Source organism: Sceloporus undulatus, chromosome 1, assembly GCF_019175285.1.
Source record: "Sceloporus undulatus isolate JIND9_A2432 ecotype Alabama chromosome 1, SceUnd_v1.1, whole genome shotgun sequence".
NCBI classification, from domain to species: Eukaryota; Metazoa; Chordata; class Lepidosauria; order Squamata; family Phrynosomatidae; genus Sceloporus; species Sceloporus undulatus.
Genome location: NC_056522.1, coordinates 255,594,371 through 255,715,746, shown reverse-complemented (window position 1 = coordinate 255,715,746; position 121,376 = coordinate 255,594,371). Strand labels below are relative to the sequence as shown.

General features: G+C 41.3%; 3 protein-coding genes and 1 long non-coding RNA gene across 7 annotated transcripts; 2 read left to right on the top strand and 2 right to left on the bottom strand.

Moving 5' to 3' along the window:
• Positions 1-9,450: 9,450 nt before the first annotated feature.
• ZDHHC5 (zinc finger DHHC-type palmitoyltransferase 5) lies at positions 9,451-73,444 on the bottom strand. Its single transcript, XM_042473822.1, has 12 exons — positions 73,303-73,444; positions 51,963-53,412; positions 24,792-24,913; positions 22,835-22,992; positions 19,195-19,367; positions 18,940-19,042; positions 18,772-18,863; positions 17,020-17,152; positions 16,500-16,623; positions 15,445-15,557; positions 11,245-12,134; positions 9,451-10,315 (listed from the first exon to the last, which is right to left on the bottom strand). The coding sequence occupies exons 2-12, from the start codon at positions 52,064-52,066 to the stop codon at positions 10,150-10,152; spliced, it is 2,178 nt and encodes a 725-aa protein (XP_042329756.1). The 5' UTR covers positions 52,067-53,412; positions 73,303-73,444; the 3' UTR covers positions 9,451-10,149.
• On the top strand, positions 22,975-34,666 carry LOC121933836. 2 transcript variants are annotated; one of them, XR_006104558.1, is made up of 3 exons: positions 22,975-23,100; positions 24,706-24,932; positions 34,482-34,666. It is a non-coding gene; the product is annotated as an uncharacterized LOC121933836 (long non-coding RNA). The 2 variants fall into 2 exon arrangements; XR_006104559.1 differs by lacking the exon at positions 22,975-23,100 and adding an exon at positions 23,466-23,599 and having other exon boundaries at positions 24,779-24,932.
• An 8,528-nt stretch (positions 73,445-81,972) lies between the features above and the next one.
• CLP1 (cleavage factor polyribonucleotide kinase subunit 1) lies at positions 81,973-89,299 on the bottom strand. 2 transcript variants are annotated; one of them, XM_042446782.1, is made up of 3 exons: positions 89,168-89,299; positions 87,022-87,646; positions 81,973-83,047 (listed from the first exon to the last, which is right to left on the bottom strand). In XM_042446782.1, the coding sequence occupies exons 2-3, from the start codon at positions 87,625-87,627 to the stop codon at positions 82,376-82,378; spliced, it is 1,278 nt and encodes a 425-aa protein (XP_042302716.1). In that variant the 5' UTR covers positions 87,628-87,646; positions 89,168-89,299; the 3' UTR covers positions 81,973-82,375. The 2 variants fall into 2 exon arrangements, with proteins under 2 accessions (XP_042302716.1, XP_042302717.1); XM_042446783.1 differs by lacking the exon at positions 89,168-89,299 and having other exon boundaries at positions 87,022-88,367.
• Positions 89,300-97,509: 8,210 nt separating this feature from the next.
• Positions 97,510-112,241, top strand: YPEL4 (yippee like 4). 2 transcript variants are annotated; one of them, XM_042467907.1, is made up of 5 exons: positions 97,510-97,989; positions 101,697-102,021; positions 102,427-102,470; positions 105,449-105,557; positions 111,966-112,241. In XM_042467907.1, the coding sequence occupies exons 2-5, from the start codon at positions 101,881-101,883 to the stop codon at positions 111,996-111,998; spliced, it is 327 nt and encodes a 108-aa protein (XP_042323841.1). In that variant the 5' UTR covers positions 97,510-97,989; positions 101,697-101,880; the 3' UTR covers positions 111,999-112,241. The 2 variants fall into 2 exon arrangements, with proteins under 2 accessions (XP_042323841.1, XP_042323833.1); XM_042467899.1 differs by lacking the exon at positions 111,966-112,241 and adding an exon at positions 105,928-107,096 and having other exon boundaries at positions 97,717-97,989.
• The last annotated feature ends 9,135 nt before the right edge of the window (positions 112,242-121,376 follow it).

The window sequence follows — 121,376 nt, the reverse complement described above, 5'->3', positions numbered from 1 at the left end:
CCGACGGTGGCAGCGGGCCTCTGGAAGGCCCAATGCTGCTGTCGCAGCCCTATTTTGAGGGCTCCGGCTGTGGCAGCGGGCCTCCAGAAGGCCCGGTGCTGTCGTTGGGATCCTCCAAGAGGCTTTTTTGCCAGCCTCTGACAGGGCCTGGGGCCCCGTCAGGGGCCTGCAAAGATGGGGAGGCCTGGCCCCCGGAGGGTGAAAGCTCCACCCCCGGCACGTGGCCCCGCCCCAGAGGGTGGAAGCTCCACCCCCGGCACACGGCCCCGCCCCCGGAGGGTGGAAGCTCCACCCCCGGCTTCGGCCCCCCAGTCGCCTGAGGGACAGCAACCCGGCCCCCGGTCCAAAAAGGTTGCCTACCCCTGTATAAGACAATTCAGTTTGATGAAGATCCCAAAATGATGAGAGCAACACTGAAGAAGGCCAGAAGGCAAAACATGTAAGGATAAGCTGAAAGAGTTGGATGCATTCAGCCAACAGAAAAAGATTAAGAGAAGCTGTTGAGATTATCACAAGATTTGACAGATAGAGAAAGGGATATGAAAGAAAAAATGGATTTGAAATTACAGGGGAAACTGTAACCATAGAATCTTCTTAATTCAAAGACTGGCAAGGAAAATAACTCACCAGCTCACAGGTTCAGGGTCAGGAGGTGTTCAAAGTCTCCCAAGTCCAAGTAAATAAGCACCATCTTCAATATCACTCACAATACCTACATACATTATATATATAGCACCAATTATGTATATTAAAGAAAATAGATTTGAAAAGCTGCTATTCCTGAGGGATTTACAATCTAAAAAGTCACAAAGGAAAAGGGAGAGAATGAAGGTAAGGAAAAACAGGGGAAGAACTATGTCATTATTTCCATTACATGTGTCTTGTTTTAGAGAACAGGATCAAATCAGATGGCCCAAATCACATTGCTGGCAATGGTCCCAAATGAGGAAGACATGTCACAGATGAGGGATGGCACCATCATCATAGTTTAAGCCTTGGATTTCCAGTGGGTGCAGCATTTTTCTTCAGTCCTTTAGCAATACAGGGCACTGTTTCTCAAAGGAGACATAGGTTGTCTCTTTCAACACAAATTCTATGTGAATTTATTGTATTGTGGTGTGGAAGCATGCCAGTCAGGCACATGATCCAGAAAAAGCACAACCTTGTTCCGCAAGCAACAGGCAAAAGGTAATGAAGGTAATGAAGGTACTTATAGGGCTCCCAAGATCACTTGAATTAGTGTTCATTATAAAGCAGTCTGATGATTCCCATCCATGGGCTACTGGACTAAAGCCTTTCTACTATCCTGTTAGTCAACACAGGGAACTCCCTTTTCTTGCAGATTGCATGCTGTAGGATTACAGCCAGCTTTCGTAAGAGTGCTTATCAGATGCTCAGTCTCCTCCACCACACTTAGCAGTGCCTTACTCTGCTCTTCCAGGGGACAAGCAGGTGTTGGGAGACACAAGCTTGTTAAAATCGCTTCTTTTTGAGAGGCAAAGGAGAAACATCACAGCTTTGGTGCAGAAGCATAATTGGTACAATTAGCAGTTCTGATGCCTTCAACCAGGACTGGATGCTTTGTCACCAATCAGTTTGAAAGCCTGTTCACATACAATTCTAAGTGACGCATAGCAATTGAAATGGAATTGCTCTAGAACAGTGGTTCCCAACATTTTTTCCACTTTGTGAAGTCAAACGGCTTTCACGGCCGGCATCCATAGTTTTTTGTGGGTTTTTCAGGCTATGTGGCCATGTTCTGGAAGAATTTATTCCTGCTGTTTCACTTGTATCTGTGGCTGGCAGCTTCAGAGAATTCTCTGATGATGCCAGCCACAAATGCTGGCCACATCAGCAAAATATTTGTAATTAATATAGTTGCTATTATTTCAAATTTATATGTAAATAAATAGCCCAACATGTGATTAAAAAGCAATGGAATAATGAGGTGAACAGGTAGTGCATAAAAACACAGACAACCAATAATTTATATACAATGAATGTTTCATGGAATCCTTGAGCTTTTTGTGTGAGGCAGTTTTTTAAAAATCAGGTTTAACTGATGTAAGATACAGTCTTAAATCTGAAACTGCATTCATTTTACTATGGTGTTTATTTTTTATGAAGGCATATAAGAGAAAGCCCTCTCGATCAGCTCTGTATTTTGACAATAGCAACAGAAACCTAACTGCCTTGTCAGAAAGCTGTTCATGTTCTTTGCTGATGTCTGCCCAAAAGTTAGTAAGGGATTTTTCTTTGAATTCAGCTTTTATAGTAGTATCAGTTGAATGTTTAATCATTTTTTCTTTTTCCTTGATTGATAATCTGGCATCTTGGAAGTATTCTTCAATGGGATTGGCAAACCAGGGGTTTCTTCTGGTTTTCAGAAGTGCTTCTTGAAACTTCTTCTCCAGTTTTAGAGATGTACTTCTTGATTTTAGCCCTTTCGCAAGTGTTCAGTTATTTTCTTGCTCGTTGTGGAAGTTGTGTAAAGTTTCAAATATCTCAGGTTGGCCTTTTACAATACAGGGCCTCCAAAGATCTATTTTTTAAATCATAAGATTCAATTTTGTTTGAAACTTTGAAGATCGTTATCAAACTATTCTGAACTGCCAAATTTAAATTATTTGTAGAAAAGAATCTGCTAAATATGCAAGAGCCTGAAGCCAATCACAGTAGTGTAACCTGGAAGCAAGTTGGAAAGGATAGTGTTAAAACTGTACTTCAGGTCTAGTATCAAACAGCTGGGGAAGGACTATACTACGAGAGAGCCACCTCACTTCTGTGTAAAGGAGCAGAGTAGAATTAAGACTCATATCCTCAGCTTTGTGGACTTTATAAAATTCATTAGTTTAACAGCTTCAGCAAGAATGAAGTATAGTTCATCAGCTCTGACTCCATGTTATATTGGGTGCTACCTAGATGACATGACAGTGAAGACTGGAATAAAAACCTGACAGTGACTTGCCTCCATCAGAGGATAGCCTGCAACAATTAGACCAATTAATTCATTTAGTTTGAAATAACAATAAAAAACATTAAACATACCCTCACCTCTTGTGTGCTCTGTGAGAGAATGACAAAACAAAAGGTTTTCTTCAACTTCATTGCCTTTCAAATACCTTGCAATAAGAAGCAAAGAAGTGAAATACACATTATCTGTGATTTTGTCAATTTGAATAGCAAAGAATTAGCTATTTTTAATTCTACCTATTACTGTCACCTCATCATCAGACATAGTCTGAATTCTTTGGTATGTTGTATTGTTAAAAAGAGGGATAGAGTTTATTTTCCTCACATGTTCTTCTCCAATAATACACAGAACAGCTTCTTTTACACAAAGAGAAATTAAATTCTAAGTTATAGTATGATTCTTCTCACATCAAGCAGTAAGATAATTCATATGATAGGAAGCTTCAAGCACATTTTCATTATTTTTGTTAGTTGACAAGAACAATGTCATATTCTGATGTTTTGCTAGGCAGTGGAAACAAACCACATTCCTAGTTTGTATGGCTGGCATGTTTTGCTTGTAAATGCCACAGGAATAAAGGTTTCATACTACCCTCGGAGAATACTTCCCCACTACACAATGTGGCTTAGGACAGTCCTCACCTGCTATATACAAAAATCCATATTTCATGTATCAACCACAGTATTTTCTTTTTAACCATGTGAAGAACTGAAGACTGCCTTCTCACTGTTTTGCACTATTAAAACATTAGTTCATCCCCTGAGAAATTCTTGGTGACTGATTAATAGCCACATTATATTTCAGCTTTATTTGCCAGTTTTCAATCAATGATCCATATTCAATAATACATGAATTGAAAAATCAATTAAAAAAAAACTAAATGATGACAAAAGAAGAGACTTAAAGAAGACCCAAAAGAACTCATTTATTGAGGATTACCTGCTACTCATTCGTTCACAAGGGAGGAGGGAGAGCAGAAGATTGCCTTCAGCCAATGGCTACGTCTTGGCAGGTCCATCTCTCTGTGATGCCAAGCTTGCCTCTACTGCCAGAGTTTGCCATGGGATTGAAGCATCAGGACAGGGGAAAGCTACTGTGGGAAGCTCCAGGCAGCAAGCACACATTCTTCTTGCTGGGAGTGCACCATCTTGTTCTATCTTGTTTTACACTGTTGTCATATGTGCCTTTTCCCACCATTATTCACATACCCCTAAATGTGCTGTTTCATAACCTTGTAGATACCTGTACCCCAGGCATGAAATCACCGGTAGTATCTTACAAGTCTAGAAGACCTAAACCTATAACTACCGTACCCAATCAGCACCTTACTTTCTTGATCAGTTTTCAAAATACAACTGTAGATATCTGTTTATGTAGCTGAACACAGAAATGCATGGAATAAATCCTTCTTTCGTGTAACATTTTGCTCTTCCTGTCAATCATTAGTTGGAACCTATTCCTCCAAGCACTCTTTCAAAAGCTTTAGCATAAACTGGTAAAAAAAAATTAAGTACATTTGTATGGTTTTCTATAGAAACACAAAGTTCTAACACAGCAGCTGTAACAGTCCTTTTAGGACATAGAAATCTATATTTCTCAGATATTGCAGTGATATTACAGCAAATGACTGAGAATCAAATTTCTGGATATTCTTCTCATGATCTTAACCTCTGTTGAAATTTAGAGATTGTGAACACCATGGACATTGATGACATTTATAAACAATGTAAGACACAGACCAAATATCTAATTTTACCAAAAACACTGGAAATGAAGGCATGGACTTAATTCTCCCTTACTGAAACTGAGAGACATTTAAATGCTTACCTTTGACTGAAATGTGTTCCCACTGAAATTTCATTCAGCAAGCATTGCCATATGGATTTATAGGCTAATTGCTCAAAGATCCCCTCTCCCATTTTTAGGCTACTCTTCATAGAGAAGTTATTGCACAGAAACTATACAAATTATTACTGGCTTCAGTTGAGGCACATGTTCCTCACCAGGACTGGCTTTCTAAGAAATCTGTAGCCAACTTAACCATAGGGTAAAAAGGATGTTATCTTGTAACATTTTATGCAAAAACTTTAATCTTGTTTTAAATTTTTGTGATAGCACTAATATCACAGCCTAAGGTAACAGAGCTTTATGGGATATATAAAATGCAGCAGTTCTAATAACAGAATGCACATTTATTTATGTGGATAGCAATTATGACCCCAATTCAGTTTTTAAAAAAAGAGATCAGAAAAAGGAAGTTGCTCTTTAACTTGTCTGTACAGACAAACGAATGAGAGCTGATCCTACAGAGCACAACTGAATACAGACAACTGAAGTGACATTCTAGCTGCTTCCTTGTTCAAGGGATGCCCTGTGCCAAAATGCATGTCCCATAACAGAAGTAATTTCCTGCCAGTTATTTTGACCATCCTCCCAGAAAGTAGAGATCTATTTATTTCTGTTCACTTTCCCACAATATCTCCACACGCCTCCTACAATATCCAAAGTAAAATGTAAACATTGTTGGGACCACAACACTGTCATTTTATTTCCCTTATATTCTCTCTTACCATTTCTGCCTGAAGAAGCCTATGAAGCTTCAAAAGCTAGTGTCATGTATTTTACACTTTTCCTCTTGGCCCAATGAAGATATTATCAAAGAATGGATTTTGGATCTTCTTTGGGTTTCTGTCCATGATGTGTAATTCTCCTTAGAATTGTCATGATAGTTCATCCTTCATCCTACCACTGAACTCCCATCTTCAAACCACTGTTTTTGTGTGCACAAAAAAAGCATACATGTATACCACTACAAAGCTCATGAAGACGAACTGAAGACAGCAAAATATTTAAAAGGGTATTTTAAAATATAATTTTAAAGCAGCATCTATTATGGAAAGTTTGGAGTCCCTGAAATGAATGAGCAACTTTGTTTAAAGGCATCCATAAGGATCACATACGAAAACATCCTTTCCCTCTCTTAAAAAGAAACTTGCATTTCATCTGGTTATAACATGTACTATTATGTTGGTTTAGCTACACATGTGGTTGATGTCTAACAGCTTCATGGAAAGTTGCAGCAAGCAGAACAAGAGCTTGTAGGCTTGACATCATGTATGGATAATCACTGCACCAAGTTCTATATAGGGATATTTCTATATTTTTTATTTTAATTGTATTTTAATTGTTTTACCTTTGTATTTTAAGGGCTTACTAGTTAGGACCTAGCCTTTAAAACATGGTGTTTAGGATGATGACCCAAAAAGGACCTTAAAATGAAACCAACAGGATGGCTTTTAGCCATGCAGCAATAGTAGGTCTGAAATACAAAATCTACAAAAATCACAGAAACTGACATAACAAAGGAATGTAACACAAAAAAGATTAGCAAAGTTACGTTCGTTTTTAAAAATGGGTTTCATTAGACTAGGACATTTCCAATTTGGCATGAATTCCTGGGATACTCAAAGGAGCAATAAAAAAATTAGATATGGCTTGAAGCCTACTGTGTAATGTAAATTAATAGCTACAATTATGGTAATAGTTTTAGGCTAATGTTTTCCACACACACAAATACACATATACAAATACACAATATGAGGCTGAAAAGCTGCTCAAGCATGCCCAAATTCTAATGTACCATGTTTAAGGTAAGAAGGATCCTTTCTTCCCTAATGTATTTGCAGATAATTTTAAGTATTTCATACTTCTTGTGGTAGCATGTCCTCCATCAGTATACTGTTTTTCTAGCCTCATAATACAAAATCCCATCGGTTAAGAATGTTACATAGATATATTTTGTTCTTTTTTTTTCAGGAGAAAACTTTTACTCATCAACTTTCTCCTTGAACAGTGAGATTGTAAAAATATGTTCATTAGATCATTAAGCTAGAATTTTTACTTCTCCCTCAACATGGCTTTTGAAACTATTTACCAGGCTACTAAAAGCACAGATACACGTGTCAGTACAATCTCTTGGCACTCTTCTCCATTACACAACACCTAACCATCTTTAAAGATGTGGTCAGTATTCTAATTACAAGAACTAAAGTTGTGCAAAAGCTGCAGTTCTTGATGATCCAAGTCTACCTCTGGTATTGAGGCTGATTTATGCTCTCAGTAGAAACTGAATCAAAACCAGTGTCTGAACCAGGTATCATTACTTTTGGAAAACCTTATGATGAAAAAACCACTTTCATAAGTCCATGATTTAAAACACCTGTTGTTGACAACATACAAACCAATGATGCACTTATATTTTCTAAACAGGAACAGCCACATCAGAATCTGGGCTTCGGTAAGCAGGAACCAAGATATTTAGCCCTTTCTCTGTCATGACCCTAACCACACAAAACACAACACCACACCTGCCCATGAATGCCACTTGCACTGAAAAGGAAATCTTACTGGGATTAAGGGGACTTCTCAGCCAATGCAACATAGCCTATTTCATTAGGAGGGAAAAAATTAACCACCAATCTGAGACTGCTTCCTCTCCTTCCCTACAGCAACTATTTGCATTAAAGAGAAGTACAGTACAGTGCGCCCTTCCCTTATGCAGGGATCCATTCCAGACACCACCACTCCTGCATAAGGGAAAAAATGCGTATGCTCGAGCCCCATTAGAAGTAATGTGGCTCACGCACATGGTGCATGCCCCATTCCTTCTTCGGAGCGCAAGACGAGTTTTTCTGGTGCTGCTTCCAGCGTATGCTGCATGCACCTATAATGTATTCATTACTCTGACACCATTAGCATTATGTCTAGTGCAGACCTTATTTTGATTGTGTTTTTACAGAGTACCTTCTATTTACACTCTTAAGTCCCAGTTGTGACTTGCTTGAAAGAGACTCTTTGTGAGAGGATACTCTCAGATCAGTAATTACCACCATGACTACAAACAGGATGGTAGATGGGACAGAACTCTGTTCAGAAGAGTCTTCTTTCAGGATATGCCAGAGTTGCATAATATCATTATTAATAGCTGAGAAAGAATGGCCAGGTTAGTACTGAGCATTTTTCTTCCCCTTTTGTGGGATTATTGTCTTTGCAATTGGCATCTCATTGCTTTCCACCTTCTGGAGAGTGCAGGCCCTCTGGTTACAGTTTGGACTATATGGTACAATGTAGAAATGCTGGGTGGACAACTATCTATACTAGGGGGTCATTGCTTCTTTTCTCATTGCCTGAAGATATCCATTTAAGGCACAACTGATGACATCCAGAGATATAAGCTTGGCTCCATTCCTACTGAGACAGCCAAGATTGCAGTGTTTCATATCGTTACTGGTCCTGAAAATTAGACTTGCTTTTTAGAACTGTTTTAATAGTTCCTTTTAAGAAAAATCTGTTTCAATACATTTTATAACTTCTTCTGTAAGCAAGGCCTGGAATGGAAACTAGGGAATATGCACTTGTGATTCACTTGTTTGAGAAAAACCTTTGCAGTTAAGGATCAGGAGAATAACTGAAGTTCAGTCTAGTCAAATGTCTCAGTGAACCATTATGAATAATGTGTATGTGGCTTCGAGTTGTTTGTTGGATTACAACATACAAATGATAATATTGAAGAACTACCAGAACTGCCGCCTCAGCTAATACAACAAAAAATACACAAGCATGGGGGGGGGGAGTGGCTCATTATATTGTTTATTCCTCAATTTAAAATGGCTAGTCATAATAAAAATAAAAGTGTGGTTCAGTGGAGACCACAGTTAACATATTGCCATACAGATAGAGATCGCTGAATTCCTGGGTTGCTCTGAATTTTTTCATGGGCATTTATGGGTAGAGAGAGATTTTTGGCATATGGAAAAATATTGCTTTTTGGTTTGTTTGCATTTTTCCTCTTCTTTCTCTTGTCCAGTTTGGGAACAAAGAACTGTGACACCACAAGAAATCAATATGGAGCAATTAATAAAAGCGATGTAAAAGAAAAAAAGCAGCTGGGGAAACAACCTGGGGGAGGGTATTCTAAATACATGTAATATCTCCACCTGAAGGATCCAGCCCCAAAACCACTGCCACCCTCTGCTCAGCACCTCAGGCACCCTCATGGTTGGGCACCTAATGTGCTACTAATGCTGCATATGCTACTCTGCCTGGGTTTCAGGTGATACACTCTTGTTGCTAGGAATCCTTCTCTTAAGGTAACTTAAGAAAGCCAGTCTGAAAGCTGAAAACCTGGGAAACCAAAGACTCCCCTGATTCTCCTAAACCCTCCAGGTCCCCCAGGAAAGAAGGATCTACTCATGGGGAAAGTCTTCCAGTAAAATATAGCCCAGGTGAGTAGGGATTAAGAAAGCAGTGCCTTTGAATGCTCCCTCCTGGAATGCACAATTCAGAGCTGGGCAGAAGCCAAGCTCATGCCTGGTCACAAGCACTGGGTTGACCAAGCCAGGCCAAATGCCATGTTGACATTTCCTCAGGTCCACCTGTCTTGGAGTAGTGTTTTCACAGGGGTTCCATATCCTCTGTGGGCCATCTGACCCATTCAAAGTAAACCACGTGGCTGACCCAATACACCCCCCAAGACTCCCTTGAATGTATATGATTTATACATAGTTTGCTCAAGCCCAGCAAATGGAGATTGCCTGGGCTTGTCTCCCTCAATATGGGTAGATATATAATTTCTTTTTAGATTTATATTTATATATTTATAGATATTTATATATACACACACCCAGCAACTCAAAGAGAAAAAAATAGAATCCATAAGAATAATAAAAAAATTTGTTTAGATGATCCACTCCTACCGCACTAGGTGAGCAATTGCACGAGGTCCAGAGTTGACTGTCCTGCTGGTAGTGGGGCAGGCTGTAACCAGTACCTTCTCCCACAGAAGGATGGTGACAGCAAACCCCTCCCCCTTCCTTCTCGGCAGTGTGCGCTACAAATTGCAGTCTTTTGGTTGATTGAGAGGAAGAGTGCAGGCGGTGGAAGTGAGCAAGGCTGGGAGCCTGTTGTAGTGTTTAGGGACTCTCCCAATCCCAGACAGTTTAGTTTAAAAATGTACTTGTCCCCTCTCTTCTCTTTCATACCCAACTGGATTCATAAAAGATGTCCATGCACTGAAGGGGTAACCATTTGCTGAACAAATTCCTGTCTCCTGCTCATCTGGGACAGGATGTTTTGGAATCAGTCAGGGAGGAGTTGACAATGGGGAGATCACCTCCTCATACAGAGATTTCATACGTAGTCCCACCCACTCCAGAGACCTTCTTGACTCCTCCACGAGTGGGGCTGCTGAGAGGTGGCTGACCAGGGGTGGGTGAGGTTGAGCCCAGGCTCTTGGGCTGCCCATTGGACTTGCTGTAGGAGGGTCTCATCTGCACCTCGTCTCTGGGAAAAAGGAAGGATACAAGGGTGTCAGGAAATGACCACTCATTCAATGGTAATGGAAATGGAGAATGTCTCACTCTCAAGATAGGGTACGGAAAGGAAGCTTGGGATGTATCTTGCACTGCCTTGGCTTTTAAAAGGATAGAGGACAATGGACTGCCACTACTCACAAAGAACTGGAAGGACACCACAAACATTCTACAAAAGGAACAGGTTGTAGCCAAACACACACCTGTCTAGGAAAGGATGGGATCCTAAATGCCCAGAGCTAGTAAGAAAAAAAGCCATAGATTCCCAAAAGAACCCACTCTGGAAGAAATAAAAGGAGGGAACTGCACTGCATAAAAAAGAAATTCCCTAGGAAAAGAATAGGTAAGATCATGCTTCCAGTGTCTTCAAAAGGACAGGTATTTTTAAATCTACTCCCTTCCTGACAGCAGACCGGAGGGTCTCTCACATGCATATAGACAAGACAAAAAGGGACGACACTTAGTAAAAGGAGATGAAAGGACAATCTCATATATAGTGTTTCCATATATGAGGCAAAAATCATTCAGTCATCAGCTCAGGGACCTTATATGGAAGTCAATGGCCATCGCACACGTCCAAGGAAAGTGGGATGCTTTAATCTACATGCCTCACCAAAAAGCATGAGGTTCTATGGGATTAGCACTGCATTATACAGTGAAGGATGAGGAAATGGTTCACACATTGGAGGGCAGGAAGGAAGAGGAGAGGTAAGACAGGGGCAGACGAGAGCAAGCACTATTTGTAGAACCCCACCCCACAGCCATTCCCTCTGGATGCTGCTAAAAGAACCAAAAGGATCTTGGGGTCCTCAGTCAATACACTGATGGGGCAGGACTGAATGTGGTTTATCCTCTGACAAGGAACACTTAAAGCACAAGGCAGATGTCACTTGTACTTACTTTGGTGCCAATAAAGGCTGCAAGGCCACCTCCTCAGTCTCTGGGACGATGGCCTGGGGTGACTGTTTTTGGCTGCTGTAAGACACAGATTTGCCCAAATGTGGGGCAGCAGGCTGGTCTGGTGAACCCAAGGAGCGCACTCTGAGCATATGTGATGGTTCTGGTTTGCCAAAACGAGGTGCCACTGGGCGGGTGAGTGGGTTCTTGATCAGAGGGGAGCGCTTTGAATCGTCCGAGGAGGAGCTGGTACGTGGGGCATTGCTGGAGCCTGGTGTGGACTGGATGCCTGAGTCCCCCAGACCTGTATCCTCCTCTTTGGCTAGAGGTGGTGGTGTAGGAAACTGTTGCAGTAGCTTCTCCTTTTCCTGCATGGAGGCCACAATGTGGCGTGAAAGATTGTCATAGCGAACAGGTGAAGAATCACGGGGTGGCTGGTGTTTGGGTGAGCCAGAGCTTGGAAAACGACTGTGCAGGTCAGCTTCTCGTTGTTGAGCAATTCGGGCAGATAGGAAAGGAGAAGTGTAACCCATGGGGGGCTCTGGCTCTGGGCCTGCCTGCACAGACTCGAAGTCAGGGCTATCTGATGGCGTGAGAAGGCTGTCATATGACAAGCTCCCATTGCGTGTCTGGTTCACCAAGCTCTTGTAAGATGTTGATGTGGTACCCTCAGAGCGGATTGACTGAAGATGGCCCAGTTCAAAGCCCGTGCCTTGGGCAGACTTGAGGCTAGAAGAGCGGGAGCCACTGGAAAGTGGATCAAAATGGAAACTCTTCCCAAAAGTGGGAGAACGAAAACTCTCTGGCTCCAGGCTTGGTTCAGAGCGGTAGCTGGGGTTTCTACTGCTCTCAGCAATGGAGGTTGGCTCTTTCAGGCTGTCTCCTCGGCTTAGCTGCATTGGAGAGATGCCAGACATGACAGTCATTTATAAGCCTTCTCTGCTGTGCATAGTAACTGAGAAACATGGAGTACAAATTTGCTTCTTCAAACCACCCATAGACAAGGACTTATGCTTACTAGAAGGGAAAAAAACTTCCCAACACAGAAACTCTAATTCTGCAAAGGCATTTAAATACAATTGCTTAAGCTAAACAATGCAGTAACCCCCTTTTTGAGAGTCAGGCTGGTAAAAGAAGTCCTGGAACTGGACTTTGAGATGTTGGTTCAAATCTCCCTCTGCCATGAAGCTCCCTGGCAGGCACTGGCCCAAGCTTCCAGCCCACCCTACTTTATGGAGGTGCTTTGAAGGTAAATAACAGAACAGACCCATGTTTGCTTTCTCTGAGAAAGAACAGGACACTGATGCATGTAATATAAGTGCAGTCAGATGTCCATATCCACTGATTCTCCATCCACAGATGCAACCATCCAAGACTTGAAAATATCACAAAAACAAACAAAAACAAAACAAAACCTCAACCCCCCATCCTAAACTTTGCTATCTTATATAAAGGACATCATTTTACTACAGCATTGTACATAATGACACTTGAGCATCCACAGATTTTGGTATCTAAAGCGGGTCCTGGAACCAAATCCCAGGGGTACTGAAGTGTTATTTGTTTCATTTAATAAATCCTTGATTCATTTAACAGATTCTATGTGGCTGCAGTACAAACAGTTTCTCATTAGATGAGTATATAATAGTGAACCCAAGTGTTTGAATACTTATTAGTTTGGAAGTGAAACTAGACCAAAGTAAGTCAGGATTTTCCATATACTGTACGAAAGGGAACTCCTTGGATACATAGAAGGATGTAGGTTTTTGAAGTAACAGAAACATGAATTTAACTTTATTGTTGTTAACTTAGGACTTCAACTTGTGAATAAGAGACCTCCAAATCATCCTATCATCAACAGTCCTGCTCAGATCTTGCAGACGCAGAGCTGTAGATTCCTTGATTGAATCTATCCACTTGGAATGTAGTCTTCCTCTTTTGCTAGTGCCTCCTGCCTTACCAAGCATTATTGTCTTTTCTAGGGAGTCCTGTCTTCCTATGATATGTCAAAGTTTGACAGTCCAAGTTTCATTATATTGGCTACTTGGAAGAGTTCAGACTTGATTCATTCCAGGACCTATTTATTTGTCTTTTTAGCAGTCCACGATATCTGTAGAACTCTCCTCCAGCAACACATCTCAAATTAGTTGATTCTCCTCCTGTCAGCTTTCTTCACTGGCCAGTTTTTACAAACTGTTTCAATGACTTCATTGTCTACTTTAAAGTTATGTAAACCATCTGTGGTCCTTTCTTCCCCTAAAGGTTCATCTGGAAACCTGCCTTTGCACTTTCTTCTTTGACTTTCTTCAGTAATCATTCCAAGTCTTTGCTATTTTATGCTAGCAGTATGGTGTCATCTGCTTCTTAAACCTAATGTTCCTTTCTCCAATTCTCATGCCTCCTTCTTTTGAATCTAATCCTGCTTTACATATCATATGCTCATTGTAGAAGTAAAAAAATAGGGCAATAAAATGCAGCACTGCCTGACCTTTGCCAAATGGAAACCATTCCGTTTCACCCTATCCTGTCCTGATGGTAGCCACTTGTCCTGAGTACAGGTTACGTATCAGGAAAATAAAATGTTGTGGCACACACATTTCTTTAAGAACAAGTCATAGTTTTTTTATGATCTGCACAATCAAACTTTTTGCTATAATATATAAAGCACATGCTGTTTTTCTTCTGAAATCCTTTGGTAAGTGCCATTAGACAACATATGTTTGCAATATGATCCCTAGTCCCTCTTCCTAAGTAGAAGTAACACTTCATATACACATATTATGATTCTGTTCCATGTAAACATATACTACAAGTACGCTGTGACACACATTTATTAAGCGCCCCTGAACTCAATGGAACTTACTTCTGTGTAGACACATATAGTATTACATTTCAAATCTGTTCACATTTAAGGCACCACAGTATTCTTTGTTGCTTTTTTCCTCAAGATTAACACAGTAACCTCCATTGGGAGATGCTTATTATAGGGGTGCACCACTTTGAAGAGATTAGCTCTCACCACATGAGTTCAAGTACAGTGAGCCTGTATTATATGTGGGTGTGCCATATGCGACTTTCAGCATATGCTGAAAGATGTGCCAGAAAAAGCAATGGCGTATGCCAGAAGAAGAAATGGTATGCTGCACCATTGGCACAAGCCCCATTGTTTTTAATGGGGCTCCACTATACGTGGTATTTCCCTTACGTGGGGGGTGGGTGGGTCCAGAACGGATTTCCCGCATAAGGGATGGGCCCACTGTAATAGTGGAAGAAGAAGGCTGTGTTGTGATTCATACAATTTTATTAAACAGTAAGCAGTAGGAAAACCAGGATTAGAATCCATGGAAAGAAACAAGGAGATGTAGAAAAAGTCACTCTACTGTAGGATCAAAACTTTAAACTGGATACCTTTTGGGACTATTGGGAAGTCATGAGAGCTCTCTCTTACTCTCTCTTTTTGAAAAGTATAAAGGCTCTGCTTCAGCACACCAGCACTGAGTACTTGTAGCATATCAGCAGCTACATAATACATTAAGATTTCTTATGCAGTATGGATGGTCAGAAGATATATCAGTCTACTGGTAGATCTTTGCATGATTTGCAATACATCATCTTTGACATCTTCAGCTGTCAAATCTTTAACAGCAGCAGCAAAGTGAATGCCTAACATAAATTATTAGAGTCCCTGTGCTATATATATCAAGGCAGATGTGAATTGTAACCACGAAGTTCAGTAGAGAATTTAACTCCATCTCTGAGCCATTATTTTGCAATGAACTCCAGCTGATAGACCTTAAGGCTCTAGCATTCCTTGGAGGCCCAAATGACTAGTTAAAACCTGACTTAAAAAAAAAAAAAGCCTTTGGGGCCTAATGATTTCACCCTATGGTACACCTCATGTTTTATTTTATTTTATTACATATTAAATTATTCTAATTAGTTTAATGGTAATCTACCCAGATATGGTGGAAATGGAGTAATGTAAATAAATAATAATAAATCAGTATAAATAAAGTAAATATTGGAAAAGTCTGAATCCTCCCTTTCACTATTAGAGAGGATGCATGACAATGAAATTAAGGTCCTAGAATATTATATGGTCTCAAAGCAAATTCCCTTCCCAGTTCCTTGTCCAGCTTGACACTACACTACACTACACACACACACCATCCTTCATGCAATACAAACCGAGTTTTTTATTACCTTGGCGCTGGTGGAGTGAGGCATTGCAGCTGAAGTGCTGCTGCTGCTATAACCAGGTCTGTACTTATACATAGTAGGAGTTGGTGGGCTGTCTTTGCCTAACAAACTGCTGTCTGTAGAGAGAAAGGGAGATACATACATGCACTCACAAGCCATGTGATATACAGTCATCTGCAACGTCACCCCAAGAGGTACAAGAAATCTCACACTTAGCACTGTACTGAAGTTCTACATATGGTAAACGACTGATTCATGAGAGCCAGGTAAGAGCCTCAGGAAGGTGGACACGCCATGGAGGTCAAGGAATCAGCCAGGAGCTAAGAGATGTATAACTTGGGTGGGGATGAAATGAAATGAGAGGAACATTTCCTCAGCAATGAAATCATGAAGCAGCATCCAGCCTCTGCATGCAAGCCTCGTCATTCCTAACCCCTGTGGCTGTCAATTTTAAGCCCTACTGGATGAACAGTATCAGACTTGATTGGAGAACTCTAAGGCAAAAACTGAAAAAGTAGTGAAAATGTCTTCACATATCATATTTACATTCAGGATTCTGCTTCTTCTGGGAACACTGCGGCAAGCATTTTACCTGAAGACAGGGAAGGAGCACTTAGTATTTTTCTTGTTGCTGTTGTTGTTCCACATCATCTCTATGATAGCAGAACATAATAGAGACCTTTTCCCCTCAGGAGCCCCACTTTTCACAACAGAAGAGGAAAGTTGTACAGTCAGTCAGTCCTCAAATTCTGACAGCTCAGTAATCTTCACATCTCACTCAGAGACAAAACTAGAGTTCTAAGATCCAATTAACTTGGGTCATATGCTAGCTACCAATGCAGCATTTGCTGCTATAACCCACTTGTTCCTTACTAGGAAGGCAAGACAGGCCTTGGTCAACTGCAGCAAAAGATGGCCTAGTGGTTATTCCAAAAATAACCACTGCATTTTGTCAGTGACTCACTACTGACCAGAATCACTACCTGATACTGCAATTGCAGACTAGATCATTGTGTAAACTGACTATGTCCCTTATCTCCCTGGCATGCTCCTCTTACCCTCATTGGTGGTCAGGGTTAAATGCGTCCTCAGACCTGTGTAGCGGCTGAGGTCTGGCTTGGGCGGGGGTGGTGGCTCAGCATCAGCGGACTGGCTCTCCATCACTTCAAGACTTCCTTTGGACTGCAGAGACAAAGTGCAGAGGAGCAATCAGAAGAATGAGGCAGGACTAAAAGTCCTGAACATTGTCCCCAGCTCAATAAAGTTGCACAAGTGATTAGAGGAACCTACAACTATCTTAACATTTCTGGAAGGGTGGTCATAGACTGTGCATGTCTCAATTGCTGGATGAAAAGGGAGAGGGTTAGTCCGATTATCTAAAATACATAAGGAGGAACTCTCATGCAGCGGTGGCCACATGGGAGGGAAACAGACTTTCATTTATTGGGGAAAATTGAAAATAAGGAGCAAGAACATGCAAGAAAAACGTCCAAGAGGCTTACTTGGTCCTACTCACGTACATAGTGGCAAAACTTTGAAAAAGCCACTGCCTGGGCAGCACCTTCACGTCCTCCTCACCTTTGTTCTTGTCAGCTCAGCCTGGATACCATTGTCCATTATCTTTACAGCAATCTGCCCATCTGATATTTCTGGCCGCAGGAATGGTGGCCTCACTAATACAGTCTGCTCTGCCTTTGGTCGCCCAAGATACCTAGTGAAATATCGGATGAAAATAAAACACACACTGACTAAAGTCAAGAAGGATGAGGTAGCATTTCTTGCAAGTACAATGTGACTAAATTATGTTTACCTGCTCTAACAAGATAGCTGGTAAAGAGAGGAAGTTGTTGAGGTATGGACCTCTTTATATCCAAAGAACTGCAAAAAGAATATTGCTACGAGAAAAGAGGCTGTCTTTCCCATGAAGATGTGTTGTCCCCACAATTCCCAGATGGAATAATGAAATTCCAATGCTGCCTGTGACACGTGGCTCTCTATGTAGAACCAAATGCACTTGTCCAGCCATCTTTCCCTCAGCTTTCCACGTTACACAAAAAGCTATATCGCCACATTCTCATGTAGCAGCGAGGAAAGGAAGGAAAGATAGATCTCACACTAGCAATGTAACATCTTGGAGACCACGTATTTCCTTGAACATAGGAACCGCTAGATGCTGCTCAAATCACATCAACAGAATTATTTCTGTATAAACAAAGTATCAATCAAATGTAACAGATAAATCACAGATTGAGTACATAAACAGGCTAAATTGACTTATTTGCTTTCTTTGCTTCACTGGATGTGAAATTAAGATTAAAAACTGAAAAGCATATTTAGCTCTTCTTCATGGAAAAGGCAACAATATAATGGAAGAAAGCATGAAGTAATTAGTGATGTCATAGAATATCAGTCTCCACAAGTCCAAAACAAAGGAATAGCCTACAAAAAGTACAGTATGCTGTCAAATAATGGGTGCATTATTTTCTTGTAGACCTTTCTTGTATTTATTGATGTAATGCAAAAGAAATAGGTTTTTTTCCACAACTCGTGCTTACAGGCAGCTGTGAAATGTATACAACTGACTACATATAAATAAATTATACACAAAGTGGTGTATAAATGCTGACCAGAGAACAGTAGTACTACTAGATTCTAGTTCACAAGACAGCAGGCACGTAGAATGCAGAAAAGCATCTACACGTGGCAGAAATACATTAAGTACTAGTATATGTGAATGCCTCTAGGCAAAGCAAAAGGAATATTGATCAACATTTCAGACTATAGTAAACCTTGAAAAGATAAAATGGGTATTACAGAATTGTATCAGAGACAATATTCACACAGAATTCTATCCCATCTATGCATGCAAGTATGCAGAGCAAAAGGTCTATCAATGAGAAAGAGTATCACAGATGTTATATGTGGTTAATGAGCTTTGCATATCATTTCAAACAAGGGTATGTATATAACACACAAGCACCTATCTTTTAAAAAAGCTGCATGGTAGAAGAGCAACAATTCATCTATAAAAGGTTTATTTGATGAGAATCTAGATGTGGGAAGACAACTATACCTCATACAGGCTGATTATAGCCATCACTATATAAAGCAAATTAGAAGCACCTTCAAAGAAGACAGAGTCCAGTACATCAGCCTTTAAACAGAATTAATCAGTACTATTCACACGTATCTCGAGATCTGCTAGCATTCCCTTTCTTTATAAAGGACATGAAATCATACAATAATACTCTAATCCCTGAACTGGCTGTCAGCAATTGCTCCTCTCATCCTACTACCTTCCTACATAAGCATTCACATGGCAGAACTTACCTGGGGGCTGGGGAACTGCAGAGGACACGACTGACATTTTTACAGCAACCATTGGTGAATGGGTTTACCCCACCCCGGAATTTGCCTGTAACCTGCAACAGCAAAAAAATGGTCAGGGGAACCAACATACAATGAAGCAAAAAAGGAAACCAACTGAAGAATACAAACCTGTTCATTGGTAGTGCGTCCTCTGGCTACCAGTACGACATGGAATCCAGTAAGGCCAGCTACAGGAATGAAAAACAAGCCAGCTACACACATCACAGCCATGCTGACAAGAAGGTCAAGGAAACAATACTCAAAGATTCTCATGCAATTCTTATTTGGGGATTTCTTTTCCAGCGACATACCCACCAACACTGTCCCAATGGGACATCAGGGTTCCTATTTTTATTAAAATAACTCTTCATAAAGAAAGGATACGTCACAGCCATTCGGATCCCAGAGAGCTCCTCTACTTGATACAAAACATAGAGCAAGCCAAAACCAAACACACCCATGATATGTGCTGTAAGTGAGAGCAGGAAGAGGAAGAAATAGCGGTAATTGCGCCGTCCAATGCAGTTGTTGACCCAGGGACAGTGATGGTCAAACTCCTACCAGTCAGAAGATAAAGAACAAACTTAGAAAAAGTTCATTTCTAGAAAAATATGCTAGTCCAGTGAATTCCAGTACTTACATAACTAGCCCAATCTTCAGCACAATAGACTCCAACCCAAATTTATAATCATGCAGAAGGCAAGATGAAACTCCTATTAGCAAGAATAAGCAGGATGACTTGTGGTCAACTGGCAGACTATGGAAAACTATTGTCTGCTGGAGTATGCCTTATGATGACTTATAGCATTACCTCCTGTTTAAACATTCTTTTTGTACAATATTGCCAAAATCCGACCATATCTCTCCGCCTCTACTGCCAAGATCCTGGTCCATGCCCTAGTGATCTCACGACTTGATTACTGTAATGTCCTCCTGGCTGGGCTTCCTCTTTCTCACCTCTGTCCTTTAATCTCTGTCCAGCATTCAGCTGCACGCATTATCACTTCCACCCACCGCTCTGACCACATCTCTCCTGTGTTGGCATCCCTTCACTGGCTCCCTCTCCCTTTCCGCATTCAGTATAAGCTCCTGCTGTCGACATTCAAAGCCCTCCATGGACTGGCCCCTCCTTACTTATCAGACCTTCTTTCTCCTCACCTTCCCTCCATTCTGGTAGTCAAGGGTTCCTGTCCCAGCCCAGGATTTCCTCTGCCCCATCCCGGATTCGCCCCTTTTCACTTGCTGCCCCTCACTCCTGGAACCTTCTTCCTCCACAAGCAAGAGCCATCACTTCTTTAACCAGCTTCAAAACGGAGTTGAAAACCATCCTGTTCAGAGAAGCCTTCCCAGGCATCGCATAATTGTCGCTTACTATCTGATGTTCTGTTGTTGACTGTTTATCGATCCATTTCCTGTATTGCTATGTACTGTATATGTATTATCCTACTTGTGAGTATGTATTTTCCCTGGATAATGATTAACCTTCCATTTTGAAGCCAAGCCCTCCCTCCAGTCCATCTGCCTTGGTCCAGGCCTCGGAGGTTGAGAGGAACTGCTGGACCTCTTACCCTTTCCTGTCACCACTCCCTTCTCCTTCTGTGTCATGTCTTTTTAGATTGTAAGCCTGAGGGCAGGGAACCGTCTAACTAAAAAGATTGCATGTACAGTACAGCGCTGTGTAAATTTACAGTGCTTCATAAATAAAGGTTAATAATAATAATAATAATAATAATAATAATAATAACATGTGCTAATTGTAGCAAGTTGACTTGTTGTACACCAAGCAGGAAGAGACCCAGAAAACACATATACTATATCTGTATAAGCCCAACTCTTTTAGATTCAAAGTTCTGTAAAAGCCAAATAACCTCTCTCTTGTTCATCACAAGAAACAGCCAAGAGAAGCCTAGATTACTCATTCCCAATCTTTACTGTTAGATGACAGACATGAGTACAAAAGTTTTATTATTGTTTTACATTTTATTTTATTTGTGCCCTGCCTTTCTTCCAGTATTTGCTCTATTTGGGATAGCATATAATTTGCTTTAGACACACCTTACATTGCCTCAAGTCTGAAGACAAACCTTGCTTTAAAAATCTAAAGCTTTACATATCTATTCTCTCCTCACTGATATCATGAGGAAAGGGCAGGGGGTGGAGGATTCCATCCTTTGGGACAACAGTGTCTTTGAAGGGTCAGGCGTTGTCTATTCAGCTGTGTTTGGAGCAATGAAAGCTTTCATCCTTCAAAATACAGTAGTCCCTCGGGTTACGAAATTAATTTGTTCCGCGGCTCCGTTCGTAACCCGAGTAATTTCGCAACCCGAAAAGGCTAGCGGCTAGCGCTGGAAAGCCGCTAGCCGCGCTTTGCGGTTTGAATTTCGCGCCAAAAAAAAATTCGTAACCCGAAAAAAACATCGTAACCCGGAACAGTTTTTTCCTATCTATTTTTTTCGTATCCCGGAAATTTCGTAACGCGATCAATTCGTATCCCGGGGTACCACTGTAAATGGAAAGGGAAAGCTCATTTACCTATGACTGCTCCAAAGGTACTACATGGGTTTCCTTCTGATGGAGCCCATTAGAGCTTTATCATTACCCTATACCTTACTATACAAAGTGGACCCAACTCTTTGGGTCCAACCGTTTGCTTTTGAGGAGGAACTGCTTTGCTCTGAAGGTCTGGATAACTTCCAAAAATTCTACTATGGATTGATATTCAGGTTGCACCCACAGTGGATCCACATCCTTCCTCAACAGCAACGGTGACAGGAAGAAGGAAGACAGCTGGAAAGGTAGCACTCTCAGACGGGGATCAGTGAAATCCAATCTAGTGGTGGTACTTGCTGTGGGGTGTGTGCAATTTGTTTTCTCTCTTTTGTATATGTTTTTAGTTGTACTTGCAATTAAAGTATTCTTTAAAAATCTATAAAAGAAGTTAATATTTCCTATAATGCCAACACTTGCTGCTCAGTGCCTGGAGACAACCTAGAAAATCTGTGCATACCATCTTGAATGCCACTGAATACAGGTGGACTATAAATATAAAAATAAACATGAACACAAGATTAGCGAAAATTTCTATAGCCTTAATTACCCCCTCTATCTCTCCCCTAGGTCATTATTTTGTGATGGGTAGTAGCTGTTGGACCTAGGTTTAGCTTGATCTTTAACACTCTAAATGATATTCTGTAACCTGACCCCATAACTCCAGTCTCGGAGTTGATCTCAAAAATTACAAAATACCCAAAGTACAGGTACAGTCTCCCTTATTCAGAATTCTGAAATCTTAAGTACAGTAATCCAAAATCCAAAACTGACCACATGGGTGGCACCTTTGCTTTCTGATGGTTCGGTGTACACAAACTTTGTTTCATATACAAAGTTATTTAAAAATATTATGTATAAATTTACATTCAGGTTGTATGTATAAGTTGTATACAAATGAATTTTATTTTTAGACTTGGGTTCCATCTCCGAGATATCTAATTAAGTATATGCAAATATTCTAAAATCCAAAAATATCCAAAGTCCAAAACACTTCTGGTCCCAAGCGTTTTGGATAAGGGAAACTCAACCTGTACATCATTCCCGTCTCCTTGACATTCTTCTTCCTTACTCAATTTATTTTCTAGTAAAGTCATATTTCAAATTCAAAAGTAAAGAAAATAATGGGGAAAGCTCCAAGAGAAATACAAAAACAAAAACAAAAAAGAGGAAGAAAATAATACATTATGATTTAATTTGCAAGATGAGACTATACCACATTGTACATACACACAGATATAGCAATTTCCTGCTATTTGTTATAGTTCCATTTAGCAGAAATTCAATGTTAGAAGATATGTAGTTTCCCCACCTTTAAGCATTTATACTGTTAACTTTTATAAGAATGAAGACAGTAAATTTCTTTGTTTTCACTCTCACATTTGATTCCTTCTAAACTGTTAATAGCACCAGTGCTGGTGTGACATGTAATGCTGGTTTGTCATGTAGTGGTTTCCATCCCCCCCCCATTTCTCACCTCTACACAGTTGTCGCAGACACTGCAATGGGAACAGCGTGGGGGGCGGTAGAAGCGGCATGTTGCACACCATTTCATGCGCACCTGAATACCTTTTATCTCCACAGTCTTGTATAGTGGAGCTCGGAAGTCATCTTCCTTATCCTCATCTTCTTCAGCTGACAGAAAAGAAAATAATATCAATGAAGTAGTGCCAACCCAAGATCAACATTCCCCCATTCCAAGGTTCACTCAGCTTGCCACTACCATTTGCTGTTGTTGTTTTGGTAAGAGTCCTCTATTTTTCTGAGCATGGAGAAAATATGGGAGGATACTGTATTTGTCCTTAGAGAAGCCAAACAAGCAGCAAAATGTTAAAGTCTTTTTTAGTCTTCTCTCAGGCTCAGAAGGACAGGGATAAGCACTTGCCCCACTTGAAACTATGGTAGAAGGCAGGACTTTGTCCCTAAGTCTGCTCTAGGGTCCTGGAATTGTTCCAAGTCACTTAATAATTACAATATGACATCACAAGGGATACTCCTTCCTGTTCTTTTTGAACAGAATGGATGAACAACAATAATTTGGTTGGCTCCTACAACAGGCACTGGTCTCCACTCAGCCCAAATATTGCAACAGCTTTCAAGAACTCATTCTTTCCTTACACTGAAGTCAGCAGTAGCCAGAAGCTCTACATTGCCTTGAGGAAATGTTTTAAAATGGCCTTCCCCAGCTAGGATCCACACAATTGTGTTGGACTCCCATCAACAACAGCTAGCACGGCCAATGGTAAGGCATTATGGGAACTGCAAAATCCAACAGGATCAAGTTGTATAGGGCTGGTTTTTTTAAGCCATCTAGAAGATTTTCAAGGCTTTATTTCTTAATGGAGAAATGAATTCAATGGCAGGAATCTTGTAGTTGCTGTTACAGTGGCATAAAACCTTTTTCAGAGTTGCAGAGCAGCATGGGCACGGGGAGGGGAGGCTGGGGTCCAAAACACACTGCAGAAATACTCCAGTTTGAGACTGCTTTAACTGTCCTGGCTCAGTGCTAGGGAATCTTGGGAATTGTAGTTAGTTGTGGCACCAAAGTTTTCTGATAGAGAAGGATAAATGTATCACAAAACTACAGTTTCCAGGATTCCCTAGCACTGAGCCAGGGCAGTTAAAGCCGTCTCAAACTGGATTATTTCTACAGTGTGCTTTGGATCTCCGAAAACTTTTATTTGCTACTTTCCAGAAAGAAAGTTCCATTTTCATGAACAGACTACACTGGTGCCTCGGGATATGAAATGATCGGGTTACGAAATTTCTGGGATACGAAAAAGTTGGATTGGCAAAAACTGTTTCGGGTTACGAAATATTTTTCGGGTTACGAAATTCATTTCGGCGCGAAATTCAAATGCTGCAAAGTGCAGCTATAGGCTTTCCAGTGCTAACGGAAAGCCTTTTCGGGTTACGAAATTTTCGGGTTACGAAAGGAATGGCGGAACGAATTAATTTCGTAACCCGAGGCACCAGTGTATTTTTTTTGAAGGTAAGGACATTCTAGAAGGCTGCCCTGGAAAACTGAAATTTTCTAAAGCAGTTTTCCCACAATGCCTTCAGCATCAAAGATCCATCTAGAATCAGGCATTGAAGAAAAAGGCTGCTGAAAAGCCAGCGGCTTTCTTCATGGACAGCAACAACAAAGGATCCCCCCCCCCACTGCTATCATACAGTTTTTAAAAAAACTGTTAGCCAACAGGATCTCACTCTAAGTGCTCTTACTACACCAGTTTATGGTATTAAAATGGCCATCCATACATTTCATACATTGTTTTAAACCTCTATTGAGTTAAAAATGTCTACCGGTAATCATTAGGATCAAGAAAATTTATACTCTTCATCTAGAAAACTGAACCAGTCATCATCAAACCAAAACCTTTCCAGATTATCAATGCCTTACAAGATGCTTCTTGGACAGGGATGGTTCTCACCTCGAGGAAATATGCCTGGATCCATGAAGGTGGCCATACTGAAGTTGGCCAGTACAAAGAGAAAAACCACAGCATTGTAAATGGGTATGAATGGAGAGATATAGAAGCTGAGCCCAGGGCACCTGCACAAACAAAGAAAAGGTAAGCTAAAACAAAGCCAGTCGTCTTTCCAGCCAGATTAACTATATTTTGTTCCAGCATCAAATAAAAGCTTTGAGAGCTTTCCATCTAAATAAAGCCAGAGCATTAGCAAATGGAAAAGAAGCAGCACACAGCTGACTCCCAATATGCTTTGAATGAGAACGGATGTCTCCACAGTAGTCTCTACTGTGTCTGTTTTCAGAATCTCTGAATGAATGAAGCTGAACTGAAGAGAAGGAGAGTATAGATGTGAAGAGTATTAGACAGAGCCTCTGCTTTCTTTACATATTTCAACAGGGAGGGAAGAGGATGGACTTAATTTAACTTCTACAGGTGTTCTACTGGACACATGTTGAGAATTATACCTCTGCAACATTACTTCATTTTCACAGTCTATCTGGTGCCATCCTGCCATGGAGGGAGAGATGCAGGCCCAGCTCCATTGGGCCTGGCCTGGCCTAAGAACCTGAGCCCTCCCTCCAGTCCATCTGGTACCATCCGGCCATGGAGGGAGAGATGCAGGGACAGCTCCATCGGGCCTGGCCTGGACTAAGAACCTGAGCCCTCCCTCCAGTCTATCTGGTGCTATTCTGCCATGGAGGGAGAGATGCAGGCCTAGCTCCATTGGGCCTGGCCTGGACTAAAAAGAAGAACCCTCCCTCCAGTCCATTTGCCTTGATCCAGGCCTCAGAGGGAGAGAAGAACTGCTGGACTTTATCCCCTTCCCCACCAACATTCCCTTCCTAGTCTTCCAGTACTAATACCTTGTCTTCCAGTACAAATATCTTCTCATTTCCAATAAGAGGACTGCACAGAATAGATAACTGCAATGTGCAAACTCTAACAAGTAGCACCACTGCTTATATACCACTACTTTTGCAAACATGCAGTGACATGATTGCCCAACTCAGTACAGCATAGGTCTATGCTTTCATTAGTCATATGCAAGTGGTAAGTCCTACTTGCAACTGCAGTTTCTTCAGTCAGAATGCTGTCAAGACAGAAAGAAATCACAAAATCTTCCCTGCTATACAATATGTTGAGTTTGGCAATAGGGTTCTAAAGAGACACCGCAAATTAAGTTAGTTTTCAGCCCTGGGCATAATAAAAGAATCTAATCAAATTTGAGTGTATTAGGACTTCAGATAAATGTCCATCTACACAAAATAATGATGTATGCAGATGACTTCTTTTAAGTAGTCCAGAAACTTGAATCATCCTTCCCTGTCATAAAGAGCATACTAGATACCTTTGGGAAATTCTCAGGGCTCAGGATTAATTACCACAAATCCAAAATAACATATATGAATGTCTCTCAATCAGATCAAGAGAGAATGTTATGTATTTCTAATTTACAAACATGTCCTTCTGGATTCTCTTATTTGGGCATTCTCATCACAAAAAATTTATCTCAACTGGTCCCTAGGAACTATAACCCAGTTATTGATGAAAGCTAAAATAAGAGAATGGAAAAGGCTGAACTTTTCATTTCTTGGCAGGATTACCTTGGTAAAAAAATGTTTCTAACCCCACAATTGTTCTTTTTATTTCAATCTATTCCTATTAGTCCAGGCCCACACAAATTTAAGGTCTGGCAAAAAATAATTAGCAATTTTATATTCTACGGTAAAAAACAAACAAACCCAGATTTCCCAAAACAGCCCAATTCAGCCACACTTAGGGTTGCCATAAGTGAGGACCTCCAAACCGGGACAAATGTAGGACAAATGCAGGACAACATTTTCAAATGTAGGACACATTTTATAAAAAATGGAGGACACGCAAAAAATTGAGGCTTTTTTTGAAATGTTAATATAAATGCATGTTTCTTAGGCATGATCAAAATGGAGGACATTTTGACATTATTCGTAGACAGATCACGGAAATGTACTTCCCTTTCTGGCCACCCCCCCTCTCCCCATTCCAAACAGCACATTTGAGCATTGAACATGGCTTTATTTTAACATTGCCTCTTGCCTATTTCAGAGGCTTATTCCACAACCAAACCCTTTGGTCAAGGGACTTTGGTTTTCCTTCATTTTGACTTGTTTTGTCTGTATTCCTCCCCACTAAATAAAGGAGACATGAAATGGAGTTAATGGGTACAAGTTGTTAAACAAAAAAGTCTTGTGAGACTCTGTAGGCAAGAGGTGCACCATCTTAAGAACTGCATTAAGCACAGTTAGGCTGCTGCCACACTGCTTTCACTCTCATCACTCCATCCTATGGAATCCTGGGATTTGTAGTTTGTTGTGGTGCCAAGGCTGGGCTTTGAAATCTCAGGCATAAGAGAGGCAAAAGGCTTGGGCTGCATCTACACTGGAGAAATAATCTGGTTTGAGACCACTTTAACTGCTTCTGCTGAATGCTATGGAATTCTGGGAATGGTGGTTTGTTCCAGCACCACAGCAGAATGGCAGTTAACCCCTGGAAAGCTCTCTGACCAAGGTGACCAATGCCCTCACCCCAAAATGTAGGGCACCCAAGCAAAAATATGTAGGACATGGCCAAAAATAAAAGCTAAAACACCCATGTAATTATAAATCCATGCTTCTTAGCCATGATCCAAATGGAGGACATTTTGAAATGTGACAGAAGAGGGCATGTCCTGGAAAAGGAGGAGGATGCCTGGTCACCTTGTCTCTGGTCCAAAATACACTGTAGAAATAAAACAATGCTGGACTGAAATGCCCAGAGTTCCTCACCAAAACTGCATCCACACTGAGGAAATAATCCAGTTTGAGAGTGACTTAACTGTCCTGGGTTAGTGCTGGGGAATGCTGGGAATTGTAGTACATTGTGGCCCCAGAGCTATCTCTGACAGGGAGTCCCATAACCCTCCAAACGTAGTTGAACTGCAGTGCCCAGAATTCCTCCCCAGGTGCATCCACACTGAGGAAATGGTCCAGTTTGAGACTGCTCAGTGCTGGGGAATCCTGGGAATTGTAGTCTATTGTGGCCTCAGAGCCATCACTGACAGAGAAGTCTCAATGTCTCCCAAACACTAGCATTCCCAGGATTCCCTTGCACTGAGTTAAAGCAGTCTCAAAGTGGGTTATTATTCCTGCAGTGTGTGAGAGAGATATAAAAGCTAGGGACTGGATTCATTTGGAGGATCTCTGTGTCCAAAACACTCTGCTTGGACTGCCAGGGCTCAGTGCTATGGAATCCTGGGAATTGTAGTTTATTGTGGCACCAGAGCTCTCTGACAGAGAAGGCCAAATGCCTCACACAGACCCCAAAATTCCGGAGCATTGAGCTTTGGCAGTTAAAGGGGTCTCAAAGTGCAGAGGGGGGGAGAGAAAAGCCAGGGAGAGTGAATGAGAAGCTCACCTCGGCTGGAGGAGGAGGAGGAGGGAGGGAGCCAAGGGAAGTGGCCAGGACCATCAGCCTCCTCTCTTCCACTGAAGACTGCTGGCAAGAGGCTCTGCCCCGCCTACTTCTGTGGACCATTCAGCTTCCTTTTGTCAAGAAACTACAATTCCCAGAATCCCATAGCACTGAGCCATGGATGTTTAAGGGGGGGTCAAACTATTTCTTCAGCCTTTTGCTACCCCAAAGCCCTTCCTATTTACAAGCATGGCAAAATCTCTTCCTTCCAAGCCATTGAAAACCAACCCAAGGGGAGGAGGGCTGACTGCTTCTTTCCCATTGGTCAGCTTCGGGAGAAATTTGCATATTACAAGGAAAGGCGTTTAGGGCCTCAAAAACGATCCTGTGATAAAGAATTACAAGAATACTGACCTGGTAGACATTGAAAAGATGAGGCATTTAGGCTCCCAGTGAAACAGGAACTATTGATGGCCTTTTTTTCTTTGCTCACTGTAACCTGGAAGGTCAGGCCTTTTGCAAGACATATATACCAAGTGGGCTGGCAATAGCTCTGAGTGGCAGATGTTTTGAAGCCCTGCTCTCTAGGCTAAGCTAGGCAGGGAGGCGGGGAGGGTGGATGGCACACAGCCATGGGGAGGGGTGGGGCTGCCTCCAGGGCCTTGCTGGGGGGGAGGTCCCAGGGGAGGGGCTAAACTGGGAAAGTCCCGCCCCCAGGCGGGATATGGCAAGCCTAGCCACACTAAGGAAGGTGGATTAACAATTCCTGAACTCAAGACATGTTTTCATGCTTTTCCAACTGAACCAATTCTCCCAATTTGTCATAGAATCACATTCCACTAAATGGGTTCATATGGGACAAGAGGATAAGAATTTAACCAATCTTAATCTCCTCTTTTCTACTAAGGCTCAAAGGAAGTTGAGAGACATACATAATCCAATCTTCAACAATTCCATTCTCATATGGAAACAGTAGGCACACTTAATTGACCTTGATCACCTGTCTGTCCTTTTTTAGTGCACTCCAGCTTTTATGAAATAGATAGATCAGCCTACTTCAGAAATTGGAAAAAACATGGAATATGGATAATTGATGCAGGAAAGCTGAGATCACTGGTTAGTTTGTCCAATGCCTTGAGACAAGCCAATTCCACTTGACTCCAAATGTTGCTAGTCCTCCACTTTGCACACCACATCCTGCTAAAAGGTTATAGTTCTAGAACCCCAAGTTTTTATGAATCCATCTTTATAGATAAGGGACAATCTGGGAGGCGGCCACTATATATAAAAACCTAATACATTCCATTTATGCTAAAAATAATTCTGCCAGAATAACCTGGCAGTTAGACTTAAATATGGCTATATCAGAGGGAACTTAGGCACACATCTGGTCCTCCTCGATATATAAATCAAGATAGGCAGCTGCAAAGGCAAGTGCTTTAAAAACAGCATACAAATGGTATTTAACCCCTGTGAAACTCTCAAAGATATTGAAAAATGTTTCACCATACTGTTAGGGAGGCTGTAAGGCTCAAGGTTTTTACACACACGTGGCTTGAATGTACTAGGATCAATGCTTTTTGGAATGCAGTACTGATGCAGATATCTGACATTATAAAACAACCAGTGAAATTTTGTCTGGCCTTATTATTGTTATCAATCTTTAGCAAAGCCAATTGTCAGCTAAAACACCGGAGACTCGTCATATTCCTAATCTCTGCAGCTAGAATTGAAATTGTGAGATGCTGGAAGACAGGGATTTTGTTACTTGAAAACTGGTGGGAAAGGGTCTGGGACACATTGTTGTCAGAAAAACTTTCCTACTGCTTCAAGAACAGATCGGGGGGGGGGGGGATGGAACACACATTCATTGAGGATTGGTCTGTTTTTATTCCTTCATGAACAGATCCAGGAAAAAATTGGCACATACATTCATTGAGGATTGGTCTGTTTTTATTGATTATGTCAATAACAATATATCTCATTTTGCTCCACCTTCACAACAAGATGGTTTTTGGAAAGACATCTTGGACACTGACCACTCAACTGTGGCAAAATTATTTATGATTTCCCTTTCTGGATCTTTTTACAACTTTGAAGGAATGTATTATTATTGGGTGGAAATTTCTTTTTGCTCATTCCCAAGGTCTGTTATTTCTATTGTTTATAAGTTTATTATTTGATAAAACTTAATAAATTTTTTTAAAAAAGAAACTAATCAAAAGTGTTTCCATAGTACTAGGATCTTCAATTGTTGGGAAGAGGGATACCTACTAAGGGCTAAGTAAATATTTCAAATTATTAACTGCTCTACTAGTCAAGTACTTAATTATCCAGACCTAATAACATGCATACCCCAACTAATTCCTGGCAGTAGATTAGTGAATCCAGTGTAATGGTGGGCTAGCCATCTGGAGCTCCTGCAGAATGTCCTGCCTCCTATTGGCCAATGGCAGCACATGCCCAGGGGAGCACTGGCCCAGGCACACACACATCACCTCCCATTGACTAACATGCGCTTGAGTTCCCACGTTTTTCCCATCCACAAGGAGGACCAGAACCAAAACCACACAAATGGGAAAGGCCCACTGTAATGCCATGCAACACCAACAGCTCTCAATGTCCTCTTCCCACATGTACTGTATGTGGACTCATTTGATTTGCCAGTGCTTTAAGCAGAAGGTGGTATAGTGTACTGTGATGTGGAAAATTTCATCTCAGCTTATGGGCGTTTCTTTGAGCTTCACTTACCACTCTGCATGATGACAATACTATTGTTTGTCCAACTAAATGATCTACTCTAAGGCTTACTTAGATAAAATGTGTAAAGAGCTTTCAAAGGTCATAAAAATAACCCCTCCACAGTAAAATATTATTTCTTATCATTTTTTCCAGGGCCCTCAAAACAATGTACCATTCAAAAAAACCAATGCAATAAAAACAACTAACCACAACACCAAAATAAAAGCTGAGACATGTCTTTCCTAAGATATGCCAAGAACAACTTTAACATCCATTAAAGACCTGCAAAACAGTGCTGTTTTAAAGTGTCTGTTTAAAACTTGAGAAAGGTCAATCTGTCTTCCCCAAGTTCCAAAACTGGGCTGTGACTACAGAGGAGGCTCTGTCTTGTATACTCACCAACCTAGCCTCTGTTCGTGGTAGGACATAAAAATAGGGTCTCTCATGATGATTGAAAGTTACATTTCTTTCCCCAGAGGCTGAGAGCATGTGACTTGCTCAAGGTCACCCAATGGGTTTCATGGCTGTACAGGAAATCGAACTCCAGTCTCCAGAGTTGCAGTCCAACACTCAAACTACTACACCACATTGGGTGTATGGATCAGCAGCTTTAGACAGCTATTACAATGAGTTGCCATTACTGAAAATGTTTATGTGAATGGGAAAATACCACTAATAATATTTACCTGCTTGGATGCTATATTATATGTACTGATAAGGATGTGAGTTCTGGAGAAACTAAAAGCAGCTTTAACCCAGTTTATTAAGGAACAAAATGTGGCAAGAATAAACAGGTCTAGCTTGTCTAACTAGAAAATCCATGTGAAGAACAGCATCCCACATGAAAACTGCAGTAAATACCTGTATATGCTAACTTTAAAAAGGAGGGAAACACAGAAAAAGTTTGCTTCAAAAGAAATTAGGTAACTGTAAAATGTTTACCCACAGGACTGAGATGATTGATGGAAGAACACCTGGAAGTATGTCAGAGCTATCTCATGTTTACCTTTAAAGGGACAGTGAGAAACAAAACCACTATACTTGACTGAAACATGGAAGTAGCCTCTTATTTGAATATAGATATTACCAAGGTATAAATGTTGAACATGGGTCATGGCTTTAGATTTATGACTAAAGATAAAGTACAACAGTTTTTGCAAACATATATGAAAAGGAAATGGAATAGATCTGCACCTATTTCCCCACCTATTCAAATCTGTGAAAGTCTGTACTTTTTCATCCTTTCACTATATTACTCAGGCAGCAGGCTACTAACAGAAAAGAATATGGAGAAACAAAATGGTTCCTAATCGGAAAAGGGGTCAGACAAGGCTGCATTCTATCACCTTATCTATTCAACTTGTGGGCAGAAAATTTAATATGCAGAGTGAGTGTAGACAAGACAGGAGGAGGAGTGAAGATCGGAGGGAGAATATCAACAACCTAAGATATGCAGATGACACAATAATACTAGCCAAAAACATCAAGGATTTGAAACATTTATTAAAGAAGTCAAAGATGAAAGTGCAAAGGCAGGCTTGCTGTGGAACATTAAGAAAACAGAAAACAATCACCACAGAGGATACTGTATACAGGAATTCAATATAGTTAATGAAGAAATTGGCAATAGTAGGGCTCGGGAGCACACACCAACCACACGCTCCCGAGCCCACTACATGCGGGTGGCACCATTACAGAGCGGGACCACTCACACAGGGGCTGTATGCATGACGTGTGGGAGTCTGAGCGCCCGCATGTCTGATAGGATGCGGTGTCGTAAGGGCTGCAATGCAGCCGGTGTTTCCCTGCCGGTCTGTGCCGTGCCTAAGGTTGGGAAGGGCGACTATGAAAAAATGAGACAAGATCCTAAATTGTAAAGATATTAAGGTGAATACCAAAGTTAGGCTCATCTAAGCCATTTCCATCACCTTGTACAGATGTGAGAATTGGACAGTGAAGAAAGCTGATAGGAAAAAACATCAACTCATTTGAGATGTGATGTTGGAGGATAGTGGCCACAGGCAGCCAAAATGACAAGCAGATGGGTTCTAGAACAGATCAAGCCTGGACTCTTCCTGGAAGCCAAGATGAATAAATTGAGGTTGTCATTCTTCAGCCACATCATAAGAAGAGATGACTCAATAGAAAAAACAATAATGATAGGAAAGGCGAAGGACAGCAGAAAGAGAGGAAGACCACATATCAGATTAATACAGTAGACTGAAATGAAATTTTCCACATTACAGTAGAGAGAGATTTCTGGTTTGATCTGCTCTAGGACCCATTTGTTTGACTTCTTGGCTGTCCATGGTAACCTCAGCACTCTTCTCCTGCACCACATTTCAAATGAATTAATTCTCTTCTGTAACTGTCCATCTCTCACATCCATACATGGTAATAGGGAATACAATGGCTTGTATGATTCTAACTTTTGTGCTCAGTTGTATGTCTTTACATTTTAGGATATTTTCTAGTTCTTTCATATCTGCCCTCTCCATTCTTAGTCTTCTTATGATTTCTTGACTGCAGCCCCTGCTCTGATCAATATTTGATTCCAGGTATGAAAATTCTTTTACTATTCCTATTTCCTCATTGTCTAGGTCGAAGCTGTGTTAATTTTCTGTGGTCATTGTTTTTGTTTTCTTTATGTTCAACAATAAGCCTGCCTTTGCACTTTCCTCCTTGATCTTCTTTAGTAGTTGTTCCAAGTCTGTGATGTTTTCAGCTAGTAGTATGGTGCCATCTGTGTATCTTAGATTGTTGATATTCCTTCCTCCTGTTTTCACTCCTCCTTCTTCTGTGTCCAATCCTGCTTTTCATATAGTATGTTCTGCATACAAGTAGAACAGATAGGGTGAGAGGATGCAGCCTTTTCTCATCCCTTTGCCAAGTGGGAACCATTCTGTTTCTCCGTGTTCTGTCCTGACAGTGGCCTCCTGTCCTGAGTAAAGATTCCTCATTAGAACTATTGGATCTGTTGGCACTCCCATATCTTGGGCGTTCCATAGTGTTTCGTGATCTATACAGTCAAAGGCCTTGCTATAATCCATAAAGCACATGCTGATTTCCTTTTGAAATCCTTTGGTGAGCTCCATTAGCCAGCTTATGTTTGCAATGTGGTCCCTAGTGCCTCTTCCTTTCCTGAATCCTGCTTATACCGCTGGGAATTCTCTCCATGTATGGTTGGAGTCTATGTTGCAGAATTTTGAGCATGATTTTGCTTGCATGGGAGATTAGAGCTGTGGTCCTATAGTTGCTGCAGTCTTTTGTATCTCCCTTTTTGTGAATGGAGATATATATGGATCATATCCAGTCTGTTGGCCATCGCTTTGTTTTCCATATCTGTTGGCATATGTTGGCTAGCACTGGTGTTGATTCTGTTAGTGTGGATTGAAGCAATTCAACTGGAATATCATCTGTTCCTGGTGATTTATTTTTTCCTCTTATATTTTTATTTATTTTATTTTTCCTCTTCAGGTGTAAAGGGAGAGTGAGAGAGAGCTGTCATCCTTACAATAGAGCAATCTGCCAGCATATCTGGATGCTGATTAACAATGGCTGTTAGCCATTATGGTGGATTTTTAACAAGAACAGTATGTTGTTGGCTTATTAATTTGTTAGTAAATCCCCCAAACATGATGGAATGGAGTGTGTGCATTTATTATGCCATAATAAACTTGTTTGTCATTTCCTCTAGTGTTTTTTTTTAAATCACATGGTACTCTGTCTCATAGCAGAATCTAAACTCACAGAAAAACTAGGCCCATTACTCCTCATTTAGGAGATACCTAAGTCACTGCAGGAATGCATGTAATAATCCCAAAGGAAATATTATTACCCACCATTTTCCTAAAGGTAAAAGCTGTCCAATAATAATAATAATAATAATAATAATAATAATAATAATAATAATAATAATAATAATAATATTTTATTTGTATCCCACTCTTTTCCCAGGACAGGGACTCAGAGCAGCTTCACAGCATTAAAAACGGTATAATTCAAACATTTTTTTAAAAACATACATTAAAAAGGAATCAAATTACTAATAAAATAATAAATAAAATCTTTATTTCTATCCCGCCCTTCCAAGAAGATCAGGGCGGCTTACAACAGTGCAACAGGTGCACACAAATACAAAGTTAAAAGCACATAAACATCAATATACAAAATAAAAACAGCAATAAAAGCCCCATAGCCCGTCCTCATGGCCACGGAAGAGGAGGGGAGGCCCACAGGATCTTAATCGGGGAATGCCTGCTTAAATAGGAAGGTCTTGAGATCCTTCCTAAATTGGGCCAGGGTAGTAGATGAGCGGAGCTCGGTGGGCAGCGTGTTCCAAAGGGCTGGGGCAGCTGTAGAAAAGGCCCTTCTAGAAGTAGAAGCTAACCTAGCCCCAGGCACCTTCAGCAATTGCTGCCCAGATGTTCTGAGGGTGCGAGGCGGATTGTATGGGGAGAGGTGGTCCTTTAGGACTACAGTATTAAAACAGATAGTTATTAAAAGAATAAAACATATTTTTAAAAGATAAAACTATATATATAGAGAAAAACTGTATCAAATTTTTAAATTTTTAAAAATTAGTTGAACAGACAATTTCACTAGAGAAATTGATCCATAAACTGGACAACTAACTGGCAGAGGTGATACAGTTTCAATATTTCTGCCCTGAAAAGGGGGTGGACTAGAAAACCCTATAGTACCTCCCAGATCTAAAATCCTATGATAGGAGTATTGACGAGTCCTTTCCATAGAAAAGCCTGAGCTCAGGAACCAGCGAGCTTCCCCATTGAAGACGCCAGTGTAATACCCTAATCTTCTTTGCTGCTGGGAATTTAATCCCACCGATTTAGGGCAGCATCTGTCCCTCTTTCCCCAATCAGAGCAGTCTGTGATAAACAGATGGATTTAGGCAACATGAGCAAAGAGCTGAGAAGAAAAATGCATGGCTACCTTAACAAAATGACATACGGAGCAAAGCAAAGTAATTGACAGAAGGCTCAAAAGCCACTAAAGGTGTCCATGGTTTATATATTAAACAAGTAATGGTGGTGAGACATATTTCTGTAATATATATATATATCCTCCATTACCAAAATATCCACAAGGAAAGGCACATTTCAAGTCCACCTTTCATTTATAGGTCAGTGGGAGCACGAGTTTAATCTCTAATACAGGGCAAAAGGGAGGCCAAAGCAGCAGCTAAATAGTGAGTCAACAAACCCAGCCTACTGATACCGGGCATGCTAATTATAAAAAGAGCAGTAGAATGGTGACTGGAAATAGGGATAAACTCAAAATTCAGTGTAGTCTGAGCAACAGTATTAGGCAATGCAAGCAGAAACACAAAACCAGGAAATATGATTTTCTAAGTATCTCAAGAGAACACTGCACACGGAAACAAGTCTGTAAAAGAAAAGGAACATCAAGCTTTATGTGCAACTACGTAACTTTCATTCCTTTTGTTGAGAAGTGTCACAATGATAGGAAAATTTATATTCTGAGCTTATTTATCCATTTATTATAACATACACATCCAGATGTAGTCAAAGTTGACAGAAAACCATCCAAGGTTAAACAAGGTTGTGGAGAATTTAAAGCCCCCTCAAAATAAAACAGAGGGCAGAATATGACACTGCCCATGTAGATCTGAAGTACTTCATAGTCAGTTTATTTTTAAAAGATCTTTCTGAATATACACTTCTGGTGTATATGTAAAGACTGTTGATATTTGGGTGATGAATCTTTGCCTGTGGTTGCCCGTGATTCCAGTCTGATGGACAAATGGATGAAGACGTTGGTTATCTCTCCAACACAGGAACAGAGCGAAGCTCCAAACACAAGCTTTCGGCTTGCTTGGAACAATGCCTGGAGAAACAGCTGCTAGATCAAAGAATCACTGTCCAGTAGTTCACTCCTTAGAGGGCTTTATTGCTTTGCTTCAAAAAAACACGAGCTAATCACCACTATACAAAATCTCTTACCAACCTACACACCACACTATCTCAAACTCCCACAATCCCATGGCACAGCGTTTTTGCTTATATACAGAATTATCATGAGGCGACCACTAAGCCCAGTCTCTTCCTATACATGTTGCTATGCACCATAGACACCAATCTCTCTTCAGACTGAAGACATAGCATATTTACATTTAGTCCAGCTCAGTTGACCTTGAGCATTCGGCTGCTGCTCTGGACTCCAGCTGTAGCCAATTTAGGCTTCTGCAACCATTGCCACATCTGAACATTTTCACCTTCAGTACATTAACAAAGACAGACACCAAGGTACAACAAGAGGCCACATGAAGCCAGCAAAGATCTTGCTTAGGTGTTTAGCCTTCCCCTATTGTGATAGTTTAATATTAAAGCCCAGAATGAAAGCAAGTGACAGAAACAGCAAGTGAGGAAGGTTGTGGCAAAATTAAAGACAGGTAAGTACTCTAAGCAGATAGACAGGTGCCAGAGGCTCCACCCTGATAGAGGAGGCAATATTCAAAGATATATTCCAGCAGAAACTTTCCCAGCCTAACCCAGTAATTAACCCAGTTTACTTTTAACTTTCTCCCTCCAGAAGAGATCATCTAAGTCAGAATCGCTCCCAAATATCTAATAGGACAGGAATGCCCAACCTACTTTTATATATTCACTGTTGCAACTGACTGAAATGGAAGAGGTGATTCATTCACAATTTTACTTACATACAGTTCAGAAAGAGGCCTAGGCTGCAGAGAAGAATCAAGATGATATCTACATCTGACAGGAACTGCCTGCTACAAGCCAGCTGTCTATGTAAATATATAAAATGGTACTTTGCTGCTACAGAATAGCTGCCAGCACTGCCATAACCTTCATGAAGACATGGGGAACAGTGCTGAGACTGAAAGTCAGAACCTGGAATAGGTATGTCTTTTTCTCCACTGTGAAACACAGAAACATCTGGTGGGATGCCCAAATGAAATATGGAAGTAGGCATCTTTTAAATCCAGGGTGGTGAACCAATCGCCTCCTTACATTTAGGGGAGAACAGAATTGAGTCATCATTCTATAGCCTTGTGGATGGATTTAGCAGTACATGTCTCTGACGTACAAAATGCAATTACAGTGAAGTTCCTGGGGGAAAAATTGATGATTCAATGGCCCCTTTTTGCAAGAGTATCCATCTTCTGGAGTACAATGATGGAGGAAGGTGTAATTCCAATGACACTTGTGGAAGGATGTGTTTGAAATTTGATGGCACAGTTTCTTCCAATCATGTCATGGACCCAGGAATGTGAGGTGATGGAAGCCCAAGTAGAGTGGAATTTCTCAAGCCAATTATGAAACTGAGATGTATCAACTGGTGATACAGTGGTGACATGCTCTTGCTGTTTGTGGAAAAAGATAATTGGCATTAGTGGTAAGGTGACAGCAGGGATGATGTCTCAGAGGAAATCAATGTTTGACGTTTAGATAGCTTGATATTTTATAGAGCGTTCAAACTTGAACCTGGATCCTGAGGCCATCAGTTTCTGAACATCAAAGGAAGGCAACATAAAGGCTTGGCAGTACCAAGCCCATGATGGGATGTAGGAACACTTTGAAGTCTCCCCATATCTATACAAAAAGGCTTGGACTTAAAGCTAGTCTGGGCCAGCAGATTGAATCTGTACTTCTTAACAGTGGATCACATTTTCTGTGTATGCTGTAATTTTCTGTTTCAATGGTATCTGTTTCAGTGGTGAAAAGGCCACCATCGCTGAATGGCAAGTCTTTGATGCGCAACTATGCATGTCTTTGGAAGGCCACAGACTCGGCCATCACTTTGTCATCACAGTCTGCAACAAGGGTAGGCAACCCTTTTGAGCCGGGGGCCGGGTTGCTGTCCCTCAGACAACTGGGGGGCCGAAGCAAAAAAATAAATAATTAAATAATTTAAAATAAATAAATAAATAAATAAACTGGGACAAATGTAGGACAAAATTTTCAAATGGAGGGCACTTTTTTAAATAAAAAATGGAGGACACGCGAAAAAATTTACTGATTTTTTAAAAAATGTTAAGATAAATGCATGTTTCTGAGGCTTCTATAGACAATTGCCCCACCATGCCCCTCATGCGAGACGCCAAAGGCCCCAGCGGCAAGACCAGGCTGGGGCCAGTCCCAAGGCCTCGCCGGGCCGCATCCGGCACGCAGGCCAGAGATGCCTAACCCTGGTCTGCAATGTGATGAGAGGCCATTATCTGCTGTCCAGTCAGCTGGTGAGCTTTGGACAAGAGGAATGAAGACACCCTTCGATCTTCATTTCCCACTATGTTGAGGGAGAGAGTTAGCTTTTCCCATGGCAGTTGGTGGTACACACCCATGCAGACAAGGTAATTTGAGATTTTGCAGGTGAGAATGGCTGACAATAAAACTGTCTAGCTATTCAATTGAATGTTCCCCTCTTTGCCAGCTGGCATTGAATGGAGTCTTCGAGATGCCAGGAATTGAGCAGTGTCCACAATGATCAAGTTCTGTTTTGATGTTGACCAAGCCATGATATATCAGAGTCCTGAACCCTCTAAAGGTTTCAGTCTCATTGGGTGTGGAGAATATGGAGGAGAGTTCCATATTCAGAAACATCACAGTAAATACTCTCTCTCTCTCTCTGTGTGTGTGTGTGTGTGTGTGTGTGTGAACATGTGCATGGATATGCACACACACACACACAGCAGGAATTCTTAGCACATAAAAGTCACAGAAAGGTCTATTTGCAGGGCATCTTCTCAACTTAATACCAAACAAACTTCAAGAATTATTCAATAAATGAAATAGGTGCATGTGTGTCTTCAAGTCACCCATTGATTTATGGTAATCCTCTGAATTTCAAAGACTTTTCTTAGCCAAGGAGTACTCAAGGGGTGGTTTTATTATTCCTACCTCTGAAACACAGCCTATAGCACATGGTGTGCATTGGAATCTCCCTCCAAAACAGTGGGCCCTTGTTACCTGTTATAAACAGTAAACAGTATTACCTGCTGAGGTTTGGTTCCAGGATCCCCTGTAGATAACAAAATCTGTGGATGCTCAAGTCCCATAAAATACAATGCCATAGCAAAATGTTGTCCCTTATATAAAATGGCAAAATCAAGATTTGCTATTTGGAATTCATAGTTTTTTGAATATTTTCAAGCCATGGATGCTTGAATCCATGGATATAAAATCTGTGCATAAGGAGGGCCAACTGTAATAACCAGGGCTGACGCTGCTTAGCTTTAAGTTCTTTAGGTCAGTTAATGAAACAGGTCCAAGGCATAAATCTAAATATCATGTACTGTAATAAAACATAACATAACATAGCCTGAAACCAGATCAAAATAGATCCGAACAATTATTCTCTTCCAGGAACCCTTGGAACAAGGACACCGCCACACACTCCACTAGATGTATTATTTATTTGATTTACATCCCACCTTTCTTCCAAGTTGAACTCAAAACAGCTGGATTTAAAAAACATTAGATGCTACTTGTTTTGTCCCAAGAGCAATACTATGGACTTTGGGTGTAGTAAGGCCTCTGGCTCTCGGGATCACAGCCAGAACAAAAGACTTGTCCACAAATTTCTAAAGTTTCAAAAGCTTTACTGGTTATAAACACAAATAACATGAAACTGATTTCTTCTTTTTCAATAGTCCTTCCTAAATACCTTGCTCTCTCTTCTTGGTGGATTCTATCTTTCTTCTTCTGAGGACTATCTTTCTTCTTTTGTGGACTTATCTCTTTGTCAAAGGAAAATACTCTCTCCAGGCCTGACTTGGCTGAAATCTTACTACACATTGAAACTAACTAGAGGGAGACAGTATAAGACCCTGGGATTTCCCACAATCCTTGTCTTTCTTATAGCTGTAGATCTCTATTTCCCCTTCTAAACTGATACATAGAAAGCCTAATATAATCTCAACTAAATATATGTCTCAAGAGCATCAAAGATGCTCTGGAGGCATGACACTACTTGATAATTATTCATTATGAAGAGATTCAAAGAAGGCTTTTCCTGCAGCAATCTTACAACTGTTGTTAGACCTCTGCCTTGTTGTAAAGCTGCACTAAATATTCTCTTTGCCAATTTGGTCAATTTCCTTACCCTGGTCTTTTTAATGAACTAGGAAGCACAGGATTGTCATACAAATGTGGCAGCCCTCACCCTGACCCCAAGCTGTACCAACTGACAATTAGTCGTTAACACTGGACAAGAAGGGGCAAAGTTACATCCTCTGGTTCTGTATCAATAATAATATCTAGGTCACAGCAGGATTTTATCTGTTGGCAAATTGTACACAGCAGACGTCTGAATGGCATGAATTAACTTCATGTGGATATGGGTGTTAAAACTTCCTTACCATTGTTAGAGTTTTCTAAGAATTAATGCTATGCCAACATGTGCCATGCCACAGTTCTCATCCTATGGTCCCACTCTCTAGTTCTACTATAAAGAACAACTTGACAGGGGAAAAAACAGGTTGTATGTGTTCTTGTTGTGTGCCTTCAAATAGTTTTCAACTTATGGTGACCCTAAGGCAAATCCATTGCACTGTTTTCTTGGTTAGATTTGTTCAGAGCAGTTTGCCTTTGCTTTTGGGTTCCCGAGACTGAGAGAATGTAACTTGCCCAAAGTCACCAAGTAGATTTCCATGGCCAATCAAAGATTTAAAACCTAGGTTCCAAGTGCTCTAGTCCAACACTGAAACAACTACACCACACTGGCTCCACCACTATATCACTCAAACTACAGTGCACCCTTTGTTTACGCAGGGGATCCATTCCAGACTCCCCCACGTAAAACAAAAAACGCCTATGCTTGAGCCCCATTTAAATGAATGGGGCTTGTGCATGTGGTGCTTTCAGCGTATGCGTACTACATCATCCTAGTATATATTCGGCAGGCATAAATACCCTAAAGGCACCAAACCCTGTCTGATCTTGGGGGTTGAGCAGGGTTAGGTCTGGTTAGTATTTGGATGGGAGACTGCCAATGAATACCAAAAGCTGTAGGCTTTATTTCAGAGGAAGGAACTGACAAAACCACATCTGAGTGCTCCTCAGAGAAAAACCAACAGGCAAATTGGAGGCACATTTACACATGTTAGGCAAAAAACCTATTTCAGTTTGAAAATTCATTCCCTTCCTCAGAATGATGAAGAAATCATGGATGGCTCAGAAAAAGAAAAAGCCAATTCACACATGCATGCTTGTTATTGGATGATCAGAGCCTCATTAAAGTGACCGACATATGTAAATGTGCCAGCATAATTTATAACTAGACAGAAATTTTGTTATCAATGCAATGACAATATTTTATTTGAAGTAATTTAATTGCAATGAGTCAAAAGATGAGAAATCAAGCAAGATGCCTGCATGAATTAACTGGTCTGAAGTTAATTTCACATTTCCCACCCTTAATGTTAACAACCTGCAACAGGTATTCAAAACTAGTGTGCTCCCAACACCCTACATCTCTGTCTAGAGAACTGTGAAATGCTACATGCAAATCTCAAATAGAGATTTACATGTTGGGAAATATCTGAAAAATATGCAGACATTATATTTTAACAAGTCTTCATGGGAGATGTACTTAAGAGTACATGAGTAAATGATGAAAACCAGAAGCAGTCCTCAGAGGTTAGAGACAACGTTTATGCATGTGATGCAGTGTTAAGAAGAACATGTCATTAAATCCACTACCCCCACTGCCCATAGCTTTGAGTAGATAGAGTTTGAAGCTCTGGACTTTCATCGTGCATGATAATTATTCATTTTTGATCAGCTCTTACAAATGTAGGTCAGAAAACTTTAGCTGACCTACAGTTAAGTGGCTCTTCCATGAAATGTTCATTCTAAAAAATGAACTCAACAACAGAAAAGCTCAAATTATTACAGACAGGGCTGCAGAGGAGTTTTGATCTTGTATTGCAAAGTTAACTACAGTCCTCCCTCCATTCTCGCAGTCTTCAGACCTGTGTCTCTCGCTTATGCACAAGAGACGAACGGAGGAAGAATGAATGGGGTGTGCAGCTGTGGCGCAAACCTGTGCATCCCCATCTATATTCAAGGAAATGGGGCTTGAATATAGGCGAAACTGCATTTTTGTGAGGGGGGCGCGGAACGGATCCCCCATGTAAAAGGAGGGGCAACCGTTTATTCTTCCTTTATGATTACTGGAATGTTACATCTTTCACTGATGGGTACTTCATGCAGTACAACACACAAAATGCAAAGTATGTTTTCCTGACTTATATACTGTAGAAACATTTGATATACAGTATATTATTAAATTTATATCCTACCTATCTAAAATTAATGCTCAAGGCATCTAATAAGAAAATACATATAAAACCAACACATTTTATTTGGAACATTAAAATTTGAATAACAAATAAAAAACATACCAATAAGGAAGAAATACAGTCCATCCTCGCCTTACGCGGAGGGATCCGTTCCGGATCCCTCCGCGTAAGGCAAATTCCGCCTATGCTCGAGCCCCATTGGAAACAATGGGGCTCGTGCGCAACGGGCGCGCATGCCCATTCAATTGAATGGGACGCACAGCCCCTTCCGCCCCGCGGCTTGAGCATGTATGCAATGAATGGCGCGGGCGCACTGTAATAGCTTGAGCAGATTAAAACTTACTTTGGCCAGTGGGTTTTTATGCTCGAGCAGGGAATCAAATCCTGCTCTCCAGAATCAGAGAATTGGAAGAAATCACAAGGGCCATCCAGTCCAACCCCTGCCATGCAGGAATACACAATCAAAACACTCCTGATAAATGACCATCCAACCTGTTTATAAGCTTCCAAAGAAAGAGACTCCACTACTCACTGAGGTGGCATATTCCACTATTGAACAGCTCTTGCTGTGAGGAAGTTTTTCCTGATGTTTAGATGGAATCTCTTTTCCTGTAGTTTGAATCCAGTGCTCCATGTTCTTATCTTTGGAGCAGCAGAAGACAAGTTTGTTCCATCTTCAAAATTATACCTTTTTCAAATATATAAACATGGCTACAATGTCACATCTTGACCTTCTTCTCCAGCCTAAGCATATCCAGCTCCCTAAGCCACTCCTCATAGAGCATGGTTTTCAGACCTTTCACCAATTCACCATTTTGGTAGTTCTCCTCTGAACATATTCCAGCATGATGTCTGGGAATGCACATCCTCCCTCCTCTTTAGCTTCTGCCAAAATAGACCATTTTATTCTTGATTTTTTCCTCATCCATAAAATTTTTGCCAGGTTTTGAAGTGTTTCCTGTTCATTATAATTAGAAGATTTTGAAATAAGTATTTTTCCAGAACATTCATCATTATTATGGAAATTCTGTCCAGGAATGATAATTGAAGTTTTGTCCATTTTTCCAGATCCTTCTTGATCTCTTTTCATACTTATTATAATTGTTGTCAAAAAAGTTAAGTACTAGTCACTTCTCTACAGGATTGGTGAATAACGTTTGGGGTTGGCCAGTCAACCAATTACAAATCCACCTAACAGTAGCATTGTCTAGCCCATGTATTACTAGCTTGTTTGCAATAACATCATGGGGAAACTTGTCAACAACCTTACTAAAATCAAGTTAGACTACATCCACAGTATTCCTGTCATCTACCAATCTTGTTAATCTATATTAAAAAGAGAGAGATAAGATTCATCTGGCATGACTTGTTTTCGAGAAACCCATGTTGACTTTTAATGATTATGGTATTGCGTTTTTTTCCTTCAAGAGTCTGAGATCCAGATAGGCTCATACAGAAGAATGCAGCCTGTTCCTAAATAATGAAGAGTTTTGTGGGACACAATCAATTTGAAGTGCTTTTGGTAGCAGTGTGTGAAGTCATTGTTACAAATGAAACACATTCTCCTTGTAACTGAACACAGCTAACAATGTGACAGCAGCATTCTGGATCAGCTTAAGTTTAATACATTTCAAAGGCAGCCCCATTTAAAGCATGTTACAGTAATTCAATCAGATGTTAACTAAAGTCACTATGGCCAGATCTTACATCTCAAATAATGGGTGCAGTTGGTGCACTAACCTAGCATTCCTGGACAGTGATTGTTCTGTAATTCCACACAAAATACCTGTTACAACTAGTGTGCAAAATCTCAAAAACTCCTTCTACAATTGCTTTGTTGCTATGACTCATCCTGCATGATCTTTATCCATGAGGTAGGACACTAGACATTAAATCAAGTTATTTAATTGATTTATGATCAGTGGTCGTTTTTGTACATTGATTTATATGCATAATTCCATGGATGTTGTGCTGCTGATATTCCTTTTGTCACATACTACTTGTTACACTACTACCTAAGAGGCAGAATGTTGATTTATCTAATGTTGGGCAACTTGTCAGCAAACAATCTTTTTGCTAAGACGAAGTCATAGTAAAATGTTAACATATTCCAGTTATTTGGGGAAGCAGCAAAGTTAGTGCTTTAAATCTTCAACTGTTTGTCTCAAATTTAATTAACTTGGTACCAATTATATTAAAAATCAATGTAATGCTATCTACATGCTTACGTTGCAACAACTAGGAAAAAAGATACAGAGCAAATAAGATTTTGAATTTTACGGAAGAATTACTGGTTAGTATTCAATCTTTTAAGTTATACGGAATAACCTTCTTGATGTAAAACCTTGCATGAACAATTACCAGAAGTTCCAGTACTGTAAAAGATATGAGTTTACCACGAGTGCTACTTCAGTAAGGCATCCCTAGTAAGTTCATTATGCCTTTATGTAAAAAAGATTTAGAGAACTGTACACAATTCTGATCACTCAGTATCAAAAACAGTATTGCAGACAAGAGAGATAAATTCACTTGTTGGCACATCTTCCTTACAAGGAAAATATAAAGTTTATTAAAGGAGGTTGTGGAAAGCTGATAAAAGAATGATGATGAGTCTGTCACCTACATAATAACATAAGTCAGGACTATGCAGTAAGTTCAGGTCTGTGGATCATAACTAACAGCTTACACGGTGTTTGAAAAAAAAAAAAAGATTCCAGATACTGTACTGGAATGGCTCTTTCCTGGACATGATGTCTAATATTGGATAACTGAGCATTACTTCTCTTCTCTGAAGGAATTTTTGTTAAAAAATGCTCCCAGTGCACTGTACCGTTTTAAAAAATTGTATAATGAAAGACGATGTATAAAGACATGGTAAAAAGAGGGAAACCATATATCTTTTTACTCACACAATCTAAGTTAAGAGAAGGTTTAGAAATGTACTAAAACAAAGCCATGACTATTTTATTTTGTTTAAGACCGGTAATATTGAAATTGTATTATAGTGTGGTATCTTATTTTTCTATGATTTATCTTAAGAAAAACAATACAAGTGTAAGGTTAATGTCTAGATTAACACTTAGATGAAACGCTTATAGCTTGAGGTAAGATGAATCCAAATAGCAGGAAGGATTGATTTATGTTATATGTTTTTTAGGAAAAATCAATGGTTCAATCACAACGTTGTATGTTATGTGTTGTAAATATGTAAGCTGTCTAATGTCTATTTCCATAAGGTTGGAATTTGTAGTTATATGTTGGATTTTGTCTTTGTGATAATGCACTCAATAAAAATACAATAAAAAAATAAAAAATGTGTTTTTTCCGTATCTGCACAGATCCTACAAGGACTAAACAGACTCAATACTTCCTTGCCTTTTACCTCTCCCACCTGCAGAGAACTCAAGGCCAAGACACACACAGATACATTTGAGGAGGGACATTTTTCTTTACATCTCCACTTATCCTACTACTTTTTTAGAAAGTGTAATGGGAAAAGTAAGTTTTGTGAAAAGGCACCTTTGTAATGTGTGTACTCCTTTGTAATCAGTACCATGTTTTGCAGTACTCTCAAAATATACAGTATGACAATTTAGAGAATAGTAACATGCTGTTGATGGAGTCAATAAACAAAATAAACAAACAAACAGCTTCATTTATATACCGCTTCATACTGAACTAACAGTGTATAAGCAGTTTACAACTGTAAGATAATTTCCCCCAACAATCTGGGTACTCATTTTAGCGACCTCAGAAGGATGCAAGCCTGAGTCAAGCTTGAGCCCTTTTGCTGGTATTGAACTTGCAACCTTATGGTTTTGAGTGGCTGCAGTAGAGGCATTTAATTACTACGCCACCAGGGCTCCTAATAAGATGTTAACATTCTTCCGATGTATACTGTTAGTCATTAACACTGCATCTGTATGAGCCTATTTCTTTCTAAATAAGATAAAAAGGTTTCATCATGACCCCAGCCACTGTTTGAGTATGATGGGTACTATATCCCAAGACATTTGGAGTGACCACGTTGGGGGAAACTGCAAAGTACTTTTTTTCTAATTAGAAAAAAAATGCAATTTCTATTTTCAGATTTTTCCTATAGCAACAACTGAGATACATATGCTTAACTATCATAGGGTACAGGAATCTGCATCTCTTTCTCTAGTATTTTATATATTTACAACTTTGTTTGTCAAAACTAAACACCTTCTCAAGGCACTTCAATAAATTACTGTTTATTCTGCAATCAGAAGAGCCTCTCTGTGTAGTGAGTTTTCTCCTATGTGTGTATCAGACTATACCTTCAAAAGTATACATGTTTTAGTTTTGTACAAAGAAAATTACATATATATCAAATACTAGAAAGATAGTTGTTTGATCTAATTTTTTTGCTAGGCCAGGGATCAGTGAAGTGTAGCCCTGGGAATGTTTTTGTGGACTTCAACACCTCCAGAATCTCCAGACCAACCTTCTTCTGTTCAAAAGAGAGTGAGCTGCTGCTCCAGGATGCTGTCAGATGCAACATTTACTTTTTTTAAAAAAAAGTGGGTCCTCCACATTCACTCGGATTAGGGGCACAGGTCAAATCTGTGAATACTGTAATCAAATCCACAAAAGTCAAAGCCACAAATGTGGAGGGCCCACTGTAGGTTCAAAGGCCTCCCTGTACTATTTAATAGGGGACAGCTGACCAATTTGTAGTTTTTATTTTATTTTTTGGTACTTTGTACATCTCCTGGAGGGTCCCAGCCTTTAAAATGTTCCCCAGGCCTGCAGAAGTTGTCCACCACCAGCCCACCAAGTCTCTTGTAGACTTAAACATGTTTCCCTTTAGAATTTTCCTGTATTTGGTTCCATCCATTCTCACATCAATCCTTATCAGTTTTCCAGTAACTGCTAAGGAAAAACATCCCCAAAACATGATGTGTCACCACCACAACTCACTGTGAGTACACTGATCTCAGGGCAACGAGTGTTGTTGATTTTGAATCACATGTAACATTTGGTTTCAGCAGATCAGATAACCTTTCCCCATTTCTTTGCTGTGTCTTGCACAAGGCTGTTTGCAAATTTTAAGTGGGTTTTGATATGCATTTGTATCAGCCATGGCTTTCTTATTGCCACTCTCCCATAAAGCCCAGCTTGGTGAAGCATCTGGGCCAATATTCACTTCCATCTCAGTTGATTATCCAGCTCCTTCTGAGTTACCAATAGTCTCTTGGTTGCTCCTCTAATGCCTTCCCCACTCGCTTAGTTTTGGCAAATGGAGTTCTCTAGGTACAGTTATGGTTGAGCCATATTTTTTCCACGTTGATACAATGAATCTAGCAATACTGCATAGAAGTTTCAAAGACTTATGATTTTTTTAAAAATAATCTAATCCTGATTGGTCATTCTGCTCAGTTTTATACCACAGTTTTAATAGCTCCTTGGTTCTTATGATACTGTTAGTTTCAATATACTCTACAACAAATTCTGGGGCCTTTGACAGATCATGTGGCACTTGAATTGTACTCCACTGAATTCATTATGTGATTTCAGGAGGCAATTGTGCCAAAGCTTGTGTAGACATGACACAGCAAAGGGGGTGAATATTTATGCAACAAACAAGTGCCCTTTTGGTTTTGGTCACTTAACTTTGGTGTCACTAAACTTTAGTGCCACAACACCAATATTGTTTGGAAGAATGGGAAAATCAAAATATGAGAGAAAACTTTTGGAAGGCACTGTAGATAGTGGCTTTAGCATAGTGCCTGTCTACCGACAAGGTTATGTTTCACAGTATAAAAATGGCTACACACACATTTTCTGCAATGTTGGCTTTCTTTTGGGGAGGAAGGCAGCATAAAAATTACATAAACAAATGTTGTTCACAGTGTGTGACATATCATAAAAGGTAGCACGGATGGGGTAGCTGCATCCTGGGAAATTACTGAAGCTATCCACAACAGGTAAAGAATTCATTTGGTCTATTCTTTGTACTGTGTATGTAAACAATGACTATGTTCATAGCTCTCTTTATTGTCACCTAGCTATCATGCAAAACAATCTAACAGAACAGTACCGTACCTTGCCCAATTCTTGGAAAAAGTTATTACTGTATATACTCTTGTGTAAGTCTAGAAATTTAGGCAAAAAAACTGACCCCCAAAACCTGAGTCAACTTATCCAAGGGTCAGTGTAAGTACAGTATCTTAACTCTTACTTAAAAGAAGGAACCATCCTCTGGTGAAAAGGAAGAGTATAATCTGTCCTGGAAGCACTGTCCCACTCTACTCTGTCATCCATCCAGCCTTAGGAGTAAACACAAAGAGTCTGCTGGAATTTGGTAACTTCTTTGACATTATTTTGCTTTGCTTCATCCTTTAAACCCTTTGCTATATGCTCCTCACTTTCAACCACCATTTATCCATGGAACATAGCATAATCCATAATTTTGGCCCCAAAACGTGCCCCTGACTTATACATATGAGGTCAATGTATAGTTGAGTAGATACGGTATGTAATTGATGGATTAACTTCTAAAGAAAATTTCCCACCATTTTTTAGCTTTCACTTGCCTCAATCTATGCAATGGAGTGCTATTAGATCACATTGTTAATATACTGTCACAGATACACACACACAACACTAATAATTTCCTAATAGTGGACTGGAACTCACTAGTACAGTTTAGTATTCTGTGGTTATAGCAACCAGCATGAGTTTTCATTAACATGAAATACTTCACTTTGACTGGTATCTGAGCAAATGGAAAGCCTTATGTCTTTAATATTTAAGTGAAAAGATTTTAATCATATCTCCAGAGAATGGGTACTGGGGACTGGGAGTATATGGCGCAAGAGAGAGTATTCTTTACACAACTACTCCATTTTTGTTTACACAGATCATTTTTTTCTTCATGATGAGCACTCCATGCCCTCACAAATAGCCATCTAATAACATCACTGTAACTTCACATACTTAGTAACTGTATTTAAACCAAAAATAGTTCCTTCAAATGTATACACATCACCAGTGTTTAATTTGGATGAAATAGATTATTTAATATGATTACAATCTTCATAATGAATATGGGTAAAAGCCTGTAAGGCCACCACGTTTGTGGCACATTTCCTACGTATTATCTAATCTGTTTTCAGTTCTGTATCAAGGAGACATATTCACTTGATATCCTTAGATAGCTAATGTAGAATACTATCTAACATAGTTATCATTGAATTCCATTTCTCTTGTTTCTCATGAAGGATCGTGGCAGGGTGGAAAGCTACACAATTCCATCCATCACCAAGTAGCAATACTATTCTGATACTTGCTTTTCCTTTTCTGTCTCCTTTTTTGTCTTTTCGTATTGTAAATATACACTGCAAGTCTGTAGAAAGAGACCCTCTTTTCTTTCACTGGGCTAAATACAATGTTGTTCTATCAGTCACAATGAATTTTCTTCTACTGTCTCTGCTGCAACCATCTATGCTGCCCAAAGACTGGCTCTAGAGGATTTCCCAGCTCTCTAGAGCAGTGATGGTAAACCTTTTCACGACTGAGGGCCCAAACTAAAAGGCGTTCTGGCACCAGGTGTTACTCAGTGCCGGGGGCAGGACTGAACTTCCACCCTCTGGGGCAGGACCTCCTGGGCAGGACTTCTTTCCCCCACCCTCTCAGGCCTTCAGCTGCCTCTCCTATGGCTTTGCATGCCATAGGTTCACCACCACAGTTCTAGAACAGTTTTGGGTACACATAGGGACTGTAATGAGCGAATGGATTTTCCACCCACCCACTATTTTACTGGATTCTACCAACAAAAATTGAGTGGATCTGTAAAATGCTCAGAAAAATTTTAAGCATCTTATACGATCCTCATTATATGATGAATACAAAGCCCACATTTCCCATATCCTGAACAAAATGCACCTTGTACAATGGAAACCTCATTTTTTGAAAACCAGTGTTAGAAATGTGAAGAGGCCATCACTACAGAAGACTGTTTTTTTAAAATAAATTTCAAAGTAAGGGGGGAAATCAGGCCTGTAGGCTCTAAACGTTGTACATTCTCAAATGAACTATTCTTCATCAGTAACTTAACTGATATGTCAACTTTTGTCTACTATCAAAATGTCAGTTATGTCCGTGTTAAACAAATTTACTTCAGGCTGTGGCAGATAAATTGTAGTAATAGCCCTATCTACTTTTGGCAAAAAACACTATCTTTCCACATTGCTGGTGGATCTAAAGTGACCAACAGATGGAGCAATCTCAGAGTGAGCTATCTTAGTTCTCACAACCAACGAAACATCATATTTTATAGTTACATTCAATCACAATACTTCTTACATGAAATATAGATCACTTTCAAAAGGTTCCACCTTAAAAACTGTAGTAATGCAAATTATCCTAGAAAGACTGAAGCCTTGCTCACCAAAGTGCCTTTTTAAAAACTGATATCTAATTAGTTACAAACTTCAATAAAGAAAAAAAATAGTCAGTGGGTTTTGAGCAGAAATGTGCCTCACTTAGATTGGAAAGCAAACACAACAGAAAGGCAGGTACAGCAGATATTTACCTCTAGTGGTACCAGATATAGGTAATGACTTTACAAGTAAAACTGCCAAGCCCAACTCAATCTATCCACCCCAAATACTAAATCTGTGACTCACGTAAAAGCGAAGAAGAGAGTTGTGGCTCCTACTAAGAAGATTGCAGCTGCCGATACTGGGACATACTTGCTGGGTTTGAATCTCTTTCCAGATGCTGCTGGCATGTTGGAGCTCTGGTGGATGATCCGCCCTGCAGCATAGCCCAGGCCCAACTGGACTCAGAAAGTACAAGAAAAAAGGGAAGTGGGACCTCCAAACTGGAAATCAATGTGTGCAGGAAGAGTCTTAAACAGTTATCCAAGTTCTTGAGAAGTTGTGTTGAATAAGAACAGACTTATAGTACACTCAAGACCGTACTGACACCAATATGAATAGGAGTAGCATTAACAACTGAAATAAGTGTAATGAAAGAAATGAGGGAATTCAGTGCCTATTTCCAAGACTTCTGTAGGGCAAGAGAAATTTTAAAAATATAAAATAGGAGCTTATACTCCATTTTAAAATGTTAGTAATTCAGCACAAACAGTGAAAATTATGCAAGTTCTTGAACCAAGCAAGCTCTGGAAGAAAATGAACTCCTTCAAGGAGCTACTGGAGAGGGTCCTCTTCTGAATCTGACATAAATAGTTGAGAAATGTAGCAAATAAAGTAGTTATAGTGGACTTTTCCAGTGAAAAGAGCAGGATGATAGAGATGACCACTCCAAAGAAAACGATGAGAAAAAACACAAGGTGTCAACAAGTTTTGTTTTGGGGTTTCATATATCACTACTTTATTTTGGGAAAGCCCACAGTATCTTCCTAGGCAGGCGTTGCACAAAGTTTCTTCTTTCTAATCTGCTCTTTGTATAAAGCAGTACATTTTTGTGTCTGCTCAGAAAGAGGTTATCCTGTTATCAAATCTGCCAGTTTTGCACACATCTTTCTTCCACATCCCCCAATGTATTTGTCTCCTAATATAAGAGCACTCTCCCCGATTTCATCAGGAACTGGGGCTGTCTGTCTGACAGTCCTTGTTTAATTTTATTTATTTTTCTCTTGACAGCGAAATCTGGGTAACAGCTGGTGCAAGGTTGAGCTGTAAAGCCTTTTATTTCAAGGGGGAGTGGGGGACACGTTGGAAGGCTGCCCTTGTGTTTTCTTATTATTATTTGTGCTCTGGTGAACAATGCTGTGAATCCTTTAAAAAGTCCAGTTGTCACTTTTCAAAACAGGAAAAAAAGTTTCAGATTTCTTCTATAATGATCCATCAGTTGTGACTACAGCAGATTTTGGCAAGGGAAACAGTTTTCAAATAATATTCGTCAAAAATTCCAAAATGCAGTTGAGAAGAGGAAAAATGGGGTCCAGGCCTTCCACATTCATGACACAGAAGAACACTTTGTCTGCTCCAAGCTGCTCCACTGTCATGCTGTCATCATAAAAGACAAATCCATCATCATTCATTCATATTTGTTTTAATGTTCTCAACATTATTTAAAAAGTTTTTCATCTTGAGCTCTTTCCTCTACCTAGAAGAGATAAAGATAAAATTAAGAATTTCCCATCTATAATACATTTATCTAGTGCATGATATAACACTGGACCTTTAGCACAGATCTAAAGAAAGGAGGAAAATACTATTCTTAAACAAGAACCTATAATTAGGTATGTGACATTTGCAACTCAGTTTCCACATCATGGCATTTATCCTACAGATTGTAACTGCTGCCCCCCCCCCCAAAAATCATACTATAAATTGTTAGGGCGATCACAGATGACATTAATGCATCTCTATTTCATTTTTCTCTAAATCACACCCTTGACGTTCTGTGGTCCAACTGCCTTGCATATTCATCATGTTCCAGAACTCTCTAAGCAGTCTTCAGTTAGTCCCTTTACATTTCTTTTCTTTTAAGACTTCTAAGCCACATTTCTCTCACAAATGCTCATCATTATGGACTTTGGGGTAAAAATCAATATGCAAACATTTATTCCAAATTCTATGAAACCACCCTTTACAGTTTATTTTGTTGCACAGAGGCAGTCACAACAGATAACTTCTGCTCTACAGACAAATGTAACTAATTTGCAAGTCTACATGTCCTTATGTCAACTAATGTTACTGAGAAACTTGAGTATTAGGAGTTTATCACACGGGAGGAATTTCTCTTAAATTTGAATGAAAAGAAAGTGGGGCCCGAACGCATTCACATGAATTCGCTAGTTCAGCGAATTTACGTGAATTCGAATTGCATTCAAACTAACTCCCCATTGCCCAAAAATAGCTTGCCATTGCCCGAAATTGTGTGTGGTACTCTATCACGCAATAACACGAAACCCTATGATTGCATTCGGATTGCCATTGGATTATACAGTTGTCCCTCCATATTCGCTAGGGTTAGGGGAACAAGACACCCGTGAATATGGAAAAACCACAAATAACAAAAACACTGTTTTTACCTGAGAGGACACCTCTCTAGGAATCTCTAGGTCCTCCAGTGCAACTCTGTGGTCGATGTCCAACATACACTGACCATAGAATGGCACTGGAGTAGCTACACATGGTCTTTCAGTGCAATTTTTATTTAAAGTTGACCACAGAGTTGCACTGGAGGACCTAGACAGTCCTAGAGAGAACATATTAATGAAATCCGTGAATAATCAAAGCCGCAAATATCAAAGCCACAAATATGGAGGGATGACTGTACTTCCAATTTCCCTTGTCTGATAAACTCCCTAGATCTCAAACTATTTGTCAGAAAAGATAGCTGCTTTCCTGGCTATAATGGTTAACCACAAGGCTACATTATATCATAACAGAGAAAATAAAAAATTACATGATTTGTTAGCAGTCTGGCAATCTTCATGACAAGAAGCCAGAAACCAATAAAATCCTGAAGTGTCCAAACAGTCTAGATATAGATTGCATTTCACAGTTGAGCCTTACTATTATAGCAATTCTAGTCAGGTTCAGCTTCGCTAATTCATTCTGTTTTCTCTCATTAGAAATTGTACAAAAGACAAAAACTCAGTAATAACTGTAATTATTTGTTTGTATTAAAAGCAACATAGAGACCTATGGCACCTGTAAGACTTAAAGGTTTATGGCAAATCATGTGTGTTCTAAGATTTCTAGGAATACAATTTACCTTTTTTGTTCGCAACCCTGATGGTGAATTTCATATAAGACCAAACTTAAATTAATCAGTATAAAACAAACTATAATGTACTCAGTTCCAGCAATTTTCTCCAAAGGGCTTCTGGTAACCTTTGGTAGGTGGATGGTGCTGGCAGACTGCATGTAACCTGCTGTGCTCAAAAATAGCCCCAAGACCCCCAGACATTTATCATTCGAATCTATGGCCAGAGGTCCCCAAATTGGTGGCTTCCAGCCCTTTTGGATGTCAAATCCCATGATATCTACTCTCTTGCTATGGCAGTTGATGCTGAAGGGAGATACCGTCTAGAACAGGTGTAGAGGCCAAGACTGGGAAAAGTTGCTCGAAGCCTTCAGCTATACCAGTGATGGTGAACCTTTTGGAGGTCGAGTGCCCAAACTGCAACCCAAAACCCACTTATTTATTGCAAAGTGCCATGTCCCTCTGGGTTTCTAGTAACAAACTCTGGCAAACTCTGTGCTGGGGTGACAGTACAAGTGCCCACAGAGAGGGCTCTGAGTACCACCTCTGGCACGCGTGCCATAGGTTCACCATCACTGAGTTATACTTACCCACTCTTCGTAGGTAAAGGTTCAAGTCAACCAAACGCTATCTTAAAACTTTCAATTTGAATGTATGTATTGTATTATATTGGTATTGTTATGAATGTTTTATGTAGTCATATATGTTTTTTATATATATGTATGGTAAACTTTAATAAAGATTATAAAAAAAAACAAAAACGCTATCTTAAAACTTTCATTGTTTGGAGAATATTGCTGCAAGTCTCTGTGTACTATTACAGTTTGTTTTTATACTGATCTCAATTATCATAAGTTCATTCTTAATTGAAATAGCCCATAGGGTACTTGCAAAACAGGATGGACAGTGTAAGGATGGGATGGGCAACTTGTGGTCTTCCAGATTTTGGTGCACTGCAACCTCCATCAGGCTTAGCAAGTAATTCCAATGGTGAAAGATTATGACAGTTGTAGTCCAACAACATTTAGAGAATCACAAATTGTCCACTCTTGATTTAAGGGATTTACCTGACATTTTAAGAAAGTGTGTTCATTTTTTAAAAATGGAGTGCTGTTTGAGGTGCGTTACAGACCGCCCTAAAGCGGGTGGTCTGCTGCCACCGCCATTCGCTGCGGAGGGAAGCCCCAGCAGCCAGACCGCGAAACTTCTGGCCACAGCGAAAAAGGAGCGCCGAAATGGCGCTCCTTTTCAAAACGTGGAAGTGGCACCACATCACTTCCGGTGCACCACGTCTGGACGCTGTGCATCCAAGACGTAAAAATGGCAGCACCCATGTGGATGGGCGCTGCCATTTAGGACGTGCTCCGTGCGTGTTAGGAACAGGGGCGGTTAGGAAGGTGCAACCCTTCCTAACCTTAGGACGCCCCTTCCTAACCCTAGGACGCGCGGAGTGCATCCTAAATGGCGGTCTGCAACCCGCCTGAATTTAGTTTTAAATTATTATGATCACTGCATTTTTCATTGCTTCCCATGTGAAATATAAATTTGCACTCTCTGAAAAACTTCTGTTTCTTTCCTGTAATATACCTAAGTTGCATTTCAAAATAACATATAATAACAACCCAGGAATTCATTTTTTTTTCATGCCATTCAGGTTAATATTTATTAGGTTTTAAATAATTCATCATTTCTGACTGAAGCTACTAGTGATATAGCAGCTGTTTGTTTATTCCTGCTTTTGTTTCAGTTTACTAGTATGTATTAGCATTATATGTTGTGTAAAAGGTGTATCTTTGTTTTCCCTACTTATATTAAGTGTTTTTAGGGCTTATAATCATCTTCCTTATTGGATAAAGTGAGAGATGTTTTTTTTCTTAATCCATTTCCAAAAGACCGACTAATTTGTCAGTATACCAATACTGTATTATATAAAATCAACATCACAAACCCAAGAATGCAATGCTAGGTTTAAGCCTATTTTTATTCTGTAAATAATGCCTTTATTTCCTAAAACCTGAACATGCCAAAAAGCAATAAGCTACGATCAGTTATAAGGATAAAAGGAATATTAAGTGTACTAAGCCTATGACTGAAACTATTCCTTAGGTAAAAAATGAGGGACTGGGGAAGAGTAACAAATACTATCCTCAAAAAATGGTTTTGCTTTGAGAGTTTCATCTACTATCCACTAGCCAGCATGGAAAATTTGTGCTGTATTTTCCATAGTATTTACCTCCCCAAGAAGATGACACAATGAACTGCAGATTTGCATGAAATGTTGTTAAATTATTTGAGGAAGCAAATTAAAGTCCACTTTTCCTTTTATTTATAAGCATGGTGGCACTGTCCCTACTTGGAAGCAACACTGACAGAGAACACTCTGAAGCAGATTATAAGATTCAACATTTAGACAGAGCAGTAAAACACACCCTCCTAGGCTAAAGAGTACTGAGATTACAGGAATAATATGAGAATTCTATGTGAGTAATACTAGTATAGTAATACAATGCCACACAGTTTTATAACCCAACTACAATTAACCTTTCCTGAACTATTTCTTAAAAATAACCCTAGTCCTAACCACAGGCAAGTTACACAAACTAGGTAATATAAAAAGACCAGGAAAAAACAGAGCAGCAACACTGTGGTATCCAGTGTTTTAGAATATCTATAATAAATGTGCTTACAGTAAGGTAACACAGAACATTTGCAGGATGACATAAAAAGTGCAAGGATACTGAATTAACTATACTCATCCCTCCATATCTGTGGATTTGATTATTCACGGATTTGATTAATATGTTCACTCTAGGAATATCTAGGTCCTTCAGTGCAACTCTATGATCAACTTTAACTAAAAGTTGCACTGAAAGGTCTAGAGATTCCAAGAGAGAAAACTCCACTGGGCATCTGTAGCTCCTCCAGCACAGTTCTGTGGTCAGTGTCTGTTGAATGTTGACCACAGAGTTGCACTGGAAGACCTAAGGATTCCTAGAGAGGTGTCCTCTCAGGTAAAAACATGGTATTTTTGTCATTTGCAGTTTTTCCATATTCACAGGGTTCTTGTGCCCTAACCCTAGCAAATATGGAAGGACAAGTGTAGTTTCAAATCCAGTGGTTACAGAAAAAAGAACTAATGGAAATAGTGGAAATTCTAAAACTAATGGAGAGATGGCAGGATTTATTTACACTGTATCTGAAGATTTAGATATGCCCAATAAAAATGTAATGATTAAACACTGAAATTCATGTGTTAGAAAATGGATATCCTGAAAACACCCTGAAATTTAACTTAATCATAATTAACAATTACATCTAATGATTGTAGCATACAGATTGGATAATATTTAGACGAAAATAAATGTTGAATGGTATCCTTCATCCCTAGTTACACAAATAGGTAATCATAATTTCTATAAGGAAAAACACTGGATGGTCAGAAAATCAAGTAGGTTTATAGTTTTAAGCAATTTTAAAATGACACTGGAATGGCTACACTCTCAACTAAATGGGAAAATTAAGGGCTGGGAAAAACCTATAAATATTACCTTTAAAAAGTCTCGTTACTGAATATTTGCGGCAATTATACCAAGGTTAATATGAACAATGGGAACCACAAAAACTACAATCCCAATTTAATGTCCCTTCAATTCTGAAATTTATTTTAGAAGTAGGGTTCTTGTTTATCAAATTGCATATCCTTTTTATATTATTGTAAACAACCCAAAAATGGATAGGAACAGGCTACCCAAAAATATATTATAGAACACAAAGGTCCAAAACACACTGCAGAAATAATCCAGTTTGAGACTACTTTAACTGTCTGGGCTCAGTGCTAGGGAATTCAGGGAACTGTAGTTTTGAGAGACATTTAGCCTTCTCTGTTAGAGAGCTCTGGTACCACAATAAAATACAACTCCCAGGACTCCCTAGCACTGAAGCAGGGTGGTGAAAGCAATCTCAAACTGGATTATTTCTGCAGTGTGTTTTGGATCTAAGACTCAGCAACCGTAGGCTCCATAGGAAATACAGAACAGCATTTCATATCTAACCCCAGAACAAAAATAAAAAGTTGGGGGTCAGAAGTAGGCAAGGAAAAATAACTGATTCAGGATGTTTACACAGTGGACCCTTGTTATATGCTGAGGTTTGGTTCCAAGATCCTCCGTGGAAAACAAAATCTGTAGATGCTCAAGTCCCATTAAATATAATGACATAGCAAAATGGTGTCCCTTATAAAAAATGGAAAATCAAGATTTGATATTTGAAATTTATACTTTTTTTGAACATTTTCAAACCATGGATGCTTGAATCTGTGTATAAAAAATCCATGTATAAGAAGGGCCGGCTGTACAGGTTTAATCACTTTTTGTATGAAAATAATTCATGGTTTAAGACCCTGTTATCATGATCTGATGCCCACCTCTTTTTGCCAGACCTTCTTAGTACTAATCATAGAATTGTAGAGTTGGAAGTCTCCACAAGGGCCATCCAGTCCCAACCCCTTGCCATGCAGGAACTCACAATCAAAGCATCCCCAACAGTTGGCCATCCAGCCTCTGTTTAAAGACCTCCAAGGAAGGAGTGTGTTCCACTGTTGAATAGCTCTTACTGTCAAGACATTCCTCCTAATGTTGAGGCGGAATCTCTTTTCCTGGAGTTTTCATCCATTGTTCTAGTCTCTGAAGCAGCAGAAAACAACCTTGCTTCATGCTCAATATGGCACCTCTTCAAATACTTAAACAGAGCTATTATATCACCTCTTAACCTTCTTTTTTTCAGGCTAAACATATCCAGCTCCCTAAGTCTTTCTTCATATGGCAAGCCCTTATGAGGCCCTTCACCATTTTGGTGGCCCTCCTCTGGAGACACTCCAATTTGTCAACATCCTTTTTCAACTGTGGTGCCCAGAACTGGTCACAGTATTCCAGGTGAGGCTTGACCAAAGCAGAATAGAGTGGCACTATTAATTACCTTGATCTAGACACTATCCTAATGATGCAGCCTAAAATAGCATTGGCCTTTTTAGCTGCTGCATCACACAGTTGACTCATGTTCAACTTGTGGTCTACTCCTAGATCCCTTTCACACATAGTCTCCTTAAGCCAGGTGTCCCCCATCAATTTCATTTTTTCTACCTAAGTGCAGTATCTTACATTTCTCTCTGTTGAAGTTCATTTTGTTAGTTTTGGCTCAGCTTTCTAATCTATTAAGGTCATTTTGAATTTTGATCCTGTCTGGGGTATTTGCAACTCCTCCTAATTTGGTGTCATCTGCAAATTTGATAAGTATGCCCCCAATTTTTTCCTCCAAGTCATTGGTAAAGATGTGGAATAGCACTGGGCCAAGGACAGAGCCCTGTGGGACCCCACTGGTCACTTCTCTCCAGCATGAAGAGGAACCATTGCTGAAGCACCCTTTGGGTTCAGCCAGTCAGCTAATTACAAATGCACCTAACAGTTTAATTGTCTAGCCCATATTTTACAAGCTTGTTTGCAAGAATATCACGGGAGACCTTGTCAAAGGCCTTACTGAAATCCAGATACTATATCCACAGCACTCCCTTTACCAAGCTGGTAATTTTATCAAAAATGGAAATCAGATTTGTTTGGCATGACTTGTTTCTCAGAAACCCATGTTGACTTTTTGTTATAATGGCATTGCTTTCTCTCTGTTTAATGATCTGCTCTAGAATCTTTCCTGGTATTGATGTCAAACTAATTGGACAATAATTGATGGGATCCCCCTTTTCCCCCTTTTTGAAGATAGGGACAATGTTTGACCTCCTCCATCCAGTCTTCTGGGACTACTCCTGTTCTCCAAAAATTATTGCCAATGGCTCTGAGATTATATTTACCAATTCTTTTAATACCCTTGGATGTAGTTCATCTGGTCCTGGAGATTTACATTCGTTTAGATATTAACCAGACATTCTGTACTTCTTCACTTATTCTGTGCTGCATTTCTCCTATTGTGTCTTCTGCTCCATTTTCCTCAGACTGAGTACCCTTTTCCTTTTCTGAGAACAGGCAAAGAAAGTGTTGAGTAAGTCTGCCTTTTCTCTGTTAGCATTTTGCCATCTTCTCCACGCAATAGCCCTACCATATCCTTCTTCTTCCTTTTGCTACTGACATACCCAAAAAGTCCTTTTTGTTGTTCTTAACCTCTCCATCAAACCTAAGCTCATTCTGTGCTTTTGCTTTTCTGATTTTACTCCTACGTGGGCTAGCTATTTGTTTGAATTTCTCCTTTGTGATTCCCCTCTCCTTTTCCATTTCGCATACATATCCCGTTTAAAATTTTGCTTAGTTTAAAATTCTTTAGTCATATTATATAGTCCACCACTCGTCAAACCAATAATTCTCATATAATTTACAACCATTTCTGTTCTAGGCAACAATGTTGATGTCTTGCAGGGTTAACACAAAATTTTACTAGATCTTTCTCTTGTGTGTGTACTCTGACTCCACAGAATTGCAGTAAGTTTTTAATGGAAGCTGCTTTTTAGAATTTTTAAAAACTTCTTTGTCACATAGGTTCATTTACCAGAAATGGTTTTGTTTGCCTGATCAAAGGAAAGCAATAATGTTTTCTGTGATCACCAGGAATTTCAAAAGATTGCAAAATTAAATACAGTATAAGACATGGTAAAGATATTAATGAATGATAATATTCTGTTTTCTTATAGCAATAGAAGGGGCTGAACTATATACTTTACTTTAATAGTTGTTTTATATTACATTTGTGATGCCCCTATTGGACAAACAAACAAAAAACACATTTGAAAACAATTTGAGTATTATTTTACTCAGGGGAAATTTCAGTCAACAGTACTATGCCTACAATAAATGCCTTCCTTGATTACAGCACTGTTGAAAAGAAGCAAGCCAGATAATGCCTCTGCAAGCTCAAATCAAGGCATTAAAGCAATGGCCTTCCTATTTTATTCCTATGTCTGGAACTGTTGTATATGGAGACTATGTTTCTGATGGCAAATTGCTCCTGACAGGCTTATCTGTCATGGCTTTGTCTAGTTCATTCTAAAAACCTTCTAATCTAATGATCATCACTACAACTTTCATTAGTAATTTCCAGACAAAAATGTAAATTGTGTGGAATACGCTCTCCTGTTAGTTATAAATCCTACTATGAGTATCAGTGTGATGAAAAATCAACATATCCACCAATTCACTCCAAGCCAATGATACGCATATCAATTTTAATTATGGTCCAAAATACACTTCAGAAATAATCCAGTTTGAGACCGTTTTAACTGCCCTGGCCTCCATGCTTTGGAATTCTGGGAACTGTAGTTTGGTGAGACATTTAGCCATCTGTCAGAGAGCTCTGGTGCCACAATAAACTACAATGCCCAAGATTCCCTAGCACTGAGCCAGGGCTGTGAAAGCGGTCTCAAATTGGATTACTTCTGCAGTGTGTTTGGGATCTACAGTATATACTCAACTATAAGTCGACCTCATGTGTAAGCTGAGGGCAGGTTTTGGGGCCAAATTTATGGATTTTGATATGACTCATGGATAAGTCGAGGGCAACGCTTAGGGGTGTATAACAAAAGATGTAAAGGATGAAGCAAAGGAAAACAGTGCCAGAAAATATACAAAATTCCAGCATACTAAAAGCTTCATGGATGAGAAAATATAAAGGGGTGTGTGAATGCTTTCAGAACAGATGACACTCCTGCTTTTCACAAGGGAGGGTTCCTTTTTAAATAAGAATTAAAGTACAGTACAATACTTACATTGACCTGTGGATAAATCGACTTAGGTTTTTGGAGGCAGCTTTTTGACTAAAATTTCTAGACTTATACGTGAGTATATACAGTATGTCCCCCATCCCCCCCCAAAAAAAAAGCTTGGGAAAAGTACTTCAAGAACCTTCAAATAACTGATTCTTGCTGGTGCTCTTTCTAATAGAACAGCAAAACATATCACTTACATGAGGGATCTACAAATACATAGCACTTTAGATCCAAGTACTGTACACAGAATCATATACATATGTGTGTTTCAAACAAATAAGTGAACAGAAAACATTTCCCAGAAAGAGTTTCGTGTCCCTTGTCATTCTCTGCAGGTATCTGTGCCTTGACCCAAAATTCAAGGAGAGACTTTTTAGGGGTTACAGCGGAGGACTGGAGAGGAATAATTTCCATTAACTTCCTTCCATTTACCTCTTTTAAGACTGAATCCCTGGATAATCATTACTTCATTTCCCTAATAATTTCTGACAATGAAAAGCTTTAACATTAGAGGACATACTGCTAGTGTTCTCAGTCAAATTCCTGTCACATTGCTACTCTTTTTCTATGTAATCCTGAATAGTTTACATTAATGGATAGAATCTGTGCAGTTAATATTATTTTTGTCCAGAATATATTCTCTTTGTCCAGTTTACATTCACTTGCATTGAATTCCACCTGCTGTTACCTACCTACCTACCCCATAAAGATCTTTTATAATTCTTTACCATCTATGTTGGATTTCACGATTCTGAATAAGGCAGTGTCATACATGGATTTAGCAAATTTAATGCTCCAGAACAATTGAATAAAATTTATTTTTACAATTTATTTATTGCCTCCCAGCCCATAATGGCTCCCAAGACAATGTACAATTAAAAAAGTATGAAGATAAAAATTTACAATACATTAAAAGAATTTTAAAACTTATAAAAACAATTCAAATATAATTGTATGGCTATGTGGAACTGAACTGTTCAGCTGCCTATCAGCAATTCAAAACAGGTAAAACCAGCCTAACTTCCTTTAGTAGGAGTTCCATGAACAGGGTGCTGCTACAGCAAAAGCCCTGTTACATGTGGATATCAATCTAGTCCTATGAGATATTGGGACATGCAAAAGGTCTCCTCTTTGGATCTCAAATTCTCGGCAGGCTCTTATAGGAAGGAGGCAAAACAGGTCCCACTCCTGGTCTTTAGAAGATTTTACAGTAGTCCCTCGGGTTACGAAATTAATTCGTTCCGCGGCTCCGTTCGTAACCCGAGTAATTTCGCAACCCGAAAAGGCTAGCGGCTAGCGCTGGAAAGCCGCTAGCCGCGCTTTGCGGTTTGAATTTCGCACCGAAAAAAACATTCGTAACCCGAAAAAACCTTCGCATCCCGGAACAGTTTTTTCCTATCTATTTTTTTCGTATCCCGGAAATTTCGTAACGCGATCAATTCGTATCCCGGGGTACCACTGTACTAAATAAATAGCAACACTTGTTTACCTATTCCACTTGAATAGGAGTAAAGCCAGCTATGTATTCAAATGTGGGAGAAAGTAAAATTGGCTTCTGTGAGATCTCTAAGGGGTGAAACAGACTGCCACTTCCAAAGGATTGAGGCCATGGCAAGCACACGCTGCGGTCCCAATCCACCTTTTTTGCTGGCCAAAAAAGAAGCTACAAACAACCTCTCCTTTCTGTGCCTGCAAAAAACCGGCCTTTCCCCTTCTGCAGCTGGAAGCCAGGCACTTTGGCGGCATGCGGCATATAAATGCCACACCGCCAGACCACCTAGAAGCCAGTCCAGGGCATACAGATGATGCACGCCCCCCAAGTGTCTTGGGGGCATGCATCATCTGTACACTCTGCCCTCAAGATACCCAGAAGATGACTTTTTATGCCAGTCTGTTTCACACCTAAGTTGATGAGTCAAGACTCAGCTGGCTCCTAGATGCACCATATTGGAGCACTTCTTTGCTCTTTTGCTGTCCCCATGTGGGGAAGGCAGAAGAGAAGTGAAGCCAGTTCCTTGGCTGAGGTATGGGCTGCAAAATCTCTAAGAGACATGTCAATAGTGTCCTACCCCTAATCTATTTGTTTCATATCTCTCCTGTTTCATAGATTATCAAGTCATAGGGTGAATGTCAATAACTCAAGCTAAGTGAAAAATGTTTGGTGGAGAGATGTATCTAAGTTTTTTCTGGGGGGGGGGGATCCAAGTTATGGCTTGAGTCCAGACTACACCACATTAAAAGTAGACACACAGAAATCCGTAGGAAACTGCATCTGATTTAAGTTCCATTGATTTCAAAATGGATCAATTCTAAATATAAGCCAGTCGGAAGCAATGCTGAATCCTATTGGTTGCCTCCACCACTATTTTTCTACAAATGCAAGGCAGCTTTCTGTTTATGGAATGGACTGAAATCCAGAAGAAGATACCACTGGAGAAATGGAGGAAGTTATTTTGCTAATTCTCCATGAACTTTTCTGGCCATTTCCCACACTCTTCCTCAACATTCTGAAGCAGATTTATAGAAGGTTATAGGAAGAAGAAAGAACCAGCAAATATCACTTTTCCCTCTTCCTTCAGCAGCCATGTCTTCTATCTAGACTTTGGCTCAGAAAGATATTGGGACTGAAGCCACTACCTTTCTATACAGTTGCTTTCTGAAAGATTTCTATAAAGTTTATAAACCTTAGAAATATTTTTGACCAGTTACTAATGACCTTAAGTTAAACAAGTGGGTATATGGTTTCCTGCCTCTGGAAAATTTAAGTATCTTTTTTCTAATAAGACTATTTTCTATTAAGTTTTATATAAAAGATCAACCATTTAATATAAATGACTTGAGTGAAATCTGACAAAGCAACTAACTTGTGAATTAGTTCTAAAATACCAACCTTTGTTATGTTTTACCTACATTCTGAATAATGATTTCATTTATTAACTTTCCATTTATATAATATCTCACTTTCTTAATAAAAACTGAAAATAATTCAAGTGAATAGTCTATTCATTAATTCTCAGCACAGAAGACACTGGCTGGGATGTCCCAGTCCCCCTTGCAGCCACTGGAAAGAAATGTTTTCCTGTAACGTCCCATCTACTTTCAGGACTTTTACATCACATTTCATAACAAGGCTTTTTTCATGTTTTACCATCAGCAATACTATTTATGACATTAGGCATAAACTTTATTTGAGCTTCTGTAATGGTTTTAAATAAGGATTCCTAGGGGAATACAGTGGTACCCTGGGATACGAAAGCACCGCCTTACGAAATTTCCGGGATACGAAAAAATCCCATAGGAAAAAACTGTTCCGGGTTACGTTTTTTTTTTCGGCTTACGAAAAAATTTTTTGGTGCTTTTCGGCGCTTTTTCGCACGAAACGCGGCTTTCCAGTGCTAGCGCCTATGGCTTTTTCGGGTTACGAAAAAAATCGGGTTACGAACGCCGCGGCGGAACGAATTAATTTCGTAACCCGAGGCACCACTGTATAGACCTGCAGTTTATGGCTTACTACTAACACGTTCTCATTTCTTGGTTTTCCTGGACAACTTTCCTTGGGCACACTTTCTAAATATAATAGTATTTTGATCAGTATCTTTAGGCAATTTGACAATGCATAACAGATTCTGGTCATACCTTTAGGTAAGCTAATGCTGTATTTATTTAAATATTTATATATCCCATCCTAAACCTAGAGAGCTCAAGTTGGGTTACAGTTGCTTCTTCATTGCTGATTATCTTGAACTGTTCCAAAGCATATTCCCTTTTTGTACCTAGAATGACTGCCTGACAAACCTCATGCCACACACACCCCTTTGTTTTGTTTGTTCACCACAACTGACTGAACATGACAAATGTGTGTGTGATTATGCTTTCTGTTCATATCATACCTGAAAGAAAAGCTGGTAAGAATCCAAAAGGAAAGTTCTCTATTAAATCAAAGATTAAGTAATTGTTTCAAGGGAAAATTTGCAAGAAATAATGATACTGTACTGGTGTTACATATAACAAAAAATTTGGTGCCACTGCCAATTGTATCTCAATTGGATGATAGTTTATTTCAAGAATATTTTTAAAGGAGCAAAATATTTCTTTGACCACATATCTTCATCATGGGTCTATCTTTCTCTCAGCACATTAGCTGGTATGCAGGTTAAGTTCCTTTTGACCCAGATGTGAGTCTCTTGGAGCTGGTAAGCACTTTCTATAAAATCTGCAGCTTCACCTAAACCAGCCTTCGGTACTCAGCTTATATCTTCTGAAGCCAGGATACTTACTTGACCCTAACTTTAGATACATTATTCTGATGTCCTTGATTTCATTGATCTGCAGCAGGCTTGTTCAGATATTATGGATGAACAGGCAATAGCAGGATATAAAATCCCAAAGAATAACAATCCTGACTATAGCACAGGAAAGTCTGCAGCTGACTTTTAAGTGTGCTTTATTGAACACAATAGAACTTCCCATTGGATCAGTAACCTCACAGTGACATGTAGAAACTATATTCAGACCCTTCCATTCAATGTGGGAAGGCTAGAAATGGATGATCAGAGATAGCACATGAATTCCAATAATCTGTACACACAGCAAGAACAAGGTGAATCTCTTACTCTAACCTGACACCTTGTTCTATACCCACATGTATCTACCGTTATCATCTTTTTGTAGTCTTTCTGCTGAAGTATTCAAGTCAGAAAATCTTCTCTTCAATCCTTACATTTCCCAAAAACTATTATCTTTCCTATGTAAGTAATGAACACATATTTCTCACTGTTGAATGGGTGAGATTATTTAACTTCTTTTATATATGAAATTCTTGCTGGCCAATTTATGGGGGGAAATTTGAGTACATTTCTTCAAAATATGAACCAAATATAATTTTCACTCATCCACACTGGCCAAATTCAGTATAGATATAACAAGCAGAGAGTACCACACTCTACCTGACTATGATGTAGTTGTTAATGATGGGAAAGCTGTCAGAAAAAGAGATGCGGCATCTATGCACTGCAGCTCCAACCCAAATTTCAACAGCTAAATAATCAAAGTCAAAGATGGATAACTCTGCCAATTTTACTTTCTCCCACATTTGAAATGTTAAAATCTCAGGTTCTCTTCCCTATTTATGGTGAAGAAAATTCTCACCCATTTGTATTTACTTTCATCTCAAAACCCTTCCATTCAGTGCTTTCTGATCCACCAAAGAAAGTAACCATCTCTCATAGACACGTTTTCTCTGCTGGGCTCTTTATGATTTTATTTGATTTCTTCAAATCAAAGTGCTCCTTCCTCCTTTTCCCCATCTAATCTCCCTTTTAAAAGGTTGTTCCAGCATTCTCGCCACATAGCCAATGACCCATATCCATGGATTCTGCATTCACAGAGTCAACCACCCACAGCTTGAAAATACAGTATTTTTTGAAAATCCAAAAAGCAAATCTTGACTTTGCCATTTTATATATAAGGAACACCATTTTACTGTGTTATTATAAACAATGGGACCACAGATTTTGGCATCCATGGCTGGTCTTGGAACCAAACCCAAGCCAATACCAAGGCCATACTGTATTCACTCCAGAGCCAACTACAACCAGCACTTCATATCCACAGATTCCTTATTCACAAATTCAACAGTCCACAGTTTGTAAATATTTGGAAATATCTATATATTTCAAAAAGCAAACCTTGATTTTGCCTTTTTAAGGTAAGGGACACCATTTTATTATACCACTGCAATTAATTGGATTTGGTCCACTACTTTGCACAATGTAGTTCTAACTACAAAGCTTCCTAAAGATAATGTGAGCTAGTAAAAGTTCAAGGATTGGCCATAATGGCTTTTTCCAGTCACTATGGGGAGGAAAGACAGATGGCAGTTTGTATACTTACAAGATCAAATTCCAGTCTTTCCTTCTTTTCCTACCCACATTAACAGAGGGAAGGGCAAATCCTAGGTCAAATTAAGATGTGATAGTCCTTATCCACAAGAGTTATTCTTTAAAATGTTTCTTTTAGTTGTATTGCTTTCAAATTTCAAAGTTTCCATGTATTTCTCATCATCACAATGGTCTCTAAAATCCTCTTCTATTGTACATCCTCACTTGATTAACTATGATTACCAAGGTCTACTGTTCCTTATCTATAGGACAGGGTTTCTGCTGCAAAAATCATCTTATCAACAAATACCCTTATCTGTGTCTGCCTCTCTTAGTGATTCAGGTATTCCTAACAAGTGAAATGTATGCAGAGGCTAATATAGTCCTCCTTCCATTCTCACTGTGTTTGGGCTTGCATCCCTCGCTTATGTATGAGGGACGAATGGAGAAAGAATGAATGGGGCTTGAATATAGGCAAAATTCCATTTTTGCTAGGGGGTCTGTAATGGATCCCCCCATGAAAAAGGAATCCCTGTAAAGTATATTTTCCCACACCCGACATATTTAAAGTTGGTGATATTTAACACTTTGCATTCACAGCATGCAAATGCAAGTAGAAAAATAGGTACCACATCTCAGTAGGAAGATAAATGTTCAGTGACGTCTTGCTGGCTACATGACCACCGGATTCATCTTTGGACAGTGCTGGCTCTTCAGCTTAGCAATGGAGATCAGCACTGCCTCTTACAGTTGGTTATGACTAGACATTCATGTCAAGGGACTATTTTTACCTTTATTCACAAGTTAGCCAAACATGAGCAGATTCATTTATATCTGGAAGTGATTGGAAATATTTACTTGAGCAAAGCAATGATTTATATACTAATTGTTGCTGGTCCCACCTCTAGATTTCCATGCATACAATATATATATAAATCCATGCAGCACCTTTCCATAGAGTTTCTAGGTAGGTTTACCAAAAGAAAAGACATTATCAAAAGTAATACTTTAAAAGTGAATATACTGAAAACCCTGGAATACTAGTAGTATCTTTGCTTGATTCTAAAAGGAATCATAGAATCATAGAGTTGGAAGAGACCCCCCCCCCCGGGCCATCCAGTCCCACTGCCTGCCATGCAGGAACTCACAATCAAAGCACCCCTGATTGATAGCCACCCAACCTTTGTTTAAAAACCTCCAAAGAAGGAGACTTCACTGGTCTCTGAGGCAGTGTGTTCCACTATCAAACAGCTCCTACTGTCAGGAGGTTCCTCCTAATGTTTAGGTGAAATCTCTACCTGTAGTTTGAATACATTGCTCTGTGTCCTACTATCTGGAGTAGCAGAAAACAAGTTTCACACCACTTTTAATATTTAAGCAGGGCTATCATATCACCTATTAACCCTCACTAAAAAGCAAAGGCCTCTGAGGGGGGAATTCTGCAAACCGTAAGAAGGTTCTCTCTGCTCTCCATCTGCTTTCTCTCAGATGATTGAGGCATCTAGTGTAGAGCTTCTGAAGATTACTGCAGTGCACAGACAAGATGTTATGAGATCAAGCACTTCAGGTGCTTCAGTTCTATGCCCTTAATAGTTTTAAAGACTGAACTCCAATGCTTTATAGTGTTTGGAAACTTATATGAAACCAGTGCTTCTAGCACTGATGAGGTATGTTCTCCTGACTGGCCCCAGTCAACATTTTGACAATATTTTTCAGTAATTGCCTTTTCCAAATAGTCTTCAAAAGCAGTCTCACATATAACATAGTCAGTCCTAGATGCTACTAAAACTTGAGTAACCACGAATAACTCAGAGTTGCATATTAGAGTTGGCTCCATTTTTTTCTACTACTATCACCAGTCATCCACTAAGAAAGTAAAATCTTGTTTCCTGATAGCACAGATTTCAGCATAAATGAGCAGTGATAAGGTGGGGGACACAAAAGAATGAAAGAAGAAATACAGAGGAATGAGATGTAAATGATGGAACATTTAGTGTATAGTAGAATAAAGAAAAATTTTAAAAATAGGCTAGATGGGGCATGAGGAGATGGTTTTGCCTTGCTGTATAGAGATGTGTGGAGAGAGAAAAGATATTAACAGAGAGGGAGACACACCTGTAGTCGCACATTAAGAAAATTATGTACATTACTTAGCTACAGGGGGGGAGTCATTCAACAGGCATTTACTTGAAACAGAAAAAAGGCAGAGTTGAAACTGTATCAAAAATATTTGTTCTAAGTTAGTGTTGCTATGTACTGAGAAGGTTTCACTGAACTGTTCTTATTGACAAGTTCATAAAATAAAATGGTTTACCTTCAGATGTTCTTGCTCAAGGAAATATTACCAGAGAGATGAGGGCTCTTCCTCTGTTATCAAGGTGAGTTGGTGCACCAGAAATAATAATAATAAACTACTGACTTTCTGGAATGTAGAAAAGTGAACTGGGAAAAAATGTTATTATACCTTTCACTAAATTCAGTCTTCCTTGGATGGGAGATATATGTGATAAATACAGAAGGTATGCTGCCCTGAAAAACCTGCAGCTAAGTAATTTATGGCCCACCTTTTCTTCACAGAAACATGGTAAGAAATGGGAGAAGTGTGTGGAAAGATCAAGCACCCAGAGGACCTTTTTGGCTACCGCTCCCAGACTATGGAAGGGCCTGCCGGAGGAGATCCGTCACATTACCAGCCTGCACAGCTTTTAAAAAGCTGTTAAGACGGATCTCTTCTGGCAGGCCTTTCCCAAATAGATAACCAGCCACAAAATTGGAACCTGTTAGCCCTCTGAATCTGCTCTAGCCCTTGACTGATTTGTTTTTTTTAAGGTATGTTTGAAATTGTGAATAGTTTAATTGTTATTTTAGGGGATGGTGCTGGTGGGATACTGGGATCTGGGATTGTATCGTTTTAACTTGTCAGCCGCCCCGCTTGTCTCAGACAGAGGCGGGATATAGATTTTTAAAAATTATTTTATTATTATTATTATTATTAAGTATAAAATATAATACACAAGAGATTTACTTGAAGCGCCACCATCTAATTGCTACGTTTGTTAAAGCGCTATCTGACTTCTCTGCCAAAAAAGTCTCTTGAACCACTTTACCATATAATCAGTAAGAATAAGGCAGTCTCTGCCCACAGACTTACAGTTTAAAAAGGCAGAAGGCAAAAAGAACGAGGAAAGAGAGGAGGGGGTGAAAGTAAGCAGTCTTTTTAAACAGGGCTGATGACATTGCCATCATCTGGCACTTAATATCTATTTTTTTCCAACCCAAACACACACACACACCCCCCATTTCAAAGGGCTCTGGAGAGAACTACCATCATTAGTACAGTATATAGTCATATATAAGTCTAAACATTTAGATTAAAAAACTGACCCCCAAAAAACCTGAGCCGATTTATCCGTGAGTCAATGCAAGTACTGTATATTAACTCATATTCTATACGTACGTATGCATGTATGTATGGTGAAAGGCAGGAGTTTAATCTGCCCTGGAAGCACTGACCTCCATCCAGCCTTCAGTGAGGACAAACAGCAATGCCTGCTGGGATTCTGTGGGTTCTTTGGTTCCATGGCCCTAAGTTTTACCCTCGACTTATCCATGGGTCATATCAAAACCCACAATTTTGGCCCCCCAAACCTGCCCTCGACTTCTCCATGAGGTCGGTTTGTAATGGAGCATATACGGCATATCAGCAATACTTTCTGTGCGGTGCAGATAAGAAGCTCCCCAAGCCTGAATCCAAACCCGATTTTCAACACTTCCATCTAAGTTATTACTCCTTCCCCACACCAGACACACACACCCCCTCCAGGCCGGAGCTACAACCGCTGACCTCTTAGCAGGCGCTCTTTAGTCTCCCTGAAAGAGTGGCCTTAACTAGGCCATGGCCTTGCCAAGGCGGCCCAAGGTGGGTGGGGCGGAGGTGCTCTTGCTTTGACTCGGGAGACAGTTGGGGGGAAGTCACTTGTCTGGCTCACAGGCATCACCTCCGCGAAGGGCAAAGGAAAGGCTTGGTAACGATACAGTAAACAAACTAAGCGGGGGAAGGGAAACTGAAGTCCAAAGCACACTGCAGAAAGAATCCCATCTGAGACCGCTTTAAGTGTCCTGGCCCAGTGCTAGGGAATCCTGGGAACTGTAGTTCATTGTGGCACCAGAGCTCTCTCTGACAGAGGAGGCCAGAATCCCCCAGCACTGGACTGTGACTTCTGCAGTGTGTGCTTCGGCCCCAAGTCTTTCCCCGAAGGTGCCGTCCAGGGACGGGGGAAGGCAGGGATACACTCTCCTGGAACAGGGCCTGAAAAGCTCTCAGACGGAACAACCCTTCAGGAGGGCCAGGGTCTGTTGGCCGGGACTGGAACGGGAAGGGGAAGGGCTCCAAGGGCCACAAAGCTACTCCTCTAGCCTTATTATTATCCTACCTATTCAAACCCCGCCTTCAGGCAGGAGAAGCGGGGACCCAGCAGAAGGAAGGAAGGAAGGAAGCCACCCTCCTCCGCCTCCTCCCTTCCCTCCTTTATTATCCCTGAGAGCCGTTAGGCCCTCCGCCCAGCCTTCCTCCGCCCGCCCCGGAGCCGGAAAGGAGCCTCACCCTCGCCGCCGCCTTTACCTCACCGGCCACAGACTCACCTGCTGCCCAACACCGTCTTCCCCCGAAACTAGAGCCACTGACTGACTGCCTTCTTTCCTCCCTTCCTAGGAGCTCGCCTGGCTGGCTGGCAGGGCGCGCATGCGCACTCGCAAAAGCCGTCCAGGGCTCGCGACGGGGAACGCCGGTTGGCCAAGAGGCGCGCGCGCGCACGCACTCACGCACACGTCCTTTCGCCCCTCCCCTTTCTCTCTCCCTTAAGCCCCTCCCACCCCCGTCGCGCGCGCTCATGCGTAGTGGTGGCGCAATGATTCGTTTGCGTAAAAAAGGGGAGGAGCCTCGCCTCGCCTCTACAAATCCTGACTGAGGGAAGATGGGCTCGGTAGCAACAGGCGCCGTTCGAGCGCATGCGTGGAGGCTTCATCCTAAAATGATTTGAGGAGGATACTTTCGAAGGAGCACGCGCCATACGCGGCTTAACCCCACCCCCTCCTCGTCTGGATTATTCCTTCGCCCTCCTATTGGCTCGCATTTTGTGGCGCTTTTGATTGACAAGCCAGTTGTCCACTCTGTTGTCGCCTTCCGCCTAACGTGACAAGCGAGTCTTGCCATTGGTTTAGCGCGGAAACGTTCCGTTGAAACGGTTGTTTTTAAAAATCTTAAGTGGCAGAGCGTTGGTTGTGGTCACGTGTCTAGCGTTTAGATTTTGCTTTCCGTTATTTTTTATTAGATATTAGGTTGCTTTTTTCCTTCAAAATTCGCATTCTTGTTTCGAGGATAATACAAACGGAGATTTTAATGCATTGTTGTATTAATACAAATGGTGATCCCTCCACATTTGCAGCTTTGACTTCTGTGGATTTGATTATTCACGGATTTGATTAATATGTTCTCTCTAGGAATCTCTAGGTCCTCCAGTGCAACTCTATGGTCACCTTTAACCAAAAGTCGCACTGGAGGCCCTAGAGATTCCTAGAGAGAACACTCTACACGGCTCTATGGCCAACTTCTGGCAGAGTTGCGCTGGAGGACCTAGACTGAGGCAGGATACAGACCGCCCAAAAAGGGCTGTCTCCCGTCCCCCTGGTTTGCTGCACGAGGGAGACGCAGAGGACAAACCGCGCGGCTCCCTCACACAGCAAAAAGAACCCGCAAAAAGCCAATGGCGCACTTGCGGCATCACAAAGGTGCCGGGATATGCGGGCGCTAGGCGTCCGTCATGTCAAAATGGCGGCACCCGTATGTACAGGGCGCTGCCATTTTGACACCTTCGTCATGTGAGAGGGGTGAGTCGCATCTGGAATCGCTGCCCCTCGTACGGAACGACAGCGCCCCATAGGGCCCGTCTGTGCCGCGCCTGAGATTCCTAAAGAGAACATATTAACCAAATCTGCAAAAGTCAAAGGCGCAAATGTGGAGGGCCAGCTGTACAGCTGAAGCTGTGGCACCTCCTTCTGCCCAAAGAGGCTTCTCACATGGCAAGGATATCAAGCAGCTTAAGAAACCTGGAGTGCCCTCTTTTCTGTCACTTGCTTCTGCTGTAGAGTTTTGTATTGGCAGGATTAGGTGTAATTTATGAATGCTCCTGCTGTAATAAAATGTAGAGAAAGAAGAGGCAGAAGTCTTAGCCTTGAGACACTTTAAAAACTAATGTACTCTATTTGGCACAAGGGTTCATGGACTACAGCCAAGTTGGACGCATGCATCTGATGAAGTGAGCCAATGCTCTTTGCCAAATAAAATGTGTTAGTCTTTAAACGGTGTCACAACACACTTTGTGATTGCTATAGTAGTAATAATAATTTTTATTTCTTTCTCTCTTCTTCTCAAGGTTAAATACTGGCTACAGCATATTAAAATGCAAAACACAATTAAAAAGAGAAACATAAAACCAATAGTTAAAATACAGTACTATAAAACCATGAAACTAGATTCTTTACAATATACAAATTAAAAAGTGATGTTTTAAAATCACCTGGGTAGAGTGATTTTAATGTACAGTAGTTTTTTTAAAATACCATCAGCATTTTCAGCTGTTGTTATCTCTTCTGCCAGGGCTTTCCACAGTCTGGGGGAAGCAGATGAAAATATTAGACTGAATAGGTGGTGTTTGATTCGTACATCAAATATGTGTGGCCATATTCCATGTGTTTGTTGTTAACAGTTCTTGAGTCAAGCTTGACTTAGCACTGTGGATGGCACATCTCCAAGACTCCCTGTCCTCCACTGCTCTGCTTAGGTCCTGTAGGTTTAGGCCCGTGACCCCCCTGATTGACATCAACCATCTGATGTGAGATCTTTCTCTCTTTCTGCTTCCCTCCCCCTTTCCTACTAGCATCATTGCCTTTCCTAATGACTCATGCCTTCTCATGATGTAGCCCAAGTATGACAACCTTTGAGGTCATTAATCTCCAGCTCTAAGCCTGGAGGTCAAGGTATAAGCAGTGACCAGGAGCGCTTTTGCACAGTTAAAACTAGTGTGCCAAGTCGTGCACCCATTCCTGGAGAAGTCAGTGGTGCATGCCTTGGTTACATCCAGTTTGGATTACTGTAATGTACATGGAGTTGCCTTTGAAAAGTACTCAGAAACTTCAGTTGGCCCAAAGAGCTGCTACCAGGTTGTTAATTCCCTTGTTGCGACAGCTGCCAGTCCATTTCTTGGCACAACTTAAAGTGGTGATTTTGACCTATAAATTCCTATATGATATGGGTCCAGGTTATTTGAAGGGCCATATCTCCCTTTACAATCCCAGAAGAGGCCCTTTTTTTCTGTCCTACCACCCTCTCAGGCACACTTATTGGGAACAAGAGAAAGGGTCTTCTCAGTGGCTGCTCCCAGGCTCTGGAACTCTCTCCCTAGAGAGGCCAGGATGGCCCCATCCCTGCTCTCCTTTCGGCAGCAGATGAAAACATTCTTATGCTGCCAGCCTTTCTCAAGCTGACAAGGGTTGGACTTCAAATGCTCTCAGCCATGAAACCCAGTGGGTGACCTTGGTCAAGTCACGCAGTCTTAGCCTCATGGGAAAGCAAAGAAAAACTTCCTCTGAACAAATCTTGCCAAGGAAAACCCATTATATGGCCTTAGGGTTGCCATAAATCAGAAACAACTTGAAGGCACACAGCAACAACAACATTTTGTATAGAGTTTTTAACATTTTAAATTTTACAGTGTAGTGTTTTATAATTGGTTAATTGTTTTTTAAACATTGTACAGTTGGCCCTCCGTTTTTGCGGGGGATCTGTTCCAGGCCCACCCACCCCACGAAAACAGAGACTTGCACTTATTCAAGCCCCATAGGCCTGAATGGAGCACGGCCCCGTGCGCCCCACTGCAAATAGTGGAGGTCACCCCTCTGTGTATATTCAAGGGCGCGAATCTCAGATCCACACATTAGGAGGGACGACTGTATTTTCATCTTAATGCTTTGTATTGTTTTTTTACTTGTATTATTTAAGTTTTGTTAGCCCCCTGGGAGAAAGTCAGGATATAAATAAATAATAATAATTTCAATTTAGTCATCCTGGCTTTTACAAACTATGAATTATAACCCTCTCTCTTCATCTCACCAGGAGAAAAGTTATGTTTTTATTTAAAATACAGCTATACCTCAATTAGAGAGTCAGCATGGTGCATTGGTCTGAGCACTGGACTATGACTCTGGAGACCAAAGTTCAATTGCCTGCTTAGCCATGGAAACCCACTGGGTGACCTTGGCCTTGAACTAGATGGCATCCAGTGTCCCCATCCAAATCTATGATTCTAAAATTAATTTCTAACTATGACCACTAAACCATTAAAAATTGTAGCTTAAATATTCTCTATATCGCTTGGGCCAGGATATTTGAAAGACTGCCTCTTCCCATATGTTGTTGTTATGTACCTTCAACTTATTTCCATGCTAGGGTGGCAAGTGCTGTACACATGACAAGCATTTTCTGTAGCAGCACCTGACTATAAAACTCCCTTGAAAGGCTGCCTCTATTCCTTCTGAGTTTTTAGCAGACTGCTAAAACCATATTATCATACCAACACCCCCTCCATACAGATTGAAAATAATTATCACCTTTTGATAAATTAAAAATACTGTACAGTTTATTCAGAATATAATTACAAATTATACCCATTTCCTACCAATCCGTTTTACAATACAATGCTATGTGCCTTTATGCAGAAATAATTCCCATTTTGTTCAATGTAGCTTTGTTGTTGTTAAATGTTCTCGAGTCAACTTCAACTCATGGCGCCTCTGTGGATGAGACATCTCCAAGACTCCCTGTTCTCCATTGCTCTGCTCAGGTCCTGCATGCACTGATTGGGTTCATCCATCTGGCATGTGGTCTCCCTCTTTTTCTGCTACCCTCTCCTTTATCTAATAGACAACTTCCAGGCCAAGAGCAATATTGCACATCCTTTATAGTGGGTGGTTTGGTTGCACAGAATAGGATTCAGATGTATCTGATGTTGTTCTGACGCAGGCCAATAAATGTGAACTAACCATTTCTGTTCCAGTTAAAGTGTGACATTTTAAATATCTTTTATGTTACAGTGCTGAATGGTACTTGTGACTGGTGATTCATCTCTTGTTTTGTTTTTGATAGTACACAGTTAACCATACTAGTCATAACAATTTAAAACTTGTATAGAAAATTCTGAAAGAGGGCATTCAGAAAACAGTAAGTTCATTCATTGCAGAATACTTAATATTCAAATATGACAGGAAAGAGGAATATAATATTCCTCTACATGCTGCCAGACTTTCTCCTTCTTTCTTGAAACCTTTTACCCTAGAGCCTGGAGGCTGCTAAACTGCTATGCCTTGCTCCTGCAGCCCTAATCACAACAGATGTCAGGGAACCTATCATTTAACAAACAATTATGTAAATACTGACCCTTAGATCAAAAGTTACAAAAAAATAGGTTTCAGGCACAAACAACAGCTATGGGCTGACACTACTACAGGGTGGAAAGCACCCTGCTGTGTGCAGAAGCTTGTCTTCCTCCCTTTCCTCTACCAGGATGTTTATTTTCACTGTCTGTCCTAGAATGAATTGCAGACTTTAAAGAGGAGGCTTTCCTCCTGCCTATGTTTCCAGCCTTGAAAAGTGACATGGGAGCTTGGATAAATTGGAGGGCGGGGTATGAAAATCCTCCCACATACTGGTCTTGTGTATTCATGTTTCATTTTGATTGGGGAAAGCTGTGAACCACTGTATCACTTTTAAATTCAAAATCTTATCCAGAAATGGTGAGCTGCTTTGGGAGAAGGGTTGTGGACTGCAGTAGGGAAGGCACTTCTGTGTCTGTTGGGACTCATCAAGGGCTTTGTAAAATTGATTCATCTCCTGGAAAAGTAACTGGTAGTTTTGAGCATGGACCTGGTTTTGGTACCTCTTCCCAGAACACTTCCATCACTATAAGCCTGTGTAAACTATACCCCACGAAAACATACATTGAAACAAATTAGCCTTAAAGGTGACATAAGATTACTTTTTCTTTCCCTCTGTATAAAACTCTCTATCACTCCACAACACAGATGCAGCCTCAGTCAGTGTCTCCTTTGGGGCAAGAAAATTAATATAATAAAATAAAACAGAGTTTTTCTTAACACCTCTGCCTGAAGCCACCAGATGGTAAGAAATTTAGAAGGGACCCTTCTACTCTCTCAGATAGTTCCCCGTTTGCCACAGGCTCCACTCTGTTACCTGAAGTCCATGCTCTCAAGATGCTTCATGGATGATCCAAGCTCCAACACAGTTTTGTCATCCACCAACAGAACTTGCTGCTACCTTCCAGGCCCACTCTACCTGTGAATGTTTCTCAACAGAAAGATAGAACCTCTCTTTTCAGACAAAGGTTTGCTGATGTGGCTGGGTCCTATTTATTTACAACCCTATGCCAGATTACTGGGAATGATTTTTCTGCCGGCATTCATCTTTGGATATTTTAATCCACACTACTCCAGACCTTTAATCCAGAACACCACTAAAAGCTTCCCAACAACTTTAACCCCAAACATAATTAGCCCCATTCAAGGTGCATACATTGTTCAGATGGATTTCAGTTCAGCACCTCACACAAAAGGGGTTCCTATCCAAGAAGTCAGCTGAGTGCCTTTGATCACAGATTCCAGAGCAGATAGGAAAGTTTTGTGATCCCCAGGGGATTCTGAAGTGGAGCATAATCTTCTGAAATTCCAGGCAATCAGCATTCATTTTTCCCATTTGCTTCAGTCCCAAGATATCCCGATCCACACAACACAGCATAGAAATCAAAACCTAGGTCAACAGAAAGCATGGTGGCGGAGCGAGGCATCAGGCTGAAATCCCTTCAGAGTGTTGCCACCTATCCTCTGTGACAAAGCCTATCTTCACTTCATCAGGGCAGAATATCTGAAAGAGACTCTTAGTGTACAAGTACACAGTTTGGTTTTGCTGACTTTCTATTTGGAAGTAAAGTCTAGTGCAGTCTGATGCTACAGTCCAGATGAGGCAAAAAATGCATTATTTCTACACACACACACCCCTCCCAATTTAGTGGTCAAAGGCTTTTGAAGAGCTGCACAAAACAGCCTTGGAAGCTCATGTGTCCCATAGGCTGCACTTTCCCCACCCCAACCTAAACCCAAAGTCACTAGACCAGTTTTCAACAAACCGCCAGATCTGAACTTCCCACATGAATAAGGCTGACTTGCAGAAATTACCACTTTCAAAAGGTTCAGAACAAACATCCAAGGTAAAGATCACACACAAGTTCTCTCAGCAAACTGGTCCATGGTTTTCTTGTATATCTCCCCCCTCTCCTACTCATCCTATAAGTGCTCAGGAAGCATCAGGAAAATCAGGCAAAGATTTTACTATTTGTGCTAAAGTAGCCATGATGTCCATGGTACTCACATCTGATGTGTGGTCTCTACTATGCATGGATTGCCTGCATAAAGAACCTCTATAAGGATCTGAAACTTATGAGTTATCACCTACAAATTTCTCTTTTAGCCTCTTATCATTCCAGCATTAATATTCCTCCATTAACAAGTCCCATGAGTTTACTTAGAAGGCATTCTATCACAGTGTTAGCAAGGTAACAAAAACTCACTTTCAGCAGGATTGGTGAAAACCTGTGTTCCTGCAAGATTGATCTTGCCACAGCTTAAACCCCAATGTTATACAGATAAGTATAGACTCAATGTGAAGTTGAAGGCTTTCACAGATGGCATCCATAGTTTTTGGGCTATGTGAATTCCTGTTGTACTTAAGATGCCAGCCACAGATGCGGGTGAAACGAATAAACTCTTCCAGAACATGGCCACAAAGCCCCCCAAAAAACCACAAAAAATGATTGACTCACTGCTTTGGAAATCTAAAGTGAACTCATTAGGCAGCCATCCACAAGCCTAAAGATCCCAGAAAAAGTCTGCTTTCAACATTTCTTCTTTATTTCAAGTATCCATCTTGAGATTTAATCTGATTTTGACAGCATTAATTACATCTCCTTTTCAATTAGTAGGACTGTACTACTCAAGATCCTGACCTTGATAACTGTTTTCCTAATAGTGGTGTTCTCAATTGGGAGCATCTTCAATCTTGAAGCATTCTTTTCTAAAAAGTAGCTATGCATGTTTCATCCAAAGTATTCTAAAGGTTAGCCCCTCCCCAGACCTTCATTCCAGAGGTCAATTTACAAAAACTAATCCTCGTTTCCTGATGCCCTCACTTGGTTACTGGTACAGACAGTGAATAGCATGTGTCAGATGTATTCAGTACTATCCAACTGTTTACGGACTGCAGAACGCCTTACCATCAGTACTGCACACTGTTAATCTCCTTCAAAAATTTAGCACTGGGGCAGAAAGCCTCCACGGCCTCTCTTGGCTGTTCACCATGAACATGTATTGCCTTGCCTTCTTCAATTCCCAATGGCATTGTAGCACAATCCATTATAGGGACTCTAACCTCAACCATTTTCTGGGAAAGGGCTCCTTTGGAGAAAGCTGTGCTGTGGCCATTTAGACGTTGGTGCATGCCTTCACCAATGATTTAACACATTCCCCTCCCTTGAGGGTTCCTCTGGGGGAAATGTACTTCAAAGGATTCTGCAGCTAGAAAGTCAGTTTTGCAAGGTTGTTGGCACTAGGGTCTCCCCCCAAACACCCACCCAGACACACACACTGAGAATGTACTGGTTTTGACATCTCCATGCTAGCTGTCCTGTATTCAAGTAAAATAATGGGAATTATTTACTTACCAGTTCTTCTCAAGGGGAGGCAGTTAGGAACCACCTTTGGACTAGCTCTCTTTAAGGATGCACTTTCATGAGAATATTCCTGCCCAGAAAGAACCCTTTAATTTCAGCTCCAAAGGATCAAATTTCTTTCTTCAGTCTGTTCACTGCTGGTATTCTATTGTCTCCATCCTAAATCTGAAGACACTCTTTCTATTTCTAGGAAAGAAAATTGTATCCCTGCCCATTTTTTGTTAACCATAAGCTTATGAATGTAGGATTAATTACATCTGGACATCTTTATTACCGTATTACTGGGTGTCTAGGAATTCCTGTTGTACTTAAAATCCCCATGTTAGTCTTCATCCTTGCCAGGAAAAAAAAGAGAAATTCAGTGGAGAATTTACATTCATTACACCCAACAGTTTTTCCTCACTGTATCTATATGTGTATGGGATTTTTAATGCTACAAAATAAACTTAACCGACAAACATTAAAATATAAATATTTTGGAATTTATTCAAATTTTAGAAAGTAAAAATTTTTCCCTCTCTAGAACAAGATTACTTACAGATGATACAATGACAATGTTAGGTAAGATCCCAGTTTCACACACTGAAATCTCAAGAGGAATAATGTGAACCATATCAAACAATACTTTTGTTCATTATAGAAGTTACTAAGGCACACTCCAAGAATCTTTCAGTTTCAATGTTTGTAATTCTTGCTCAGTAGTTCTGAGTTTCTCTCTAATGTCCGAAGGAAACAGAAGGGAATATATTAAATGGTTCCAATTGTTCTTATCCCTTCCCCTTCTAGGTAATTGTAATGGCTTTGATAATGATGGCAGTAACTGTGGCCTGATGAAGTATGACCTCTTCTTGCCAGTGCTGACACTACTTGAGATCCATGAAACGAATGTCCATGATGAGCAAAAAGTTCTTAGGCAACGGCCGAGGTGCAGGTGAAAGCACTGTGAATACCTGGCGTTCAAGATCCACTCCAGTTACTACAATGAAACCAGCCACACTTGTCTCAGAGATGTTCTCATCAGTGCCATCAGCAGTACTAACACTTAGTAGGTGGTGTACCATGTCACGGCCAGGTGTAACTGGTACTAGCTTAAGTTGGTTGTCTTCTTGCGACATGCCCAGGGGCAGGCAAGAATCAGGGATTGTGGGAGCTCCCACCTTGTATATCTTTACATCAGAGAACTTGACATCAAAGGCATGTGGGTAGAAGCACCCTCGAAAACCATAGAAATATTCACGTATACGTTCATCACGGAACTCCCGACGGAAGTCCTTGGAGCGCTCCACCACCCCACCTGACTTGGGGAGCAGGACTGTGCGGACAAAGTGAGGCAAATCTCGCTTCAGTTCATTGTAGAGGCGCTCTTGATCCAGCACTACTACAACATCAACTTCAAAGGCAGAAGCAGCGTGAACAAGTGCCTGGTACCCAGATCCCTTCACCCAGCCACAGGTATTGATGACACAGCCACTGACTGAAGCACGACGGTTCACCTCACAGCGCTGGTTGAATACATCAGCCAAGCGAGATGTAATCTGCAGAAATGAAGAATCCAAACTTAATTATCAGAAAGCGACATAAAACTTATGGACTAAAACACTTGTGACCAAAGATAGCTGGCCTTATTTAGAAGTTTCTCTCCCTAGGGGTCTCAAGACCTTTTAGAGGCACTGGGAGATTACTTTAGTAGTTTCTATTTTTTAAATTTAAAGTTTATTGTGCACTTTTCAGGTATATATAACTCAACAAATAAAAGGAATCAGAAGAGAAATAGAAGAAATCTGACTATTTTGAGGAGCAGCTGGGGAACAGTAGTAGGCAGACATCTACAACCAGGGAATTATCTTGTTGTTTTGTGTCTTCAAGTCATTTCTGACTTATGGTGACCACACCACAGGGTATGACTTGCCTAAGGTCACCAAGTGGGTTTCCATTGTTAGTGGGTATGTGAGCCTTGATTTCCCAGAGTCCTAGTCCAATGCTCAAATCACTACATCATGCTGGTGTGTACCAGGGAATGTATAAAATTATTAAATGTTAGGTTAAATTTACTGAGATGAAAGCAAAGTCTCCAGTACTTCATATGTGGACCATACAGCAAAGAGTCTGGATTTGATATCTGGAAAACTGTCTGGTCCATTTTTAACTCTTGCAGCTTTTCATTTATAAAATAATTTTCCTATAACTATCTTTGTCTATACATGGCTAGCTATCCTCTCACATATTAATTCACAAAGTGGGCAGTACTGCCCTCCTGGAGGCATTGAAAAAAATCCAGGAGGTGGTGAGAGAAAGGGGGCCTTCAGTCAAAGTATTGGCACACACTGCTGCCCCTGCTTTCTTTTGTGAGACAGGCTGAGAAGAGGTAGCAGGAAAAAAAATGGTGTTTTTTGGGGGGGAGGGGGAGAACCAGAAGCTGTGTGGGGAAGGTATGTTTCTGGGGAAGTAGGGGGAGGAGTATCTGCCGTTGATTCTTCAAAAAGGTCCTTTGCCTCTCTCAGATTGAGAGTTTTTTCTTGCCTGAGAGAAAAGTGGGAAGCCAGCTGCACCCCACTCCATCCTGGCAAAGAAGAATGGAACGTCCTTCATCACCAGAGAGAGGCTTCTCCCTTTGCAGCCTTGAGAACAGCAACCAAGAAGCCTCTTGCCTGTGCTGGTTTTCCAGCAAAGGGTGATGCAGGCAAGAGGCTTCTTGATTGCCACTCAACCAGCTGCTCAGTTGCTGCTCCCATGGTGACTGGTACAAAGGGAGCAGTGACTGAGAAGTTGATTGAGCTACGACCAAGAAACCTCTTGCACAAGGCTGGCACAGGTGATAGGGTTCTCAACTGCTGTGCAGCTAGTTGCTCAGTTGCTGCTCCCAAGATAACCAGGTACAAAGGGAGCTATGAACAAGTAGCCAGGCAACTGGCCTTCCTTTTGCTATAATGCCAGTGTGGGCGAGAGGGAGGAGATGCCTGGGCTATTGCCAGTGCTGTATTTGCATGAACGGAGGAGGAGGAAGAGGCAGTAGTGAACTGGATATCGTTGAGGTAGATGCCACTGGCCGGATCACTGCTGCACAAGCAGTAGACCTAATACCATGAAATAAGTGTTGGTGGATGGTAGGGTTGTTGCCCAAGAGGAAAGGAGGCAGTAGCCCTAAAAGTTTTGGGGAACACTGCTCTAATCCAAAGATATCAAGATTTTCCAATTTAGTAATCTCTATAAACATGTTGCAACAAAAAATAAGTCTTGTGAAGTAATTTCTCATTATCATCAAAGAACAGAGACAAAAATGGCAATGCTATTTTAGTGGCTGACATTATTATTATTATTATCATTATATTTTATACATCACTGTAGATTTACATTTGCCTCAAGGTGAGACTATTTGCTCCCAACATTGTGAGATCTAGATCCAACATAGCCACATATGTGCAGCCACTCACTCAAAACCATAAGGTTGCGAGTTTAATACCAGCAAAAGGGCTCAAGCTCGACTCAGGTGTGCATCCTTCCGAAGTCACTAAAATGAGTACCCAGATTGTTGGGGGCAATTAGCTTACAGTTGTAAATCGCTTAGACACTGCTAGTTTGGTATGAAGTGGTATATAAATGAAGCTGTTTGTTATTATGGATCCCTCTTCTCCATACTCTCTCTCCCACACATGAGCAACATAGACCTATCCATGAATGCAAATCATACCAATGACGAATTATTTTGGAGAGTTTTCACATAACTGAGCAGAAAGTAATTTAAAAACAATGGACCCCCACAGCCAATTTCATTGGAAGTAATTTAAAAACATAAGTCAGCCTCCCAAGCTAGCACAATAACCATCAATTGCCAATACCATTTATATAATTTGGAAGCATGGTCCCTTGTAACATTTAAATGGGAAAATATGGGCTTTTAATGTTTGTCGGTGGTCTCAGAAGCCCGTATTTCATTGTAACATCTTGTCAAATTCACAAATCTGGAATTTTTGAGAACAGGAGGCTCTAAGATCTTGTAATTTGGCTCTAGATAACTCTTTTGTAATTGGTATTCTTCTCTAAAACATGTCCGTTATTCTATGAATGCTCCTTTCTCATCACCTTGAATACTGGGTAGTTTAGTTGTATGGGGAAGTTAAGGATGGCTAAGAAAGAGACATAAAGATAAGGAAGCAACAATCCTTTGGTCAAAATTGACATTGTTTCCAAGGTATAGGGTTTATTAATTTTATGTAACTGTCTTTTGGTAGCGTATAAAAATGAAAGTTAGTGCATAACTGTTAAGTTCCATTTAGTGTTATTCGGGTTCCGTTTATTGTTATTATTGGAGTTAGGGGCACAAGACCACTGCAAATGTAGAAAAATCAAGAATAACACTCCCCCAAGAAGCCAATTATATGGATGGGTGGGCGAGGAAGAGGGGCAGGTATGCACACTCCTCTTGTTCCCCTGCCCTCCTGTCCCTTTAACTGGCTCCATGCCCCTTTTCTAGAGAAATGGGTGCCTGACTTGCCCAAGCACCCATCTACCCAGGAAAGAGCCTGGAGAGGGGAAGGAGGGGATCAGTAACTGCCTTGCTCAGGCAACCATCTGTCCAGGAAAGGGGGTGCTTCCCAGTTTGTCCCACCTGGGTTTGCCTGAACCAGGCACTGACCTCGTGAATAATCAAAACTGCGAGTGTCAAGGCCACAAATCTGGAGGGCTGTGTAATTTGTAAAGAAATATTACTATTTACTATGAAAATTACTATTATCCTTTCATAGTGATTGGTTAAATGATACATCTAAGACCACCAACAGCCCAGTCCTAGTTACATATGAGCAAGACTGTTCAAATCGGTGGGCTTCAGCAGCCCTGAATCAGACTCCAAATTAATCATAGTTGGAACACAAATGCATGATGAGCCAGTTTAACTAGATTAACCAGTTGTAATAGCTCCACACCTCTCATAAGCCTAATTAATCTTATCTAAATAATTTGTACTTCCCAGCCCACAAAGTTCAAAAAAGGAGAAGTGTCCTGTCAAGATTTACCTGCTGTCTTTTCCCTCCCACATTATCTAAATCTGTTTGTGTAAACACCTCCACACTGTCATTACTCTTCATAAGAATGTGCCAGGAGAGCCAAAGTGATATAATGGTTTGAGCATTGGACTACAACTCTGGTGACCAGAGTTCAATTCCCTGCTCAGCCATGGAAATCCACTGGGTGACTTGGGTGAGTCACATACTCTCAGCTCCAGAAAAAGGAACTTTGGTTCTTACCTGATATACGTCTGTTTCCAGAGGAGAAGGTTTCATCCTCTTGAGAAATGGGTTGTTCCTCCCATGAGCTCCTAGGAGGAGCAACCCAATTCTCAGGAGGATCAAACCTTCTTCTGAATGAGCATCCTGAAACATAGTTTCCGTTCCCACTTCACGACCTCCAGAACCCTGGAATCCTCTGCCCTCAAGTTGCCTTAAACGACTACAGGGACTAGAACACATTAAGACACTCATCATATCACACATACTTCAAGCCTGTTACTTACTTTGTTGTAGAGCTTGATGTTTGTGCCAGGTGTTGTAGAACCAAAGTGATAGACCAGAGGGGCCTGAACTGAGAATCCTTCTTCAACATCTGCAGGTCGCTCAATATAGAGTGCCCCCATGGTACCTGGGATAGAGATTGAGCCTTGGCCTACGTCCAGCTCTACAAAAGTGGGCCGGCGGCCCAGGCGGACAGCATAATTTAGCAGCAGGCGGCAGACAGTTGACTTCCCTACATCTGTGGGGCCGACTACCATAACCCGAGGGCCCCGTTCATCTTCACGCTCTGCCTGCCATCGCATCTGCTCCAGGGCTGTATGGGTGTTGAGGTACAACAGCATGGGAGTGTCTTTAGAAATGTAGGCTACTTCAGTCCGACCAGTCAGCTGAACTGAACAGCCATGCCAGGTGAACACAGCCACTTTAGCACCAGCATCAAAGGTAAATTTCTTGTTGCGTGTCAGTTCAGTGCCAAAAATCTCAGCCATGCCCGTCATAAGCTCCAGCTGGACAGTTTGTGAGGCTTCAACCTCAAAACGGAGCTCAGTCTCCCTTTCCAGCTCAAATTTGGCTACCAGTTTCTTTTCATCCCCAGTTTCTTCTGCCATCTTGTTTTATTTGTAATTTCTATGGACACAAAACATAATTTAATTAGCTTAAAAGTTTAAATAATAAAAAATGCATTCTTGTTGAATGGCATGCGAAAATAATGAGGATTCTTTCCTTTCCTGTTGTTCCAAATTATCTAAAGCTGTGGGCTTGGCAAACCTCTGTTTTCTGTTGTTCTCAAAGCAAGTATTTTTCAAATGTAGCTTTCATACTTCTAAGCCCCCCTTCCCCAACTTAAGTCCCTTCATATTCTTTGAGCAACTGTACATCAGCCTAGATTATGTCGTGGGGCAGATGGGAGTTGTAGTCCGGAACATCTAGCAGGACACAGGTTGAGGAAGCTTGATTTAACTTGTAACAGTATTTGTGGCTTTACAAGAGCTTTTCTCATCTTGCTTAAAAAGCCTAAGAACATGCCATCTTCTTTTATGTGTATGTGGCTCACTTTACTGGCCTGTGTATTGCTTTATTACATTACATTTTATTTTCTCAAGACCACGAGAGAAGAAACTGTGAATATGTCCATTCTCTTCTTGCAATACACTCTGCTTGTAGATGAAGCCTGTGCTTTAAACCTGTTAGCAGGATCTTGTTTAAGGTCAGGAGAGGTCGGTTGAATCACTCCGTTTTGCTCCCCAGGCAACAATTCATTTTACTACTCCTACGAGAAAATTTTGAAGAGAGGATAGAAGGTAGCAGGCCAGTCCTTCCTGTCCAAGGGAATGGCCACCAACTCTCCATCCAGATACATGTGGCTTAGTCTTCTATGATGCTGATGCCATCCCAGGAAAGTTTACCTTTAACAATATATATATACTATATATATATGAAAGGTTAGAATTTAGCCTGTACCTACAGTAGGGGTGAGAAATCCCTGCCTTCTGACTCTTGCTGGACCACGACTCCTTTCCCATCTGCCAGGCTGGCTAGCTCTACTGGGAGATGCAGCCCAACAGCCATTTGGACCCCCCCCCCATCCTGAAATCTCCCCGGGGGCCAAGAAGAGGACTCTGAGGCTGTTGTACATGGGCCACATCGTCAGAATCAGGACTACTAAAAAGACGACAATAATGCTAGGAAAGGTGGAGGGAAGCAGGTGCTCTTTAAGGGATGTGGGACTTCAGCTCCCAGAATCCCAGACTACTGGCCAACGCGACTGAGGCTTCTGGGAGATGAAGTCCAAAATCTCTTCCAGGACACAGTTTGGGGACCACTGTATGGACTCCATTAGGGAGGTCATGGGCATGAATGTACAGGAACTAAGCATAGCAGCAGAGGGCAGGGGTCTTGGAGGTGTCTCTAGCCCACTGAGGCTGAGAGAGTGTGACTTGCCCAAGGGCCACCCGGTGGGTTTCCATGGCAGAGCCAGGATTCGAGCCCCTGCCCCCAGAGTCCTAGTCTGGCGCCTGACCCACTGCGCCGCACATGCGCTCTCCGCTTCAAAAGAGGCCTGTCCGTAGGCCTCTCCGCGACCTGAGACCTAGGCGTCTCCATGGCAACGGAGCCAAGGCCTCCAAAAGCCGCGTAGGAGTCACCCACCGATTGAATCCACTGGGAACCGCTGCGCCAAGGCCCGGATCGGGCAGACAACGGAAGCGCCGCTTGCCCCGGAAGTGGAAGAGCGCGATTTATGGGGCTATTACGTGACGCGCTTTAGAGCCGCCCCGTCGCTTAGTGACTGGATGACAAGTCACTATGCAAATGAAGGGGACAGAAAGGTGGCCGTTCGCGCGGCCTCCTGGGAAGTGTAGTTTCTGATCTCATTATGAATGCCGAGGGAAGAGGGGAGACCAGGCGCCCTCCTTTTCCAGGACAGGTCCTACATTTCAGCCTTATCTCCAGGAGGAATTCCAAAACGTTGTTCATTTTGAGCATGACTAAGAAGCATGCATTTACCTTTATATTAGTGTTTTCAGCTTTTATGTGGCCATGTCCTCCATTTTTCTCGAATGTCCTCCGATTTGCAGCGCCTTGTCCTCCTTTGCGGTGAGGACATCTGGTCGTTACGTTTCAAGTGGTTTTCTTTTCATACCTGGGAGCCTAGGAGGGTTCCCCTTCCACCTTCATCGCCTCCAGCGAAGGATCCTTCAGGATGACTGTTACTTACCAAACCTAATCACTTCATCATTTAAGGTCCACGCCAAAAGTACTGTATGTAGGTGGAAGTAGAGCAGCGCAACTCCTCATCTGTTGAGGATTGTGAAATTGGGAGCCATCCAGATAGATCCCAGAAGCAGGATCTGAATCTACTGTGATCACTGTGACTCTCAGTAGGTTTAAATTTTAAATCTTCAGAACCATCTTTTCTTGTCACTGCTTGACCAAAAAAATCATAAATAAACTGTTTATTTATATACTGCTTTTCCTCGAGATCAAAGTGGTTCACAGTTAAAACATTCAATTGATCATAAATATTCAATAAAATTATCTAAAATAAGAAATTAAGTGGTCAAAATTATAGGCTATCAAGTATCTTAATCTAATTGGGGAATATTTCTCTACAAAGAGTCGGGAGGGTATGCTTGCTGGAAGAGATAGGTTTTTAAAGCCTCTATAAAGATATGTAGCTGAGCACTAAAGTTACAATCATGTATTTCCTATTGCCATTTACAGATGTGAGAGCTGGACAGTGAAGAAAGCTGACGGGGAGAAAACAAACTCATTTGAGATGTGGTGCTTTAGGAGAGTCCTGGGGATGCTATGGGCAGCCAAAAAGACAGACAAATGGGTCCTTGAACAGATCAAGCCTGAACTTTCCCTGGGAGCCAAGATGATTAGATTGAAGCTGTCATACTTTTGCCACATCATGAGGAGTAATGAATCTTTGGAAAAGACAATGATGCTGGGAAAAGTTGAAGGCAGTAGAAAGAGAGGATGACCACATGCCAGATGGATAGACTCAGTCAGACAGGCCATGGGCCTGAACCTGTGAGAATAGCAAGTTTTGAAGATGTCTCATTCATAGGGTCACCATGAGTCAAGGTTGAATGAAAGCCCGTTAACAACAAACCACAGGTGCCACAATACATGCAGATCTTAAAGCATTATATAGATTCACAGATTTTATTGTGACATAAGCTTTAATCAACAAAGGAGTGAAGCAGACTGCCCCTTTGCGCTGTCTTGGGGTTGGCGTCTGAGCAAGGCTGACCGCACATGTGCTGGCTTAATAACGTTTTGGCGCCATGGTGTTTACATGTGCTGCACCTCAGAAACACTGAAAAGCTGCCACCATGGCGGAAAGGGCAACGTTTTCCCACCCCAATAGGAGCAGACTTTTTCTGCTCCTAGTTGGGGCAGAAGTTTGGGGCCACAGCATGTGGTTGCCATAGCCCCAATCCGCCTCTCTCAGGGGCAGCATCATGCCGCCCCTTTGGGGCTGTCTGTTTCACCCCAAAGTCTTATGTCATATAAAAAGCTTTCTAGCTTTTAAGATACCTCAATATTCCCTTTTTTATTTGATTATTTATTTATTTATTTGTGATATTTACACCCCGCCCTTCAGCCCTAAAGGCTATCAGAGTGATAACTAATGTTGCTCTTTTTATGGAGCCTTGAAGACAATGCCATAGTATGTTTCTGTACAGGGGAAAGGCTTCCAGCTCTTCATTCCCATATTATTGCCTTGCAATATAATCTGTTAGTTTGACGTCTATAAGGAATAAGAGAAAAAACCAAGGGAATTGTAGTTCACCCATTTGTGTATAATTAAGGTTAAAGTTCATTTTTTTGCCAGGTTCTCAGTGGTCAGATAGAAGTGCTACTGTGCAATGAGTCACGAGGCAACAGTGGCATAAAACACAAATAGGTGTCTTCTCAGAAATATTCAAAGTTCTTTTCCAGCTTAATAATCAAATGTGGTCTACAGAGCTAGGCAGCAACACAGATAAGTAAAATTTGCAAAGATGCTACTTGCAAAAGAAGCCTCATCCAAGCAAGTCTTACTGGATTCAGAGATGATGGGAATTTGAGTCTAGAAACACTTGAAGGGCCACATCCCTGCTGTATAATAAGTAATGTGTAGAAAAGAAAAGGTTTAGGAGAAAAAGGGAGGTGAAAAGTATGAAATAATACATTCATTTATCTTCATCAAGAATGGTGTCATTTTCAAATCACTCCTTTATGACAAGCTTTTACACACACACAGCATCACATATGTGCAATATGGGTTTAGTCCTGCCTTTAGGGAGAGTGAGATGGCTGTCTCAGAGATGTTATGGGATTTCCTGAACAGCAACAATGAGCAAGCAGTTGAAAGTCAGAGCTCTGCATGCATATCCTATTGTCTTAGGTTTGTTATTGCAACTATATTGTTTTTTCTGTAGAGTTTCCTCAGCAAATTATCTAGCATGACTTCTTGTGTCATGTTAGATAGGTTGTTACTAGAATATCTCCTCTCTGGTTTGGTTCTCCATATTTTGCAGTCTAGAGGGCCTGATTTTCTTCTCCCTTTTAAAAGCCTCCTTCTGCTACTCCTTTATCCCACTTTACTGTCAGCTTTCCATTCCTTTCTTCCTTAAATATTTATGCCCTTTTATTTGTTGTTCAAGTTGTGGCATAATAGTGATATTTAATTTACCTCAAAGGGGTTGGATGTGAATTGAGCTGTCTGGGTAAGCAGACATACAAAACTGATATGTGTTGAAAGGGATTATCTGATACACCCAAAGCCTCTGCCCTACATCTTATGCTACTTTCCTACATCTTGGTCTTGTCCTTCAGTCAAAATTCGGGTGTGCAACCAGAACCAGAGTGTTCATTCCAGATTTCCTGTACTCTCAGAATTATGGCAGAGCCTGTATCCACAAATATTGTTACTGAAACTATGGCCCTTATCAGATGAGTGTGGAACTGGGGGTCTTCTGCACTGGGCGATTCGAATTCGCGTTATTTCGCAAAGTACTGTCATACCTGGGAGTCCTTCCGCATTGGCAGGATTCAAATTGGCCAAGTGCATTCAGTGCAGAATGTTTTGTCACACCGGTGCTCAACATGAGGATTGGCCGATTCGTATCCGGTCGCCTTGCACATGTCAGTGGTGCCTGCATGGGTTGCGACCTTAAACGCTTCCGGGGTGAAAGGGGAAGGTCCCGTCATGACAGCCGGTAAACAGCTGGGAGAGCCAGCTCATGCACATTAACAATCGCGATCAATGCCCATTACTGTTTCCTCTCTCATTCTGCTTGGTTTTAATTGTTACCATGACCTTCCCTTGCAACAAATTAGCAATGCCCGTTCTACGTGTGTGGTGTTGAGTTGTGTGTATGTATTCGGGGGGGGGGGAGGAGCAGTTCCAGCGGCTGTCAAAGAGGCTGGATGCCATCTAAAGTAAATGGGGATGCTTGATTAAGAGTTCCTCCTCCTCTCCCGGCTTGGGATCCAGCCTGGGCTGCATCCCAGGCAGGGAACAGGCGCGGGGCACTCGAATCGCGGTGATTGCCCCGTTCCAACAGCCTCCTCCTCCTCCTCCCAGCTTGAGAGGCAGCCTAGGCTGGATCCCAAGCCGGAGGGGAGGGGAGGTGCTGGAACCGCGATCCGTGGCCCCCGCGCCTCTCCCTGCCTGGGATGCAACCAGGGATGCCTCTCAGCCGGGAGGAGGAGGAGGAGGCTGGCTGGAACCGCATTCCAGAGGCCCCCCCGGCCTTCCCTGCCTGGGATGCAGCTAGGCTGCCTCTCAAGCCGGAGGAGGAGGAGGAGGCCGCTGGAACCGCCCCCCCCCCTCCTGGACCGGCAAGAGGAAAGACCCACCGGAAGTAAAAATTGGAATCTGGGGGTTGCGATGGATTCAGGACTGGGTAGTCACACCAGACCCATTCGCACTGAGGCGAACAGAGCCCAATCCAGGATATCGCCAATCCTTATCAGCGCACTGGCCAACACGCTCAAAAAGAGGAGCCCGTACGCATTCAGTTCGGCAGCTTGCGCATTCACGTGAGTGCGGATTGGGGCCATTGCTGGTATGATGGTATTGTGCGAAATAACGCGAATTCGAACCACCCAGTGCGGAAGACCCCCAGTTCCACACTCATCTGATAAGGGCCTATCTCTGCAGCCTATGAAGTTCTGGAAGCAGACAGGCTCTAAAGGGCAAACATTGACCAAAGACCAGGGAAACATATACAGCTGAGAAAAATCAGCACCAAGAAAAATCAGAATCCAAGACCTGGAACAAGGTAGTACAAGATATATATTATATTACAACTGCTGTAGGTAGAAGTAAAATTCAACAGAGAATGGACCAGTTAAACTCCAGTTTTATGTAACAACAACTGCTGTCTGGGAGTAATTGTCCTTCCTAGCCAATACTGGTTCAAGTTTGAAGGAACACGCCATTCAGAAGACTATAAACCAGGACAGAGATAACATTGTAGAAAGTTATTACAGAGGCAGAGTGCAGATTATGGAATAATAATAAAAAAATGTTCACAGTGCTCCCACTTTTCTAGGCACTCAGCAAGGTCGATGAGGTCTGCTTGTTCCAACTGAACCTCAGCTTAGTTGTGGCCAAAGCATTGGCTGAAGAAGTGTGTGTGTGTGTGTGTGTGTGTGTGTGTGTGTGGTGATAGTGGGGGGAGGGGAGAAGGCAGCATTGAAAGCAGAAACTGACACTGCTGTTGAAGCACACAGGAAGACTGAAATGAAATTCAGCCTAGAAGCCCTGTATCCTAAGAAGAAAGCAGTAGTAGCTGAGGCCCAAGCCAACAGAATCAGAGAATCAGCTCAGTTCATTTCAAGCAGTGGGTTCTACTCAACTGACCACAGGCTATGTGTTGATCTGAGATAAAAAGTATATATCCAGTATATATAAGACCAATACATACTTTCCTTAGAATAAGAGTATTTTCTGTGATGATCCATCTGTGTTGTGTATAGAATTGCAATCCAAGCATGCATGGACAGGACAATGTACTACTGGTTTGAACTCTGTATCAAATTGTCTGGGAGAAGCACAACAAGCAAAGGGGTAAAACATGTATACCCTGCACTATCTATATGTTTATAACAGCTAAACTTCACTCTACTATTACAACTTACTATTACGTCTTAATTACAGCAGTCTCACAACACAACCAGGGGATGCCACAGTGTATTCAGACAGAAGCCTCTGGTATGACAAGACTTGCCAGATGTCTGATTTACCATGAGCCTGCCAAATTTGATAAGGGTCCTGAAAACTATAGAGCATAGATGTCTGTATTTTAGAATGCTATAAGAAAGCTAGATATCACTGTGGGAGGGAGGATCAATCTGCTAGCTAAATGGTCAGGCAGTGAGTGCTCATTCTTGCCACTGAAACCCATAAATGCCTGGACAACTTCAACAGGAAAGAAGAAACCATTAAAGTAAACACAGTTTGGCTACTAGTCCTGAAAAACACCAAAATTAAGACCCAGTAAATGCAAATGAAAACCATCCAGGGTGAGAGGGGTTTCTCAGCAGACAATGGATCATTAATTAAATAGACAGCATGAGGCCTTGCCATTCAGCAACATACTGTATATCCCACTCCCTTCCCTGCAGCATTCTCTGAAGATGCCAGCCACAGCTGCTGCAGAAACGTCAGGAATAAACTCTTCTAGAACACAGCCTCATAGCCTGAAAAACCCAAAATAGGGATGCCGATCATGAAAGCCTTTGACTTCATAATATCAAGTAATTTCTATAACACTTATCAGTGAACTTAAATACTCCCTGCCTAAGTGGTTTACAGTGTGTAAGCTAATTGCTCCCAACAAGCTGGCTACTCGTTTTAGTGACCTACAGAAGGATGCAAGGCCTGGGATTGAACTCACAACCTTGTGACTGTGACAGGCTGTGAGAATGCACCTCCACAGTGTGTCTTCAGGCTTGATGGAGTGGCTCATACTTTCACCAAGGAAGGCTTTGGGCTAGTTATTTTTTTTACGTGTGTTGTGTGCCTTCAAGTCATTTCGTATTCACAGCAGCCCTCATGGGGTTTTCTTGGCAAGGTTTCTTCAGAGGAGGTTTGCCATTGCCTTCCCCTGAGGCCGAGAGCATGTGACTTGCCCAAGGTCACACACTGGGTTTCCATGGCACAGCGGGGAATCGAACCCCAGTCTCCAGAGTCATAGTCCAACACTCAAACCACTATGCCATGCTATTTTTTTATAGCAGCACCAACAAGTTCTAGTTTGTCCTTCTGCTGCTTGGTAAGTAGTGCAACTCTGGCTTACAGAAATCAGTGTCAGAACTTGTTTTGTTTTGCTTTGTTTTGAGGGGGGGAAACTGGAGTGTGAGAGAAGGACTGTTTTGACTATTGCTTGTTTTTGACCCCAAGTTGATCTGAAACCAGTACTGGTTTCAAATCACTACATCACACTGGTATCTGCACTTTTTTATTTTGTTTTGAGGGGAGAAACTGGAACACAAGAGGAGGACTATTTTGGCAATTGCCTGTGCTTGACCCCCAAGTTGATCTCAAGCCTCTACTGGTTTAGGAAGGCTTCCTCAGGTGGGAATAGTCAGTGGTCAATCTATTTGTCAGGAAAAGACAATCTGTGTCAAGAATCTGCCTGGAAGACACTTGTGTGCATGGGAGCTATGAAGGCGCTTGCGGGTGCTCAAGGTTGAAGAAGCGCATGGGTGTCAGGCAGCTCCAAGGCATGAGAGCGGTGGTTTGAGTGTAGGACCAGGGTGACCAGACACCCTCCTTTTCCAGGACCTATCCTCCATTCCAACCTTCTGTCCAGGAGGAATTCCAAAATGTCCTCCGTTCAGAGCACAACTAAGAAGCACAACTTTACATTTTAAGTCCAAATTAAAGGCTATTCTATTCAGGGAAGCCTTCCAACTTTCGTCTTGATTTTAACGACTGTATATTTCATGACATATTATTTGTATTAATTTACATTTTTATAGTATTGTTTACCATCTTGTGTGTGATTTTAAATTGTGTGCCGTAGGCAAGCTTTTGTTTCTGTTTTGGAAACAAAATTGTTGTTTTTCTTCATATGTAAAGCGCTATGTAAAGCCTATGCTGCTATACAAATAAACGTAATAATAATAATAATAATAATAATAATAATAATAATAATAATACATTTATATGGGTGTTTTCAGCTTTTATTTGGCCATGTTCTCCATTTCCCTTAAACACCCTTCATTTTGCTGTGCCTTGTCCTCCTTTGCAGTTATGATATTGGGTCACCCTGCGTAAGATTAGGACTCTGGAGGTCTTTAAAAGAAGGGCACTCTATACATGTGCAGGTGTGCTTCTTAGAGACAGTGTGGCGTAGTGGTTCAAGCATAAAGAGTACGGCCAGGGTTCAAATCCTAACTGGGGCATGGAAACCTGTTAGGTGTCAGCCACAGCTGCTGGGCAAACGTCAGGAATAAACTCTTCTAGAACATGTCGATATAGCCCCCAAAAACCCACAAAAGAACTGTTAGGTGACCTTGGGCCAGGGTTGCACCCTCTCAGCCCCAGAAGAAGAAAAACCCTTTGTTGTTGTTGTTGTTGTTGTGTTCCTCCGTGCCCTTCCTGACTGACAGTGACCCTGGCTCTGCCTCAAAACACTGAATGGTTTTTCGTAGACTATGCAGTTTATTTTATCTGCTTTAATTGATTTTATATGTGTACAGCGCTGTGGGTAAATTTACAGCGCTATATAAATAAAGCATAAAAAGGAGGAGGAGGAGGAGGAGGAGTAAAAAAAGGAGGCTGTGCTTGCCCTCTTCAGGCCATTGCCGACTCCTCATGGCGACCCCTCCTTCCCCTGCCCCTGGGGCTCCCTGGCCAGGTTTCTCCAGAGGAGGGTTATAGCCAGGGAGGCTGAGCAGGAAGGACAGCACCAAGGTCCCTCCCTGGGAGGGAGTCACTCACTTCAGGGCCGCCATAAGTCGCAAATAAGCTCTTGGCGGTTTAGGGGCTGTTAGGAGGAGGAGGAAAGGGCTCTCCTGGGTCGCCAGTGACCCCCAAGGCAGAGTTTGTTTGTTTGTTTGTTTGTGGCCGGGAGTACATTACTCTCTGCCTCAGAGTAATGTAGGCTGGGCTTTGTCACCTGCGTGCCCCTCTCTTCCATTCCTCCCCCTCCCCATTCCCCCCCAAAGCCCATCTTCTTCTCCCCTTCAGTGGCCTTCCTCCTCCCTCTTGCCTCCCTGCCTCTGACGTAGAAGGGGCGGCTGACGACGGGCCATTTTTTGGGAGGGAGAGGAGGAGGAGGAGGAAGAGGGCGGGAAGGATGGAGGATGACTCACAATGTTATGATGATGCGGATCCCCAACGCGCAGCAGCCCCTCCACAAGCCTAGGCTCCGAACGACGCGGCCCTAGAGATCGCCATCCCAGCAGCAGAGCCCCGAGAGAGGGACCCCGCCAGCCCCACGGGAGACGGAGTCAAGGTGAGAGGAGACAGCAGACACACCGAGCAATTCACCCGCTTTGATGCCGCTGCAACTGCGAAAGGCTCCAGGCGATGGCATTTGGGGAATGGTCGTTTGTTGCGGTACCTTTGGCAAACGACCGATCCCCAAATTCCATCGCCTGGAGCCTTTCGCAGTTGCAGCGGCATCAAAGCGGGTTATCTCAGCAGTGTGGACACAACTGCGAACTTTCCTAGGCTCACTGGGTCCCCTTCTCTTCTCTTCAAGTCCCGACACAGGGGAACTTGGCACCCTCCTTTTCCTGGCGCCACGTGAGAGTCAGACCCCCCTCCAAACCCAAACCCCACACTTGCAGGAACCATCCCCAGCCTCCCTTTCGCCCTCAGTGCTAGGGGATCCTGGGAAAGGTTGTTGTTGTTGTTGTTGTTGTTGTTGTTGTTGTTGTGTCACCAGAGATCCCTCCCCCTCCTCTCTCTATGACAAGGTGAAAGGATGTCTCACAAAAGTACCCTTCCCAGGACTCCCTAGCACTGAGCCAAAATTGGGATTGTTCCTGCAGTGTGGGGTTTGTTTTTTGGGACCTTGGACTGAATGCCTGACAAAACTATCCTTCCCAGGATTCCCTGGCATTTAAAGCGGGCTCAGACTGGGATGGCTTCTGCGGTGTGTTTTTGGACCCTTTGCAGGGGCACCGCCACCTTTACCTGGCCTCTCAGCCCTTTCCCCCCTCTATGCCCTGGTCCTGAAGGTGCACCTGAGAGGAAGCTGAGCTTGATGATGATGATGATGATGCAGGCTTTGTGTTTTGCTAGGATGCTTCCCGGCCGCCTCGTGCATCATCGTCATCATCATCATCGTCATCAGGGTCCCGGTTTTAGGAAAGATGGGATCGATAACTTTGGATTTGGATGCTCCGCAAGGATGGGTTTGTGAACGCGGGCGAATGGCCCCACGACGGCGATCAACCCACCCCCCTCTAAATAAAACCCAGCCTAGTCTGAAATAATGCAGCTTGGCACCACTTTTAAGTGCTATAGCTGTCTCCGATGGAGTCCTGGGATTTTCATTTTGGCAAGGTCTTTCGCCTCCTGGGCGCCAAAGAGTGTGCCTCACAAAACTACAGATCCCAGGAGTCTGTGGGAAGGTGCCACGCAGTTAAAGCAGGGTCAAGCTGCATTACAGTCATGAATCCTCCACGGTTTCAACCATCCAGGGCTTGAAAATATTTCCATACAGTATATCCCTATCTATCTATCTATCCATCCATCCTGTTTCTATATATTAATACAGTGTATATATTAATATAAAATATTTCTATATATACTGTATAGATATATAGATAAAGTATAGACAGACCAATAGAGATATATAGAAATATTTTCAAACCCTGGATGATTGAAACACACACACAAACATACATACACATAGAGACGTTCCAAAGAAAGCAAACCTTGACCTTCCCATTGTACCTAGAGGGGAGACCCCTTTGCTACGCCATTGCCTATAATGGGACTTGAGCATTCAAGGGTTTTGGTGTATCCACAGGGGTCCTTGTACCAAACCCCAGCAGAGACCAAGGGCCCACTCTGTAGTGTATTTCTATCCTGCAGATCAGTGGTTCCCAAACTGTGCCCTTTAAGAGAGTTTGGACTTCAGCTCCCAGAAGCTTCAGCGATATTGCCCAATAGTTTGGGATTCTGCGAGCTGAAGTCCCAAAGCTCTTAAAGGGCACAGTTTGGGGAGCACTAGTGCAGATGCACCCGAGGAAGGCAGCATCCGAAAGTCGGCCCTTGAGAGGTGTAATGCCCCCTTCCCGCTGGCAGGGGGCGCTCTCGAACGGTTAGGGGGCCATTGAGCAAAAGTGAGGGGAGCGGGTGGAATGGCGCCGGAACCCCAGCAGAGGGCGCCCAAGCACTCTGTCATTAAAGTGGGCGTGCGGAGGGACAAAGGGAGAGCATTGGCAGTGGAGGCAAGGCCAGGGTCACCGGGCGTCCTCCATTTCAGCCTTGTGTCCAGGAGGAATTCCAAAATGTCCTCCATTTTAAGCATGAATGAGCAGCATGAATCTATATTTACATAAATGTCCCTATTTGGTCACATTTGTCTTGAATGTCCTACATTTCACGGTGTCATGTCCTCCTTTGCGGTTAGGACACCTGGTCACCTTGGGCAAGGGCCAGAGGGGTGCACCTACACTGCAAAAACACACCCAAGCAGCAGAACTCTTTGGCAGGAAGGCTAGGGACCCTGCATAACTACAGATCCTAGGATTCGATTGGCTGGAACTACAGCACTCAAAAGCGGTGTATCAAATGGTACATTATCACAACAGTGTATTTGCACTTAGAGCTACAGAGTTTGGGGATGGGATGTGGGGTGCTGACACAAAAAGATGCTTTCACACATGACAAGAGCCACTCTCAGGTTTTGTGATGCTTTCATTGTGTAACAGTAGGTAAACCAGAAGGGAAGGTAGTCTGCTGGGGCAAAAGGAGAGTCCAGCATCCATGTTAGTGTAAAGTCTTTGTAAGACCTACTCAAAGGCCCCAAAATACAGAACTCTTAATCAGGGAAGATGTTGCACAGAGTTTTGTTTTTTCTGGGGGGGGGGAGGGGGGAGGAAAATGGTCTGATTTGTAAAGCCGTGGCAGACAGACAGTGGGAGGAGGTTGCAGACACTCCAGTGAGGCTCTGACAGGAGGCTAAAATTGTTGCAGATACTCCAGGAATAGGACAGAAAACAGAATTATTTCTAAATGGGCATTTTAGATTAAGAGCATACAGCATTACTTTTCATTCATACATGAAAACCACAGAAACCAAGATTATAGTATCATGCATGTAGGAAGGAGTAAAACCCACTGAACTCCAGGCCTTACCCATGACTGTGAAAGCAGCCACTAGGAGCAGTTTTCACATGGCTTGTTATATGACAAAAGTTGGGAGGATAAAGAACATATGATCTGGGTCTCTGGTATATCTGAATTTTTTGCCTTCAAAAGGAAACAAATCTAAATGAACCTTTTTCCTCTTCAGGCTTTCAACTACTATATGACATAGGTCTGTTCCTACAACAATAGCTTGTGCTGGGGATTTAAATTCTGCGTACCCAACATTGCTTTGCATGGTTTAGTTAGTGGCCCTTGGCTGGTTTTTTTAGCTTTCCTCTTGGTACAAACTAGGTAAAGTCCCTCTCTCCCAGAACCGTCTCTATTTTAGAAGTAGACTGAGGATTCAAATGATGCATGTGATTTACAAGTTGCATGCTGATTTATGGCAATCCCATGAATTTCATAGGGTTTTCGTAGGCAAGCCACTTCCTTTTGGTGGCAGTACTGTACTGATTATGAATATGGAGTAAAGGCCCTGTAGTTCTTATTGCAGATTGATGAATGTCTACAGATTATAATGCAGTTGCAGACAAGGCCCATACCTAATAGGAGCTGGTGGCTTCCATGTCAGTGGGGTGGTGAATCTGCTGCTGGTTTTAAATTTTTAAAGGATCTAAAGTGCAACACCCTATCCCCAAAATAGGGTTCAGCACCTTGAGTAGCTCATTTAAAAGTGAAACTAAAACCCGGAGTGGATTTGCTGCACTGATACTGGATCCACTGGCCACCATTGATTCCAGCACCATACAAGATCCAGATCATCTTCCCCAAGAAACAGAAAGTGGGCTTTCTGTGAGCTTGCCTGATATTTCTATGTTCATTGTTTCTCTGCAGGTGACTCCCCTTTCGGTCTGGTTCTCATCTGGGGGGGGGCCTGGCAGCGCAGTCCCCCCAAACTTCATTTTTCTGAAACACGGCTCTAGCCAACCTGCTTCGCTGTTTCACTTGCGATCGCCTGTGTGGGGGCTGCACGGCGCCAGCTCCCCCACCTAGACAGGGCATTGCTCTCCAGCCTGTCATGCCCAGCTGCGAGCCAGTACCACCTGCACCTTGCCTTCCTACCAAGACCTTCCGCAGTTACCTGCCACGGTGCCACCGGACATACAGCTGTGTCCACTGTCGGGCACACCTGGCCAAGCATGATGAACTTATCTCAAAGGTAGGCATGTCCCACAAAATTGATGACAAGCTGAAGTACATCTACCATGGCCTAACAAGCTCTCTGGCACTATGTGTTTCCTTTGTGTTAACTCAGGACTAGAGCCTGGAGAATTTATTTTTGACTACAGCTCTCAATATGTATAGTAATGCTGGCTGGGGAATTTTGGGAATTGTAGCCCCCTCCTCAAAATGTTATTCCAAGCTCAGCCCAAGGCTCCATTACGGCACTCAAAAGCATTCTTATCACAGTACCTCACTGGGAATATTGGTGGGTCCAGGACTTCTCTTGATCATTCTCATTTCTGGGGATTTCTGCATTGGAGCAAAGTGGTGGGGTTTGGGGGAGTGGGTTAAAAAACCTGTCAAGGGAGAGAGTTGTAACTCCTATACTTTATTTCCACAGTCCTTCCAGGGAAGTCATGGTCGCGCCTATCTTTTCAATTCTGTGTGAGTGTCCTCCTGCAATTGGTTTTCTTTGGTGGAGGGTGGGCTAAAATGTGGGGAGAGTCTAAATGCACAGGCAGACAAAGTTATGGTTTCATTTCCTACCTGAAGAAAATAGAGCTGCTACAACTCTTCAGCAAAGGGAGGAAAAGGTCTCTGGCTTATTCTCCAAAACAATCTCACTAGGGTGCGGGAGGGAAGTTTAGGTTTATGTTTAGGTATTCTCTGCAGAAGACATAACATGGAACATATCTATTGTATATTATTTATCATCTCATAGTCCACAGACATTCTTACAATCTGAGCTCCACCACACTGAGCTCTTAAACAGAAGGGATTAAAAAAGAAAAGAGCAGTTGAATATGTGCCCCTGTCATCTGCAACTAGGAAGTAGAGAGAAGGGCTTCAGTCAGAGGGGATAACCTCTCGCAGCTTTGTACTTAAGCAATTCACTTTTCAGGAATAAACCACATTCCAAGAGAAAGGAAATAGTGCTTCATTTTTCTTTGTACAACCTTTGTTCCTGGAGGGTCATCAGTGCTAATTCAACAGTGGTCTCTACTACACCCTCCTGTTGAACTAGCCCTTCAGACCTTACACTTGAACTCTGGCCTGGGTTCCTTGCTTGTGTCATCATGGTTCCCTTTTGGGTGCTGGGCTCAGCACCCCACAAGATGATATACTCTTGACCTGTAAGCAGGACCTTCTCTTGATTGTGAACTGCTGGTGGTGATAGGATCACCTCTCACTCTGACAAAATGATTAATGTTTCTTATTCACTATTTATCTGCCCTCCAGTTTAATTACAAACAATTCATTCCTCTTCTCTTTAAAATTCATGATACTGAAAATTTTAATATTTTTTGCAAAAGTGGCAAGATTATTAAGCCTTAGACCTGAGAATTCTTCATTATCTTTCAGACTTGTGGGACTGTGCTTTTCCTTTCTGGTGTAATACAGTACGTACAAAATACAGTAAAAGATTCTCCAGAGGCCTCTGTGTCTGTTGTGGTTATAGCAGTGCAGAAAAACATATCATTTTCCTTCTCTTCATTTTTCAGTGGCCTTTGGCAGGGAAGCAATTTAGCTCTAAATCAGTTTGAGTCATAAGAATTTAGCATTCCTCTCCTATGGCTGTCAAATCCAGCCAAGCAAACTGTGGTTCTGAAATAGTCAATCCTTTTCTCCACAGAAATAGACATCAAAGATATAGCCATTATAGTCTGGATCAATATGCAAAGGGATAGTGTAGCTTTAATATCCCTTTGCATACTCTCAGAAACAGTTCTTAGTGGTAGGAATGTATAACATGGGCAAAGCAACAATATGCTTGACCAGATTGGTGAGAGACAACAAAGTCTCTACAGTATTTAACAGTTTATGGGAGGTTCCCATGGATGTTTCATATTAGTCATTAATGTCTGTCTGCCATTGTGCTTTTATTATGTTAATATGTGACCCAAGGCAGCTTACAATAGAAGTTAAAACAAATACAGTTTAAACAAGGCATAATATAAACCTTCTGCTAAGAATAAATAGTTGTATTGAAAATATTAATTTACAATAATTCAAAAAGCAGTTAAAACATAATAATGGTAATAAACATAGCACATCTCTATTAAAAGACCTTCTGGGTAAACAAGTTTTTTCTTGCCAGCAGAAAGAAAGGAGAAAGGGAGCCAGAAGGAATTCCATAAGCAAGCAATAATGATCCTCATCTGTTTTTGCCACTGGACAAACATGAACTGTTTACCTCTAAATGCAGCTCTTCTGCTGCCCATAGATATTAAATCAGGTTTTAACATATGATATAGCTTAATGAAAAACAAATAGCAAAGAATGCAGTTATGGTACTTTTCACCTCAACAGGGGTCAGTTTACTGAGGAAGTTAAACTTTCTTTTTTATCTACCTCTAATTTACTAATTCCACAGCTCAGGACGATGTAACTTTTGGTGTCTTATCAACTTGAAATTATGGAGGAAGATCAACAGCACATGATTCATTTTCAGCTGCTGCTAGCTTCCAGAACAATCTTACCTATTAAATCATGCTACGACAATGATTATGATTATGTGTAGTAAAAACTACTGCAGTGAGCATAAGCACCACACACTGAGGAGATGCCTCTGTGCCTGCCAGGGCAGAAGACAATTCTTGGGTTATGCCAGACCCATCTCTGTTTCTGCAGCTCCAGCTAGTAGCCTGACTCCTCCTATTCCCATCATCTTTACCTAACTTTAAAACCATGTTTTGCTTCTAGAAAGCTCCCCTAAAGCTCAACCCTTTCGCACTTCCTACTGATCTCAAGTTGTCATGCCGTGTGCAGGCTGAACATTGTACAGACTTGAAGAACTAAATAAAGGAGGAAAGGATGTAGAATTCAGAGTAAAATTAAAACATGTTTGTCCAAGGTCTCTCTTTCTCTTCCTAGAGACCAGTGTGGTAATTAGGCTGGTTCTGCAGTATGTATGTCCCCCAGTCCTCTTGTCCTTGGCTAAGGTTCACTGTTGTGTAGGTTCTTCTCTTGCCCACTGGAGGTCACTGTGAGAATGAAATCAGAATCCATCTACTCTCAATGCTCCATCTTCAAGTTCTTAGCTCAGTAGACTGGATATTCATTTTTTCTTTTAAAGATTAAATGTAAGGCATGGCATAATAGTTGTGACCCTTCTGTATCTGTTGCTGCTCACTAGATTTAGATCCGCAAACAAGAAATGTTGAGATTTCATACCAAATATATAAACTATGTTTCTGTTGCTGAGATCTTCCCATAAATTGTTGCCCCTTAAAACAAGTGTATGCTTGAAAGACTTTTCTTTCTCTTCTGTCTGAAAATTTCTTGCAAACATCTTAAGATAGGGACATTATCCTCTCCTTGAAAAGACTTTGGAGTGATCTCCCTTGCAGGCAGAGAGAATAGGGTGCAACGTTGATGAGGATAACACGAGAGATGTTGCCCTCTAATTTCTTTGACTGCAGGGTTAATGTGGGCTGTGGTCCAGCCGAGCAACGCCTCTTGCTCACAGGTCTCCATTCAGTTGCTGACATATTCTGCGAAAGCTGCAAGACTACGCTGGGCTGGAAATATGTAAGTACTGAATACAGATAGCTTACCTATGTAAAAAATAAATCCCTTTCAATCAGGATTCCTGGAAAAAGGAAAAGCTAGTCTCTGTCACTGTCTCTTGGAGAATAGGCCAAATGTGGCATCCCTGGTCAGAATACGCCAGATGTGGCATCCCTTAGCACCAGATATGCTACGATTAGTCTGCAGCTCTCATACCATACCAGTGGAAATGCTGGTTCCCAATAACTCTGTTGTTATTGGTTTTGCTACAGATACTACTCCCCCTTTCTGGAAGCAAATATGTCTGCATGCTATAATTGTAGGGCAGTGAGTTAGGCAGGCAATGTCTGAAGTGAGTAGGCTCATATCTTCCCATTTCCTCGTTTGCCAGGAACAAGCCTTCGAGACCAGCCAGAAATACAAAGAAGGAAAGTACATTATTGAGATGTCACATATGGTGAAGGACAACGGCTGGGACTGAGGGGGGAGGGCTCTGGATGCACACCCTCCTGCGTAGCATGCCTTGCCCTTTCCTAACCCCACAATCACAGCTGGCATCCTGGCACAACCAACCCATCCCTTTCCCCACCCCATCTCCTGCACAGCATCACCCGTGGGAGTGGAAAGACCAGGACCTTTCTCCCAAACCTCTTGTAGATTCTGAAATGCTGGATCCAGTTTGGAAGACCCTACACCACTTCTACAGCAGAAGGGCAAGTTCATAGGGTACAGAAGCCTATGTGGGAGGATTGTAAATTAGATTCTACATGACCTGTTACAGGGCATGCTATTCCCCCTCCCCTGCACTTCTAACACCTGTTTGGTGGGACAAACTGGGGCAATTGGGGCAAACAGAACAGCAAAGGCTGTATAAGAGAGATACAGTCCTTTCTGGAAGGGGCAAAAAAGCCTGGGAAGACAGGGCAAACAGGGAAGGAGTCACAGTTCAGTGGGCAGAGCACATTTTGCACGATGAAACCTCCAGGTTCATGAGTCTTTGGTACTCCCACTTTAAAAGAACCTCAAGGAGCAAGGCTGTAACAGAACTTTTTCCAAGTCCCTGGGCAACTGCTGGCAGTCACAACTGACAATAATGAGTAGGAAGGACCAGTGATCTGGTTCAGTATAGGGCAGCTTCTTATTCTCCTCGTTTTGGTGGAGATAAATCAAAAGTGTGTGTCTGTATACCAGTGTTGGGTAGAGAATGCTGGAGGGAAAATCAGTCCCTCCCAATTTGAAACAAAAAGTATCCTGGAGGTAGGGGACAGAGGAGCAGTCCCTCTCCACATGGGGCCATGGTAGTTCACCTCCTCCTTCACCATCCCCTTTCCCCAAACACTGCCGTGGTATTTTCCCCATGTTTATTCTATGGAGTCTGTTTCTTTTGTTTTGGGTCGCCATGTGCTTGTGATCCCGGGGCACCATGGACCCCCACAACCCCCTCACCGCACATGAAGAAAGGGTTGGGGGGGTCAGGTGGGACAAAGCCTCAAGCACTGTCACCAGCGCAGAAATTTTTTGTATAATAAAAGTGTTTTATATTTAAAGCAAGCAAACAAATATCATAGTACCAATTGTTTCTGTCATCCTGTTTCCTTGCTAAAGTTCAACATAAAGCCAGCAATACTGTTCACAAGGGAAAAGTTTGCTGGTCAGATATTCAAAAAAGGTTTGTTTTAAATAAATACAGAAAACAGAAGCAACAGCTGACTGCGTCAAGTAAAAGGTTAAATATAGCATTAAAAAACCCCAACCAGCAGCACTACTGAACAAGCATTAGGAAACTCATGCACACAAGGAAAGGCCAAACAATATTTATAATTGGGAAACTCTAGAAAAAGGTGTGTAAAACTATTGTATTTTAGAAACTGGTTAGCACAGCTGCCCACATCTTCCTTCTCACATGTAGAAAAAGTCAAAGCTTTTTCTCTCCATGAACTTTTTCATTGAACCCAACAACTGATCACATGTACAAGAACATTAGGGGGATTCAATCACCAACACAGGAACATTTATTCTGAAGGACTGGTTACTGTTATTAGCCTCAAAAAGACGAGTGCCACAGATGATTTACAAGAAATGAACCCATCCTTCAAGGGCCTCTCAGGTATCCCTTCAGCTACCCCAGTTGCTGGTGAATTATCTAACCCAACAGTTGATGTTGGACAGCCCCACATGAAGGTAAGGGTTGATAACCTTGTCAAAGCGGAAACCTTTACCTTTCCTTTTTTAGATGGACTGCCCCCTTTTGGGGCATTAATTTTTCTCCAAGACGCAACCCTTTGGCCTTTCATGTAAGGAGGCTCAATACCTCTGAGGTTGGGAGGCTTCATGCTGCTGCGGCCACCCACCCAATGCCCTTTTTACATTGCACTGCTTGGGTTGGGCTCAGACAGTAGCACAATGTGAAAAGAGCCTCGGACAGGGGCCATGCCCAGTACACTTGAAGGCCCTGCGTCTCTCTGCTGAAAGAAGAGAAACACCATCACCTCTCTGCAGGGAATCTCTGAAAGATCACACATGATGACAGGGATTTATTTAACTTTTATCCAGGGCACTTTCTTTGGAAAGTCTGCTATGGAACATATTGGGCTCCTGCTGTCACGCACAAATCAGGTCAACTATGTCAGTCTTCTTTCAGAAGTAATGTACTGTTTTAAGTTTCTAGAAGATTATTCAAGAATTGCACCTACACGGGGGTTGGGGTTGGGAATAAAGGGTCATAAGATAACTTGTCTCTGCCAGTGAATAGCTATTAGTTCTACCTCTACAATAGCATACAAGGACATTCTGCTGAGGCTGCATTGGTATAGCAAAAATGACTTATGAAATCCTCATTATTAAGATTGCTTGAACATAACCAGAACACCCAGTTTCACCATAAGGTGCCCTGAATCAATACTCAGGTGGGAACACACTTGGCTCTAGTACAAGTAGTACACTATCTCACCTGCTCAGGTACCATGCAAAAGGGGTTCAAAAAGCTGGATTCCATCTTATCACTTCTCAAGAGATTTTTTTGCATTTAAGTTCTTTTAAATTCCAACTTGTGACAGAGGGAGAATATTCTGCATCAAAAATGAGACTGCAAGAAATAAGGTACAGGTTTTTTTTTTTTGGGGGGGGGGGGTTTACAACTGTAATAATAGGTCTAGAGGGTCCGTGTTTTACTGGGTATAGCTAACTGCTGTATCACTTGTCCCTCAAATACTTCTTTTTGTTACTTTTTTTGTAACAAAAAGTATGCTCTACTAATTGGGAGATTCTGGGAGTTGTAGTTAAAAAGGTATCTTTACCAAGCTGGTAAATACAGGTGCTCTAGGAAAATGGAGGAGAGAAAGAGGGTTGTTCTCTGACAGGCAAATATCAGCGCCAGGGATAGGAACCAGGTTTCCAATTCCACGTCTGCACTGTTCCCTCGATGCTCTGGAATTCAGTATAAATGCTAAAAAAAAGTTCATTAGGTGCCCCCAGCAGGAAATTTGAGTGAAACTATTCTAATAATGTTAATGGCCATAGGTTCAGTTATAGGCTCTCTTGGAATACAGGGCAAAAGACTCTCTCTGCCCAGAAAAACTCAAAAGTAAATAACAAGGGACAGGAGGGCAAAGAGAGGTGCAGATACGGGAGGAGGATTTCCCAAAGGAGCACCTGTGGTCTGCTGAAGTTGGGAGTTTTTCATGCTGCTGCCCTGATTCAAAACTTGATGTTCTGTCACAGAAGACCTTGGCATTTGATTCCTGTAAACATCAGGTGGAGAAATTGTAACCATAGTAGAACTCTCTTTTCTAGAACTCTTTTGTTAGCCAAAACATTCACCTAAGAAGACATCAAAAATAGAACTAGCAAACACTGTATCAGCTGAAATACATGCAATGAATTAATTAACAAAATAAAGTTCCCCTCTAAATTTGTCTGATTCCTTGACTGGGAGCAGGACTAAGAGAGAGGACAACGAGACTGATAGTTTAGTTACAAAGGTTTGGGACACTGGTGCAATACCATGCCCTCAATTTTCACCAGCAGGTCATTCACCCCCTACTGAACACTGGGTCCAGATGTGAAGCAAACGGAATTGGGGAAATGACAACAAGCTTCTGCAGCAAAGGCGGGGAGAAACAGCTCTTGTTTGGAGTCTGATGTTAAGAGAATTAGACAAAAAGTTACTACATGCAATGGCTTTTATAATCCTATTCCTCCTCTCATACATGGCTCAGGGGTGGGTGGGAATCTGCATTTAGCAGCTCTTCTGTCCTCCATATAAAAGATCTTCTGTTTGATTGCAAAAGCCCAATTTTTTTGTTACAGTACATGTGCAAAAATCCAGTGGTTAGCAGATAGAAATAACTGCAAAGATCTAATCAAAATCACATATCTACACCTTTTTAAAACAATACAGCTCACTGAACTGCTGTGATTATTGGATTGATTAAACACATTAAATTATACTTGGTTATAGCATCTCTTCTGGAAAACACAGAATGACACTGGAGAATCCACCCCCCCCCAGTACTCTAATCAATTTAACCACTCCAAAAATATTCACAAATAGATGATAAGCTGCACAAGGCAAAAAACAATCCATAAATTCCTGAAAGTCAGATACAGAAATCATTGGCAAGGGAAAACCATACACAGGTTTCACATAAATGCCATCCAAATTACAAAACAAGGATATATGTAAGTAACAAAAAGACAATCCCAGGAGAGAATATGGAAATAATTCATGAAGTTGATGGCAGCTGTTTCTTAATTTACACCAAGCACATTCTCTAATGATTTGAGAAAAGTAGTTTTAATTGGAGGGGTAGGTGGCAGAACCTTCCAAAGCCTCATAGGTTTGACCATTTTGCTGCAACGACAAGACACAATTAAATAAATTAATGCTACAATAACTCACAGTATCTAATACAGGCAGAGACCCACCTATCACCACTGCAACAACAAAACACATCCTGCCAACTCTGCATCTAAATTAACAATTTTCTCTTTAGTTCACATCAAGTCTCCTAAAATCCTTCCCAAGATGAGTTATCCCACAATAACATCACAGCTGCTGTTACTTCATGGAATTCTTGCTGAGCAACGTAGAGAGAGATGACAGTTCAGCAATACTATTTACCTAATTTTTAAAACAGTACTGTTTCAGGTATATCATTTCTAGAAAAACTACGTATTGAAGAAAATGTGACTAGAAATACATTAAAATATTTATAAACCACAGAACCCTAAACCTAATTAGATGTGAAGCTCACTCAATTGAGAGATGCTCCCATGCTCAAAAGTTTACATGGAAGATCAGTTGCACAGACTGGAGGCAGACTTCATTTTGAAAATATTCATACATTGCTGAGATCAGAGGTAGAGTGCCTGAACTGTGTGCATTTATGCAAGTACCAAGATCTTAGCAAGACAGCATATCTTCTATTTCTTGGCAAGATACTAACATTCTCCTCACACATTCAGATGGTGGCTGGTTGAAAGAGACCATTAAATAAAGTAGATATGCTTCTGGTTAAGAGGTCCACACCAAGAAATTTTATGTTGACCAGACTGAGTATAATGAGGATGGTTAACATTGCTAAGGAAAAAGTGGGTGGACTGTAATCCTTGCAAATACATATAGGCCCCACATCCTCCACCAGGAAACAAGTACAGAGGCTGGACAATGGTAAATGGGTTGGGTCAATGGCCAATCTGCTGCTGCCTTTGGAGTGGAGGCTAGAAGAGCATTTGAAGTGGCTGGTCCTCCATGCCCACTCATCCTCTCCTAGCGGCAGACCTGATAATTAGTAAAATTTCAGTTTCAAACATTCAGGTTCAACATTATTATAGTGTAAGTCAAACTGACACCAATTAGTTGTAGGACTGAGGAAACTAAGAGTGTTGAATTACAGGATAATTAGACTGCTACTAACATTTCCAACCTTACTGTTATATTTCTAGACTTCCCAAAGATGCCATTTCATTTCTCTAGTATAGAGATCCCCCTCACCACAGAGGGAAATGGACTTGTGGATATGTGCTGGAAGAAAGGGCTTGCTCTTGTATACCTGATTACTCCATTTGACCCTTTGTCTATCAGTCAGTCAGTGTCTCTTTCTCTTACTCACAGATAAATACAAATGCAGTTCCAGAATTTGATTTTCAACTTGAAAGAACAATAAAAGTTCAGGCTTTAGGAGATCCTTCAAACCTATATTGATAAGTTTGCGCTCATCAAAGCAACTTGTCTTTGAAGTGCTGACTGTATATGGAGCAAAATGACTAATGGAGAACAAAGAGCTTTCAAGTAGATTGAATAAAAATGTCTCTCCACTGTCAAGCAACTGTCAGTTTCTCAGCCTACAAATGGTTGACCTTGCCATAATAATACTGAAAGGTCAAATATTTCTATATAGACTGTAACTGTTGAAATTATAATTCCAGAGAGAAGTGGACAACTCTAAAAAGAAACAGTAGCTGAAAGAAAAAAGAAACAAATAGATTTGCCACTGGTTTTCTGGGGAAAACTGTTCTGGAACAAAGACAAGAGGGGGAAAAAGAAGAAGAAACAGAAAGCCACAACTCCCCCCCCCCCCCCGTTTAGTAACCATTTTTCTTTACTTGTCTTGCTTGCACTGCTTACTTAGAAATATGTATCACTGGGCCTTACATATGGGCACTTATTGAAATATATCGTTCAGATAAATCAAGCTCTTTGTAAAAGTCACACACCCCTGGTTCACTCCAGCAAATCCTTAGCAAACTGTCTATTCTCTATGGACCAATTCTCACTTTCTACCCCCCAGATGTACTTCTTGTATAAACTTACTAACTCTACAGGAAACAGGTCCTTTTATTAGATATTAACTGAATGCACTAGACACAGTTCTGCAGGTAGGATCTAGTTCAAAGGCACTCTAATCACAAGACCTTTAGGCCTTTCTTGGTAACACTTTTTAGCCATGGCATTATGCCTGAAATTTGGTTTAACTGCACTAAAGGAAAAGTTGCCTAAACTAGGGCTCACACAGATAGTTCTTAAGTTTTTCTCACAATCTGAACACACTCTCTATGAACAGGGTACTGTATACACATGCAGGGTGTAAGTATTTAGAAATATAGCATAATTCAGATTGACTCCTAACTCCAAACAAGCCATTGGACATACCAATAATTAAACTGGTATCTTTAATGCAATAACGCCACCCCAATGAAGCATAGATTTTGCAGTCTATGCAAACACTAGGCTTGCATTTTCCAAGGGTCAAAATGTAACGTATACAAGCTAAAGAGAACTGCTAAGCTGGTGAAACCTTCCAAATCCTTGGAGCCCGAAGAACTACAGAACTACTCTTTTAATGGCACTCCAGGGAGTGCCTTCTTCCCAAGAGTACTGAAAACCTGGTGGTTGCTAAATGACTGAACCAGAAATCCTGCAAAGTTTGTAATATTCTCATGTGTTCCCATAAGCTCAATTTCTCCATTTTGCACACTAATCAAGGGCATGGAGCATAGGCGCTTCCTATGACTCACTGGTTTGTTGCTTTAGCAATAACTGACAGCAATACCAGAGAAGAGAAAGCATGGTACTTCTTTTGAGTATTGACATCACTGTCACATTTGTGGGATTGTGTCACACCAAGTACACCTTACGTTATCCCTTCTCTTCTGTTATCCTGAACAGAAAAGGGAGGAGGGAAGGACATTTGCAAAGATAAGGGAAGATATGGTGAAGGTGGTCATGCAAGATTCACACCTGTCCCTATGTGCTAAAGCCCCTATGGACTTAACAGCAGCACTTTTGTCTTTCTTGTAGAGTGCAAATAGGGTGCAAAGATACAGACACACTGTTTGCTATAATGTACCTGCAACTTTAAAACCCCTTTCCCTTAGTATTCTATAACAACATTCACAGAAACACTGAAGAAAGGGATTCAAAGGAGCTTTTGAGGGAACAATAAGGGGAGATTTGTAGTCTGGGGATACTATTAAGTGAAATCTGGTCAGGTTGCAGGACTGCTCTCGCTGATTCCCGTTCCGAGGAGAACCTGGGAAAGTTACTTTTTCGATTCCAGCTCCACGATACACTCCCCCCAGCATGGGGAATTGGGGCAAGCTTTCATCCAAAGTGGTACAATGTCCAACCCCTCCTCATGACTGGGGCCTTTCCTTGGACCAGGGCGAGGGACCTGAAACTGAGAGATGCACGTGGCCCTGGGAAAGGCGTTTGGGATGCTCTCTTCTCCATTCTGTAATACCGTCAAAAGCAGGAGGAGTGGGACACACACAAGCACAGCAGTGCAACATGGTAGGATGTCCCACTCCTCACACAGACACACACACACACACACACAACTTCTAGGGAACTCTCTCCAGCCATAGTAGTCTGACTATGACTCTGGAGACCAGGGTTCGAATCCCCACTGGGCCATGGGAAGCCACACTCTCTCAGCCTCAGTGAGTGAGTGAGTGAGTGACTGGGCAAGGCACACTCTCTCAGCCTCAGGCAAAGGCAACCCTCCCTGCCCTGACCAAACCTGGCCAAGGGAGCCCAGGAGAGGGTCTCCCTGAGTGGGGAGGGCTTGGGGCGTCTCCAGGGGGAAAGGCACGGGAGCCCCCGCCCTCCACTTCTGGGTCTCAAGCGACCCCCTCCCCGCCCGCCAGAGCAGCCCCGAGAGTGGGAAGGGGGCGCTCCTGCTGAGCCCCACGGCAGGGCCAGGCCCCTTTTACCCTTCCGGCAGTCCTTGGGGCCTTCTCCGCGTCTCCCCCGGAGGCTAAGGCTCTGCGTGGCTCACCCCCTCCCCGCCCTTTGTTGCCCCGGAGGATGGAACTGGCGGGGCAACGGAGCCCCTTCCCTCGCTCCCTCCCTCCGCGTCCCCTTCCCTCCATCTTGAATACTTGAGATTCCTGAATGGAGCGTGAGAGAGGCTCCTCCCCCTCGGCGCCTATTGGCTGCCTCTTAACCCTCCGCCTTCCCATTGGCCCGCCATCTCTCTCAAGCAGTCCCCGCCCCCGCCGCCATTTTTGTTTTGCGACCCTCGCTCGGGCCTCCATTGTTGGCTCTGTACTGTAGGAGCGAATGTGCTTCCTCCTCACCACTTTAAGTGCTGTACCTCAGAGGCGCCCATTGGGGGCTGCGGCTGGACTTCAGCTCCCAGAAGCCTCAGCCATGTTGGCCAAAAGCCTGGGATTCTGGGAGCTGAAGTCCAGAATCCCTTAAAGAGCACAGTTTGGGGACCACTGCTATAGTCTCTATATACACTAGAGTGGCCCCAAACTGTGCCCTTTAAGAGCTTTTGGACTACAGCTCCCAGAAGCCTCAGCCATGTTGGCCAATAGTCTGGGGTTCTGGGAGCTGAAGTCCAGAATCCCTTAAAGAGCACAGTTTGGGGACCACTGCCCTAAGAGGTGTGTGTGTGAGAAGACACCACTTCTCCTCAGACACCTACCTTTGGGCAGAAACAGTCTGTGGCATTCATCTGTTTCCCTCCAAAATGCTTTAAAAGATGGTGGGAGTGGGGCCAGGCTCAGTGGCAGGAGAAGGGAGAGACCCCAGAATGTTTTTAAAATTAATATTTCAAATTTCAAAATTTAACTCTTTTATTTAAAAAAAAATTGAATTTTTAAATTCTTTTACAATTTTCTTTAATATCATTACATTTTAACCAAATCTTCACTATGTAAACTTAAATATGTTTAGGCTGTGCATATGATACTGTAATTTGAAGGTTTAATTTTTAATTTTGCTAGTTGTTTATGTCACAACTACTAGTATTACATTCAGTGGTACTACAGTGGGTCCTTGTTATCTGCTGGGGTTTGGTTCCAAGATCCCCCATGGATGCTCAGGTCCCTTCGGATATAATGGCATAGCAGAATGGTGACCTTTATATAAAATGGAAAATCAAGATTTGCTATTTGGAATTTATACTTTTTTTGAATGTTTTCAAGCTGTGGATGCTTGAATCCGTGAATAAATAATCCGTGGATAAAGAGGGCCAGCTGTATATGGGAATTATGATTTATGAGTAACAGTACAGAAAGCATTGCTACTGATTCTGTGTGGTGTGAAATGGGAGGAGGTCAAGAGGGGTGACCCCATGAGTTACTGCACCAGACGTCACTGCTGTAGCTCCAGCTCATGAAAGTTTGAGCTTTGTTATTATTATTAACCATTATTTATATAGCGCTGTAAATTTAGGTTTGTTTTTTTTAGTATTTCAAGGCCTTTAGACTTCTCTGCCAAAGACTGTTTGGGCCACCTCACCAAACTACAAACCCAAGGGTTCTGTAGGATGGAGCCATTAAAAGGGGTGTCAAACGGTATTGTTTCCAGTACTGGTTTCAGATCAACTTGGAGTCAAAAACAAGCAATTGCCAAAATAGTCCTTCTCTTGCGCTCCAGTTTGGCCCCTTTAAAACAAAACAAAAATAAGTTCTGGCACTGATTTCTGTAAGTGGATTACCTCACTACATTTTTATAGTGATGCTATTCCACTTTAACTGCTTTGGCTGTCTCCTGTTGCATTCTGGGGTTTGTAGTTCAGTGAGGCTTAAGAACTTTCTGGCTCACTGACCTACAAACCCCTGAGGTCACCCTGGCCTCAGGAGACGGCCATGCCAAACTCCCTCTGAAGAAACTTGCCAAGAAAACCCCATGATAGGTTCTCCTTAGGGTTGTCATAAGCTATTAATGACTTGAAAGCACACAATGACAATGATGACAATTATGTGCCCTTAGCCTACTGAAGGGTGTCTCTATGAAGAAAGACACATGCAAACACATTCATGTGAGGGGTGCCATCCATGGATCATTACTAGCGTGATACAAGCAGACGCCTCCCTCTGCCTCAGCACCCCTCAAATAAAGAGTAACTTTAGATTCAACTGGTTTCCCCTCTCCCTCCTCCTTAGAGAATCTAATAGTTATATTACAGCCTCCCCTCATCTGCTTTCTATCTGGAGACAGAGAAACAGGCATCGGCCATTGGATTGACACCTGATACCTAATTTTCAGGAAAGGATGCGTAAAGTGGGGAGTGGGGGAGTTCCTCCATTTGCCAGATGAGAGGCCATGTTACGTCCACCTGACACATCACATATTTAAGTATTCCCCTAACACATTTCCAGTTTCCAGAAAAGCAGCCTTTTGCCTTAGAAAAGCACCACCTTAAAAAGAATTTATAATCTCAAGCCTCTCTTGTTTCCAACCTTCCTTCAGCCTATCTGTCTTCCCATGGCTCTCCATTTCCCTTTTCTCCAAGCACTAAGTTGCCATAAATTTGTATGTGCACATGGAGGTGTAAAGCAGCAATGGATAATTTCTGATGTTGTCAGACTACAGCAGCCATTAGTCACAGTCATCATGATCAAGAAGCAGTGTTATTATTAATATTTATATCCCTTTTGTTGTTGTTAATTGCCTGAGTTGACTTCTTTGATCCATGGCGATCCTATATATTTTCCAAGTCCTCCTATGCTCAACCGCCTTGTTCAGCTTCTGCAGATTCTTGGCTGTCACTTCTCTTACTGCGTCTGTCCACCTTCCTCTTTTCCTCTTTCACTTTACATTATAGTCTTTTCTAGTGAGTCCTTTCTTCTCATGATACGCCCAAAATACAACTACCTCAGTTTAGTTATCTTTGCTTTCAGAGAGAGTTTGGGCCTGATCAGCTCTAGGACCCATCCATTGGTCTTTTTAGCGGTCCATGGTATTTTCATAATTCATCTCCAGCACCACATCTTAAATGAGTTGATTTTCATTCTATCAGCTTTTCACAACCACATATAGAAATGCGAAATACGATGACATGGACGATCCTAACTTTGGTATTTAATTATATATCTTTACACTTCAGGATTTTGTCTACTTCCTTCATAGCTGCTTTTCCAAGTCCTAGTCTTCTGATTTCTTCACTGCAGTGGCCTCTATTTCAGTGGAGCAATGAATCCATTCTGGGTTTTAGCCCAAACCTTAAAGGAGAAGTGCCATGGTGCTGAATCCTAGGTCCCAACAGCTTCAGCAGCTTTGGTGGTTGAGATTAAAACCCAGAGCAGATTCACCCCACCATTTATGTGGAAGCCACTAGCTGCTGCTATTTTTGGATGACAACTGTCAGACTTAGCTGGCTGGAAAGATACTATGAATGTGATGGATCAATCAGCACAGCCAGTAAGATTTCCAAGTTCTGCTAAAATGCAGTGTGTGAATGGAACAAAGGTGCACAGCCAGGGCTGGATTAACCAGTAAGCAAAATAAGCATGTGCTTAGGGCATCAAGGGAAGTGCGGTGCCAGAGAAATTTGCCATTGCCAGATTTGCCATGGGCCATATGGTGCAAAACCAGGTTTCACAAATATATATATATATATATAAATAATAAAAGAGGTTAATGATATACATTAATCTTGGGAATACATACAAATTAGAATCTGTTAATTGGTAAACTGCCACATGGTCCACCGAGGCTCATGTAATTGTTCTTGTCTTGGTCATGTCAGCTGTCCTATTCAGTCATCCACTGAGACTGAGTGCAGCGGCCCTCAGTACAGTGTTGCCAGATGGGGATATTCTCCAAATTTGAAGGTTTTTAAACATCATTTATTACGGCACACAGCCAGCACAGCGATAAAATACAATACAATAATGACCGCTTATACAGTCATAAAAACTCTAACATGTGTCAACTTGCAGGGTGTTTTAAAAGGTTATAAAAATGTTCCAAATAATCTCTTTAGCATAGTCTGCATATCAATAACAGAAATTGATAAAAATAATAGAGCAGTATATAAAAAATTACAGACAGCAAATTACATGGTGTCTGCAATGACAATATCAGCCATAATTAGACTTCCAGAGTTCACTGAATCTGTTTTAAATAGCCTCTCCGAAGGGTGATAGCAGCTGCAAGGAATTTAGCGACTCTGCTAGTTACATCTTCATTATGGCCTGCTAAAAAATATTTAATATAAAATTTATTCTCCCTTCCGGGTAAATACTTGACAATAGGAGTTATATAAAATGCACGGGTCTCTATATAGAGGGGGCAACTAAGAAGAACGTGACTAATTGACTCAATCTCCTCAAGGCCACAGGGACAAAACCGACAATGGTAGGGTACCTTATTGTACCTTCCCTCCAGAACTGCTGATTGCAGAATATTTAATATTCCCAACATAAAGGCCCTTCTTTGCTTAGGGATGGTCAAATATTAAAAATATCTAGCACATTTTCCAGTTTCCCCAGATTCCCCAATAACAAAATGTAATGGTAATTGACTTCTATGACTTTGCAAGTCAATATCTTTAATTCTCTGCGTGATAGTAATTTTTGCCTTGTTGTAAGCTAGTAAAGATATAAATGATAATGATAGCCCAATAGAGGACAGCTTCATGGCTAAAGATTTCTTCCAGGTAGAAGTAAAAAGGTCTGTTAAGATTAATGGTGCCAAGCCGACCGGTATAAAGAGCAATTTTAACCAAAAATTGCATTTACGGATCCACATGCGTGCCTCAACTGATAATAAACCAGCTTCCAACCGAAGGGAAGTGTATGGCACACAATTTGGTATGCCAAGTATAGACCTTAGGAATTTGGTCTGTACAGTCTCAAAAGGGACAAAATTATTGAAAGAACAGGTCTCTGAGCCATATAAAAGTTGGGACAGGATTCTAGCAACAAATCCTCAAGGGCAGCAGGAACATATTGACCACCCTTATTGAAATAGAAAGAACAAAGTGCCTTGATACTTCTCTGGACATTCATTATTGCAGCCTTTTGGTGAAGATTTACAGATCCCTTTTCGTGGAAGACTATGCCCAAATATTTATAAAATGTCACTTGTTCAATATGGTTGTTATTTATTGACCATTCATGATGTTTACGCCTTTTTGAAAAAACCCTAACTTTGGTCTTACTATAGTTAATTATTAAAGAATCATTTTCACAACAGTCTACAAGGGCTTTCAAGAGTCTGTTAAGGCCTACCCTAGTAAGTGACATGAGAACAATATCATCAGCATAAGCTAACACTGACACAGGTCTGTTTGACAAGGTTGGATGGTGCGATGGTACAGCTGAAAGAGTCATAATTACAGAGTTTATATAAAAATTGAAAAGGGTCGGGGCTAACACACAGTCTTGTCTTACACCGTTAGATGTAGAGATGGATCTCGTATTTCCATGAATATTACATCTAATGGCTAAAGAGGAATTCTCATGTAATCTACGAACAAGGGTTAACAAACGTCTGTCAATATTTGTGGCTTCAAATTTGGCCCATAATTTATTCCTGGGAATAGAATCAAATGCAGATTTAAGGTCAACAAAAGCAGTGAACAAGGAACCCCTAGGAGATGATACATATTTCTCAGAGAGGTGTTGAAGAACTAAGGCATGATCAGCAGTGGAGCAATTATTTCTAAATCCAGCCTGCTAATCTCTGATAATATCCTCTTCTATAAGCCAGGTTTGCAGGTTTTCTAAGAGATTTAATGCATAAAGCTTGCTAATGACAGTTAGCAAGCTTTATGCATTTCACCCAATTGGCCCATAAAATGAATCTAGTAATAGCAAATGGCTCCATTGAAGGAGATATTGAGGGAGAATACACCTTTGTGTGTAATCGGGGATCTTCTACAGTAGACTACTTTGCCCTCTCATATGAATTACTCTCATTGCAGCCTAGATGTCTGATTGAAAAACGGATAGAAAGTGACCACTTTCCTATATCCTTGTCTTTAAAGTGCATCACACATGCAGATCTTGTGGAATACACTAACCCCCCTATTGGGAATCTAGAATTAAGAACCCGTGGCATTAAATGGACCCAAATAGCTGAGAATAATGTTAAAAACACTCTGAACTCGAACAATTGTCTTGCCCTTCGTGGGTCATTGTTAAATGCAGATTCTGCTGATATTATTTTTGAATCCTACCGAAAGTTAAATATAACAATCAAGAATTTGATGAGTCAGAAAACCCCTTTAAGGAAAACTAACACATCATATAGATCAAAAGATTGGTTTGACCATGATTGCTATGATAAAAAACAGGTCTTGATAGAGAAATATAGGGAATATAGATATATGAATCCTCGAATAATTCCCCCTGAGTTGTTTGACCTCAAGAAAGAATACAAGAGATTGTTAAAAAGAAAAAAATCACAAGCCTTAAAAGATTCTTGGATGAACTTAAGAAGGGCAGCCAAAGATAAAGATTCAAACACATTTTGGAAAATGATATCCAATGGATGGCCATATACTTCAAATTTAAGCTATCACATCTTTGCAGACTGCTGGGAACAATAATATTAGAAACTGTATAATCAATCTCGAGATAGCCATATGGCCTGACATATAGATCCCGACAGACTTCCAGAATGGCCACCAGTCACAGCTCTGGAAATTAAAAATCTGATTGCCAGACTTAAATCAGGAAGGTTTTTAACATTTTATTTTACAGTTTATTATTGTTTATATTTTGAATTAGTTATATATGGGGAGACCAAAATCATCTAAGTGGTTAGAGCCTCTAAAGATGTTAATACAGTGCATCTCATACAGGTACAATAATTAGGAAATGATGATTGGATGCCACTCACTGTCATATACATTTGGTGGCAAACTAAAGTTTGTCTCCTAGATAATGCCTGTAAGTGTACAAGGAAACAAAAAGGGCTTTAACACTTTAGAGCTTTGTCTCAGCCAAAGTGAACAAGCTGACAACCAAAATTAACAGGGAGGCAGGGTATGAAGCACAAGGTGATAAACATGAGACTATTTTTAACTTAAATCTCAGTTGTAGTCTCACCACATAAACATGCACAACAAACTCTGTTTTAATGTGGGTTTGGCT

Bases quoted from the DNA above. Each gene is read 5' to 3' on its own strand.
- YPEL4 (XM_042467899.1), top strand. From the start codon at position 101,881: ATGCCCAGCTGCGAGCCAGTACCACCTGCACCTTGCCTTCCTACCAAG. The intron at 102,022-102,426 runs GTAGGCATGTCC...TTATTTCCACAG, and splicing joins ATGATGAACTTATCTCAAAG to TCCTTCCAGGGAAGTCATGG. The intron at 102,471-105,448 runs GTGAGTGTCCTC...CTTTGACTGCAG, and splicing joins GCCTATCTTTTCAATTCTGT to GGTTAATGTGGGCTGTGGTC.
- ZDHHC5 (XM_042473822.1), bottom strand. From the start codon at position 52,066: ATGCCAGCAGCATCTGGAAAGAGATTCAAACCCAGCAAGTATGTCCCA. The intron at 15,558-16,499 runs GTAAGAGGAGCA...TTCTCTCTACAG, and splicing joins AACCCTGACCACCAATGAGG to ACAGCAGTTTGTTAGGCAAA. The intron at 12,135-15,444 runs GTAATAAAAAAC...TCTCCAATGCAG, and splicing joins CTCACTCCACCAGCGCCAAG to CTAAGCCGAGGAGACAGCCT.
- CLP1 (XM_042446782.1), bottom strand. From the start codon at position 87,627: ATGGCAGAAGAAACTGGGGATGAAAAGAAACTGGTAGCCAAATTTGAG. The intron at 83,048-87,021 runs GTAAGTAACAGG...TCATTTCTGCAG, and splicing joins ACATCAAGCTCTACAACAAA to ATTACATCTCGCTTGGCTGA.